Here is a 144,179-nt window from a genome sequence, read left to right as displayed (position 1 = left end):
TAACATTTTATGTAGAGAATCAAAAGGTGTGAGAGAATAGAAACAAAAACTCTGTAGTTCCTGCCCTTGAGCTTAAAATACTTTAATTTCAGAACGAGTTGTTCTGAGTTTAAAGGCTTGATCACATGAGCGGTTTTGTTCTGGACAAGGACAAAGTGATTAAATAGACAGTGTCTCACCCAGTTAACGTCAGGCAGCACCGCACACACACACTCACAGAAGAAATAATTAAACACGGGCACTAAAAAATGAAGCAAAGAATAAATAGGGACAGTGGAGAGTCAAAGCAAATTCCTGACAAGATGGTCATTGATTCAGTTAAGATGTTAATTGAGCACCAACTGTGCCTGGCACTATGCTAAATGCTGAGGACACCTTGTACTCTCTGCTCTCATGGAATTTACCAAGTAGTGGGGACCACAGGAAGACGGATAAGGCTGGAGAAAGGGGGACATACAGGCTGCTGCGGGAGTAGTATAGTGGGTACTTGACGCAGTCTTCACTACTCTCTCATACAAAGGGATGTCTAAGTGAGCCCGAGGGACAAAAAGGAGTTAACTAGCCGTCAAGTTAACTAACTTAGCATTGCCCCTTGAGGAGTGGTATTAATACCACGGGGTATTAGTAGATCACAGATCGTTTAATACCACGGGGCCGAGCACAGATTCCTAGCAGAGAGAGATTTATTGTAAGAGTATACAATACATACGTTGCGACTCACCAAACTGACCCAGTCAACGAATAAATACAAAGGGAGGTAACCTGAATCCAACCAAGGGAAGAATGATAAGCCAGTGTAGGAGCTCGTTCTCAGAGAGACTGCTAAAAGATGATTTTTTTATTTATTTTTAATTTTTTAATTGAATTTATTGAGGTATCATTGATTAAGAAAATTATATAGGTTTCAGGTGTACAATTCTACACAGCATCATCTGTATATTGTATTGTGTATATTTAACTCTACTTTTGATATTTAAACTCAGAATAATTAGCTATATTCCTCCTATTACAAATGATGCCTCAATGATTAATCTTTTACATGTGTAATGTTCTTTTTCAGGGTATCTGCAGGGTAACTTCCTGGCAGCATGTATTATTCAATATGAAAAGGCAGGATATAAAATCATGTTACTGTGTGATCAGTGTCTTGCAAACAAATGCACAAATAATATATGCCTTTGCATCACCGGAACATACGCAGGCTCATACTTATATGTAAAGGTATTTATGTGTAGGGATTTAAAAGAAATGGGTACTATTAGCACCAACGAGTTTACAGTGGTTATTCATTTTATTTTTTCATGTTTATAATTTTTTTTAATTTCAATAACGAGGCTCCTCAAACAACACACACAGAGCATAGGTTCAAATATCCATGCTGATTTTGATGAATCATCCTGCACAATTTGCTAAAGAAATATACTCGGGGTACTTACGTTTATGGTTTTAGTTAAATTAACTAATATAAATGCCTGCTATTTGACAATGATTATCATAATCATATACAAGAAAGGAAAAAATATCCCTGATAAGTGTATAGAATTGAAGGTATTCCACTTTCAACTTCAAAATATCTTAGTGGTTTATTTTGAAGTATGAATAGCTAACCTTTATAGGCCTAAAATCCATACGGGGCACTTTGCATAAATTACGTCAGTTAATTCTCAAAACAACCATATGAGGGAAGCACTATTTTCATCAACATTTCACAGATGTCTAGACCAAGGCTGAGGATTAGAAACAGAAGCAAGGCCACATAACCACTAGGGGGCAGGTGTTGAAGCCCAGGTGACTTCTGGGCCCGTGGCTGGTATTAACCACCAGAGTAAACTTTACCTTTCAGCCTTCTCGTAATGCTGTAAAACTAATTTGACATGACATAAAGGAAAACAAATTATGCTTCAAAGTGCAGAGTTCATGCCAAGATAACATCTACCTTTATCTCTGCATCTTAATGAATGTACATTAAGATAGTGGTAATTAAATGCAATTGGAAAAGGAAAATAAGATAAAATTTAGTATTTTTACAGACTTAAATCTTGATTAGACTAATTTTATTTATTCAGATTAGCCCTGCCTTTATAGTATACATAAGTGGTTACTATACCAACCAAACAATATGTTCCCCTTGGTTGTTTATTAGTACCTAATTTTAGAAAATAAAGTCATCTGAAGTCTTGTACCTGAAGACCCAACTGTATTTTTAAAAGGTAGTTGAGCCTACCCCGAGTTACTAGGGAAGCAGAAGCCAATCTTCTAATAGAACTCCTTCATTTGCTCAAGTTCACTATCTCTATTATCCTAATCAACATCTCCCCAAGTGTGAGGGACCTCTTGGTAATACTTAAGTGACCACGAGTGTGAGATGGCAACAGAAATGGTGTTGGGAGCTTTAACACAGCACCCCCGTCCGCCATGGATGAAGAATAAATCTACCAAGACATGATCTGCTTGGGGAGGAGAGGTGGCCGATCTCTCAAAGGAGAAGGGCCCAGAGCCTTTCCCTCCGTGGGCTTTTATTAGGTTCATTCTCACAGGAATACAGATAAAGCTCATCAATCATTGTCAGCCAGTAAGGGTTAAACAATACAGGATTTACAGAGAACCTTGAGGGCTTATTCTGAGTTACAGCCAATTAGTTAGAGGGCCATAAAACTTTAGGCGCCAGACTCATCTCAGGTCTGGACCCTTATCTTTTAAGCTGAGGGTACAAATTAAGTAGGTTTCACAGGAATGTATGTATTTTTCTTAGGCCTGATTCCCCAGGGAATCCGCCCCTCCCAGCACAGGACTGCAATGCCCTCTGTTATTGCTTCAGGCTTAAATCTGGCAAGGGAAGTAAGGCAGCCAAGAGATTAGGAGACTTCTTGCAGACAGAATGAGGACTCAGGCTATTTCAAAGCTGAGGGGCGAGGGTCCATCACCCCCTTTTTCCACAGCCCCCCGAGTCCTTCCTTGTGAGCTTATCCCTGGTGACCAGAGCCTGTCTTAGGTTGATCCTCCCTTGAGGATTCTTACCCGTCATTGGCTAACTGGCCAAGCTCAGGGCCAAGCAGGGTGAAGTGGGCAGAGGTGGCACACCTGCCAGGGAGATAAGCTTTGTCTCCTTAGTGGCTTATGGTCCCAACTCTGACTCAGCCTTAACTATGGGGGGTTACAGCCTCTGAAACCAGGCAGGGCGGTTCCCAACAAAATGGTATACTCACCTGGCTAATTTTGAATATCAAGAGGTTTAACTAAATAGGAAAAGATTCATTTGCTATGTTTCAAACAGTGGGAAACAGTATTATACATGGTGAGATCCATGTAAAGAAAGCTAAGATTATATATATCCTGGAAACATTTTTAAAAGGCACTTTAACTGATGGGAAGTTTCCTTAGTATTGCGGTTGTCTTTTCCTACCTAAATAGGGGCAGATTTGAAAATCAGAACTACTTATTCCTACTAATACATACAAATGACATTTCCATTAAAATTCTATTCTGGGAAAGAAATTTTTAAAGGAGGGGCTGGGTACTCTCTTGCTAGTTGGCAAGAAGACAAACCTCTTAGCTTCGGGAGGAAGTATTGAGTGAGACCCGAAGGGGATGTTAAGCCACACTAGTCTCTACCATGTAGACCAAGGTTAGTAGAATCCAGGGAAGCATATTTTTAAAGGGTAGCAATATTGCTATTCTACACAGGTTCTTAAATGCTCGTGAATTACAAAGTTTGTTTTAAACATTTTGTCAGCATTTATGTCCACCTTTATCTTTTCATGAAAGAAGAGGTATAAGCTTACTGTACTTAGAAATGAAGTTTTCAAATCTACCAGCTAAAGTTATAAAAATTTGGAGAGGACATTTGAATGGGCTGTTTCCTGTGTTTGTCAGCTTTGAAAAGACGTTTTACCAATCTGACTGTCATTCACATATGGTGCAAGACTTTTTTTCACATTAGATTTTGGAACTCTAGTAAAATGTAAAGAACAGGAAGGGACTGCTGAAGGTGGTATGTTAATATCACATTTTGAAATGGTATACCAATCAGTAAATTTAAGATTAAAAAATATATATGATACAGGCATTCTTGGGAAAGTCGTCCCAAGATAGCAAGAGGCATCACACACAAGTTCTAGCCATCTAGTGTAGCAATATATATAGAGTTTAAGATTTGAGACCTGACCCAGGCACAGTTCCCAGATTGAAACCCACTTGCTACTGAATGTTGACACAAGGTCACTGCCGGTGAAGCGCAGCCAGCAGGGAAGCCTAGTCTCTAGCACTGCAGTGCTCCTCTCTGTCTCCACTGGAATAGCTGGTGTGGGAAACGGATGCAAATATGACAGCTAAGCAAGGAAAGCAAAGTTTAATACGAGAAGCTCAAACTGGTGAAATTCTAAAAGGAAAAACTGAACTGAAACCATAGGGGACATTGGCTAATTTTTGCCTAATTTAAAATAATAGTATAAAATAATAATAGTAAAAATGATTATACTAACACTATTGTAGACCTTAAAAGATAGGATCTGTTGTGATTTGCACTTTATGTACAAGGAAAATAAGATTCAGAGAAGTCTAAGGAGGGACTTCTCCAAGATAACACTGTTTGTGCAGATCAAAGATAGTGGCAATTCTTTTCCCTTCTCCCCTTGAGAGGTGAGTCTGTGTCCCCTCCCTTTGAATCTGGGTGGGTTCTGTGACTGCTTAGACAGATAGATTACAGCAGAAGTGATATTATGACAACTTCTAAACTGGGGCTCTCATACCTGTCTCTCAGAAAACTCTCTCTGGAGAAAACCAGCTGCTTTGTAAGAAAGCAGACTACCTCAAGACTGTCATGCTGTGAAGAAGCCCCAACAGAGCCAAGTGGAAAGGCCAAAATGATAGTGAGATTCCCAGTCATCCCTCAGCTCTCCCAGTCCTGTGATCCCAAGCAGACAAACGAGGCAGGGTGATGCTGAATTCTCTGTGTCAACCTGACGGCACTAAGGGATGTCCAAATAGCTGGTGGAACATTATTTCTCGGTGTGTCTGTGCTGTGAGTGTCTCTGGAAGAGAGTAGCATTGGAAGCAGTGGATTCAGTAATGAAGATACCCTCACCAATGTGAGTGGGCATCACCTAATCCATTCAGGGCTTGAATAGAACAAGAAGATTAGGGGAAGGTGAGTTCTCTGTTTCTGCTTGAGCTGAGATATGCCTCTACTTCTGCCCTCAGACATCCATGCCCTGGGTTCTCGGCCTGTTGAACTCACACCACAACTTACATCACCAGCCCTCCACCCCCTCCAACTTTCGTTGTCTCCGACTGAATTACAGTACTTGTTTGTCGGTTTTCCAGTTTGCAGAGGGCAGACCGTGGAACTTCTCAGCCTGAATAACCATGGGAGTCAATTCCTATAGTAAATGTCTTATTACATCCATTCATGTGCCATTGGTTTCTCTGGACAATACCAAGTATGACAGGGAGGAAGCTTTTAGATGACTCTGTCTCAGCTGTTGACCTCAACTGCCCTGGAAAACTTTAGCAGAGCTGCCCTTCTGAACTAAATCAGTTCACAGAATTATGAGAGGAAATAATAAATTGTTTAAGCCACTGATTTTTGAGCCAGTTTGTTACATGGCAGTAGATAATGATAACAGTTATGAAGTGGTAGAGCCCGGATTCAGAAGTAGTATACAAAATCTTTGCAGGGGGTCTACTATTTTCATAATAATACCGCATTGCATCTAGTACAAGACGGTGTCTGCTTTTGTCACTGTGTTGATATTTGCACTGATTGGTAGAGAAGACTGCAGATAGGCTGAAAGGCCGTGAAACTAAACGATGTGAATAGGCATTGTGTTCTTAGTGCCACACACTGTTTTAAAATTTTCACTTTAAAATGTGTTCGATAAAGCAGTAAAAAGTATTAAATGTAAAATTTTGACCGTGTGTAGACACATTTTGAGGACTGTGAACAAAATGGGAATGCACAGCAAACCACTGCGCTGTGTCCCTGCCACGTTAAGGAAAGGCAAGTGGTTGAACTTGGAATGAAACAAGCTGCATTTTTCATGGAACACCAGCTTTACTTGAAAGAACAACTGACAGACAAGCTGCGGCTATTCAGACTTGGGTATTTGACAGGAAATAAATAAAATAAGCGTGTCACTTCAGGGAGAAAAACTGACACTTTTTGCAAGTGATAAAATTTGAACTCTCAAGCGAAAACTAAAACTTTGGAAAATTTGTAACTGCCTCAGTGAACTTGACAGCTTCTCAATATTTAAAAACTTTTCTGGTGATATTAACAAACATAATTTTTATATCGTATAATGAAATATGTTACCATTGGGAAGATCTGCATAACTCATTGAAGCAATATTTTCCAATTGTCCTATCCATGACAGTAAAAAAAGAAAGTCCTGTGGGAGTTAAGATCCATTTCAAGTGCACATAGGTCAATGGATTTTAAATGTCCTAGAAGTATCTGAAGTTCATTAATTTGGTTTCAGTTTCCACATTGCAACTAACTTTAAAGAAATACCTACCTATTGAGTTTTAGAGTAGTATTAAAGAACAATATCCACAATTATCTGAAGAGCTATTAAAATGCTTCTTTTCCTATTACATATCTGTATGAGGTCATATTCTCTTCATACACTTTGTCCAAAATAACATATTGCTATAGATTGAATACAGAAGTAGATAATGGAAGGCTACCTGTCTTCTACTATTCAGGCATGAAAGAGATTTGCAAAAACTTAAAACAGTGGCGCTCTTCTCTATAAATTCTTTTGTTTTGAAAATAAGAGTTCTTTTTGACACATATACACACATAAATATGTTGTTTTACCATGTGATGGTTTTATTTTTGTTATTTTAAAATAAATTAATAAATATGTATATTAAAATTTATTAGTTTTAATTTCAATATAGTAAGTAGCAAAAAATATAACCCATATAAACAAAACCACGTTGGGGTTCTCAATAGTTTTAAGCATATAAAGGAGTCCTCAGATCAGAAAGTCTGAGAGCCACTGTTCTACAATAAAACAGCACTTCACATGACACACACACAAACACTGATTTGATTACACGTTTACTATGCGCTAAGAGATCCCACCGCCCGGGCAGCAAAGAAGTGGGCCCAGAACCCAAAACAGACCTATCGAAAACTATCTGCAGGTGGCATCATAAGAGGAATTACCAAGTGTATTCAATGTAAAATAATCCGATATTCCTATATCAGAGGCACACCTGTAGTAGCACTTTTTATTGTTGCATCTAACAATGCTATTTACAGACAACAAGCTCTTAATACTAATTATACACAAAAACTTCATAACACTTTTATGCACAGAAACACACGCATTATATCATGGATTTGTTATCTGATGTTAACATACCGATTTTATCTGTTGTTGTGCCCTATCATCACTGAGCAAGAAAGCTAGACAGTGAGCCCCCGCCTCACATTTATAGCAATGTCATTCTTGGGTTGACAGCAGAATAAGTCTATTGGTAGCAGCCTGAATGGAACACCAATGGAGTTACAAAACAAAGCCTTGGTAAATAGGGAGACATACTAGAAAAGGTGTTGTTCTGTATTATGCTTAAATTCTTCTTTAACAATTTTTCAAACAAATTTTTCATCTGGAGCTTTTCTGGAGCAGGGCCCTTGGTGAGAATGCTGTTGCTAACTCTGCGATTTATTTTTAGTCTGAATTACAGATAACCCTTTTGTTCTGTTTATAACCCGCACACTCATGAAACATTCCCCCCTTTCCTAACACAGAAATCAGTTGCTCCAATGCTCTGGGAAGAGTCATATTGTCACTACCTGACTCATTTTGATGAAGCATTTCATCAAGTTCTGTGTAAATCAGGGGAAATAGAATTCACACTTCAAGTGTGCAAGCAGTTACACTGCTATCAATGCATCATGCATGCTCATTCAAATACTGCTGGAGGTGTGTCTTCCTTCTCTAAGGGTTTATAGGAAATGCCTTGATATTTTTTTTCTGGTTAAATAAAGAGTATCAGCTGGTTTTCAAAAACAGATAAAATATAATACGTGAAATGTTTTTTCCTAAATCCTTCTGGCAAGTAAAGGATACTTCTTACTAATGACACTTTCACAGATATGGGGAAAGACATACCTTATATAGTTTATGTTTCTTAAAAATTCCCACGTTTACATCATCAATGCGGTTTCAAATGTGTGTGCAACCTTACATAAAGAACATAAGGCTTTAGGCCAAGAGCTATACTAATTTAAAAAATGTTTCCCTTTTTTTTCCCCATGGAAGAATGCTGTTTATGAGTAAGTACTAACTAGATTTGTGCTAAAAAATAACTGTATATTAATTTTTTAAGTGTTACTATATATAACTTTAATGTTTCTCTCAGTTCATTGTAAGTTTTATCCCCTTCTCCTTTCACATCTACTCCCCCTGCACATACATACACAGCACTAGAAATTAAATTTGTAATGGAATTTTAAATAACTCTAAGGAATGTTAAATAACTAACAATTACATGGTTCAGATTATATAAGGAGGTAACACCTGAAATAATAAAACCCCAAAGACTAACTTTCCTCATTAAAATTATTAATTTTAAATAAAATTGATAAATATTGAAATTTATCAAAAATTAGAAAGCTAGAATAACTTTGATTTACTGGAGTAATGGCTATATTTAAGACTAAATCAGAGCTAAGGTAAAGATAGATTTAATGTAAATATATTTGATTAAAATGACACAACATTTCAGAATACTTTTACGGCTCTGTAAACATCACATCAAAAAGTAAAAATAACATAGTAGTTTAAGAACACTGAATATTACATAAGTTACTTCAAAAATAGCCAAAAACTTGGTATCTTTCAAAAGTATTCTATCACTATTTTTCACTTTTTAGCTGTTTTTTCTTCTTGTTTTCTACCTTAGTCTCAGGTAAATTATCTTTCCCAAATATTTTCTCCAGAGTGTAAACACTTTACTCTGACCTTGCAGTGTTGTTTTCTCAATAACACAAGCTCTCCTTTGCCTTCACCATGCAGCCAGTACAAGGCCCTCTCTTAATGAATATTGGTGGAGAGCAGGAGTTACCAAGGTGCTACCGATTTGACCTGCCAGAGAATGACAGGTCTGTGTTGCAACAGACATACTATGGCATCTGTTGACCACCTATTGTTTCAATTAAAAGACACATTTTAATTCATTCATGATTTTGGTTTTTAATTTTAAACAATGTGTCCCTAGATAACTGGAGTTGGATCAAAATTAGTCCATTCCAGTTCATCTAGCATTTATTGAAAGCCTATTAACCTGACATTAAAATCATTCAGTAAATTCATAGGTAAATACGGGACCCACAGAAGAAAATCAGCGATTTCAGGTCATGTAATTTGTGCCATATTTAAGGGTTTGGGTTTTTTGTTTGTTCATTTGTGATGGTTGTGGAAAATGGCAATCAAATGTAGAAAGCTTAAGGAAAAAAGGGTATTGATTAGAAGCATGATGAAGTACCTTATAAAATTCAAAAGTGTTGAACAAGCAAGCTTCAGAAAACAGAGAAATCAGGACATCCGAATAAGCAGAAATTTGTAGATCTCCATTTGAATTGGCTGCCTTTGCCTTTCATAGTCAACATGATCTCATTTCCAGAAGAAAGATGTTAATTATCCTAATTGAATGGACAGGTCAGGTGGTGGAAGCACAGATCTTGAAAGTCTCATCTGGAGGATACCTACATGTGAAATAGCCTTTTTAAGATCATAAGAACTAGCTCTAGGGCAAAAATTAATGCAGAGAGAGGGGACACAAACAACTCATTCTGGGAGTAGGGGCTAGAGGTGGTGAAAATAGTAAAACCACTGAGTTTGGAAATATCACTGGTTGCAGAGTAGTTAATTAGGTGGTTCTTGATATAGGAAAAGAATGTTGAGAGAATGAAAAAATACAGCATGTCTGGGAAAACTAGGTTCATTCTGTTTACCGGGAAGATTAAATGTTGAATAAGGTGAGGGATTATTAAAAGCAAGAATCTGGAATGCTATGAAGGGAGTGTCAATTTTATTTGCATGTCCTAGTGCATTGTCTGGTATATACTTCAGGCCCCTGATCCCATCACTTTGGTAAACTCCAGCTGATCTTTGAAGACCAAGAACAAAATCCTCCCACAGTGTAAAATCTTCAAAGATAAGCAATATGCTGCCTCTGTATATTATTCACACTGTTGATTGCATTTACTATGTTATATTGTTATAATTTTCCATTTATATCATAGGAAATTATGGCTGTGTGAATGGCTCAGTACCTAACTTAATCTGGGATACAGAGGGACTCAAAGTTTTTTGTTTTTTGTTCTTTGTTTAAATAAATGAATGGGAGTGAGGGTACAAGATGGTGGAGGAGTAAGTGGAAACTGCACTACCTCCCCAGAACCAGTCTGGAATTACAACTAAATTGTGGAGAAATCATCAAGAATAACCAACTGAACACTAGCTGGAGAGAAACCTATAACCACAGACAGACAGGAGAAACCACTTCACCACAACTTGACTGGTAGGGAGTGCAGAGGAGGTAAGAAAGGGTTGGCTAGGCTCCCTCAGACAGCAGCTGAAGTGCTGGAGGGATAACTCAGCAGCCAGAGGGCTCCCTTTTAGAAGTGTGGGGTCTAAACCCCAAGCTGGGTTCTCCAGCCTACAGCACCAGAGCCAGAAAAGAAACCCAGATAATATCCAGCTGTGAAAAGCAGCAGGGGTTCTATCAACCAGGGAGAGATGTCTGGAGATGCACAGAGCCTTTTAAAGGGCCAAAGCACAAAATTTGGCTTGCAGCCACTTACCCTGGGTACTGGCAAAGGGAGGGAAGAGTGGACTAGAGATGCTTGAGGAGAGTCACAGTTGGTGGCTCTGAAGAGAAAACTGAGGGAACAGCCACCAGGATCCATGTTCTGAGTTATTACCCATACTGCAGGAGACATCTCTCTCAGGCAGAGTACTCCTCTCTGAATGGCATCAGCCTGAGGGGAAACAATACCCCCACCCATAGGAATTACTCTGCCCCACCCTGTGGTGTTTAAGCATGGCTGCTGATTACAGCTTGATTAGGCTAAAAGCTGATCATTTTAATGACTTATTAGTTTAACAACTAAAATGAAAAATGCAAACAAGCAGCCAAAATGGGAAAACAAAGAACAGACCCCAAATGAAAGAATGTGAATTCTCCAGAATTAGATGAAATAGAGGCAAGCAATTTATCAGATAAAGAGTTTACAGTAATGATTACAAGGATACACAACAGCATGAAAAAAGACATAGAAACCATAAAATTGGACCAGTCAGAAATAAATAATGCAATATCTGAAATAAATAATACACTGGAAAGAATAAACAGTAGGTTACATGAAGCAGAGGATTGAATCAGAGTTATGGAAGACAAGGTTGAAAAAAACACCCAGGCAGAGCAGCACAAGGAAAAAAGAATTTTAAATATATGAAGAGAGCTTAAGAACATTTTTGGACAACATGAAGCATGACAATATCCACATCATGGAAGTACCAGAAGGAGAAGAGAGTGAGCAAGGATTGAGAATTTATTTGATAAAATAATGACCAAAAACTTCCCTAATCTGCTGAAAGAAAAAGACACACAGTCCAGGAAGTACAGAGAGTCCCAAACAAGTTGGACCAAAAGAGGCCTACATGAGACACATCAAAATTAAAATGATAAGACTTAAAGACAAGGAGAGAATCCTAAAAGCCACAAGAGAAAAGCAGGTAGTTACCTACAAGGGAGCACCAATTTGATGGGCATCAGATTACTCAATAGAAACATTTCAGGCCAGGAGGGAGTGATGTGAAATTTTCAAGGTGATAAAAAGTAAGGACCTACGACCAAGGCTACTTTACCCAGCAAGTTATCATTTCAAAATCAAAGGAGAAATAAGGAGCTTCACAAACAAGAAAAGGATAAAGAAGTTTGTTAACACCAAACCAGTACTGCAACAAATGTTAGAGCCTTGATTTAAGAAGGAGAAGAAGATAAGGAGAAGAAGAAAAAATACAAGGGAAAACAGTCTAACAATAAAATGGCACTACATACATGTCTATCAGTAATCACCTTAAATGTAAATGGCCTAAATACTCTGACCAAAAGACAGAGGGTAGTGGAATGGGTAAGAAAACAAGATCCATACATATATGGTGCCTCCAGGAAACCCATCTCAGATTGAAAGATACACACAGACTAAAAGTAAAGGGTTGGAAAAAGATATTTTAGGCAAATGGAAAAGAAAAAGAAAAGCTAGGGTAGCAGAACATATCCAACAAAGTAGACTTTAGAACTAAGACTATAGTATGAGATAAGAATGGACACTATATAATGATAAAGGGGACAATCCAACAAAGGGATGTAACACTAGTAAACATTATACACCCAGCACAGGAGCACCTAAATATGTAAAGCAAATCTTGATGGACATGATGGGAGAGATCAACAGAAACACAGTCATAGTTGGGGATTTTCACACCTCATTGATTTCAATGGATAGATCTTCCAGGTAGAAAATCAACAAGGAGACAGAAGCCTTAAATGGCACACTAGATCAAATGGATTTAAATGATATCTACAGAGTATTTCACCCCAAAGCAGCAGAATATACACACTTTTCAAGTGCACATGGAATGTTTTCTAGGATAGACCACATGTTAGGATACAAAACAAGTCTCAAAAATTTAAGAAGGTTGAAATCATATCAAGCATCTTCTCTGACCACAGTGCTATGAAACTAGAAATCAATCACAATAAGAAAACTGAAAAACTTGCAAAGACATGGAAGCTAAATAACATGTTATTAAAAAATGAATGAGTCAACAATGAGATCAAGTAAGAAATCAAAAAATACTTTGAAACAAATGAAAATGAGGATGCAGCAATCTAAAATTTGTGGGACACTGGTAGAGCAATCCTAAGAGGGAAATTCAGGGCATTATAGGTGAATCTCAGAAAACAAGAAAAAGCTCAAATAAATTATCTAACTTCACACATAAAAGAATTTGAAAAAGAACAATAGACAAAGTGCAAAGTGAGTAGAAGGAAGGGAATAATAAAGATTAAAGTAGAAATAAATGAAGTAGAGTCTAAAAAAATCATACAAAAGATCAATGAATACAAGATCTGGTTCTTTGAAAAGATAAACAAGACTGAAAAACCTTTAACCAGATTCATCAAGAAGAAAATAGAAAGGACCCAAATATATGAAATCAGAAATAAAAGAGGAGAAATAACAACCGACACCAAAGAAATACAAAGGATTATAGTATTATGAACAATTATGAACAATTTAAATATTATGAACAATTATATGCCAACAAACCGGACAATCTGGATGAAATGGATAAATTTCAAGAAACAAACAGTCTTCCAAAAATAAATCAGGAAGAATCAGAGAATCTGAATAGACAAATTACATACAGTGAAATTGAAGCAGTAATGCAAAAACTCCCCAAAACAAAAGCCCTGGATCAGATGGCTTCCCAGGTGAATTTCACCAAACATCCTGAGAATAACTAACACCTCTCTTTCATGAAACTATTTTATGAAACTATTTCATAAAATTCAAGAGGAGGGAAGGCTCCCAAACTCATTTTATGAGGCCAGTGTTGCCCTAATTCCAAAAACAGGTAAAGACACCACAAATCCTCAACAAAATATTAGCAAACCGAATAGAACAGTGCACCAAAAAGACCAAACACCATGATCAAGTGGGATTTATTCTGGGAATGCAAGATTGGTACAACATTCGCAAATCAATAAATGTGATTCACCACATAAACATAATGAAGGATAAAAACCACATGATCATATCAATACATGCATAAAAAGCTTTTGATAAAATCCAGCACCATTTATTATAAAACTCTCAGCAAAGTGGGAGTAGAGGGAACATACCTAAAAATAATAAAGGCCAAATATGACAAACCCACTGCCAGCATCATACTCAATGGGCCGAAACTACAAGCATTCCCCTTAGATCAGGAATAAGACAGAGATGCCTGCTTTCATCTCTCTTATTCAACATAGTACTGGAAGTCCTAGCCCCAGCAATCAGATGAGAAGTAGACATAAAAGGCATCCAAATTGAAAAGAAAGAAGTAAAACTGTCTTTATTTGCAGATAGCATGATGCTGTACACAGAGAACAACAAAGATTCCACCAAGAAACTACTAAAACTGATAAATGAATTTAGGAATGTAGCAGAATATGAAGTTAATATCCATAAATCAGTTGAATTTTTATATGCCAATAATAAACTAATAGAAAGGGAAACTAAGAAAACAATCTTACCCACAATTGCTTCAAAACATAAAATACCTAGGAATAAACCTAACCAAGGATGTAAAAGACCTGTACTCAGGAAATGATAAGACACTTAAAAAAGAAATTGAAGAAGATACAAAAAAGTGGACATTCATACTTTGTTCATGGATAGGAAGAATTAACATCATTAAAATGTCTATACTCCCCAAAGCAATCTATAGACTCAACACAATTTCTATCAAGATTCCAATCACATACTTCACAGAACTAGAACAAATATTTCAAAAATTTATATGGAACCACAAAAGGCCCCACATAGCAACAGAGATCCCAAGAAAAAAAAAGTTGGAGAAATCATGTTACCTGATGTCGAACTATACTACAAGGACATAGTAATCAAAACAGCATGGTACTGGCATAAAAACAGACTCACAGATCAATGGAACAGAATAGAGAGCCCAGAAATAAACCCACACCTATATAGTCAATTAATATTTGACAGAGGAAGCAAGCACACACATTGGGCTAAAGATAGTTTATTCAATAGATGGTATTGGGAAAATTGGACAGATACATGCAGAAAAATGAAACTAGACCACCTCCTTACACCACACACCAGAATAAATTCAAAATGGGTCAAAGACCTAAATGCTAGACCAGAAACCATAAAAATTGTAGTAGAACACATAGGCAGCAAAATCTCGCACATTATCCATAGAAATTTTTATTGGATATATCTTCCTAGGCAAGGGAAACAAAAGAAAAAAATAAACAAATGAAACTATATCAAACTAAAAAGTTTTTGTACAGCAAAGGATATCATCAACAAAATAAAAAGACAACCCACAGAATGGGAGAACATATTTGTCAATGAGATGCAAATTAAAACCATAATGAGATACCATCTCACACCTGTCAGAATGGCTATCATCTATAAATCAACAAACAGCAAATACTGGTGAGGATGTAGAGAAAAGGGAACCCTTTTGCACTGTTGGTGGAAATACAGATTGGTGCAGCCACTGTGGAAAACAGTATGGAGACACCTCAAAATATTAAAAATGGATCTGCCTTTTGACCCAGCTATCCCACTTCTGGGAATATATCAAAGGAACCCAAAACACTAATGCAAAAGAACATAAGCACCTCTATGTTCATTGCAGCGTTATTTACAATTGCCACAATATGGAAGCAACCCAAATGTCCATCAGTAGATGAGTGGATAAAACAAGTGTGGGACATTTACATGACGGAATTCTACTCAGCTATCAAAAGAGGAAAATTTTACCCTTTGCAACAGTATAGATGGACCTGGAGAACACTATGCTAAGTGAAATATGCCAGTCAGAGAAGACAAATACCATATGATTTCACTCTCATGTGGAATCTAATGAACAAACTGAACTAACAAGCAAAACAGAGGGACTCACAGATGGAGAGCAGATGACAGCTGTTGGGTAGGGAGCAGTTTGGGGGGTAGGGATTGAGCAAAAAGGAAAAAAGGACTCATGGACATGGACAACAGTGTGGTGATTGCTGGGAGAATGCAGGTCTAAGGGGACTAAATGGTAATGGGGAAAAAATACAATAAAGATTAAATTTTTAAAAATAAAATAAATAAATAAATGGAAGGCAAAGGAGAAGGGAAAAAAATGAGCCGGGAGTGACATAATTAGATCTGTGGAATGGTTCTGTAGTCGTCGATTGGAGTTGGGCAGGACTGAAGATAAGGGACAAGGTTAGTGGAAGTGCCTGTATAAAAGCACTACAAACTACAATAAATGCAATGGCGAGGGTGGGGGAGGGAAGTGTTCATTGTGAATAAATAGCATTAAAAATTGGAAGAGAAAGAAACAGAGGCTTGAAGATGAGTTACAGATTGCAAACCTGGTGACTGGATAAAAATGGCAGCACCGTTGTTTAATACAGCAAAAAGAAGCCAGGGGCATGTTGGTGGGCGAACCAACAGATTCCATTTTGGAAATGTTGTATATGGGATATTACTAGGATATCCTGGTAAATTCAAACCCAGACTAATGAGCTCCACAGGGTACGCTCGTAACCCTTAAGCCCTGCCACACATTTTATGGGTGATGAGGATTAAATGTGCTATAGAGTATAATGAATTTAATATAGAGTTAGGAAGAGCTTGCTGAGAGTGTGCTGAAACCATTCTTAAACGTAAGAGGCTTAAATGCAAATCTTCAAAACCTCGAAATTGTGTTTCTTTTGCTCAAAGCCAGCTTTTGACGACTTTGATCAACACAAAGTCTAGTGGGCTGTCTTTAACATCCAGCTGACAGCTTAAAAATGTTTTTCTCTTTTACCTTAAGGTAGGGCCACCTTTAAGAACAATGAAAAGCTATCAGGTCAGAAGGTGTGGCCAAAGAAAAAAAGTCTAGAAACAATGAATTGATTTTTTATAAAAATTTCCTTACAGACTGTATTTCTATTGTCTAGAAACAGGAGTATTAGGTAGTCAAATACTCAAATATAAGATCTCGAAATATGTCTCAACAGAAATTGTCAAACTTTTATAAACATTAGTTTTTATACAGCTCATATTTCATATTTATAAAAGTCCATACCTAAAAATAAAATTAATAACCCAGTCTTTCCTTGGAAGTAAAGCATACATGTTGTTCATATTAGTAAGCCTATTGTTAGCACATGGCAGTCAAGAGTAGGTGCTTAACTGTTTTTGAATTAAATTACCAGGATAAATTAGAAAATTTCCTGAGAAAATTAAAAATATATGTATTTAGCTAGTCAACTATGCCCTGCTCCTTTCGGAAATTCTCTCTGAAGGGACATCTGAAAGTTCAAATGGTTCAAATAAATAAGAGTGCAACGTTGCCCAGCACCTGTTAGAAAGACCCCACCCAGTAACCAGGGGCCTCAGGCAAATTCACACCCACCTGCCGTTGCTGTGGCATTTATGGGAGAATAAATAAAAACAAGCAAGGAAATATTAAAATTTAATACATAATAAAAATATAGGTCATGTCCAGTTTGGCCTCAAATAGATTACAACAAGAAAGAAACTGATTTTTGTTCTCTTCTTGCCCCATAAATATTTATAAAAATTATGGTCAATTCAATTGGGTTGGTTTGCTATAAAGCAGAAAGCTGGAAGCTGTGGCCTTCTGCAGGGTAACATAAGGGGAATGATTCCAAAGTCTACATTTTCAATTATTAGCTCTAGCAATTATGCACAAAATTAGTTTTATAAACCAGCTAGACCAAAGCAGTCACCAAAAAGAAATAATCCATAGCATATGATGAATAGGGTTAATCCATTTTATCTAGCATATTAATTACCTGAGATATTCTTACTGACTTGCCAAGCAACAGGAAAAATTATTTCAGTCATTTCTTGTAAACATCATTGCACAGTCCCAGGAATAGTATTTGTGCACTGCTGTGATGGCCTGGGCTCTCACGTCGGCAAACTTGGCTACAGGCTCCTGGGCTTCTTCAAAATGCAATTAAAATATAAACAAATAAGTGGAAATGTGTCCGCTTGCTTTTGCTTTTCACTTTCTGCAAAAGACTGTGGTACGAACAGTCTAATATTCAATGTGCATTCATTTTACAATCCAGAATAGCTAAATGCAATTAACTCTAGTATGCTTGGTGAAGTTTTCTCCCATGAGAAACAAATCTCATCCTACAGATCAAGGGATGTAAAATGAACCACCAATCTTTCACAGAAATATGCTGACTTCATATTTTTTTAAGTTTTTAAGTTTAATGGCATTTTATTACAATATTAAGCCTTGTTCTTTTCACTCCCTTTAAATATTTAACTGTCTCCCATCATGAAGCTCCCAGGTGTGTAACAATGGATAAAGAACACAAGAACAATGTTCTGGGGAGTATGCTGGGTTTCTGAATAACCAAAGTGCAATCTGGAGGTAGTCTCAGCCTCTCCAAGAGCCTATTTCATGCTGATAATACTTTCTAAGCTATTATATAAAAAAGAAATTTGGGTTTCGAACATAGAGTTAAGTAATAACAATCTAGGCCAGGCGCTGTCTTAAAAACCCTGCAAATGTAATGTATTTCTGTATGCATATCACTTGTATTATCATCTATCTATCCATATAACCACCACCAGAGTATCAATATTTAACACATCCTGGAACAATTCCTGCTATATGGCAGGTATTGAGCAGATACGAAAGTAAAAGAGAGAGGTTCTGATACACGTGGCCAGTGTCTAATGTGGGAAACCCATGTGAAATAAAACCACAAGGCAATGTAGTAAGTACGTACTTAAGAAAATGTAAATTTAGCCTTTACTGTGCCCAGAAGGCATTTGACTTTCTTCTCCTCCTAAGCAAAACAAAACAAAACAAAAAACCCAACATCATCTATGGCAATCACAGTGAATACACAATGTGATCCTCATCTACGTGCTTATGAGGTTGTTAATAATTGTAATGATTTAACCCTATTTCCTCTTGTTCCTTAGTAGTAATGACAACTGTCAGATAGATGTTTCATTCACAAGAACTGTTTTTAAATCAAAGGATTACATATTCCTAGTAAGTCTCCTAGTAATCAACATTCTCCTAGTAAGTCCAGTTTATTCTAATAAACTATTCCAGTAAGTTCAGTTTTCAATGTATTCACCTCTACATTTCTTTTATTCATCTGTACACCAATCATTGTTCTCTTCTGCCATTGGAAGGTAAAGGAGAGGAGCCTAGGACAGATGCATTATGGTAACGGTGATTATGGGACGTAGTTACATAAACTTCTCCTGTTAACATATTTCTGTTACTGAAATTTCAAATGGCAGCGTTATGCTATTGACTCACAGTTAGTTATTGCATAAAATCCAACTAATTTTGAGCCTATATTTTTGCCCGGTTAGTCATTCTCCACCTGTATAGTTAGCTTTTTGGTCTCAAATATTCTATGTCTATCTACGGATTTCTTAGCTCCTCTTAACTGGTTACTAAGAGGTTAAGCATACTTTGGGATGTCTGCCATGCTACACCCAGTGTCACTAAATCTGCTGTGTGATTGTCACTCTTGCTGAATATCACACCCAGTAACCCTGACACCTCTATCTTCAGATAAGAAAACATCATGCACAGACCAATCAGAACCTTGTTTTTCTCTCTCCCTCTCTCTCTCTCACAGACACAAAGGCTACATCTAGTTGGTTGAGCAATAATGTTGTGTAGCCCCTATCCTGGTAACCACATTTATTTTTTAAAAAAATATTTACTGAACACAGAAAGCAATAAACAAAACATGCACAATTCAAAACATTTTCTGGTGAAGGAGAATGATAACAAGCAAACAATTGTATGAACATTTATTATAAAAGTCTAGGCTACGCTTTCCTTTTATATGACCTCACAGCAAACAAGAGGACTATTAAGGGATATAAAAGGGCCAGAGGCAGGGAGTTATATTTTTTGCACACATGCCTGTGTATTGAGAGGGAAGGGATCCTTCAAGGAAGCAATTCCAAGTTGGAACTTAAAAAATAATTAGTTGGCCATCCAAAGGGAGAGGGAATGAACAGTTTAGACAGGAGATGCTAGATGTGTAAATCTCTGAGATAAGAAGCAGTTTGCAACATGAGTAAATTGGAAGGAAGAACAGCATGTTGGAGGGTGGTGGGGGATCAGAAGATCGGGATGGGTGAGGCCTTGAAAAGGCAGGCAGGGGCCAGATCATGACAAACCTTGTAGGCTGTGTTAGGGAATTGGGATGATGTAAAAGTAAAGTGAACCAGTAGAAAAAGAATGAGAAATAGTGAAGCAAATCTGAGAGAACATGGGGCCCCTGAGCAACATCTCATTTCTTAAATCTCCAAGCTTATGTTCCCTGCAGTGTGCAGTCTATGTCGCCACTCCAACCCACCCTTCATGCTGCACTTGCGTTATTTTTGTAAATATGGATCTTGTTCCACCACTTTCTGGTTTAAAACAACTCTGACTCTGTCCATGTCTTAAGGAGATAGTGCCAGTATCTTTAAGGAGTATGCTCCTGGGTTACAGTACAGTTTTCTAGAATCATCTGTCACTTGATCCTTTATACTCTGTACTTTAGTCACACCAAGCTGTTCACTGTTCCTGAAGAATGGCACGTCGTTATGTCTCCTTGCTTTTGTTTATGCCCTTTCTCCACAATGTCTCACCTTCCTTGGGAGTTCTCCACAAGCTCAAGTATCATTCCGTCCATGAAGTCCTGCTGGACTATGTTTTCTGTCCTCCAGTGGCATTTTATCCATACTATATATGTGGTATATATAACATATATACCATGTATATGGTATATACAACATATACCATTTTAAAGTTTTACTTGTATATTTTTACTGTCAAAATATGAGTATTTTATGGGTATTTCATGATTAATTTTTTGCTCTACCTCATGCATAGTACATAGTGCTTAAAATGTTTAGAAAATGAATAAATATATTATCTTTTGGCTGAAATCAACACACTTTATAGCTTTCCCAAAACTGAATTTAACATAATATTTCATTAATGTTGATTTTTTTAATGAGTCATCAAGTCACTAGACTTTAAGATGCAATAGAATACAGAGAGTTCTAAATTACATGTTACAAGTAGACAACTTTTATTAATTATGAATTTACCTTATGTCAAATATGACTATTGAAACTATTTATAAAAGATGTTAATGTATCCCTTTCCTTAAAAAAAAGTGTTACAAGGAATAGTGTGAAGTGGAAGACATTTAGGTAAAAGATAAAGAAAATTACTTCCTTTTAATATTTAAGTGATCAAAACAACAGCATATCTTAGGGATCTTTAAAGACAATAAAAAGCTACCTGTCCAAAATAATTTTAGAAACTTCTACTCATGGAAAGTAAAAGTAAATAAATAACATTTAAGGAGTCCTCCGATAACCTTCAGCAGGCCTCTAAAACTAGCATCCTGACCCCTGACAGAAATGACATACCCTGTTAGAACCAGAAGACCTTATCCGGGGCACAGATCTGATACGCACAAACTCTTGGACCCTGCGGTTCACCCATCTTCCTTGGACTGTTTAACTGTTTGTTAAACGATGAGTTGAAATAAGTGACATTACTTCAAGTTCTTATAGTCTATAATTGAACATTTGAAAGATTTTTTTTTTGTAAGGAGATCTAAATCCAACCTAATCTACCCTAAAATGCTGATAAAATGGACTTTAAAATGTTTCGATACTGTCTTACACAAATGTATGATATTTCAAGAGGTTTTTGCTTTATTTTTTTGTTTTTAATTAATCTTCTTTGACACCTTCCATGCACACTCTGTGAAGGGCCCCCGGCTACCACCTAAACAAACACACTGGCACTTTCCGTGCGCTCAGAAGGCTGCTTCCCTAAGAATGGCCCCTGTGAGCATTTGCACCAGGATTCTACCTCTTCCTGCAGAATTCCAATAGCAGAATTTTCCTTTCGGCTTAACATCCAGCTGACCCAGTTTTTCACTGCCGCAGCTCCAGACTGTCTGCTGAAGTAATGACGGCACCTCTGTCACTTTTGCCCTACCAGGCAAGGCCCTCCCTTTCTCTGAAGATTGCTGTGAATGAGAGGTAAGGGTGTGCATAGGTGCTCCCACTTCCCGCAGCCGTTGCTGACACCTTTGCTTCATCCTTTACAGAGAAATGTATTGGACCTCACAGTCCCCCTCAGCAGATTTTTACGTGCAGCCACTAATAATCAATTAGGGTTGGCATCTGCGATGTAACTTGTCACTGTGGGCCAGATGGTTCCAGCACCTACCTCCTAGTTTTTATCTAAAATAACCAGAGAATAGATTTTGGATTGTCATATAACACTAGCTTTTACTGAATGTCCAGAGAAATTATGTAGAAAGACTAAGTCTACTTTGAGCTAACTCCCTGGTTTTGTTAAATGGGTATAATTAGAGATTATAGGATATTAAGAACTTTTTAAAAAGCTATATTCTTTTTGTTTTCTAACCAGGACTCAGTGTTAAAGGAAGAATTGCTTTCACTGTATTCTTTAGTTATAATATTATTAACTGTGTAATCTATGTGGAGTCCATTTGTCTAAGGTAGACTGTCTGACATTTAGCAATGACTAAGAAAAGTTTGACACATTTTTCATATCCATTAAGATCACAAAACAACTATCTCTTACGACCTACTTAGAGTTGTCTGGGGTATATATAAACAATTAACATAAAAACTTGGAAACATTAAACTTTAGCTACCACCCTTCTGTATATGATTAATAATCTCTTGAGCAAACATTGTTTTTAGATAAAAAGAGAATGACTAAAGATTTAAACTTGTTCTATAACCCAGGTTATTTGTAAAATAGGCTAAGTTTATACCATTTAAAAATAAGTGAGTGGTCAAATGGAATGAGCCGCAGGCTTCCCTAACCTACGTGTTTTGGCCCCGGTGGCCCTGGCTGCATAAAACCTTGCGCACATCGAGGTGCCGATCATTGTCGTGCATAATCCCAGATATGAGACAAACGTCCTTTTACGTCATCATCCAACTGCAATATCTGGCTTCACAAAAGGACTCATGGATTTGGAAATTTTGACTGAGTATGTGACATAAAATGAAAAAATGTCATCTTCTTGGTAGAGAGAAAAAGAACCAGTTTCGGGGAGCCACCTATGTCTCATTCAAATTATTTCAGCATCGGTCTAAAGCCGCTCAGTCCAATGTGGTAGCCCCGAGCCATCTGTGGCTATTGAGTTCTCCAAGTGTGGTGAGTATAAATTATGTGCTGTAATGTAAGACGCACACTGGATTTTGAAGGCATTAGAAAAAGAATGTAAGTAATAGAAAATATTTCTTGAATACTTATGTTTTAAGATCATCTGTCAAGCAATCGATCTTGTTACCAACCCTGTAGTAGAGGGACCACTGGGCCCAGTTTTTCTGTACTGAGGGGGTTTTAGAATGTGGGACTTTCGGTGCAAAATATGAAAACATCCAGAGTAAACCCTGATGAATTGGTAACTACATCTATTCATTAAATATTATTTGCCTCCTACTATAAATGTAAAAAAAAAAGTGGCTCAGAGAGATTCAGTAACTTGTGCAAATTCCCACTGGTAAAAGGTGGCAATAAGAGATTCAGTTGTGTTGGTCTGCATTATATAGTATAAACAATAATAAACTCTCTTCCCATCAGAGAAGATTTTCATGTTGTTTTTTATTTATTTCTCCAATTTATACATGAAAAATATATACTCTGAATTATTGCTTCAAAATCTGAAATAACAGTAACTAACATCAATGTTATGTTGAATGATTGATTTCTTACAATTCTGTGACATAGGTGATATTAATGTTCCCATTTTACGGATAAGAAAACTAAGGCATAGATCAATTAAGTAACTTTCCCATAGAAACAAATTTTTAGTAACTGAACTTAATTAACCAAGACAAGCTAGCTTCATTCAGTGGTGTTGAGCTGTGTTGTTAAGACAGGCCTTTAGAAGTACTTGTCAATAAATACTGTAAGCGCTTCCAATTTCCTGGTACAGTGAACGGACCGGGAAGTATGGAAAGGCAAGGTGGTAACCCAGATCCTAAATCCACATGCAAACACTTAATTCCATGGAATGACTGAATATGGAGTCCACAAAAAGTAAGCACAGGGCCATTAACACTTTTATATGACACTGCCATTTTTGAGTTCTTAATTTTGATTTGTCTTTTGTTTCACGGATGCTTATTTTCATGTTACTTTTTTAAAATATATTTTATTGATTATGTTATTACAGTTGTCCCATTTTTCCCCCTTTATTCCCCTCTGCCCTGCACCCCCCTCCCACATGCATCCCCCCTCTTAGTTCATGTCCATGCATTGTAGAGCCAAGTTCTTTGGCTCTACATTTCCTATACTGTATAAAGTATATCAGTGATGTATTTTCAGATAATTTGCTTATGTATAAATTACCCTTGCTGTCTTTGTTTGTGAAAGAATTGATTTTATATAAAATCCTTGAGTTACAACTTTTTCCCCCCTCTAAATTTTATGGAAAATTAGCACAGTTGTTCTATTATCTTCCTGCATATACTCATATGTTGCAGAGGAGCCATCAGTTTCATCATGATTTTTGCTATGTTACAAAAAAGGTGCTTTTTATGACCTCAGTTCTTTTGAAATATTTTGCAATGCTATTGAAAACTCTTTTTAAATTACCAAGCTGTGCCTACATACAGATTTCTTTTTCTTTCTCTTTCTTTCTTTCTTCCTTTCTTTCTTTCTCTCTCTCTCCCCCTCCTTCCCCCCTCTCTCTCCCTTTATTTAATTGTTTTTCAAGTACAGTTGTCTCCATTTTCCCACTACCACTTTCCCCTATCTTACCCACCCCCATCTCCCACCCTCAATTTTACCCTTCTTTGGCTTTGTCCATGGGTCCTTTATACATGTTCCTTGAAAACTCTTCTCTTTCTTCCCCATTATCTGCACCCCCCCCCGCCGTCGCCCCACTTACTGTCAGTTTCTTCTTTATTTCAGTGTCTCTAGTTATATTTTGCTTGCTTGTTTGTTTTGTTGACTAGGTTCCACTTATAGGTGAGATCATATGGTATTTCTCTTTCACCACCTGGCTTATATCACTTAACATAATGCTCTCTAGTTCCATCCATGCTGTTGCCATGGGTAGGAGATCCTTCTTTCTTTCTGCTGCATACTATTCCATTGTGTAAATGTACCACAGTTTTCTGATCTACTCATTTACTGATGGGCACTTAGGTTGCTTCCAGCACTTGACTATTGTGAGTTGTGTTGCTATGAACATTGGGGTGCATAAGTTCTTTTGGATTGGTGTTTCAGGATTCTTAGGGCATAATACCAGCAGTGGAATTTCTGGGTCAAAAGAGAATTTCATTTTTAGTTTTCTGAGGAAATTCCATATTGTTTTCCTCAGTGGCTGCACCAGTCTGCATTCCCACCAACAGTGCACTAGGGTTCCCTTTTCTCCATAACCTCACCAGCACTTGTTGTTTGTTGCTTTGTTTATGATGGCCATTCTGACCGGTGTGAAGTGGTATCTCATTGTGGTTTTAATTTGCATCTCTGTGATGGCTAGTGATGCTGAGCATCCTTTCATATGCCTCTGGGCCTTCTGTATGTCCTCCTTGGAGAAGTGTCTATTCAGGTCCTTTGCCCATTTCTTCATTGGATTGTTTGTCTTCCTGGAGTGGAGTCATGTGAGTTATTTATATATTTTGGAGAACAAACCCTTGTCCAAGGTATCATTGGCAAATATATTTTCCCATACAGTTTGTTTCCTTTTCATTTTGCTGATATTTTCTTTAGCTGTGCAGAAGCTTTTTATGTAGATGAAGTCTCATTTGTTTATTCTTTCCTTTATGTCCCTTGCTCTAGGGGATATGTTGTTGAAAATATTGCTATGTGGGATATCTGAAATTTTCCTGCCTATGTTCCCCTATAGGACTTTTATGGTGTCACAACTTATATTTAAGTCTTTTGTCCACCTTGAGTTTTTTTGTGTGTATGGTGTAAGTTGGTGATTGAGTTTCATTTTTTTTGCATGTGGTGGTCCAGATCTCCCAACACCATTTGTTGAAGAGGCTATTTTTGCTCCATTTTATGCTTCTGCCCCCTTTGTCGAATATTAATTGACTGTAGAGACTTGGGTTTATTTCTGAGCTCTCTGTTCTGTTCCATTGGTCCATGTGTCTGTTCCTAGGCCAGCACCAGGCTGTTTTGATTACAGTGATTTTTGCCTGGAACTTAGAGCCTCCTTTCAACCAGCAGTATCAGCCCAGGGCATGTTTCACCAATCATGTTTGATTGGTAACTCTGATCCAATTATCCTAGTCTCCTTCTCAGAGCATGTGTGATTTTGAGATCAGCTTTACATTTTTGGTTTCCCATGTCTATGATTGTCCCCATCTTTTCCATTACTTCCGTTTTCCCTTACGTGCAGAGAGAGGTACTCATTGTTTTTCACAGTACTGATTCCATTCTCTGAAGAGTCAGATCTGTCTTTTACTGTATCCAATTTGAATTTTAATTCAGTTATTAAATTATCATCTCATCTTCTATCAAAAATTATACATATGGAACTGTATGTATAACTATATATAACTAGTTATATATATATACACACATATATAGGTATATACACACACACATATCTTCTAGCATCATAACAGGAATGCCAATCATCTTCCTAAAATTTAATTCATCAGCTATTCCTCTCACCCCATCTTTCTTTCCTAGGTAATTTTTTATAGTTTATAAGGCACATTTTTGTCTTCTCAGTTGCTCAATACTGAATAAATCATGCCTAGATATGTAACATTTATTGATAGAAAAAGTTAGTGATAGCAAATGAGCAACTTAACCTTTGCCCACCTTGTCCTGATACAACCTCTCTCTATGATCTACAATGTTATGACAAATAATAAATGCATTCTTAGCCCCACTCTCAATATATAAGCAACTTTTAACCTAGTGAAGTTCCACTGAACTGAAGGGAGACCTTCAACCACCTCCCATTCCCTGGCTCTCTGATCCTCTTCACAGTACAGTCAGGGACCCTACAAGGCTGAGGCCATGGCTCTGGGCATCCCTGCTACAGCTTGACTCGTGTGGAGCATGGTTTCCATAGTGCAACATGCACCCCACACGCCATACCCCACACCCTCCTTCTGCCTAATATCCCTTCAACTGCCTTTACTGGGTGTGTATATGGGGAGGGGCACCCAAATAACAGCTGAATTTTGCCCCAGGTTTTTGTTGGTTCAAACCCTCTGAAGTGTGTGTGTCTAGAAGGAAAGGTTGACAGGTTACCTGAAAGAAAAAAACGTTATCACTTTTCAATTAAAGAAAATCATAATAAAACAGCATAAAGAGGCATGGGCCCATGAAACAGACTGACAGAGCTCAGAAGGGAAATGGGGTGGGAAGGACTGGGTAAAAGAAGAGGAAGTGATTAGCCAAAGAACATATGCATGGCCCAGGGGCACAGCCGGTAGTGTGGTGAAGGTGGAGGGCGGATCTTTGGTGGATATAGGCAAAGGGGGGCAAGTGGGGGACATCTGTAATAGTGTCAACAACAAAAAAAAATAGGATTAAGAGTGGGAATCTGGTTCCTGAACTTTAAAATCTCTTTTTGTGGTTCTTGTAGTTATGAAAATTCCTTTCAGATTTTGGCAATAGGTTAAGTTTTGGTTTCACATTGTGATTGAATTATTAGAAGTCCTCTTTCTCAGTGTCTTCAGTTACTGGAAAGTTTTGAGAGGCAGCAGAGACAAGTAGCTAGAGAAACTTTAAACAAGAACCCACTAGAATATTTTTAGTTCAGCCAAGACATTATGCCTTATATTTTTCAAGCATTCTTAAATACAAAGTACTTTTTATTTAACTTTCTTCATGATTTCCTGTTAGTCTTTCAAGTTCAATAGGACAACAATGCACATCACTTTTGGTCTTTGGTGTTGCTGCATAGTGAGTCTCTGAGCATGCTGGGCTAGGTAATTTACATATCAACCTAAACAGCATCAAAGATTCCTGAAGCACTTTGAGCTTAGGCAGGTTATAGACATAGCAGGGCTGTTCTGGATTTTGACACCTCTGCTGAGTCACCTGTGTGATAATTGGGTTATCTGAAAGTCATAAAGGAGGTGTTTGAATCTACTGCTGTTTTTAACAGGACAGTCACATCAAACTAACTACCTTCTACATGAAAATAAGTTTTTCCCCCGAACTGTTAAGTTTGACCCAACAATGTTAAAGCAGTACGAACAAGACCATCATGAGCAGACTTCACGAGTTTATTTTGCATGGGCAGGAGGTGATCTAACAGGACATTTCCATCTCTGCCGTTGCAAATAAAACATTTGCATTAGCCACATTATACCTGCAGATTCCAAAACAAATTCAATCTAGATTTTCATCACAATTGCAGGTACTGTTCTATTAACTACTGCAATGCCCTTTGCCTTATCTGCAATTCTGCTTAAATGCTACTTGTAAATACTGTAATATTTTCTAATGCCGCCGCACCCATAGCAGTGCCATCCTGGTGACCCTCTGACTGCAACCACCTCTTCTTGGGAGTCCTGTTCCAACACCTAGTTGTGAGTACCAAAGGGCGTTATTCAAGGATTCTCCTTCCTAATATCATCCTCATGTACTCACCCCTAGAGAAACTGGACAGCATTTTCTCCAGCTTTTCATTTCACCTACATGAAGTTTTCATTAATTGAGTTCCATTTACTTAAAACAGAAATATGACACAAATCATGAAAATAAGTCCATAATAAAAGCTTTAATTCTCTTTTTTCTTAATTAAATTGACTGGTATGTCAGTAAATATTTTGTTAATATCTTCACCCAAGGGTGTACTTATGGATTTTAGAGACAGGAAGAGAGAGAGAGAGAGAAACATTGATGTGAGAAGAAACATACATCTGTTGCCTCCCGTACACACCTCAGCTGGCAATCGAGCCCACAACCATTTAGTATTCTGAGGCCATAGGATCTAGCTTTGCACCCTCATGGCTCACGGATGGGGCCCAGCAGCCAGGACTCCTGTGCTGGTGACCTCTGGCTGTAAACACCCTCCACAGGCTGAGTTTGCTGTATGAATCTTATTTTCTGTGTGTGTAGCATCTTGAAAAGATTGAAAGTACTACTTTAGACTAATAATTATTAAAGTGTTTGGACTATGTGGTCCACTTCCAGGTGATCCCCAAGCAGGTTTAAAATGCACACTCCAATATATTTTCCATTTTCATTTCAAACACTGGTCCACAGTTATGTACCTGCCAACACAAATGCCCAACCAAATTTTTTTATATTCAATTTAAAATCTCTCAGGATTTCTTTTCATATACAAGATAAATTGAAACTCCTTTTTATGGCCCAAAAGGCCCTTTGTGATACTTTTCCTGTCTCTCTTTGCAGGCCTCTCCCAGTACGTCCCAGCAATTACTCATTGCTTCACTCATATTAAACCTCTAATATTTTCCAATCATACCATGTTCTTTTTGTCTTTGCTGTTCCATCTGCCTAAATTCGCTGCTTCCTTTCCTGACCTGGAATATCCCTATATATTATTTAAGATTCATTGCAAAGGCTTTCTTGGCAACAGCCATCGCGGAAGCCCACCACGCATAGTTCCTTTTACTTCTTATCTTCATTTTCCTGGGAAAGTTGGTTCACCTTCTCAAAGGATTATGTGAAGACTTTTACTGTTCCACCAATAACACCGTATTAAAGGGATCAATTTATAACTGCTCTTCCATCAGATGGTGAGCTCTTTATTGGCCTGGAGTATGCCTATTTCATCTTTTTTCTTGAAGTACATGGAAAATTGATGGAGTAGTGGTCGTTTTTAGTTGAATTTGTTTAGTATTCTCCTCCTTGCAGCCAATGGCACCACCCTTCTCCCCGCCCCCACTCCTCTTTTTGGACATTTGGAGCTACTCTTTCCTTTCATTTCTCTTGTTTCATAGTCACAAGGTTTGGCTTTTGAGTATGTGACTCAAGATTACCTTCTTGAGGCCTTTCCTAAGATATAAATATTGGTAAATTAGAGATCTTCTCTTTCTGTTTAAACTAGAAAGATATGGTCCAGGAAGCTACTGGAAATCACTAAAAAGATTAGAAGCACTACTTTAATAATTACTAAGGTGTTTGCACTTGGGGTCCACTTCCAAGTGATGGAGCATCATGAGAGAAGCAGAGCTGAGAGAGGGAGAGAAAACAGCCTGGCGTCATCACACACCCTGTTTGGGGTTGTTCGGCTCTACCACAAATGATACATTTTTTGCTTAAGCTGGTTTAACTTGGAGTTCTATCATGACCAAGAAAATGTTAACCTATGAGAAGAAAATCAACAGTTGTAAGTTGGATGACAGATCAATGAAGGAGAGCGGAAAGGAAGGCAAGAAAATTTGAAAATTAAATGGAAATCAGGAAATCTTTTCAAACTCACTTATCTCAAGGATTCAAAATTTTTGAGCTTCTAATTATAATTATTAGTGTTGGGTGGCAATCATATGACAAACCTCCAGGATGGAAACTATATAAACAAATAAAAATAAAAATTATCTGAAATAAGCACAAGGATCTACTAAGTAAATCATATGATAACAATCCTCAACAAAATATGGGCAAATTTCCTCATACCCATTAAAAAGATCATACACCATGATCAAGTGGGATTCATCCCAGGGATGCAAGGATGGTACAATATTCAATAAACATAATACATCACACAAACAAAAGCAAAGACAAAACTCACATGATCACATCAATAGATGTGGAAAAAGCATTTTGTAAGTACAGCACCCATTTATGATAACAACAGTCAGCGAAGTGAGAGTAGAGGGAGTAGAGGCCTTCAACATAATAAAGGCCATACATGAGAAACCTACAGCCAATGTCATACTCAACGGGCAAAAACTGAAAGCTTTCTCCTTAGATCAGGAACAAGACAAGGATGCCCACTTCACCACTTCTATTCAACATAGTATTGGCAGTGCTAGCCATAGCAATCAGATGAGAAAAAGAAATAAGAGGCATCCAAATTGGAAAGAAAGAAGTAAAACTGTCATTGTTTGCAGGTGACATGATAGTGTACATAAAAAACCCTATAGACTCCACCAAAAAACTACTTGACCTAACAAGTGAATTTGGCAAAATAGTGGGATACAAAGTCAATATTCAGGAATCAAAGGCATTTTTGTATAACAACAAAATATCAGCAACAGAAATAAGAAAAAAAATCCCATTTGCTTTAGCAACAAGAAAAATAAAGTACCTAGGAATAAACCTAGCCAAAAAGGTAAAACACCTATACTCAGAAAACTACACAACACTGAGGAAAGAAATTGAGGAAGACACAAATAAATGAAAGCATATACAGTGTTCATGGAATGGAAGAATAAACATCATCAAAATGTCCATACTACCCAAAGCAATTTATAGATTTGATGCAATCTCCATTAAAATATCAATGACATATTTCACAGAAATAGAACAAACATTTCAAAAATTTATGTGGAACCATAAACAACCTGAATAGCCATGGCAATTTTGAGAAAGAAGAACAAAGTAGGAGGGATCACAATTCCTGACATCAAAACCTATTACAAGTCCACTTTAATCAAAACAGTCTGGTGCTGGCATAAAAACAGACACATAGATCAATACAATAGAATAGAGAGCCCAGAAATAAACCCATGTCTCTAGGGCCAATCAATATTCAACAAAGGGGGGAAAAGCATAAAATGGAGCAAAAATAGCCTCTTCTACAAATGGTGTTGGGAGATCTGGATAGCTACATGAAAAAAAATGAAATTCGACCACCAACTTACACCATACACAAAAATAAATTCAAGGTGGATAAAAGACTTAAATATAAGTTATGACAACATAAACATCCTAGAAGAGAACATAGGCAGGAAAATCTCAGATATTCCATACAACAATATCTTCACGGATATATCCCCTAGAGCAAGGGACATAAAGGAAAGAACAAACAAATGAGACTTCATATAAATAAAAAGCTTCTGCACAGCTAAAGAAACTATCAGCAAAATGAAAAGGAAACAAACTGTATGGGAAAATATATTTGCCAATGATACCTTGGACAAGGGTTTGCTCTCCAAAATATATAAATAACTCACATGACTCCACTCCAGGAAGACAAACAATCCAATGAAGAAATGGGCAAAGGACCTGAATAGACACTTCTCCAAGGAGGACATACAGAAGGCCCAGAGGCATATGAAAGTATGCTCAGCATCACTAGCCCTCAGAGATGCAAATTAAAACCACATGAGATACCACTTCACACCTGTTATCATAAATGAACCAACAAACAACAAGTGCTGGTGAAGTTGTAGAGAAAAGGGAACCCTAGTACACTGTTGGCAGGAATGCAGACTGGTGTGGCCAATGTGGAAAACAGTATGGGATTTCTTCAGAAAACTAAAAATGAAACTGCCTTTTGACCCAGCAATTCCACTGCTGGTATTATGCCCTAAGAATCCTGAAACAACAATTCAAAAGAACCTGTGCACCCCAATGTTCATAGCAGCACAATTTACAATAGCCAAGTGCTGGAAGCAACCTAAGTGCCCATCAGTAAATGAGTGGGTCAGAAAACTGTGTTACATTTACACAACGTAATACTACACATCAGAAAAAAAAGGATCTCCTACCCATGGCAACAGCATGAATGGAACTGGAGAGCATTATGCTGAGTGAAACAAGTGAGGCAATAAAAGAGAAATACCATATGATCTCACCTATAAGTGGAACCTAGTCAACAAAACAAACCAGCAAGCAAAATATAACCAGAGACATTGAAATAAAGAGCAATCTGACAGTAACCAGAAAGGAGGGGGAAGAGGGATAATAGGGGATTACAAGGGGGGGAGTGCATCAAGGACCATGTATAAAGGACCCATGGACAAAGCCAAAGAGAGTGAGTTTGAGGGTGGCAGGCGGGGATTGGTGGGGTTGGGGAAAGTGTTAGGGGGACAATGGAGACTACTCTACTTGAACAATATTAAAAAAAAGGAAAAGAAAAAATCATATAATAACAATTAGAAAAAAATTGAAAACTCCTTGTTTTATGTTAAAATGTCTCTATTTGTGAACTCACAATTCTTCCAGAATGTTTTTTAAAAAGATTGTTGTTATGAGGCTGTTAATTTGGCCACTGGCTTCCAAAAGTCTGTAACATTATATGAAAAGAGAATAAAGGCAAATTGCAAACTTTTCTAAGTTGACCCAAAATTTAAAATATTGAAAGGTTAATACAAAGATTCTTAGAATCTAGTGGATATTTTGCAGTTCTGAGGAAGATAATTATTTTATATTGATTTTGAAATTTTAGAGTCTAGCAAACCATGTGTAGGTTTTTGAAATATATACAAATAACACTGACCTGTCTACATTTCTTTTAAAAAATTATATTCTTTAAATATTGGCCCTTTCAATTGAGAACACATTCTATTTTATCATTATATAACATATACTAAGAGCAGTGTGCTAGGTGCCGGCTAGAAGCTGCAGATCCAAAGTGGTTTTTCAAATGGAAATTAATTCAGTAGTCTAGGGAAATACTATCACAAAACAATGCCCTGCTGAATCTCATTAAATCAATTTGGAAAGGCATATTGGTAAAAGGTAAAAATAAATCAATAAGATTAAAAAGAAAGTATATTTCTTTGCAACAACAACAAAGAGAAGCTATAGTATCTAGTTGCCAAGTAACAGGATTTTAAATAGCAATTATTTCTCTTCCTTATAGGATAAAATAATTTTGAGGATTAGAACAAAATACTGTTTGCATATGGTGCAATTTATACAAACAGCATTTTTCACAAGACCTACTTCATCTTTAAAGAGGGAGATGAGCTTTCATCAGAGGAGCTATTGCCTAGCAACAAGATGCTAAGGAGAGCTGAGTCCTTTCCAGAAAGAGCTCCCTCTCTCATCACACTGCAGTGACCTCTAGCACAGAAGGATGCCCTGCAGAGAAACACCTTAACCAGAAAGCTGTAGGAAAGGAGTTTTGCTAAGATCATTACAAGGCCTAAGCTTTTCTTTTTCTTTTCTTTCTTTTCTTTTTTTCTTTCTCTCTTCTTTCTTTCTCTCTCTCTCTCTCTCTCTCTCTCTCTCTCTCTCTCTCTCTCTCTCTCTCTCTCGTCTTTCTTTCTGTCTTTTAAATAAGACAACACAGCGCACACTCCTTTGTGCTCAGCACTACACAAAGCATTTTCACCAACACACTTTTAGTTCTTTTAAGCCCCAGGCTTTCATCAGTGTTGAGTCATATGATTAACTACCTGACCAGCTACAGGCCTCAGTCTATCAAGTCCTACCTGAATGTTGAACGTCTATTGGAAAAAGTTGATCACAATCATATTTACTATGTTCTCAAATGTTATACTCCACACCTCCACCCCACCCTGCAAGAGGCGAGGTAGCAAACCCTTTTTTAACCTCTTCACAGTTTGAATAGTTCTCTGCTCCTTTCTTACCCTTTACTCTCATGTTCTTGATAAAATTCGTCTTTATTTATTACTTATTAATTCTTAATTGGGCCTTTACTAAGTACACAGTGCTAGATCCTGGAGATAAAATTAGCGACAAGACTGTAGTTCCCCTAGGAGCTTATAGGACTCCCTGGGAGTAAATAGCCAAGGCACTGAAAGGCCAAGAAAATCAGGAAGCAATGGGATAGGCTGCCTAGAGATGACACCTCCTCCGTGAGGCCCTGAGAGCTGGCAGAAATTAGCATGTCAAAAGGATAGGAGTCACTATAAAGTGAGGTGGAATGGAGCTGGGGAAAAAGACATCTATCTGGCAGAAGAACAAAGGCATCCTCAAAGGACAGGGTGCCTGGCATCTGTGGACATCACCCTCCATCCCTGTAGCACGGTATTCATCCGAAGTTTTCAGCTATGACTCAAATTGTCTCAAGAACTTTTTACTGCAACCTAGAATACAGCCAAGGCAGTTCACAATGTAGCACAAGAGCTGTTGTGGTTCACCAACCATATTCAAACACCATTCAGTAAAAGGCACTTCCATCACAACCAAAGAGGTGATGGGCCTTGGGCTGTGCTCAAAATAATTATTCTTAAGGATATAGGAAAAGATTTACTAAATAAATCTTTTGTCAAATTGTAACTGTCCCCCAAAATTAGGAAATGTATTCTGAGCAAACCAGATCCAACCCTTGAGAATGTTTGTATTCACATGTACAGCACTTACCTGTTCTTAATGCAGACCTCATTTTTCTTTTAAAGGAGCAGAGTAAGTACATCAGTTGACTAGGATTGTTTAAAGAGATAGAAACTGTGATCTAATTTTCATAGGGGTGTTTCTGAAAACACTACGCCCAAAATTAGAGCTTCAGCTTCTCTGCTTTTCAGGGCCAGGCGGTCTAGTCTGCCTCTCTGCTGCCCTCCTGTGAGTTGAGGGAGCATAGCAGCACGGAAAATCCTGTCTAAGAACAAACCTGCTGTGCGTGTCCTTGGCGTAGAACTGTGAGAAGGGAGAGAAGATGTGATTCGCACAAGCCTTTCTCACAGATTCCAGGAATCTGGATTTGTTGTGACTCAATCACTGTGCACAGAGGTTTCTATTGAATAGTATTTTCAAGCCTTATTTTAAAGAAAGGAGTTATTTCCCAACATTCAAAGAGCTCAAAATGTACATTTAGATAATAGGAGACTACCCACAGTCTCAAAATAATGGGATAATTGCTACTGCCCCAAGCCTGCTTGCTTCTGGATTTTTCTATATTCTTGAGGAGTCTCATCACTTTTCGAGGCTTCACATTAAATTTTATTTTTAAATTCTCTTTCTCCTTTCCTTTGAATCTATTTTCCAAGAAGTTATTGCTAGGAACCCAGCCATGGGCTTGCTTATAGTAAGTTGGAGAGGCCTAGTAAGAAACAGATGCTTAATAAAGTAGAAGTTGTATAGAATGAATAATTCAATAAATAGATAGATGGGTGTAAGGATGGGTGGACGGATGGATGGGAAAAGATAAATATTAGATCATAATTTTGGAAACAACAGCTAAGGAAATAAGTATCTGATAAGAAGGACACAGAATCTAATTCAAGAGAGGAATGCAAAAGGGATAGGCACCCACAATGACATGATTTTTATGCTATGTTTGTAAGATAAGAAATCAGGTAAAAAGGAGGAGGAAAGCATTTCAGGCAGAGAAAACTCCAAGGTAAGAAGGAGCTTGACTTCTTCCTGAAACTGCAACACAGGCTGGGGAGAGGGGAGGGCCAAGTGATGAAGACGTGGACAGAGCAAAGTGCCACTGAAACTTTTTGTCCCTCCCCTTTGGCATGTGTATATTTTTTTCTGTTTTATTTATTTATTTATCTTTATTTTTTAATGTTATTTCTTTTTTATTTTTATTGTTATTCAATTACAGTTGTCTTCATTTTCTCCCCATCCCTCCACCCCACCCCAGCCTAACCCACCTCCCTCCCTTGCTTCCACCTTCCCCTTGATTTTGTCCATGTGTCCTTTATAGTCGCTCCTGTAAACCCCTCTCCCCACTAAAATTTGAATGCCTTTAGATAGGAAATACAAGTACAAGTGCATGCCTTTTTTAGAGAGAGAGATTTTTATTTTTAGAGAGAGTGAAAGGGAGGGAGAAAGAGAGGAAGAGAAACATGGAAATAAGAGAGAAACATCAATCAAATGCCTCTCAAAGGCACCCATCCAGGGACCGAACCCACAACCCAGACATGTGCCCTGACAAAAATCGATCTGGTAACTTTTCACTTTGAGAGAAGCCCAGCCCACTGAGCCATCTGAGTCGGGGCACGCTGTACGGTCTCATAGGCAAGCGGAGCATACATTCATGACCACCGCCTGTTCCCCACTGGTATTCAAGGTTGAAATTGTGTCTTAGAGCCCATGGGATTAGAGATTTTATCCTTTGATCAAAAAGAAAAACAAGATTTAAAAAATTTTTTAAACTAAATTTATTGGGGTGACACTGGTTAATAAGATTATATAGGCTTCCAGTGTACACTTCTATGGTACATGCTCTGTAGATGGCTTTGTGTGTCCACCACCAAAGTCAATGAGCGAAGTAACGCCTTCCGGTTTGAGTTCATAAAATACTCTACGACCTTTTCATAACACAGTAAGCGTGGCCCAGAGTTTTTCATTGCTATTAAGTGTGGGTTTTTTATGGTTAGGTTAGTGAGGTGACTTGAATGAGCCTTCTAAGACTGTAGGCTGTCAGTCATGAGAGACAAAGAGAGCTGTCCCGTTTCCTCCAAGCCAGGGTCTGGGTCCCAGCCTCAGGCGCCATCCCGTGGCGGCTGTCCACTTGTCCACTTCATGGTTAAATATTGGAGAGACGATTCTGAGTGCTATCGCGAAGACAACAGCAGCAAAATCAGAAATCTCTTGCTTTGCCGATGCTCTCTAGGGACATTGGACCAAGAAAAACTGGGGGAGTGGAATTTCCTCATCCACTGCCTAAGATAGGAGCTCCTGAATTTCCTCATGGGCCTTGCCTCCTCCTCTTTGGGTCCCTCCAACAGAAGATGAAAACTTGTCTTCATCTTGTCAGATGTCCCACCTCTGTTTGAGAATGGGAGCAAGACGGAGATGTACAGCAACCAATCACAAATCACATTATATTCAAACTCCCTTAATTACTGGTGGTTTTCATGAGCTTTTGTTGTAACAGTCCAGCTGTTATGTAGAAAATGGATTGTGGGTGAAAGAGAGGTTGCTCGGTTAGCAGGTTATTAGTAGGCACTTGCAATAGCTCAAATGAGAGTGAAGGTTTCTTAACTAAAATGGCAGGAACAGAGAGGGAGGCAAAGCTGCAGGTTTAAGATATGCAGGAAGCAGAATCAGCTTGACTCACATGGCTTGGATGCAGGCAGTGGAGGAGAAACGGGTCAAGTCTGTAACTACCCAGATTTGGAATGTGATGGCTTAGTTTACTGAATACTTGGGAGGAAGAAATTTTTCAGGAAAAGATCACGAGCCAGGAGTTAATAAAGTGAGGTGCTGTAGATGGGGATCAGTTAGGAGTGACTAGATAAAGAACTCATGTTAAAGCCTCATTTTGTCTCCAAGTACAGCAGAGGATATTTCTTTTACCTTTTTCACTGAAACCACAAAATGAAGCGTTGTTACACGTCAGCCGCTGAAAGATTCCACGTAACAAAATCACCTGAAGCAGGCGGCCTCTGTCATGTCCATGGAGCCAAGTACCTTATTCTGGAGTCCACGAACTCAGTGCCAAAGAGCTTCAAGGAATTTTTCAACCCCTTGAAACTGCAATAAGAGTGTGTATGTGTGTGTGTGTGTGTGTTTATTCTTTCAGTTACAGGGCCAACAAATGTCATCAGGGCTTAAAGGGGTCCGTAAAGGTAAGTACTGCCTGTTTGTAGGCTAATTTCAGTAAGCAAAACGTGAGACATTTAGATAAAGTGAGTTTCCATGCTTATTGCAGTGAAACCATCCCAGTTCCACTATGATCAAACCACTGCATCTTCTAACGCTTCACATTTTTACTTCCTAAAACAGGGCTAAAGATGGTTCCTTTATGCCCCACATTGTTCAGGAGACAGGTGGGGAACCTAAACACCCCAACCACACTCTGCCCTCTCTGAGCTTGCACCAGAGCTCCCATCAGCTGAACCTAACTGTAAGCCAAATTGCAAAGTTGCTGCACACAGCCTGTCCTCAGAGGGGGAGAAGAGGGTGGAGGACGGATCTTGGGGGAGAGGGGTGGAAACGGATGCAAGGGTCAGTGGGTAAAAAAGGAAGCTCTGGCACATGCCCGCAGATATGAAGTTCTCCAAGCTCAATGTACTAAAATGTGGTCTTTATGTTTGCTCTTTCACTTCCTTCAAGTTCTTGCTGAAATGTCACCTCTTTGGTAAGTCTTTCTCTTATCACCCTATTTGAAGCACAACGTATCTCGCATCTGCCCCTGACTCTCCCCTTCGGGCTTAGAGTGTGGTGGTGGCACTGTCACCATTAGGCTACGCACCTCACTCACTCATCATTATTATTTTTATTGTCACCCGCTCCCCTGCTAGGCCATACACTGCAAGAGAGCAGGAAATATCTTGTCTCCTGAAACATGGCCATATCCTCAATACTGCATCCGCAATACCTGATACCCAGCTGGTGCTCAATATATGCTTATTATATAAATGAGGGAAGTGTAAATAAACTTGGGAAAGAAAATTCCTATACTGTGGTTTAAAAATGAAAAGTGGCCTATTAACAAAACTAGTGATTTTTTTCACTATATATTCCCGTTGGTAGTTTTCATAACCTGAATTTTATTTCCTAACCCTCTCCTCTTCCAGATTTCACTTTCTTTCTCCAGTGAGCTCAAACACCCTTTTCTACTTAGTCTTTCCTGTTTTGTCATAGGAACTGCTCTCTGATGACTTTTCATAGCACACTATCTGTATCCCTAGTGGCCAAACATTCCCCCCAAGCGCATCAGTTATTTGTGTGTGTCTCTTAGCAGCAGCACTGCACCCCAAGCTCTCTGATGCGGGGTTTCTGGGTTCTGCAATGCGCATGTTCTGCAGCACAGGGCCCCTGTAATGTGCTGTTGAAGGGTGTCGGCCGTGGGGTCAAGGGGCCTGTGTTCAAGTCTTGCCCTTGCACTGGCTCTGAATCACTGACATTTAAGGTCTCTAAACTACGTCCTGGGGTCGCTGCAAAGGTTAAAAGAAATGAAACATTTAACCCATTAGCCAAGAAATGTTCAGTAAAGTGTATCTATTATTAGCCTAGTGAGTGTCCAGTATTTGTTAAACAAACAAATGGCTACAGTAAAATAGGAAGAATGGAATCTGCACAAAGTGTAACCTTTCCGTGCCCTTCATTTGAACCAGGAAAGAAATCAGTGCTAAGAATATAAGCTTTCTAGTCAGGGTGCTGAGGGTCAAATCAATCCTTACTACCTGTGTGACCTTGACCAGTTATTTAACTTTTTTACCCTTGAGTGTTCTCATTTAACCCCTGGTGGACTGCGCCTGGATGCAGTAAATGATCAATACTGCTAATTATTATAGATGCTAAAAGCCAAATTTAGAAAGAAAAAAGTTTTCTTTTAATCTGACAGGCTGTTAGACATTCACAAATTTTAGAAATTTAGTTTCCGTGCTAACAAATAAAGAGCTATAATTAATCTTTTTAGAGTTTCTCATTGCCAAAGTCTTTTCTTTTTAAGATAGGGCTAAACCATAATATACATTTAAGGGAAAAAATATTTCAGAAGAAGAAATATTCCAAAGAGATAAAATATAACTTCAAAAATCCTTTCATGTTGGTAAAAAGTAATCTTCAAAGCAGCTGTTATTAAAACTTTCTACTTTCTGTCATCCAACAGTGTTGTTTCACAATCATTAATAATTAATCATAGGTCTCTGATTCATTCTTGTATGCTCTAAAAATAGGATACATGAATAGGATTAGATCCTTAGCAACAGAATATTGAGTACTCCATCAGCCTAACCGGGGTACCTATTTGCATTCTGCAAACAGATCTGACTCAGGATTGCTAAATTGGAAGGCATTTCACGGCAAAGTCAGACAACATGTTTTTCCTACTGGCAATTTCAAACCCATCTCACTAAAAGACTCAACACGTGATCTGCTCTCCTTTTGCCTGGGGGTAGAGAAGAACAGAGCTTGCTTGTGTTACTGTTTTGAGTGCCTGGAGACCATCAGACATGAAACCCACCCAATCAGCACCTACCTGGCCAGCTACCTGATGGGAGTTTCTGGTGCCCACCACATGACAAATATTTGAATGAGTTCTGATAAAAAAAGAAGACACTCATAGCAACTAATCTTTTTAAATTCAATTTGTTCAATAAGCAGTGCAAGGCACTATTCTATACACTGCAAATATAAATTAGTTTAATCTTTATAAGAACCCCATGGGAAAACCAATGCAAAAGTTAAATAGGCCTCCAAGAGTCACTCACCTAATAAGTGGAGGATCCGGGATTGAAACCCAGGCAGCCTGGGCCCTGAGTCTGAGAGCCTAAGCCTTAGGCAATCCCACAAACCAGTAAACCACAAATCAGGTTAACAGGTTTCTATACAGTTCTTGGCTTAACAGGACAAATGTAGGGGTAGGTTTGGGGTGTTGTTTAGTGTGAGTGTTTAGTGTTCCTTAGCTCAGTATTCAACACATTTAACTCCTCAAGTGAGATCCTGTGTATGGAGTTCACTGATACGAAATAATAATTTCCATAGGAAAAAAATTAGAAAACTTAGCTCCAAACCACCCTACTGAAAAGGCAACTGGCTCATATGATAGCTTCACAAGAGAATTCTACCAAACCCTCAAAGGCCAGAAAATTGTCATTATGCTTAAATTATTCTAGAACATGGAAAAAGAAAGAACACTTGCAAACTTTTCAAAAATAAAGCCTGTAGAACATTGTTAATGAAACTTAATAAAGCTGATACTAGAAAACCAGAGGTCATTAGTCCTCAGCACACAAATGTTAAGAGACTGTGCATCCCCTCCCCACCTCCTCCCCAGCCCCATTCCAAGGCTTGGAGAGGGACGGGAATGGAAAGCCCTGAGGTCAGCGTCCCACAGACACTAGGCAGCTACACTGCCCATCTTGATTTTCTGGAGATGCCTGAGCCCAAGCTCGAGTTGCTGCAGGCACGGAGCCTGGCACTCACTGCACCCTCCGTGGGAAATGGAGGGAGAGCATTTATTTTGGTCTCCTACAGCCGGGCTGAGCTGCATCCGGATCCTGGCCAAAGCTGCCCTTTCACATGAGTTCAAACATCTCCTTTCTCCCATCCCTCAAGGCGGAGGGTGGGGGGGGGTGGGGTCTCACAGTTTCCACATGTTTCTCTCTCTGTTCTTTTTTGGTGGATTTGGGAGGTAGGGCGTGGGGAAGAAATCAGCAGTCCCACTAGATCTACCTCGTGGGTGGAAATAGAAGCTCTGAAGAAAAAGGAAATTTGAATGGTTTGACTAAAACTCAACATTCTTAAAAGGGAGTGGTGGAAGTTAAAGTTAGAAAGTTATTTCCGAATTATGAAGAGTGATAAATGACTTAACTTTGGCCAAAATGACTGCCATCCCCCGGATTCAGATCTGATAGTTCCCTGAATTTTTTCTGGCAGAGGAGACTTTTATGTAAAGAGTGCTACAGACAGATCAATCTAGTGATAATCCCTTAGGAGGCTATTGCAGTATCCTAGAGACCAGTTCTACTCATATGGACCACAGGCCAACATCACCTGGGAACACGATCAAATGCAAACTCCCAGGTCTCACCCCAGACCTATGGAGCCAGAATTTGCATTTTAACAAAATCTTAAAGGGGATTTATTGTACGTAAAAGTAGGAGAAGCAGTGCCCCAGGCATCGTAAAATGGCATGGGGGAGAAAAAGGGTGTGTGCAAGACAAACAGTTCTTCAAATAAATTGTGAGGGTCACAGAAGTCAGTGAGTTTCAAGTCTGGGTTACTGGGAGTTTGTAAAAACTGGCCCCAGAGCAAATTCATAATGAGTGTGACTGTAGTTAAGGGCTTACAGCTGGATTACTGCTTCTTTTCAAAAGAAGTACCATTGTAAAATCATAGTAATATTTCAATTTGGAAAAAAATCAATAGGAAACCTGCTATTATTACTTTAACTTTCGAAGATTTACATGGCTTATGTTTGAAATGAAGCTCTCCATCCGATTTTCCATTTTCCTCCTTACAATGTGGTAAATTTAGAGTCTTCCCCCAAAGTTCCCGTTGCCACTAACCTGGGCATTTCTCCAATCCCAAAGATAGTAGTGAAAATTATAGGCTCTTCCTACATACTTTCCTTTTTTAAGCAACTAGATCTGTGTTCCATATTAGCAAGCCTCAATCTTTCCTTATTTGCAGAGGTTTTATTTTCAACATGAGCACCTCCTTGGTCCCGATTAAAGCAGAAAGCCTCCAAAAGAGGTAAACTCATTAGTGTGCAATTAGGGTGTTGGTTTATGTAGTTTATGTCATTTCATGCTGAATATACTTGAAGTTTTATAAATATAATGATAGAATTACAGAAATGTGAAAACATCTTAAACAGTCACTTGTTGAAAAAGCTAATTGTTAATACAGAGTATTATCAATTTGATTAATATAATATAAATAAAAATAATAACACAGAAACAGAAAGTATAATCTCAATGAAAGGTCAGCCCCTCTGCATGACATATAGATACCAAGACTACTCTCAGGTTTTACACTGATGCTAAAGTTAAAATTAAGAAAATTCAGTTGATCTTGGTAACATCTTGGCTCACTCACAACAACAAGACCTTACCTACAGACATGTCAATTAATTAAAAATATGATTATGAACTACACGGTAATAGAAAGAAATTAGTTTTTAGGAGTATCTCAGCATTTTTAAAAAATGTCCCTCAGCAGCAGGGATGGAACTGGAGAGCATTATGCTAAGTGAAATAAGCCAGGCGGTGAGGGACAAATACCATATGATCTCACCTTTAACTGGAACATAATCAACAGAAGATAAAAGCAAACAAAATATAACCAGAGACATTGAAGTTAAGAACAATCTAACAATAGTCAGTGGGGAGTGGGGAGGGGACAGTGGAGAGAGGTGTTTATAGGAACTACTATAAAGGACACATGGAAAAAACCAAGGGGGAAGGTGGAGGCAGGGAAGGGAGGTGGGTTTGGCTGGGGTAGGGTAGAGGGGTGGGCAGAAAATGCAGACAAGTGTAATAGAACAACAATAAAATAATTTTTAAAAAATAAAAAATAAAAAATAAGAAAATAAAAATGTCCCTCAGAAGACAAAAAAGATGTTTCTTCCAACAGAATAATTATTTAAATTAATATTTCAGTAATTACATACTTCTTCCTTTGGTCTTTTAATCTCACTTTTAAATTTTTTATTCTTTCTTGTTGAAATTCTTCTATTATCTCCACTCTCATCTTCAGCCTCCCATGGCCGCATCCGTTTTTTCTCATTTTGTGTTCGTGATCTACAACAAACCTACTTTCATATATCTCTCTGATGAAAAACTTTATCTGCAATATTTCCAGTTTCAAAAACTTAGAAATGGGTGCATTCAGGGACTCTCCTGATCTCTGTAATTCTTTACATAATTATTTTTTATAGCTAAACAATACAAGATACACAGTCTTTGCTTCCTGGGGAGCTGACGTGCACAAATACTTCATCCCTTGCTCATAAATTGTTCTCAAAACTGTATGTGTGCACATTCCTTCAGATACATTGCTACAGAGAATTATGAAGACTCTATGCGGAATAATCTCACTGTCCCTTGTGCTGACTGTTTAGACTCTAAATTGCTTTTCTGGCTACATTAATGTCTTTACCTCAAAAAGTCAACTCAAAAGACCTATAAAAAGTCAACTGAAAGTTCCAGCAGTTATTTCTGTATAGAGATTTCTAAATAAAAATGGTTAGAAGGAAACTAAATGCTCTAAAGACTGTCTAACAAAAACAAACAAGCAAAAAGAAAAGGGCAAAGTACTGAAACCATTTTTATTAAAGTCCAAAACGACAGAGGAAAACCCACTAGAATGGTGACTATTTAATTTTTTTTGGAATTCTAGCAATTGCAATAGTATAAAAAAGTAAAATATTTGCCATGAATGTTGAAAAGGAAGAAAAAATCTTATATATTTGCAGTGAGATTATTTTGCAACTAGAAAATTCAAAAATAATCTGTTAAAAAACAATTAGAATTAAAAAGAAAATTTGTTAAGAAGCATATAACATAAATATGCTGAAATCAATGGTTTTACTTTTTATAATTAATATATGAAGAAATGAAAATTAAATCAAAACATTCTTGTAACAACACAAGCTTGAAATTCCTAGGAAGGTACAGGGATTATATAAAGAAAACGATAGTATATTAACATATGAGAAGTATAAAGTGAGGCTGAACGGGAGAACATCATATAATATCCATATTACAACATTCTTAATTAATATATATTTAACATAATGCACAGATATTAAAACTTCCTATAAAGCTACTAGAATTAGAAGAGTATAATGTTGGCTCTGGAATAAACAAGTTTGGAGAACAGAACAGAGAACCTGGAATTAGATCCAAATACACATGAGAACTTTATATATTTTGAAAAACAGGCATTTAATTCAGTACTACTCAATTAGAAACCCATAAAAAAACACAAATTTAGACTCTTGCTTCATACAATATAATTTTTAAATTGCAGGTGAATCAAATATGTCAATATAACGCAATAAAAATACCAGAAGAAAACCCTTGGTAAAGATCTTCATAAGCAAGACAGAAAACCAACCCTTCTTTTACACACACACATGCACACACATATTTATATCTGGCTATACAAACCGTCAGTCAACAGAATATATAGATAAAGTAAGGACTGGGAAAAATTATTAGCAATTATATAATAGCCAAAAGGTTCAAACGTTGATAAGAATTAAACAATGGAAAAGAGAAAAGTTATAAATTCATAGCAGAGGACACCAATCATTTGAGAACATGTCAATAGCAATATATTTTATTGTGGTAAAAAAACCAGATAGCATGAAATCTACTTTATAACAAAATTTAAGTGTACAGTAATACAATATTGTTAACTTTGCAAATTTTTGCACAGTAGATCTGTAGAACTGTCTCATCTTGCATGACGAAACTGTGCCTATTGAACTGCAACTTCCAATCCCCCCTTAATAGATCTGTGTTTTTGTTATTTAATGTGAACAAAATTTAAAAATTCAAACAATAAAAATGGTGTACTTTTTTAACCTTCAGATTAGTGAAAAAAACAACAAACAAAAAGCCCAGTAAACCCAAAGCTGGCAAGGATGCAGGAAAACAGACCCTCTTTTCCATCCATCCTGGGAGTCTCAATTACTGCAAACATTTTAGGAATAAGTCCAGAATTATCTATTAAAATTAAAATTTCATATACGCTTGACCCAATACCCTTAATTTCTAAAATGTGTCTGACATGAGAGATAAAATCAAAAGCATTAGTATGCAGTGATATTTCTTTTTATTAATTTTTTAAGTTGTTCAAGTACAGTTGTCTCCAATGATGGTACAATGGGGCACTTTAAGAAACAAAATATTTTGAAAGTAAGATCCACATATTTATTGGCTACTAACACACCAATTATAAAAGACTTAAAGCATGTGTCCAAAATTAACACAATGAAACATGTACACAATTAAGTCTTCATGTACCTGTGTCTCTGTGATCCTGGTATTTTCCCCCATGTTCATACTTTTCACAGTTCAAAACCTCCTCTGCAGTGTCATCTCTGCTTACATGGAATGATCCGCATCTGGGAAGAGTTGTGAGGGGCCAGAGAGGTCTGACTTGGAATGAATGAGGACCCTGTACCATGTGAGAAGGATTTCCCAGATATTCTGTGTGCTGTCCTCTAGCGTGCATATCCTTCTTCCCCTTCAAGTTTAAGAATAACTATGGTGTTTTATGATCAACTCATTTCAACAAATGGAAAATTCATTGTGTTCCTATTGCATGCTTGGCACTGTGCTTGGCCCTGTGGGGTCCCGAAGCATGCTCACTGTCCGCTCACTGCATGCCGTGTTCTTCCCCTGTGGGTCTCTGAACCTGGTATTCTAGCTGCGTAGTTCAAGTCTGACCTATCTCCTCAGACCTACAAGTAACTGAGCTCTTTTGACCACACCCTCTTCTAACATCTATCTTCTTCCTTGGCATCCATGACAACGATCCTGGAAATTTTGCTTCTGTGGCTCCCCGTCCTTTCCTCACCCCATTTGTATGGTTTTCTTTGAAGTCTTGTAATTGGTCACTTAATGTGGCCATCTCATACCCACCTGGAGCTCCTCCCATTAAGCACAGATGGGCCCCAACTCCGTATCTCTGGCTCAGATGTCTCTCCATGCTCCACAGTCTGACCATCTGCCCCCTCCTCACATCTTCACTTGAATGTCTCACAATAGTCCATGGTAAACCGAGACTCTCCCACCTTGCCCTGGATCCGTTCTTCTTCCTCTGTTTCCTATGGTCATAATGGCTCCTCACACCGTTCAGGAAGCTGGGAGAGACCCTAGTGTCCTTCCTCCTCCTCACCCTCCACAGCCAACTGATCACTGCATCCTGACAGTTTTGCTTTCTTAATATTTCTCCATGCTTCTCTTCCTCTCCTTGGTTAAGTTCTTAAGTCCTGCATCAAAAATTCCATAGCAATTTTTTAAACTGTCTCTGCCTCCCTTTTTACTCCCTCTAACCACAAGCAATCCAATGGATCTTCCATAATTCCACCCAATGGACTTTTTTAGAATATCAACTTACAGTGTCCAATTAAATGTCGTGTTTAATGACAATATTAAGAGGTTTAAAAAGTCAGGAAAAAGAAAAATATATCCATTTTCCTCCCCATGGACTCCCTGGAAAAGATTAGGTTTCTAAGAAGTTATGTCACCAAAATAATCTCTTGTGAACCCTACAGAAATTTTGACCGAGAAATTCCCATCATTAGGATTGGCTATTTGCAAGGGGAAAGGAAGTAGAGAAGAGAATAGTAACTTACAGGAAATTATGCAGGCGTGTTTCAGGGACTGCTCTCTGCATTGGTGCCCTGCTTTGGGTGCTGATGAAATGACTTGGCACACTGATACAGAGTCCGGAAGAGGCTCTAGGATTGAAAATCGAGGGTCTACGCACACAACCACAGGGTCCCAAAGATGCCCTTCTGGTCATTTACCTCTAACTTCGTAGCCGTCTTGTTGGTATCACCTCCCACTTCACCTGATTTGGGGAGCTTTTGCTGAGCATCTCTTCTGTGCCCCACCTTGAACGCTATGATGTGAAAAAGAAATAAAAGTATAGTCTATGTCCTCAAGGAGCTCACGATTTAATTGAGCAGATAACACACATGGCAAACACACATGAAAATATAGTGAGACATAAATGGTGACAAAAAGCAGACACCTGCAGTAAGAATGACAGAGGGAGACGAGGAAGAGGTAGGGGACTCAGGCAAGTCCTGGTGAATGAGAGATGCAGCCGCTTCATCGGCGTCGTCCCCCAGACGCGCACACATTTGTGTGTGCACGTGCTTGAAGGGGAGTGGAAATATAAACCTGGAAAAAAGGTGAAGATAAACCGGAAATATAGTGCACCCAAAACGCAATTAAAAAGCAAATCTTCACTAGGGACTCTGTAATTAAGAATTTAAATTTTAAATGTCCTGGTAAATTCTCAACCATGATATCTAACAGCTGGATCCAATTATTTGGTTTTCTGCCTAAGGATTATTAGTAAGACGAGTATAGAATCATTTCTTCTTCTCTTAGAAGATCAATGTGAAAATGGCGGGTTTCACTGCAAATATCTGAAGATTTCCACACAACAAAGCCCTCCAGGTACAACTCAGCATTTTGTGCGAGTCTGACATGAAATCATAAAAAGAAGTGAAATGCTGCCCTCTCGTGGCCAATGTACAAAATTGGTGAAAATTTAACATTGATCCTGCAGGTAAGTAGACGGTGTTCAAGGCTCAGCAGAGAGCAGTGTTCAAGTTTCATTTCAATGGGTTCGCAGCTTAAAGGAAAAGAGCACCTTGACACAATGCAAGTGAATCCTTCAAGAAATAAAATCCTGAATCAGCCAAATTAAAGTGTTTCAAAATGGGACCTAGTGTTCTAATTACCACTATGCATAAATGCAGATTTTTCCTCCCTGAAACTTACAATTTGACTTAAAATCCAGTAATCTTGATCCCTGGTCCAATGCTTCCCACCTAGAGAAAGCACAATCATTTAGACTAACCTTTCGATTGAAAATGTATCAGGCCCTGCCTCTTCTCACCCCTGCCCAGGGGTTTCCAGCCTTTTCCATCTCATGGCACACATAAAGCAATTGCTGAAATTCTGCGGCACACCAAAAAAAATTACATTTTTTACTGATCTGACCAAAAATCAAAATAGGTACAATTTTGACTCATTCACACCAGACAGCTATTGTGTCGCTTGTTGTCATTTTATTTTATTTGACGATCTAAGGAAAAAGAGGTCAGTGTCCCTGACTAAATAGTCAGGTGTTGCATGTTTTAAAAATTCTTGCCCCACACCTGTTGAAAATCGCTGCTAGCCAGGTGTGTCCTTTTCCTGCTCTGAATTCCAACATCACTTGATTCTGTATTTGTTCAGGTCTTGTTGCCTTTGTTGCCCCTGAGATGGGCATGGGGCATGGGGTGTGCCTAATAAATGTCTGAAGGAATGAGAACCGAATGATGGATGGACAGAGGTGTATGTGATAGGTGGTGAAACAGTCACTCTTATTTAAGCAGAGAGCAAAAATACTGCTTACTGTGCAAATAAAAACACAGTTGGCCCTGAACAATACAGGGGTTAGGGGCACTGACCCCTTGCACACAGTTGAAAATCTGCATATAACTTTTGACTTAGCAAAAACTTAACTACATATTGCTTATTGTTGACCAGAAGCCTTACTGATAGCATAGTCAATTAACACATACTTTATATGTTATATGTATTTAATATACAGAGTGGAACAAACATAGGCTTAAAGTTGTTTGTATGGAAAAATGCAATAATTAATAAATAGTAATACAAGAATAAATGTGTTTCACATCGACTCACAACTGTGAACCTACGTTTGCCCCACGCTGCATACTATTCCTACAATAAAGTAAGCTAGAGAAAAGAAAATGCTATTAAGAAAATCATAAGGAAAAATCCATTTACAGTACTGTACATATTTATTGAAGAAAACCCACACATAGGAGGACCCTGCAATTCAAAGCTGTGCCGTGGAAGGGTCAGCTGTGTCCCCAGGGCTCACTGCACGGGCTGGGAAGCCACAGAGCACAGGTATTCAGACAGACGAGTAAGGCAGGAATGGCTCAGCTCAGGGCCCGGAGCTCTACTTATTCTGTTGGCACGAGGCCTGAACTCCCGGCTCTGCCTGCTCCTGCGGGCCCCGCACGGCTAACACGGGCGTTTGAGCGCAAAAGGAGGGGAGAAGAAAACTGGAGAATTTTGCAGTAGGTTTCTCACCCACTACCCTCAGGAGATGCTCTGCAGTAGAAATGTTCCACAGAACTAAGTGTACAAGTCAAGGGCTTCCTTGGCGCCTGGCAGAAAAGTCACAAGCAACGGCTCCCGGAGGCGCCGAAGGATCAGATCGACCCCTGAGTTTCGGGTTCCACTGCTCTGTGAGTGCTAGCTGGGAACGGTTAGGGCCGTGGAGGGTGAGATGCACTGGCACGTAACAATATTGGGTAATAACCCGATTCAGATTCTTTAAATGTCCCCAGCTTGCCCTTGAAAGAGCAAGGGTTCTGCTTGGGCACCGTGACAACTAGATGGCAGGTCTCCCTTTCGGCCAGAATTCCGTTTCCCTAGAAAATAGGACGTATTGAGAGAAGTGGACATAAGAGGCAAAAAATAAACCAAGGAAAAGTAGCCCCCCACACACACAACCAAACAAGCAGCGCACACACACCCATACATACCTGCGGTTCTGATCGCCAGACTCTCCCCTAAAGGCTGTCTGAGACCAGTGTCATTTTCTTCCCATGTACTAATTCCTTGACCTCCTTTGCCACAGTACTCCCACCGTTCTCTTAGGCATCCCCAGTGGTCTCCTTGGTGAACATCACTGTTTTTACCTGTTCTTACTCGCTTTGGCTTCTCTTCAACAACCGACATTTCTGATATTCTTGGTTACCCATTCCTAAAACAGTCTGTTTCTGATTTTCCTCCCAAGGCAATTATTAGTTAGTGGGAATTCAAGACACTTTCATTTAAAAAAGGAAATCCAAATATTTTGCCATGTTTTAGACATGTACCATTATGAAATTAAAAGTTTACTTTTATTGTGATCACACAATATACTGGCACGATGTCACTTGGGGACCATGTCACACATCCTGAGCTGAACCCACATGTGCCTGTGGGACATGTAGTAGGACACGTGGTAGGACAGTGATAAGCTTCTCCAGCCTCTCCACCTGGTTTCTACCTCTCCTTCATTAACTCCTCTCCCTCGTCTTCTGCAAGACTCAGTCCTAGGTCCCAATATCTTTCCACTTACTTTCCCTTGGCCTACTGTTCCTGCCTTCTGGTTCCAATTGCCACGTTATACTCACGACTACCCAGTTGATTCCCAAAGCTAAGCTCTTGCTCGAGCCTGGATTCCAATACCTCAGCCACCTCCAGGACATCTAAACCTTTCCATCTGCCAACTAGACACATCATCTGCCCTCTGAGTGGCAAACTAGCTTTCTTATTTCTTCTGTCTCCAATCTCATTTCAGCAGAAGCTAAGGGTGCCATATAAGGTTACCTGTAGAGAAAAGGATACCAATCCAACTGAGTTTTCAGAACTGCATATGACGGACACAGAGAAATCTGAAGACAGAGAAATCAATCTGAAGGAGTTTGGCAGATAAGCAAAGCTAATTATGATGTGTTGGACAGTAAGTTGCTATACTACTCAAAAACAAGAAAATCCTTAAAGTAAAAGGCAGAACTCTAGCTTTTTTTACAGAAACTGTAAAAGCATAGGTTATGGGTAGAGAGGAAATTTTAAAGGTTGTACGAACAGTTTACGCATCTCTCAGCAATGTAGGAAGCTACCTGCTTCATGCCGTAGATCCAAGTGGCATGCATGGTAGTATAATAAACTGCAAAGTATATTTTGAAAAGTATATTTAACTTTGTTTATACCTCCATAAATTATGCAATTTATGGTTTTTATAGGCAATTTTAGTCTCAGGATTATAATGATTTCTCAGGAACTTCCTTGTGGTCTAAGATCACCCATCAGCGCACGTGCATGTCTGTCCTCATAGGTGCACATGGGACCACCAGTGGTATTAACGGGTGCTCTCCTTATTAGCCATCTGATCGTCTTCACAGAAGACATGCCATGCATATCACCACAAGAAGGAAATCATGGTAACTTGGCAACTTCCTTGTGAACAAGCCCTTCTTAGTTCAGACATTACGATTGCTTGCTTTCTGAGGTTTGTATTAAACAGAAAATTGTGCTCCTTAGAGTCCTAATGAGTACCCCCTTGGTCCTATCCCAAATGACATAAGAGAATGGATATCACCAATGGACCACAATTTATGTCCTGAGAGAAGAAATAAGAAAGGTCAGAATGTCCTCTCTCTCTTAGAAGAGCCACTGGCCTTACTGTCAGAAAATAGCTAGAGGAAGGGGACGCCTTCTGCCTTCTGCCCCAAAAGATGAAGTGCACTAGGCCACTGATCCGATTCTAGGAACCAGACTTTGGGTAATTGATGATGCCTGTCTTCATGCAGAGGGCGGAAGCAGTGCATGAAATATCTGAGTATGACGTGACATTCTGTTGTAGGAGATAAGAAGAAACTGAAACCCTTCGTAAAGTCTCTATCTCTTACTGTGTTGTTAAGGTAGTAGATAAAACTCATAATTCCCTACAAAGACACAGAATTGCTAAAGAAACTTGGCCTACAGAGTTCCCTAAGATCTAAGGGATATTTAATAACACAAGTAGCAATGAATCTCTTTGCTCTTTTAATATATCAACAGTAACTTTTATTTGGGATCAGAGTAGATGCCTAAAACATCATAGCAAGATGATGCTTTTCAGCCCTGACTGGTGGGGCTTAGTGGGTTGGATTGTCCCACAAACCGAAAGGTCACTGGTTCAATTCCCATCCAGGGCACATGCTTGGGCTGCAGGCTAGGTCCCGGTTGAGGGTGTACGAGAGGCAACCGATTGATGTATCTCTCATACTTCGATGCTTCTCTACCTCTCTTTCTCCCTCCCTTCCCTCTCTCTAAAAATAAATAAGTAAAATATTTAAAAAGGATTTTGTATGATTATCCTTTCATAGTCTAGAGCAGATGTAGACTCTGCTCACTTCTTCCTCACATTCATCCATATAATACTGAACTAATGCTAAGTTTAAGCAGAAATACACAAGAATGCACATCTAGTAACTAAAGCTCCTGTTTAATCTCAACGGTGTAACTTGAAGGGAAACCCAGTCATTGAACATCATTAAAGGGGTGCAAAAAACAGACCTTATTAAAGTCACCCATGAATCTATTCTGATTTCAGTTCTGTGTCACCAACAGTTCCAAAACCCAAAAGCAAAGGTTACATGGCTGGCCCTACCTGCTTCAGTGTAGCCCAGTCTTGACGTGACGTCAAACACATCTGAGATTGGCAGCAACAGTCCCCCCACATACAACCTATGTGTCATTGTCACTTCCCCTTTAAGTCACTGCATTCTCCCAGTAGGTGTTCCATTTAAGAAGTTCCTGCTTAATCCCTGAATCTCCTTCCTCACTCCCAGTAGTTTTTCCCAGACCTACTACGACTTACTGAGACTTGAGTACCTTCATGTTCAAGATATGTATAGTTAAAGGTAACTCTGGACAAAAGAGTGGTTTCCAGAATCCTGAAAATCTACAGAAGATCTCACCAAAGTTATAATCTTGTAGGCAGGATGACCATATATTTTATAGCTAAAGAATCGGTGTTCCTGCACCATAGGATCATCTTCTCGGTAGGTGACACTCCAACCAATAGGAGCTTTTATTTACTTCCACCTGCAACTTGTGATTTCAGACTAGATTTTTAGGTTCTGCTCACTCGTTAGCAATCATGGTTTATGCTCTCTTGTGATGATTAATTTATCTTTAGCACATCTCAGTCAGAAAAAATGCTCTAAGCCCACATTTTAAAATAACTCTTTCATAGTGACATTACTTGGAATACCTAAAAGGTGGAAGCAACCCAAATATCCAGCAATGAATGAATGGATAAACAGAATGTGGTGTGTACATACAACAGAATAGTATTCAGCCTTAAAGGAATTAAGGAAATTTTGACACATTATAAACATAAGGAACCTTGAGGTTTATTATGCTAAGTGAAATACACCAGCCATGAAAAGACAAATATTTTATGATTATATTTATATGAGTTGCTTAGGGTACTCCTTATAGAGGCAGGAAGTAGAGGTGTTGCTAGGGGCTAGGGTGTGGGATGACTGGGAGTTAATTTTTAAAGGGTATAGAGTTTCAGTTTTGCAAGATGAAAAGAGTTCTGGAGATGAATGATGATAATGTTTGCAGAACAATATAAATGTACCTAATATCACTTAACTGTACACTTAAAAATGGTCAAGATGGTAAATTGTATGTTATGTTTATTTTACCACAACAAAAACAGGGTAAAAAAATTACTCTGGTACCATATCACTCATCCTAAGACAAGTGTGCATCCTTCCTTCCCAATGTAATGGATTCTCATGATAATACAAAATAATCATCCTCTCAAGGACCTCTAGCTACACTGCATACATCCTGCTTCTTGTTTTAAATACAGTTGTTTCAGTGGTAGGTGATACTTAAATTAATTCCAAGTGGCACAGATTGAGGTCTGGCTTACTAAACCTTCAGATAACAAAAAGCAAGCAACAGAGTCCTAAATAGAATAGCTGGTGATCACTTGCCCACCTGGTGTTTATGTTTACTCACCTCATTGACTAGCCATCTGTCTTTTGTCTAGTGAATCTCAGTTTCATTAAGCCACCTAGCAGCAAAGCTGACCACAGCCAGCTCGGATCAAGAGGTGCTCCAGTTTCAACAAGGCAGTTCAATATTGTGCAGAGCAGTTTGAGTCCAGACCTGTGGTTTTTTTAGGCCACTACACTTTACTGACTTGATGAAACATAAAAACACTTTTAAAAATATAATTTATATTATCAGCAACATGTTAATGTAAATTACAGTTATTATTTTACAAAGATTTGAGAGTCACTAAATTTATGTAAGGAGACAACTCTGAAATCATTCAGATTAGCTTCAAAAGGGCAAAAGTGTGTGTATTGAATTTAAAAAGTCAATAGAAACAATGAACATTAAAGTGAATCCCTTAAAAAGTGGGGGAGGTGAAGTAAATTATAAACGTGAGAAATTCTTATAGAACTAAAAGGACAAGAAACTGTAGTTGGAGATAATAAGGAAGTTAAGAGACTTGCTAGTAAACAAACTGTGGGACATCCAAACTATGGAACACTACCTAGCAATAAAAAGGAGCACACTGTTGATACCTGCAACAACTTAAGTGGATCTCAAGGGCATTATGATAAGTAAAATAAGCCAACCTCAAATGACAAAACTATAGCAGTTGAGAGCACATTAGTAGTTGCCAGGGGCTAGGGATGCTGAGGGATGCGAGGTATGACAATACGGAGGCAGATTTTGTGAAGATGGGATCGTTTTAGATCCTGATAGTGGTGGTGATTACACAAATGTACGCAGTAAAACGGCATAGAACTACACACACACTGTCAAATTCCTGGGTTAATACTGTAGTACAGTTATGTAAGGTACAACCACTGGGAGAATGTGGAGGAAGCATAGGGAAGGTTTTTCTGTACTGTTGTAGCAGTATACTATGAATCCATATTATTTTAAAGTAAAAAGTTTTGTTTCAAAAAAATGCATGCTTATTAAATTGAAGAAATCCAATACACATGCAGAGAAGGAAGAAGTTTAAGAAAATAATAATCAAGAGGAATAGAAATCAAAGAAATACTAGAGTTTCTATTCTAAATGAGCTAGTCAGGCAAAATCAATGTAATGTAATCTACATGTACAAATATTTTTGAAATTTATGGTTTTCAAAGATACAAAAATGTCATAGGCAGAGACTACAAACACTATACAAAGAAAAATTCAAGTTGATATTACATTTTCTTTTATAATACTAAGTTTTAGTAGCAATTAGAACAATTTTGATGCAAATAGCTTTTAAAATTTGAAATTACTTCAAAACTTTATTTAAAATGTACATTCCTGGACATTATCTCCAAAGATTCTCAGGCAGATGGCCCAAGAATCATTATTTGAGTAAGACAGTTCTATTGGATTGTGAGGAAAAATGACTTATAACTTAAAAAATCTGAAGCTAGTCAAAATTTAAGTGAGAAAAAATCAGAAAGTTCCAGAATCCACTAATTCTTCTTGGAAAAAATTGTACTTGATACTTGAAAAATACTACAACTGACTAAAAGAATAAATATAAATTATAAAATCTCAGGCATGACATGGTATTTAAAAATTGGTAATGTGTAATATCCTCATTAAAATTAGCATTAATATCTAATGAGTTTTTAACATTTGTTACATAATTAACCTATCAAAAATATTTATTGGAAAAGAAAATGCAAGGTATAATAATTATTAATGTCAAATAATTTGATTCAAATAAATTAATTAATGCATGTTGAGAAGGAGGAGAAAGAGGGAGAGTAGAAGCATTATGAGTCTCACATAAAACATGTAATGCATAAATGATGGCGATATTATGTTCTTATCATTGGTTTGAAATTAAATATGTGTATATTAATCTATATATATAAATATAAAAATTATACATGTATAATATATAAAATAAATGTATATAATATAGACATATATAACTATGTATATATTAAACACAGTGGAACAAAAAAAGAGACAAATGTACATTGTACAAATACTTGTATTAATAAAACTAACAGAAAAAAGATAATCTTCAGTGACATGTAATGTATTCCTTCTCTAAGGGAGAAGGAAACAATAAATTATAAAATAAAATGGCAAAATAAGATCATATATTACTTGTCATAGTAAATATAAATGCACCATCAGATTGGATCAAAAGATGTAATTGCAAGAAGTATATCTATAAATGAATTGACAAATAAATGTTGAAAATAAAGAGGTTCAGAAAATTTTTCCAGACAAAAGTAATTTTAAGAAAAGGAACAGAGAGGTAGAAGTATTAGAACCAAAGTATCATGTTTTATAGCAAAAAGTGAAATGATATAAAATGGTTATTCTATATCTACAATAATAACTTTACAGTAACTTTACAAAGTTAAAAAGTTTATGTAACTTTATAATGCACAATGAAAATATAACAATTGTAGACAATTCATATAGCATATAAGTACATAAATATACAGTATTTGGAAAAGAAGAAAAAAATACTTAAAATTTTAACAGAGTTCTTTAACGGATAGATCAAAGAGATAAAACAAAATTTCAGGAAGAATTATCTGATATTCATAAACACGATTAAATTTTATATTGTACAGAAAAGATAAACTTTTCTTCAATATCCACAGAAGAAATATTAAAATTGACTCTAGCAGTTTTAATAAAGTAGCATTTCTACTCATCTACCCTGTGGGTATATTATTCAACACCCAGTGTGTGGCCCCCGATGTTAAGAAATAATCAGTATTTTCCTAGCCTTGGCCTTGAAGACAGCAGTTAGCCCTGATTTAGTCACTGTCTGATAAGACTCTTAGAGACCACATGCAAATTAAACCCACACCAGCCTCTCTATACACTTTACCTGTCCCACACTAGTAAGTGTCTCCAAATATGTCCCCATCCTAATTCCCAGAACCTGGGAATGTTACTTTATACGGCAAAAGGGACTATGCAGGTGTAATAAAGCATTTGGAGATGAGGGGATTGTCCTGGATTATGTAGGTGGGCCCTAAATACCTTCACAAGTGTTCTCATAAGGAGGCAGAAAGAAAGTTCCCTGCAGAAGAGAAGACATGGTGACCATGGAGGCAGAGACTGAAGTGGTGGGGCCACAAGCCAAAGAAAGCAAACAGCCACCAGAAGCTGCTAGAACAAGGAATAGGGTCTCCCCTGGAGGCTCTGGAGAGAGTGTGACATGGCTGATGCCTTGAGGTGCCTGTTGAGAGCTAGGAAAGAGGGCCAGACAATTATAAGCATTGCTAAGCAGAAAACCTCTTGAAGGTCACTAGAATGGATAAGGAAGAGAAACAAATCGTCATCTGAAATAAACTTATCAACAGGAGACAGACAGATAGTTCCTCCTGGACCCAGAGCAAAACTCCTCCAGAGCTCAGAGCTATGCAGAGATAACAGCAACTCCCGCTTTTGTAACTTGCTTGCTTGCTTCTCACTGTATAAAAGAGCTAGCCTGTGAGCGTTCGGGGCGGCTCTCATCTGCAGCTCTTCAGAGCACTGTGTCTCCGGGACACATTGAGAGTCCGCCCCTGCGCAGGTTAAAAGAATTGGCCATTAAAGTAACATCTCTGAAAACGTCCTGAAAGTCTCCGAACATCTGTTTCTTGCGTCAGTGGGTGCAACAGTGCCCAATGACCATTGACTTCAGGCTTCCACCCTCCAGAATTGTGAGGGAATGAACTTGTGTTGTCTTAGACCACTAAGCGCATGCTGTAAGCCACCCACCACAGGAAACAAATACACTGACATTCTCAGTGAGCATCTACTTATCCCTCTCAGGGACTCTCAGTGTATCAGCAATAATACCATTATTTTCCTAACCAACAATCACCAAGAATTTCTCCCCTTCTTACATCTGTATCCAAACTGGGGAAGATGGAAGAGATAGACTGCGTTTTTATCCCACCTCCTTTCCCTTTTTTAAAAGATTTTATTTATTTATTTTTAAAGAGAAGGGAAGGGAAGGAGAAAGAGAAGGGGATAAACATCAATTTGTGGTTGCCTCTTGTGCACCCCCTACCGGGGACCTGGCCCACAACCCAGGCACGTGCCCTGACTGGGAATCGAACTGATGACCCTTTGGTTCACAGGCCAGCACTCAATCCACTGAGCCACACCAGCCAGGGATCCACTTCCTTACTTAGTGAACAAATTCAATAAAAGAATATATCCAAAAGAGAAGTATACTACATACCATTTTAAAATAAAATCACCTGAGTTTGTATTCTTGTCCTCTCCTGGTGAAACTGCTAGAAATGAATGAAGTGTCTTAGCAACCTAAAGGCAATGGAGACAAAAGAAATGTAAGAAAAGCACACTGCTAAACCGAGTCTTTATTAAAAAGTTTCTTACATCTCTTTCTTTTACCAAAACTTTAGGTTTTGAATTCATTCATCACTACACTTCTATTTTTAATGAATGCTGCTGGTGGAAGAGTGGCAAATCTCGCTGGTGTAGAGGCTATAGGAAAACCACTGCTTCTAAGAACCAAAAAGTGCACAGATTAATTCAATTCTTCACTGAAGATTTCTCCCACCTTGGTTTCCATGACCCTTAACTTTCAAAAAACTCTACTTGGCACCTTCAATAAAAGGGTGGATCCTGTATTTCTTTCAATATTTGAAAAGAACATAAAACAAACATTTCTTTTGATGTCAGTATCTGTTGTAAGAACTAGTTTGGATCAGGTAGGGAATATATCCATGTTTGTGTGTCTCTTCCTCGATTGCTCAAAGTACCATAACAGCTCCAGAGGAAAGAGGAGGTAAACACCATGGATTAGTCACACCCAACCAGGCAAAGAGAAACCATCCTATGTTCACAGTAGAAGGAATGGAAAGCATGGGTGGGTCTATAAGGAACCATTCCATGTGTGGGAAATTTAGCCCAGCCCCCACTTGGAAAAGCCAGTGGGTAGTGAGGTTCGGTGGGCAGGACCCACACCCACAGATAGGTTCTCCCCACGGGGAATCAAGCCTGCATTGTACCTAGGCTGCTATGAGACTTGGTTTTGCTAAAACTCCCTCACCCTGAATTGAGACAGCAAATGTTTACTGAGTATCTTTAACTTCCTAAAGTCTTTGCTAAACCTCCCAAGTATGGAGTGTAACCAGCTCAACCACTTTCCGCCTTGATCTGTAACATCCTTCTCTTTGAAGTAATTAGCAGCATTCTTTCCTTTATTGTCTGTAAAAGGTAATCATCTACAGTGAACCTTTGCATAGTAAATGAGGACCATCCTCAATGTAATGTACCCAGAAAAGCAATAAAAGCCTGTCCAGGCAGGGGTCCGGCTCTCTGGCCCTCTGGCTCTCTCACTCTCTCACTCTCTCTTAGAGAACGGCTATGCTGTCCCTTTTTCTCCCCAGGATTTCTGTAGTCTCTGTGAATTGGTGCAGCCACAACACACGGATCCTGCATCATGGGTCTACAGAGAGTTTAAACTGAGAGTTAAACAGAAGGCTGTACAATAACCCTGGACATTGGCAATAGCAGGGAATCTTATCATCCTTCAGCTGGAGGGTCAATGGGAAAACATGCAATGACTGGAACTCAGAGGCCAGGATGACCCCATGGAAACTGGAAACATTGGGGGGCGGGGAAGAGGAGGGCATGGATCTGGATGCAGTGGAAGCTGGAGGCACAGAGATAAAACCCCTAGAGAAGCCATCCTAAGCTGAAGGGAAAGGGGGCGTCATGACTCGACCCTCCTCCAAACCCACTCCTCACCCTGCCCTTCAATGTTCCGCGGTTGATTTGACCCCGCCCACCCTTGACTGAATCCTAAGTCAACTAACTCTGGAGCCTGGAAAAGTCAGCCTGCAGGGGACCATCCTGCCTTCAAGGCGCAGAGCGCAGCAAGACAGCAGGGAAGAACGGAGCTGAGCGCGGTCCCACCCAGGACTAGCACACCCTCTGAACATACGATTTTACAGTGTTACATCATGTAAAACATCGTTTAATGCAACCCTTCCACTTTACAGAGAGGAAATGCGGTCCAGAGAGCTTAAAACTATTTACCTACATTCACATACCCAGCAAGCTGTAGGCTCCAGCACACAGTGTGCTTTTATTAAGATTTACTATTTATTGTGAAACTGTTTCTGTTTAATTTAAAACCACATTATGAGCCAGGCAGTGAGGGACAGATACCATATGATCTCACCTTTAACTGGAACATAATCAACAAAGGAAAAGAGCAAGCAAAATACAACCAGAGACATTGAGGGGGGGAACAGTCTAGCAGTGGCCAGGGGGGAGTGGGGTGGGGACAGTGGGAAGAGGGGATTGCAGGAGCTACTATAAAGGACACATGGACAAAATCGGGGGGGATGGTGGGGGTGGGGGAGGGAGGTGGGTTCAGCTGGGGTGGGGGGGAGGTAAGGGGAGAAAAGGCATACAACTGTAATTGAATAACAATAAAAAATAAATTAAAAAAAAAATTATGAAGTGCTAGGGCCATCTCACAGTCACCCCCGGTATCTGATTCAGCACCTGGTGCCTAGAAAACATTCAAGAAAATATTTATTGAACTAATTGAGGAGAAAACATAGCCCATCAACTGATTTAAGGTAGCTTTAAATAATTTCCAATGAAATATGAGTTACTAAGCAACTGCCAAAACTAAGTTTCTTAAATGCTTTAAAAGGGAGCACACATTTTCACTGGCCTGTGGTTTAAGCTCTTTACCATTCAAAACATGGACAAAGACATAATCCTCTTTTAACTATCATTCTGACCTTTCAGTTGAAATAATAAACGAGGATGTTGGCAAGAAAAAACTGTATAGGTTGTATAGAACAGAGATATTCGAATTAAAAATTCATAAATATTTATGTCACCATGTGTGGGAGGCGTTGCTTAGAGTGTTTCCTCCACAGTCATGACTATGGAGCAGAAAAGGAAACTTGGGGAAAAAATACACCCAAAAACAAGGGCTATTTAAATAGCACGGTGGGCAGCTGGGGGAGTGATGACTAATGCTGCTGCTGGTAGTGCTTTAGAAACAAAAGAGATCTGCTAGAGATCTTCTGTTTTCTTCTGCTACTATTCCTCTTTGAAGCAAATGCTGGAGCCCTGGCTGGTGTGGCTCAGTTGGTTGGGCATCATTCTGCAAAACAAGAGGTCACTGGTTCAATTCCTGGTCACGGCACACACCTGGGTTGCCCATTCAGTTCCAGGTCAGGGCCGTACCAGAGGCAACTGATAGATGTTTCTCTCTCTTTCTCACTCCCTTTGTATCTCTCTAAAGAGGGAGGAAGGGAGGTATGGAGGGAGGGGAGAAACCAAGGAGGGTAAACATTAGAGAGAATGCAAACTGAAAACTCATTTCCTGCCTCTGACCAAACAGTAACATGGTTAAAAATTTCTGTCTTGACAACCCAACTTAAGTGGAATTAATGAACCTCCTACATCACTTAACATTTGAACATTAGTTCACTTTTCTTTACCCATATTGATAAAGAAAGTGAACTAATTCAATATGCACTGAATTAATGTAACAACACTTGATAAAACTCAAAAAAACTATAGTTCAAAATTCAGAGGAAAAAGTACCATTTAAATTAAAGTGAAGAGAAAGTGAAAGGTGAACAGAAAATGGCTAAATAAATAGAAAGGGTTTCCTTTGAAATTACAATTATTGAGGGATTTTTTTTTTCAGGAAGATCCCTAGGGATCAGGGGGGAAGTTCTGACCCTCCTGGGAGTCATTAGTGACCCAGCCACTGGCTGCTACTACTCATTTGGGGGTGAGTGAAAAAATACCAAATGGATAAGAAACAGTAAGGAAAAAGAGAGGGAGGGTGGTGGGAAGAAGCAATGGAGGCGTAGGAACTACTCTGTTTTAACAAAACTACGCAAGGTAGAATTCCATTAGAACTTTCTGAGAGAAGTCGCACTGGGGACGGATGTGACATGTAATGGTAGGTTTGAACCTTCTATGAAGAATCTAAGAAAAACAAAACACTCTTTCAAAACTTAGAATTACTTTTCTAGGTGGCTGAAATAAAATTGTAAGCAGTTTATACATTAAATAAGTTTGTTTTAAATAATTTATGTTAGTGGATATATGTCAAGAGAATATATATAATGGGATTAATATTAGACCTCAAAGTAAGTGTAGTACACGAGATGAGTAGCGGGTGATTTCAGCTACATCAGGGGTTTCCCTTTCTTCTCTCATGAAGAATACGACTTTATTACCCTGTATACAGGTAAGTAAACTAGGGGGGAAATTAAGAGAGGAAATTCAAAACTTGCATTAAATAGGATAAATTCAGTTGAAAAAGGCATTTCATATTTCACTTGAGTGCTGGCTAAAAGATAATTCCATCTCTTAGAAGAAAGGTAATATTGAAATTTTAAAAATTTAAATTCTGCATTAGAAAGACATATCACCTATGCAGTATCCATGCCAAATATATTTTGTCTACATATAACAAGAAGAAACTATCAGAAAAGCCAGATTAAGACAATCTGTAAAAGGAATAACCTGGGCTCTTATATTAACATGAAATACATTCAATTAAAAAGGCAGAGAAACTGTTGCATCCAAATGGTAGAACTGCACTTCCTAGCCCTGCCATGATAGGTGGGGTGAGGTGACAAGTCCTAATAAGTGACAAGTAAAAATGACAACACCCTTGATATATTTATTTGAATATTTAATCGAAAATGCCACCAGAGTCCTCCCCTGTGTCTCCAGCACAAGAGAACAGCAATTTTGTAGGGTGGCTGCCCTATCAGATAAGTTCCTGATAACCAGCCACCAGAAGCAGAAGTCCTCCACCATAGTAAGAAGTAGGGGACTTCTTACCATGAGGGGTGGTGTGCGCAAGGGGGAGCCATTTAATATGAGAAAGGAAGAGACATTTGTTGTTTAAGCACTGAGATTTAGGAATGGTTTGCTACCAGGGAATAACCTAGCCTATCTTGACTGATAAACTAATCACATTTAGGCATATAATTGTGAAAGGTATATGGTTCAATAGCTCGGCTGGTCATACAGGGCAGAAAGGGCTACGGTAGAGTAGTACTTATATTGCTTGAAGATTTAACACAAAATTCCTGGATTAGATCAACTCTTGAGTTCACTGTTTACTAAAGACATTTTCAGATGCCTAATAATTGTATATTTGGCTTCCTGCAAACACAATATTCCCATTTCTCATTGTAGAGTTACCCTAACATTGGATAGGGCATCCTTCACTTGTCTTTATGGGTTCTGAACAACTGGAAGAAGATTTACTACAAGAGCACATGAATAAAGTATCTTGAAAGAAAAGAACAAGTTCTATTTAAAGGCATTAGTCCATTTGTCAATCAAGTGAGATTAACTATTCATTAGAACTTAATCTCAGGGAGTCCAGTAACTAGAAGCTAATGGACAACATGTGACTAAATAATTAGTTTAGCTTTCTTCCAACAGTTGCCACCAAGAACTGTATGATTTTAACCAGGTCATGCAAATACTTTGAATTTTTTCATGTGTGGAGAAGATTACTTCAGGCTAACCAGGCCCAAAGGGCAGATCAAACCCTTATCAATTCTTTATCTTAAAGTGCAGAATACCATGTTACTTGGATTATTTATACCCCCCACCTTGTTTCAACATAGATTTAAAGTAGATTCCATATTATTATTTGATTAACACATTAAAAATCATCTAGTAAGCCCATTAGGATTATAGAGTTTTCCCCTTTCATATGTGTCAGAGTATTTTAAGCCTATTGTAGGATTTATTTACCTGTGAACTTTGCACAAACTGAAGTGAAAATCTCTTCCCTAGAACCTCATCATGCTTAGCATAGAAATAAAAAAAGAGGAAGATTGCATTTAAAGAGCCCTAATGCCCTGCTCCAGATACTGAAATTATTACATTTATTCAAATATGGAACACTAAATCTCCATAAATTAAGGATGATGGCATCATTATACATATTTTAGATTTATAGAGTATGTATAAATTAATGTGATCTTTTTCACCAACTAATAGAAAACATTCAATATAATGTTATTATTTTAGTCTTCAAATGTATATGTATATAACCTAAAAAAATATCAAAACATCACTGACCTCACAGGACAATTAAATATAAAAGGTGATTCACTTAAGCCAAATACAGTTTAACGGACTAATAATAACAACTCAAAAACTAGGTAAATATTTGAAAATAATTCCTTTCTTAAAATACAATTTTATAAGGTATTACTAACTAAACATCACCTACACTATATGGATTTTCAGAGGTCTTCATAAATGTTAAACTATAAAGTCTTGTGGATTTCCCAATTGTTAAATGTATCCCTTCCTAAGATATTTTGTAAATTTTTGCAGTTGCGTATTGGACAGAGCATGAGCTTTGTTATCAGCCAAGCCTGAGTTTACCAGCGATGGCATTTAAGACATGCTACCCCAAAATGTGGCACCTTGGCACACTGAATTATTTTAAACTGAAGAAGTCTGAAAAAACTGCAGAAGCAGGCAGGTTACTCAGGCCTCTCCTACCCCCTCGTCCTTCTTCCCATAAAACTCCCACATGAGCCCTGGCTGGTGTAGCTCAGTGGACTGAGTGCTGGCCTGCGAACTAAAGGGTTACTGGTTCAATTCCCAGTCCAGGTCACGTGCCTGGGTTGCAGGCCAAGTCCCCATTTGGGGGCATTCAAGAGGCAACCACACATTGATGTTTCTCTCTTTCTCCCTCCCTTACCCTTTTTCTAAAAATAAGTAAGTAAAATCTTTAAAAAAATAAAGATTAACAAACCTTTAAAAAAAACCTTCAATGTGAAAAGTAACCTACCTATACCGAGCAGAAGGAAGACATACTTATCACCAGAGATGGGTAATTCAGGGCAGAAACATCTGTGCAAACAAACATTGTTACATTAACCCTTATCTTCCTAGCTGCCTCTTCACCATTTGCTACCCTTAACTCAAAGCCCTGTGTTTTGTCAATTCTTCAGAAATTTATTGTTTCTTTGTCTAAAAGGAATAAAGTCTTCCTGCTGTGGTCACTTCAGGTCTTCATTCTCCTGTGAAGGCTCCCATGTACCTACAAAAATTCAATAGAAGCTGTATGTGTTTCTCCTGTTAATCTGTCTTTGACGATTTTATTTTCAGACCCAGCCAGAAACCCTAAGGTTGGCAAGAAAAACCTTTTCCTCTCCTACACCACCTTAAATAAGCACATGTTGTATAACCTTGGATAGTTTATCTACTTAAACTGAAGAACTCCATTATCAACCTTTCAAAGTTGGGGTTATTAGTAACTACCTTTTAGAAATATTGGAAACTATGAATGAAACTATTCGACCTCATTCAATAACTTAACAACCCACATTGTGAAAACTATCCATAATGAAACAGTAAAGTTATATAAGTAAAGTGTCTACCAGAAATGAATATCTGTCAATTATCTGTACTTCCCCTTTTCCTCAACCCAAATTCATAATAAATGTAAGGAGAAACAGGACTATTTCAGGACATTGTTTAAACTAATATAAAATGGGTTAGTTGAGTAACTCACCCATTCATTGTAGTCTACACTTTGTATCACAACTATTTTTGTGACTAAGGATACCAAAATTAGATATTATTTTTATCTCTAAATTTCAAGCTAGTTGTTAAGAGCTATGATTAAACTACCAAAGAATCTTGGATGAATAATGAACATTGACTACAAACAAAACTGATTACCGCATATTCTATCTGGTGTTTTGAGAGGTCATGTCTCACTGTACACTATAATTCAATGAAAAATAGCACACACAAAACAGATACTTAAGAATAAGAAAAATTTGGACTTAAAAAAGCTGTCGATGTAATGTGCCATGGTAGAGACGAAGAGTAATTAAAATGTGCCTCCAGGGCTAAATAAGGCTTTTTGCCCCCTCTTTTTTTTCTGTTAAAGGATACTACGAAGGAGGTGGGGGTTTTCGGTAAACAATTCCATCAAAATGGCCAAATCGATGATGCTTACAAAAGTTTCCTGTTCTTGATATATGAGCCTTATTATAATGTTCTATTTCCTGTATATCTTGCCTAAACAGAATGTTGCTTCAGGCAACTTTTTATCTGAACTTCTGTGTGCAGAAACCAGGGACCATTATTGAATTGTTCTCATTGGCAACTTGATCTTAATAGAGCACTGAAATAGTCCTGATGCCTGGGCTGTGCAATGGGGGTCTGGCCCCTCAGTTACCTGCACACAGGGCCCGTGCAGCTCATCTCAGTCAGAGCACTCCTTTTTTCAGTGGACTCTCAATTATTTATAAAATAGCTGCTTAAAAATAGTAAGTTAGAAAAAATAATATGATGGAAAAAAAGATAATACCTAATAAGTAAGTCTCTCAAAATAAACACTGGTTTAAGAGTTCATTTTTTAAGTAAGAAATTTGAAATTTGGAAGACATTTTCTTGATGAGAAATACATTCTGAGTGATGATTAGGTTTTTGTCATAGCTAAAGTCTGCAATGATGAACACGAAGAAATAACTAAAAAAACAGTAATTGAATAAAAACATATATTCAATACAATGGTATAAAAATCAATGTTTTAAAATTTTGATTTAAATATAAGAAGAATTAAATTAAGAATAAAAATTGTGGTTTCTCAGATGAACAAACAAAAAGAACAGACTCATAGATACAGAGGACTAACTGATGATTGCTACAGGGAGGGGAGGTTGGAGACTGGGTGAGAGGTGAAGGGATGAAGAAGTACAAATTGGCAGTTACGAAATTAGTTATGGGGACATAAAGTACAGCATTGGGAATATAGTCAACAATAGTGTCGTAACTGTGTATGGAGCCAGGTGGGAACTGGAAATATCAGGGGGAATACTTTGGAAGTTCTGATTGTCTAACTACTATGCTGTACACCTGAAACTAATATAAAATAATATGAAATGTCAATTGTAATTGAAAATTGAAATTTAAAAAAGAAAATGTGGTTTCTAATCTCCATTCTGCCACTATCTAACTATGTGGCCTTGTATAATTTACCCAAAGACCATATTTGGAATATAGAAGGGAATGTACAATTTCTTTTATTTTTAAGTATATTTTATTGATTATGCTCTCACAGTTGTCCTAATTTTTTTTTCTCCCCTTTATCCCCACTCCAGCCTGCACCCTCCACCCTCCAGCTTTACCCTCTCCCTTAGTTCATGTCCATGGGTTGTACATATAAGTTCTTTGGCTTCTTTGTTTCCTATACTATTTTTAACCTCCCTCTATTTTTTATGCCTACCAATTATGCTTCTTATTTCCTGTACCTTTCCCCCCATTCCCTCCTCCCACTCCCCACTGATAACCCTCCATTCGATCTCCCTTACTGTGATTCTGTTCCTGTTCTAGTTGTTTGCTTAGATTTTATTTTTGTTTTTTAGGTTCAGTTGTTGATAGTTATGAGTTTGTTGTCATTTTATTATTCATAGTTTTTGATCTTCTTTCTTAGGTAAGTCCTTTTAACATTTCATATAATAAGGGCTTGGTGATGATGAGCTCCTTTAAGTTGACTTTATCTGGGAGCACTTTATCTGCCCTTCCATTCTAAATGATAGCTTTGCTGGATAAACTAATCTTGGATGTAGGTCCTTGCCTTTCATGACTTTGAATACTCCTCTCCAGCCCCTTCTTGCCTCCAAGGTTTCTTTTGAGAAATCAGCTGATACTCTTATCAGCTGATACTCCTTTGTAGGTAACTGTCTCCTTTTCTCTTGCTGCTTTTAAGATTCTCTCCTTCTCTTTAATCTTGGGTAATGTAACTATGATGTGCCTTGGTGTGTTCCTCCTTGCATCTAATTTCTTTGGGGCTCTCTGGGCTTCCTGGACTTCCTGGAAGTCTATTTCCTTCACCAGACTGGGGAAATTTTCCTTCATTATTTGCTCAAATAAGTTTTCAATTTCTTACTCTTCCTCTTCTTCTGGTAGCTCTATGATTTGGATGTTGGCGCACTAAAAATTATCCCAGAGGTTCCTAAGTGTCTCCTCATTTTTTTTGAATTCTTCTTTCTTCTTTCTGTTCTGGTTGGATGTTATTTCTTCCTTTTGTTCCAAATTGTTGATTTGAGCCCTAGTTTTCTTCCCTTGACTTTTGGTTCCCTGCATATTTTGCTTTATTTCACTTTGTGTAGCCTTTGTTTTTTCCTTCATTTTGTGACCGAGGTCAATTAGTTCTGTGAGTTACCTGATTACAAGTGTTTTGAACTCTGCATCAGATAGGTAGTCTATCTCCTCATCACTTAGCTCTTCTTCCAGAGTTGTTTTTTTTAAAGATTTTATTTATTTATTTTTAGACAGAGAAAGGAGAGAGAGAAACATCAATGTGTGGTTGCCTCTCATGCACCCCCTACTGGGGACCTGACCCACAACCCAGGCATGCACCCTGACTGGGAAACGAACCAGGGACCCTTTGGTTCACAGACCTGTGCTCAACACACTGAGCCACACCAGCCAGAGCCTTTTTCTAGAGTTTTGATCTGTTCTTTCATTTGGGCCATATTCCTTTGTCTCTACACACCTGTTATGTTATAAGGGGTGGAGCCTTAGGTGTTCACCAGGGTGGGGCAACCCTATTTGCTGCATTGTGCCGCTGTCTGTGGGGGACAGGTCAGAGAGGGAACAATGCTGCTTGCTCATTCCACCCTAGCCCAACTTCCCAACCAACTCTCCTGTGAGACTGGGAGTTTATCCTGCTTTCATGACCCCCACAGTATTTTATAGCCATTGATTTTGAGTCTTTAGTTTCCTTGTCAGCCAGCCCAGCCTCACTCACATAGTCTGCCACCTCGTTGTGAGTCCTCTCTGTCCACCTGGCTGCCAGTTTCCACCCCTCCTACCAGTCTGGATGAATGTTCCTTTAACTCCATGGCTGTCAGAGTTCTGTGCAGTTTGATTTTCTGGTGGTTTTGGTTGTTTATTGTTTTAAAATTGGTTGCTATCCTTCTTTTGGTTGTGCGAGAAAGCAAAGTGTTTCTACCTATGCCTCCATCTTGGCTGGAACTATTGTGCAATTTCTTTTAAATTCATCAGAATTAGCTTTAACTCTCTTCTTTGGTAACTTGCTCAATAATCATAAATACCAGGAACTGACTTAAACTTAACTCAAATCCTTTGATGAGCTACATTTTCTGTATTCAATTTGTAAAAGTACAACAAAACCTTATTGTGGTTCTTTTGTATTCTGGGTACTGTGTTTAGACAAAATATTTTAAAAGATACTTCATAAAAGAAGATATATGAAGTACAAACCATAAGTCATCTGTAAAGTGCAAATTAAAATCAAAATATCACTATATAACCACTAGATTGTCCAATATTTTTAAGCTGTCAATGTCATATACTAGAAAGGATGCGGAACAACTGGGACACTCATACATGAATGATGGAAGAGTAAAATGGTGCCGCACTTTATGAAACTAAACACACATCTACCATGTTGCCCCAAAATACCACTGAATGTTCACTAAGAGAAAACAATTGTTCACACAGAGACTTGTACATGAATACTCAAAGTAGCTTTATTCATAATGGCTGAAAACTGGAAATAACTCAAACAGACAAATACAGTGATAAATAAATTGTGCTGTATCATTTTTTAAATCTTCACCAAGGATGTGCTTATTGATTTTTTAGAGAGAGAGGGGGAGAGAGAGTAAGAGAGGGACAGAGAGAAATATCAATGTGCGAGAGAAATATCAATGTGCGAGAGAAACATGAATCAGTTGCCTCCTGGATGTGCCCTGACCAGGAATTGAACTCGCTACCAAGGTATGTGTCCTGACCAGGAATAGAACTCACAACGATTTGGTATATAGGATGACGCTCCAACCAACTGAGCCAACTGGCCAAGGCTGTATCAATCTTAATGGAATAGTATTCAACAGCAAAACTGGATGAAATGACATAAATAAATCTTAAAATCATTATCTTAAGTTAATGAAGCCAGATACAAATGAAAACATGCTATTTGATTCCATGTCCATGACATTTTATAGCAAGAATGTCTAATCTATAATGACAGAAAGTAGATTAGTGTTTGCCTGGGCTCAGAGGTGGAGGAGGATTGACTATGAAGGGAATTTGTTGAGGTGATGGGATATTCTATGTCCCACTTGGCAAGATGATTACAAGGATGTGCATCTTTTTCAAAGTTATACAGCATATACTTCAATTGTGGATGGCCAGATTCCCAGGAGCTCTTGAAGGAGTAAACAGCTTTTGGGGTAAAATGATGGGAACTTGAACTAATAGACTACCAGTGATGTCACAGTGTTCACAACCCATGGAATCAACTCACAAGAGAAAAACAAAGCTTCATTTTTTTTAAGTCCAGAGCAGAAGCTTGTTTCCAATGACACCAGTCATGTATGGTGAAAAACAAGCCCTTGTAGAAGCTTCTCCCGCACTCTCAAATGCCAGAGCTACCAGTTTCTGAGTTTGGAAAAATGGGTCAAGGAAGAGAGAAGCAGCCAACCAGTGCTCCCACCACCGTCCAGACCACAGGTGCCCTCTGCTTCCCTGGAAAACGCTAATTACTAAATCAAGACCCTCAGAGTCGCTGACCTGTTATGGGAGCTGTGGAAATACCATTCAGTAAAGGGAATGTTTTCCCACTGAATGAATTTTAAGAAGAGACGTGAGAAACAAAAATAAAGTTGGGTTTTAATTACAGTGTGTTTGCTATGCCAAAGCAACTTTTAGATAAACAAGATAACTCCACCAACCAATACCCAGTCCCCCAACCTCCTCATTGATGGTCTAGTCAGATTGCCTAAAAAACCTGGAAGGTTCTGCCACATGAGTCATTTTGTTAAAATATGGATGCTGGTGCTCCTTTATTTGAATTATGTTAAGGGATAGGGGTAAATATTAAAAATTAGAATGGAGAAGCCTTGTAAAAAAAACAGATAGAAACTGTGCACACGTTAGACTGTAGGCAGCAGTTAATGTGTTGTGTGAACAAGAGTTAGCCTCATCTTGCTCTGCTGTGCACACTGAAGGGTCTAAGTTCTGCTCAGAAACAGTGAAGACTTAACATTGCTACATCCAGATGGGATCAGTCTCTGCGAAGAGAGAGAAAAGAAGAATAGACCAAGGAAACTGGTGGAGGTAAAAAGTTAACAAATAAATAAATAAATAAATAAATTTATTTTTAAAAAGCAAGGGTGGGGGAGGAAAGGAAATAAAAAATAGGGATTCCCAGATCTGAGATAGACTGCATTTGGGCTGCCTGGTGACATGATGAGAAAAGTTTTTAAATGTTCCACCACTCTCTGGACCTCAAGTGCCTAACTGCACAGAAATCTAGATCTGAGCTCCTCATGACATTGATCCCAGGACCCAAGCTTTTTATTTCTTTAAGGACTATATCACTAGATCTTGCAAAATAAATTATGAGTCATTTTACTACTAAACATCATGTTTCTATGACTGAATATTTTTATTATCACTAAAATCACTGAAGGAAGAAAGTCGCCTCCCTTGAATCTTACAGGCAGACACATCACACAAAAAGGATGTCAGCCCCTTACCAGAAAAGTGACTGGAGATCATTTGAACCAACCCAGAAACCATTACAAATGGATGATGGGATAATAATAATTTCAGATTTTCTTGTATTTTCCATTTTATTTTTTGACATTAATTTTAGTCCTACCTTTTTTTTCTTTTCCCATAAATATTTGGAGAATAGGTAACAAAAGAGACTTACATCACCCACATACAGTCATATGATACTTAGAAAATTATTTCAAAAGAAATTTCTAAAAGGGATATATTTCTTCTAACTAGGATAAATGAAAATGTATTTTTAAATGAGTGAAGAGTTATAGTGCCCTGATAGCAACTAGCTATTTAAGTTAAAGGGGGAAACTATGTACATGATTTATTCTCACTACAACCTCACCGCCCCCCTTTTAGTTTGGTGTGTGATGCAGACTCTGGCCTGTGGGGTCTGTGTGTTGTGGCTGCAATGAACAAATTCACATGGACTACAGGAGTCCTGTGGAGAAAAAGGAATGGCATGGCCATGCTCTAAATGAGAGAGAGGGCCCAGACCCCTGCCTGGACAGGCTTTTATTGCTTTTCTGGGTACATTATATCGAGGATGGTTCTCATTTATTATGCACAGGTTCCCTGTAGGTGATTACCTTTTATAGATAACAAAAGAAAGAATGTTGCTAATTACTTCAAAGAGAAGGATGTTGTGCAGATGCAAAGGGAAAAGTGGTTGAACTGGTTACACCCCATACTTGGGAGGTTTAGCACAGACTTTACAAAGGTACTTTAAAGATATGCGGTAAACATTTGCTGCCTCAACTCAGGGTGAGGGAGTTTTAGCCAAAAGCAAGCCTTGTAGCAGCCTCGGTACAATGCAGGCCTGATTCCCCAGTGGGCTCGACTCCTGTGTGTCAACTCATTCCCTGTCAGTTTTCCAAATCAGGGCCTGGGCTACATTCACCATGCCATGCAGATGGGTTCTCTGTAGGTGTGTGTGTGTGTGTGTGCATTTGGGATAACATATGCATTAAACTTGTTACTCTTATTTTTCCCTCAAGGGGAAATTTTACAGGCTTTTTAGTAGGACATATAACATACCAAAATGTTCTCTGATTTTTACAACTAAACCTGACGGCACACACACAGTCTTCTTATGGTTTACTTACTCTCATTGTTGCTACTACTCCACATTCCGTGATTCCTTTTCTTTAGACAATTTTCATTTTACTTGCAGTATGTTTTAAATTATTTAGTCACCACTTTTTCTGCCTCTGTAGTGGGGACATTTAAGGCCAGGCCAACAAAGGGCTTTGCTGTCCTGTGCTTCCCAACGCAGCAGGTCAGGCCCCTGGGAAGCCAGGCCATGGGAATGCAGCTGTGTGCCTGCCTCGCTCCTTCTCTAGCCCTTAGGGAGGTCCTTTTGGATGTTATGTTGAAGAAGGTAGTAGTATTTAGAACTAACATACATGGATTCTGATTATTCTGATTATTCATACTATTTTAAAACTTCTTTTTATAATCAGACTGAGTTCTTGATTGTCAATGTGGCAAGAGGCCACTTTGTTTACACTGACATATTTCTAGAAAACATCTTAGCTATAGAATCTCATGTTGAGCAAATAGGTTGCAAGAGCTATAAGAAAGCAACACAACTGAGAAAGAAAATTAAAGTAAAATGAACTGAAACTAAAAATAAATGTCTTCTAAAAAAAGAAAAAGATCAAATGAAAAAAATGTCTTGCTTAACTCTCCCTTTTACTTCCTTTTCCCATATGGCTTTCTATATGGAGAAATCAGGCACTAATAAGAATAAAGCCACTAATAAAGCCCCTTGCACTAGGGGACATATCAATGAAAATATTGCTGTGTAGGATATCTGAAATTTTCCTGCGTATGTTCCCCTATAGGACTTTTATGTTGTCATGACTTATATTTAAGTCTTTATCCATCTTGAGTTTATTTTGATGTATGGTTTAAGTTGGTGGTCAAATTTCATTTTTTTGCATGTAGCTGTCCAGATCTCCCAAAACCATTTGTTGAAGAGGCTATTTTTACTACATTTTATGCTTCTGCCCTCTTTTTCAAATATTAATTGACTGTACAGACTTGGGTTTATTTCTGGGCTCTCTATTCTGTTCTATTGATCTATGTGTCTGTTTTTATGCCAGTACCAGACCGTTCTGATTACAGTGGTCTTGTAATATAGTTTGATATCAGGTATTATGATCCCTCCTACTTTGTTCTTCTCTCTCAAAATTGCCATGGCTATTCAGGGTCTTTTATGGTTCCATATAAATTTTTGAAATGTTTGTTCTATTTCTGTGGAATATGTCATTAGTATTTTAATAGGGATTATGTTGAATCTATAAATTGCTTGGGTAGTATGGACATTTTGATGATGTTAATTCTTCCAATCCATGAACATGATATATGCTTCCATTTATTTGTGTCTTCCTCAATTTCCTTCTTTAGTGTCGTGTAGTTTTCTGAGTATAGGTGTTTTACCTTCTCAGTTAGGCTTATTCCTAGTTACTTTATTTTTCTTGTTGCTGTAGCAAATAGGATTTTTTTCTTGATTTCTCTTTCTGATATTTCATTGTTGGTGTACAAAAATACCTTCGATTCCTGAATATTGACTTTGTCTCCCACTGCTTTGCCAACTTTCACTTACTAGGTCGAACAGGTTTTTGGTGGAGCCTATAGGATTTTCTATGTACACTATCATGTCATCTGCAAACAATGACAGTTTTACTTCCTTCTTTCCCATTTGGATGCCTTTTATTTCTTTTTCTTTTTTGATTGCTGTGGCTAGGACTTCCCATACTATGTTCAATAGAAGTGGTGAAAGTGGACATCCATGTCTTGTTCCTGATCTAAATGAGAAAACTTTTTAGTTTTTGCCCATTGAGTATGATGTTGGCTGTAGGTTTTTCCATAAATGGCCTTTATTATGTTGAGGTATGCTCCTTCTACTCCTACTTTGCTGAGTGTTTTTATCAAAAAATGGGTGCTATACCTTATCAAATGTTTTTTCCACATCTATTGATATGATCATGTGATTTTTGTCTTTCCTTTTGTTTATGTGATGTATTATGTTTATTTGCAGATATCATACTATCCTTGCACCCCTGGGATGAATCCCACTTGATCATGGTGTATGATCTTTGTAATGTGTTGCTAGATGCAGTTTGCCAATATTTTATTGAGGATTTTAGCATCTATGTTCATCAGCGATATTGGCCTGTAGTTTTCTTTCTTTGTTGTGTCTTTCTCTGGTTTTGGGATTAGGATGATACTGGCCTCATAAAATTAGTTTGGGAGTCTTCCCTCTTCTTGGATTTTTTGGAATAGTCTGAGAAGGCTAGGGGTTTGCTATTCCTTAAATATTTTGTAAAATTCTGTGAAACTATCCCATCTAGGGCTTTTGTGTGCCAGGAGTTTATTGTTACTGCTTCAATATCACCTTTCTTATAGGTTCACACGTATGTGGCCAAGGAACAACTCCATGTTTTCTAAAAGGCCTAAGGGACATATAGCAGGTGCCTCTCCTCTTTCCCTTTGTTAGTCATTTTGGTGAACTACTGAAAGATGGTGGTTCTGACCAAGAAGTGTCTTTCATATTTTTTAAAAACATTTTACATCTTTTCAAATCGAGTATATTTTCTATTTTTTTGTCTGATATATCCGTGACACCTCTCCAGTTAACAGGAGGAAAGTATGTAGTAAAAAGCAACATTACACACTGAAAAATAATGACAAACAATACAACTAACTGGAATCTACCTTTATCAACTTCCAATACTCCTTTCTATTTCTTATTTTATTTACCCTAAAATATATGTGTCTGCCTTATTCCCCATATTAGAAATTGCTATAATCTTTCCTTATCTTACTTCCAATGACCAAGGTCCAACTCTGATCCTACCTAGCGTCATGGGATTGGGGAATTACAAATTCCAGAGGAAACTTTAAACTACTTATTGTTTCCATTTATACTGGTCATGGTTGAGGTCACGGACCAAGCCTACCTTTACTCCAAACTGTTTTCCTCCATCCTATTACCCAGTGCTTGGCAGGTCAACCATAGAAGCCAGTCCAATGGCTTAGCTGTTGACTGGGTGAGAGGTTGCAGCCTGACCCAAGGAGATCTCATTCCTAGGCTGACAGCCGCCCAAGAGCATTTGTTGTTCAAAAGGCTGTGCTCAATGGTAGTGACAGTATTTAGCTGAGCATGCCAAACTCACTTCCTCCAGGATTTGCCTAGGAGAACTGAGTGACTAGCTGGTCAGTTGAAAGAACAGATTGATCTACAGAGAGAAGCCAAAATTCCACAAAGCAAAGAGAAGCTAGCCATGATAGACAAACAGAGCAAACATCCAGGGCTATCTGGACCCCTGCCAAGTTTTCTAGTCCTAGATTCAGTACAGAAAAACTCTTAACAACTACCCCTCTTTATTCCTAAGAAGCTCAAGGAAGTTTCTCTTACTAGCAAGTAAAGAACACCCAGCTCCCTTCTTATCCTTCATCATCCCCAATAACACTATAAAACAACACCCCTGCCCAGTGGTCATGCCTGTTAAAATATCTCCAATAGGAATTTACAACTCAAGATATCCCAGTATATTTTTAGGTAATTCAATTATAAAGACATTTCTTATATCGAGTAAGCCCTAATCCTGAATCTTATGTTCTTCAGCTAGTTAAAGATTCACGAGACCTTTCATCATTCTGATTCCTCTCTTCTAAAAATGTCCTAGTTTATCTGTAAATTTTTCAAATTGTGGCTTCCAAAGCTGAAAAATAATAGTCTATGCGCTTGTGGTGTGACCAATACAGATGGCCGGGACTACCACTTTCCTTGTGCTGCATAATATCTTGCAAGTACTATTGCCTAAGGCTGCAGTAGGATTTTTTCAATGACATTATTGAATTATTTAAAACTTGTTGTTAATTAAAAACATTAATTTATTTTGAAATGAGTTTAAGATAAACCACATGTTCCCACCTTGTACTCATATCATTTGTTTCCTGCATCCAAGGTTGGGATGTTAAGTTTACAAATTAAATTTCATCTTTAATAGGCTACATTTTATCAGTTTCCAGCCTTCTTTCAAATGTCCCTGGCCACTAACCCCAGCCTTTTATGATCAGTTGATCCTCTTAGCACATGTGTATTTCACTCATTTGGTACATCACTTATACCACCTAATCATGTTATTCATCTTTTAATGAAGGCTGACTCCAAAGATAATATATTTATTTTCAGAAATGATAGAGTGCTGTACACAAAAACTGTACTTGTAACCAGCAATGTTCAAAACATTTTTTTAAATGTGAGCATACCCAGTGGATCATACACTGTTTTTCTGATCATTACCTATAAGCTTCCAGATATGTGACTTGTGTGGGACTGTGCAATGGAGCCTACTATATTTTCCCCTTCCTTACAGAGGATGAGTGGATAATCCCCTGAAACAGGAGTGGATAATTTTTACCTGCAGTTGCTCATATTTTGAGTATTTTGAGCACCTACTAAACATTTGTAAGACAGACAGTGACTGTCACAAATGGTTCAAAGGGTCATTTGGCTTGAGTTTTTAATACTTGATGAGTCTCAGATTTAGAACTTAACTCTAAATGAACTTATACATACAGCTACAGATATACATTAAAGAGATTAAATTTTGTCCTTCATAATCAACTTTAAATACTAAAACACCATCTCACTGTTGTACATTATGAATAAATATATTTTAATATATCATATAATTATCATATGAATAACAGAATAATATTATGCTGTATTTTGGAATTAAAAGCAGAGCATTAATTTGTTAAATAAAAACATTTAAAGCTGTGTCACAGTTGTGTGTGATCCTTTCCTATAATTTGCTTTTTTTTTCCAATATTCTGGTTGGATTAACAAATAGAGATGGGCCAGGCCTTTCTCAGTTTCTCAGATGCCCTAGAGTCAAATGAGCATCATGATCTCATTACTGAAATGTTCTCCTGATGTTCCTTATTTCTGGCCACATTAAACTCATTCTCTCTTAACAACAAGACTTTTTACTAGCTGATTTCTCTTGAGATTGTTTCTTCTATCTGGTACATTTTTAATGAGCAGCAGTAATTACATGAGTCACTATGCCAGGTTCAGTGAAGAAACAAAATCATCATCATCAAGAACAACATAAATGTGACCCTTTCCATGTTCACAGGCAGTCTACGAAGGAAAGGACTAGGTATTATATTTTAGCAGTGAACAAAACTAGCTGAGACCAGAAACAAAGAGACAGAATCAGGTTAAGAGACTTAAAAGAAGTTTGCCAGCCCCATATTTCTACACTCTTGGCAATCCGGGCTCCAGTCACAAAGTTTCTTTTGGTCCCTCTACTACCACTCCCTGATTTTAACCCCACTTGCCATTCTTTGTGACAAAGAGTATTTCTGTCACACACCACTATGCATAAGAAGACAATGTTCTGGCTAGGAAAGGACACACAGTCATAATTGTCACTTTCTGCAAGTTCTTGTGGTGACATAGTCTCCAGTACTGTCAGGCTTAGCCTCTGATCTTTCTAGCCAGCCCAATTGAGAGGTATACAATTTCCTTTTTGCCAGTTTAGTTCAACTGATACAGGATTGAACTATTGAAAATGAAACTTTATTAAATCATCAAAAAGAGAAAGATCAGTATAGGTAAATCAGATCTTATTTATTCTAGTGTGACATTTAAAGATTCCCTTGACTAAAAGGTATGAAAGGGCATATGGCATCCAGTTGCATTTCTTTTATACTGTCACTTTACATGTATGTGGGTATATTTACTGAGTGATGAAAACTGGTACCATTTGAGGACAAATCTCAGCTTGCTCACCTAATACTTGTGTTCTGTTCTTCACATGTAGTAGACACCAAATGGCTAATATATAAGAAGAGCCACTCTCCTCCAGCTACTGGAGCTTGGGAAATGGTTCTGATCTTACGAAGCTAGCTGCAAACATGTAGATCAAATTGGGGTTTTAATTCTTGGTTGAAATACTTCTTTGCATAGAGACTTAAAATTGCATTCTCTATCACATGTGCAGAAAATACAGTCAGTAAAGCAAAAGATGCTGAGAGTGCACTCAGGGCAGGGTCAGAGCTACAGTTTGGCTGTAATGATCAAAGGCTAATGATGATTCTCTGGGATAAGTGATGCAGACTCTGAAGCAAGACATGAACAACCAGTGCTGATCAGACACCTAAGAATCTAAGAATGAGACCAACATGGGACACAGAGAAGGAGACCCATATCATATCAACAGAGAAAATATTCCCCTGGCCATATTATCCAGGGTTTTTTTTTTCCACCAGTTCACTAATGGGGATAAACTAAAAATATCAGAATCTAATGACTTATAGCTTGTTGTATATGCATTTAACAGTAAACTGTGTATATTAATGCAAAGTTTAACTAAGTACAATGAAACTTATTACTTCCACAAGAACTCAATTAAAGAACCTCTTTAGATGCTGTTATTTAAAAATATCTGGATTGGATGAACCATTTTGACTACTAGAATTACAGCTTGGTACCCATAAGAGGTGTTAATAATGGTTAGATTTGTCTATGAATGACAGAAAACTCCAAATAACAGTAGTTTAAATAAGATGAAAGTTTATTTCCTTCTCATGTTACCTGAATAATTCAGATCTAGCATATCCACCAGAAATTCAGGCTCCTTCTGTCATGTTACTCAGCCATCTTCAATGTGAAGTTTCCAACAGGCAGCTGGTCCAGGATAAAGCTCCAGCTTCAGCCATCATATTTCGGCACTCTGCTAGTAGAAAGGAGGAAAGGTGAGGTAAAGGTATTAACCTTCTCTTTAAGGGTATACATTCTACCCACATCCTCTTCCTCAGAACTTAACCGTAACCAACAGCAAGTGATGATGTAAATTTTATTTCTCTTTTTAGGTGGCTATGGTCCAGACAAAACCCAGAGGCTCTATCATGGTGGAAGAAAGGAGAACAGCTATTTAGAGCCAAATAGCAAACAGTAGCCAAACTTCCTCTACATTATATAATTTTGGCTTAACAAAGTATTTTTCTGTTTGGATACAGTAACAGCAAACATTTTTGAGAACTTATTATGCCCCAAGTGATTAACTGAATTCTTTTCAAATAGTGTTATATATTAAACTGTAGGTCTCAAATAAGATCTGTTGAAGTTCTAACCTCAGTATTTTAAAATGTGACTTTGTTTAGAAATTGGGCCTTTGCCAGTGTTGTCAAGTTAAGATGAAATCATGAGGGAGCTTGATTCCCGTATGATCAGTGTCCTTATAGAAAGGGGAAGTTGGACACAGACACAGACATGCATAGAGGGAAGAGTACGTGAAAAGACAGGAAATGGCTTGTGAAGTTGGAATATTGGGGTGATGCCTCTACAAGTCAGGAAACATAAAAGACTGCTGGCAAACCACCAGAAGCTAGGAAGAGGCAATAAAAGATTTCCCCCTATGCATTTCAGGAGGAGCATGGCCCTAATGATACCTTGATTTCAGACTTCTGGCCTCCAGAAATGTAAAAATAAATTTCTGCTTCTTTAAAGCAACCAGATTAATAAAGTTTGTTACAGTAGCTATAGGAAACTAATGCAAATAAGTTATCTCACTGAATTTCCACATCTACTGCTATTAATACCTTTTCTATAAATAAAGAAATTAGGTCTCAAAAATTTAAGGCATTTGCCAATAAGCCATAAGCTTGAATCAAACCTAGGGGTTTTGGGGATCTTGTTTTTTTTTTAATTCTACATCTTTCAGGATGGTGGCAGAGTAAGTGAATCTTATGTTCACCTCTCCCCAGAAAAAAAACTGAAAACTCAACTAAATTGGAAGAAAACACCCTGAATGACCAACCGAAGACTGGCTGAAGAGGAGGTTTCTAACCAAGGAGCCACAAAAGAAGACACATTGAGACTGCACCCACACAGCAGGTCACATGCATGACCCCACAGTCGGCCAGTCTGAGGGTTGATCCCACCCACTAATAGGGCCATAGCAATCAAGACTCAATTACAATAGGAGGGCCCACAAAACCCAAACAAGGGATATTCCTAGAGCATCCAACTCTGGAGATCAAGGAGACTGCACCACTGAGACCCACAGGACACCTATTACATAAAGCCACCCATGAAGACTGGGAGTCATAGAAAATCTATCTACTAAATTGAAACAATGGGGCAAAAATGGGGACAACTGTAATCGAACAGCAATAATTTTTTTAATAAATAAACGGAAACAAGCATAAAGAGAGAGCCAAAATGCGGAGACAAAGAAACAAGTCTCAAATGAAAGAACAGGAGGAATCTCCAGAAAAAGAGCTAAATAAAAGACCGGCAAGCAATTTATCAGATACAGAGTTAAAAGTAATGGTTATAAGGATGCTCAAGAAACAGTGAGAAGTACAACAGCATGATAAAAGACATAGAATCCATGAAAAAGGACCAATTGGAAATGAAGAATAGCATATCTGATATCAAGAATACATTGGGAAGAATAAAAAGTAGGTTGGATAAAGCAGCAATTTGGAAGACAGGTAGGAAAAACACCCAATCAAAGCAGCAAAAAGAAAAAAAAAGACTTTAGAAGAATAAGGATAATTTAAAGAAAGTTTGGAACAACATGAAACATAAGGGTACCAGAAGGAAAAGAATGTGAGCAAGGGATAGAGAACTGGTTTGAAGAAATAATGGCATAAAACTTCCCTAACCTGGTGGAGGAAAAAGTTATAGAAGTTCAGGAAACATAGGTCCCCAATCAAGATGAACGGAAAGAACCAAAGAGGACCGCACCAAGACACATCATAAGTAAAATGTCGAAAGTTAAGGACAAAGAGAGAATCTTAAAGGCAAGAGAAAGACAGTTGATTACCTGCAAGGGAATTCCCATAAGGCTGTCAGCTGACTTCTCAACAGAAACACGTCAGGCCAGGAGGGATTGGCATGAAGTATTCAAAGTAATGAAAAGCAGAGACCTGAAACCAAGACTACTTGATCAGTAAGGATGTCATTTAAAATTTAACATGAAGTAAAGAGTTTTCCAGACAAAATAAAAGGGGGGGAGGGTAAAGGGCTCATTACCACCAAACTATTACTGCAAGCAATGTTACAGGAACTGATTAAAATACAGAGAGAGAAGAACAAAGGTATAATGAAAAATGGCAATAAATATATACTCATCAATAGTAACCTCAAATATAAATGAATTAATAATCTAATCAAAAGACATAGTTGAATGGATAAGAAAACATGACCCACATATATGCAGTCTACAGGAAACCCACCTCAGAACAAAAGATTCACACAGGCTGAAGGTGAAAGGGTGGAAAAAAATATCCCATGCAAAAGGAAACAAACAAAAAAGCCGGGGTAGCAATACCTATATCTGACAAAATAGACATCAAAACAAGGGCCATAATGAGAGACAAAGAAGGTCACTACATAATGAAGGGTTCAGTCCAACAAGAAGATATAACCCTGGAGAACATATATGCACCCAATATTAGGAGCACCAAAATATATAAAGAAAATCATGGTGGACTTTAAGGGAGAGATTGACAGCAATACAATCATAGTAGGGTATTTTGTCACCCCACTATCATCAATGGATAGATCATCCAGACAAAAAATCAACATGGAAACAGTGAACTTACACACTAGATAAGATACATTTAATTGATATTTACAGAACATTTCATCCCAGAGCAGCAGAATATAAATTCTTCTCAACTGTATATGAAACAGTCTTAAAGTTAAAGTACATGTTAGGACACAAAATAAGTCTTAACAAATTCAAGAAGATTGAAATAATATCAATCATGTTTTTGAATCACAATAACATAAAACGAGAAATCAACTACCACAAAAAAAACTCAAAAACATTCAAACACATGGAGGTTAAATAACATGTTATTAAACAGTGAATGGGTTACCAAGGAGATCAAGGAAGAAATAAAAAATTACCCGGAAACAAATAAAAATCAACACACAAGATCTATGGGACACCGAGAAAGCAGTCCTGAGAGGTAATTCACAGCATTACAGGCCTGTCTCAAGAAGCAAGAAAAATCTCAAATAAACAATCTAACCTTATACCTAAATGAATTACAAAAAGAACAACAGACAAAGCCATGAGTAAGTAAAAGGAAGGAAATAATAAAGATCAGAATGGAAATAAATGACATACAGACTAAAAAAAAACAATATAAAAATTAATAAAACCAAGAGCTGGTTCTTTGAAAATATAAACAAGATTGGTGAACCTTTAACCAGACCCATTAAGAAAAAAAGAGAAAGGAGACAAATAAGCAAAATTAGAAATGAAAGAGGAGAAGTAACAACTGATAACTAAATAACACAAAGAATTGAAAGAAAACACTATGAATGACCATATGACAACAGATTGTATGACCTGGGTGAAATGGTCAAATTCCTAGAAACAAATAATCTTCAAAAACTGAGTTAGAACGAATCAGAAAACCTGAATAGACTGCTAACAGCTAATGAAATTGAAGCAGTAATCAAAAAAATTCGAAGCAAACAAAGACACTAGACTGGATGGCTTCACGGGGGAATTTAACCAATCATTCAAAGAACAAACACTTATCCTCCTCAAACTAATTCAAAAAATTTAAGAGGAGGGAAAACTTCCAAGCTCTTTTTACGAGGCCAGTGTTATCCTAATTCCAAAACCAGATAAAGACTCTACAAAGAAAAAAAAAGTATAGGGCAATATCCCCAATGAATAGAGATGCTAAAATCCTCAACAAAATATTAGCAAATCAGATCTGGCAATGCATTAAAAGAACATACACCAAGGTCAAGTTGGATTTATTCCAGGGATGCAAAGTTGGTACAATATTCACAAATCAGTAAGTGTGATAAATTGCATAAACAAAATAAAATATAAAAACCTGCCCAGGCTTCCCCTGGGAATCTGCAAGCCCACCACAAGTAGCATCCATCTGCAGATTGCTTTATAGCTCATGCAGGGTAGTCCCAAACAGAACACCTGTTGGGGCTGACCTTGGCCTGCACCACCTGGGAAACCCCAGAACCTGTGCACCTAGTGGTCAGCTACAGACCACGTCGGAATACTACCACCTTGCCCCTGCACATCTGATCCTCCACAGAGGGCAGAGGTTGATGGTCAGTAGACATAGCCAGACCTTGCAGATAACTGGCCTGAGTAAATCCCTCCCATTGACTTGCTAACATCAATTAAGCTTCAACTACAAGAGGAGGGTATACTCAGCACACAAGAAGGGCATACCTTAAGTACCCGGTTTGGGTGATAGAGGAGGCTGTGCCACTGGCCTCTACAGGATACCTAGTACATTAGGCCTTGCTACCAAGACAGGGAGTCATAGCAGCTCTACCTAATACATTGAAACAAACACAGGGAGGCTGCCAAAATGAGGAGACAGGAAACATGGCCCAAATGAAAGAACAGATCAAAACTCCAGCAAAAGAACTAAACAAACTGTAGATAAGCAATCTATCAGTGTCAGAGTTCAAAACACTCATTATATGGATGCTCAAGGAACTTAGTGAGGACCTCAAAGGCATATAAAAGATCCAGTCAGAAACAAAGGATTCAAAAATTGAAATAAAGAGCAATTTACAGGGAAACAGCAATAGAGTGAAAGAAGCTGAGAATCAAATCAATGATTTGGAACATAAGGAAGAAAAAAAACAACCAACCAGAACAAGAAGAAGAAAAAAGAATCCAAAAAAGCAAGGACAGTATAAGGAGCCGTTAGGACAACTTCAAGCATTCCATCACTTGTATCATAGGGTACCAGAAGGAGAAGAGAAAGAACAAGAAACTGGAAATCTATTTGAAAAAATAATGAAACAAAACTTCCCTAATTTGGTGAAAGAAAAAAACATGCAAGTCCAGGAAGCACAGTCCCAAACAAGATGGATGCAAAGAGGCCCACTTCAAGACACATCATAATTATAATGCTAAAGGTTGTAGATAAAGAGAGAATCTTAAAGGCAGCAGGAGAAAAGAAGTTAGTTACCTACAGGGGAGTTCCCATAAGACTGTCAGCTGATTTCATACGTATCTATCAATAATTGAATCTAAAAAACAAACTAGGCAAACAAGAAGAACAGAGACAGAATCATGGATACCAAGAGGGTTTTGATGGGTGCCAGATGGGAAGGGGGATGTGGGGAAATGGGTAAAGAGGTGAGGGAATTAAGAATTACAAATTGGCAGTTACAGAATAGCCATGGGGATGTAAAGTACAATATAGGAAATGAAGTAGCCAAGGAACTTATATGCATGACCCATGGACATGAACAATGGTGTGGGGATTGCCTGAGAGAGTTGGGGGTGCTGGGTAGGGGGAGGGCTAAGGGGGAAGACTTGGGTCAACTGTAATAGCATAATCAATAAAATATAATTTTTTAAAAAGAAGGAAATTTTACCTTTTGCAACAGCATGGATCTGGACATTATTATTTTAAGTGAAATAAGCCAGTTAGAGACAAACCAATTACCATGTGATCTCACTTATATGTAGAATCTAATTAATTGGATAATCTAAATAAACTGATGAACAAAATAGAAACAAAGGTACGGATACATGGTACAAACTGACAGCTATCAGAGGAAAGGGGAAAGGGCCACAGGATGAAAGAAGGTGAAGGTATTAGCCAAAAAATACATTTACGGAACCCATGGACAACAATATGGTGATGGCCAGAAGGAAGGGGCAGTGGGAGCTGGGTGGAGGTAAGCAAAGGAGGTAAATGGGGACATCTGTAATAGTGCCAATAATAAAAATTATGGAAAATAAGAAAAATTTTTAAAAAACAAAGATCCATATTTTTAGATCTCCATCCCTTCTCAGCTGGGATACCACTAGAGAAAGCTGTGAAGTGTTATGCAGATATTAGGTGGGACTATTATCCCCCATGAACTTCTCTTGCATAGTATTGTAACTCATCGTTCAAACTGGGACACTTTTAAGAATGAAAAAGATGCTGTTCATAATTACATTGGGACAAGAAGCCTAACCAGGCCTGTCTTGGACAAATCAGGGCTCACCCTCACATTAATTTAAACTCAGTCCTCAGTGCCACACTCTCCCTGACTTCCATGAAGAAATGACATTATAATGGCTTTACATAATTTTAATATTTACAGTTAGAAAATAACAAAATACCTGAACTATAAGGTAATAATAATATGTTATCACAAGAATAAGATATTCTTTGATAATGAGTAACATAGTTATAAGGATGATTTTGTAAGACGATTAATGCAAAGAAAAAAGGAAAGAATTCATTCTGATTAGTTAGCCAAAATTATCTGAGTAGTCCTTCCAGACCTCTAAAGACTAAGGACGCCTACATCTGGAAAGCTGAGGATGCAGCTAAGGCTCTACTTGCTGCAGTGGCTAAGCCAATACCCTAACACTATAGAGAATACCAAGCTTCCATTTTTACAAAAACAAAAGTACACCCTTCTTCAGATTCCTAAGGCTGAGGAAAAAGTAACTTTCCCAGGGATGTGGACTGAAATTTTTTATCTCTATTTTCAAATTTGAACCTTAATAATGTCCGAATGGAGTCAGGTTAGCAATCAGAAGACCTTTATAAATTCAGACTTCTGCCAACAGAGAGCCTTCTTGGGTTATTTCTAAGTCAGTTAGATTCTATTAGAGGTAAGCCTAGACAGTAACTAAATAATGAAGAAAAGTAACAATCCCACATGATCATAATATACTACATTATACAGATTGTATAATCTATAAAATACTCAAATTAAGGCCCCCTATGTTCCTGAAAGTCTGGCTTCTGTAGCATCTATCCAGGGCTGAGACAGACTCAGTAAAACTGCTTATGTGCGTGTCATATGCATTTATCCTCTGCCTCAAACACTGTGTAATTTGAGCGAACTAAGGGGTCCTAAAATGTTAACCATGTTTATCTCTGCATGGGTGCACTGCCAGCGATTCCGTGTCTTGCCAGTCCTATTCTTTCTCCTTCATGTTTTCTCATTGAGACTTATGGTACTTTTGAAATTATATTAAACGAACAATACTTTTGAAATTATAAAAAACTTCTAGTTTCTAGTCCAGCATATAAGCAGCTCAGACCAGAAGCTGGAACACTGCACTCCAGCCTAAAAACAAGTGAAAAGCTGAACATTTATGGCTACAAATGATGGATTAAAATATAAAGCATGGGTGGAAAAGATACACACCACTTTCATGAATCGGATGACTCAGGATGAAGGGGAAAGAATGGGACAAGCATAGGGGTTTCTATAGTGACATTAAATGTTTATTTTTGCAATTCGAAGAAAATATGATAAAATGTTAACAGTTGTTAATTTGATGGTGGAGAGTATATGGTGTTTTATAATTCTCTTTAGTTTTCTCATGTTCTTAAAATGTTTCATAATTTAAAATACATGTCGATGAACCAGAACCTCATAAACTACCCTATTTTGCAGTGTGTAATGCGCACTCACGTTTTTGTGTGCATTACACACGGGGTTATTAAACCCATTATTACACCCATGGTGTGTAATCATTAATCCTGTATATAATGTGCATCCTTAGTTTTCCCTCAAAAATTTGGGCAAAAAGTGCTCATTATACATGGCAAAGTAAGTATTTGTTACATTATCACTCACACTGTCCCTGAAACTGTTCTCTATGTATTCTCTTTCTGTGATTGAGTATTCTCTGGGTCTTTTTCCTCATCCGTAAGATAAAAGGGTGAGTAAAAGGTCCTTTATGATTCTTTCTAGCTCAGATACTCTAGGGTCCTTCCCTTTCCCATCACCTTACACCCCAATAAGTGACTTCAAGGTCACTTATTGAATCTGATATCAATCCATCTTCCTTTCCCCTCTTTAACTCTCCTTTTCTGAAAAGTCACAGGTAATATTTGACCAAAGCATGCTGAGTAATCGAGTTTGCTAAAACTCTAGAAAAGTTGTTTGTTTTCCATTTAAAATAAAAACCCTGCGTTTTCATCTGCCCTCTTTGCCATAGAAGAGGTGTAGGGAGGAGGAGGTGATAGAAAAGGTACTCCATGGGGGTGGGAGGTCCTCCTGCTTTCTTACCTGGGCATCAATCTCCAGCCAAGGAGCAGCTAACTTGGAGATGGACTAAATTGAGGCCTCCGTAACTCTGTGCAATCTGGGCAGGCACCGTGGGCAGAACAAACTACACTTTGCAACTGGAGCTGGGGTGGGAGTGGGAGAGGGGGCTGCCCAGATCAGAAACATCTTGTGGCATCTCCACAGGAGGAGGAAGGTGCATTTGGCTGGGGAAGTCGGGGGGAGGGAGGGGGAGGGAGAGTTCTCCCGCTGAGGCAGCCAAGTGAGCTCTAGGCTGCAGCCGGTGCGGCCTGTGGAGGTGCCGGGGTGGGGCCAGCTGTGCCGGAGAGACGGCTCGGTCTGCTCCCCGCAGCTCACCAGCCGGGCTCTGCGAGGTTTCAGAGGAGGAAGGTGTGGCTAGAGTGAGGTATCCAAGACCGTGAACCTTCGACTTGCTGAGGACCCGGGTGCAACCATGGGCTACCAGGGGCAGCAGCCCGTCATCCCACCACAGGTAAAACCGGAGATTGGGACAGGTTCTGAAGCCAAGTTCCCCCAAAGCTTCATTCACCCTGCAGCAGAGGTCGCCTTGCCGTCACTTGGGGGTCCTGGCTAGCACCACCAAAAGTTCTCTGGAAGAAGTTTTGCCTTGATCTGACTGTTTTGTTTTTTTTTTTTCTTGCCAGGCACTTTTCAATGTAACCCCTTTAATTTCACAAAATCACATCATTGGCTCTCTAACGGGTGCTGTACTCTGGGACTCCACGCAGCATCCATGGACTTGGTGCAGCTTTAATTAGGACATTTTAGGGTGGAGTTTGTTTGCAAAACTCTGTTGCGCTGCTAGCTATTATTGTGTCTCTTTATTATTCTTCTCACCACTTTTTATTATCGTGATTGCCATTATTATCATCATTGATATCGTGTTAGTCTACTATATTGCATATTGAACACTTTTCTGGTTTTAAACTAGTAAATATTGGTTTAACTTTATTCATTATTGGCCATTTTATGTATTTAACTAGAGCGATCTAGAGGACAAAGAAATCCTCGTTTCTGAACATAAGCACAAAGGGAAAACTTGCCTTCAGTCTGCTGCTGTTTTTAATGTCGTCAACTCCATTGTAGGATCTGGTATAATAGGTAAGTATTGCGTTGTTGTTGTTGTTTAAATCGTAAGTGCAAAGGCCAAATTTAAGACTCGTGTTGTTAGTGTGCATTGATTTTTTTAGAGTAAAGATCTTAAATGATAAAATTGGTAATTGTCCTCCGTAAGTCTTTCCATTTCTCCCTCTGTAACAGTGGGCATCACATCAGTCCCTTTTTTGCTGAAGATGGAGTTGTGATCCACCCTCTTTGCACAACTGAGAGCATCCTCCACTTGGGTCAGGTTAGGTGGAGCCTCATATTGGAGATGCTGAAAAAAAATTTTTCACAGGCTGCACGGACAATTGATAATGTTACCTAATTTATTTTTCCTCTTCCTGAAGTGTCCATCATTACTTGAATCACCTTTCTATGACTATCTGGAGGTGTAAAACCTCCAGATATATGGGAATATTGGAAGTACAAAATTTTAATGTGAAAACATACCAATTTTGTGAAAAATTAAATCCATACAATAGTACCTTACCCACCTATATAGTGTTAAAATTAAAGTATGAATTTAATAATTTATATTCATTCAAAATATAATTTAGTCATTAAATACAAATTGGCTACATAAAAATGCATATGACTTTTTTAATAAAGGAGCCAAATAATAATCAAAATAAATAAGCAGCTCATATTTTCCCAATTGAGACAAGGAAAAAATTAAGTGCATTGCATTATAGTTATAAAGGTAGTTATTTTCCCATACTTACTATTTTTTTGTTATTTGAAAACATCCAACTTAAGTAACAGTAGGGACAAAACAGAATTGTGTAGTACTCATTGAGAATATTTTTTTTCTGTAAAGTTTTGACATTTTAGTTACAGTCATCATTGAATATTTATCTGAACTGAGCTGATGTATATTTTTGTTTTACTTGTTTCCATATATAAATAATTTTTTTCAAATAGTGCATCAAGTGGAAGTGTCTGAAGCAAAGTAGTGAAAAATAGGGTCAAAGATTTGTTTGAAATTTTGCTTCCACGTGCCACAGAGGTGTGGGCAGCTCTTCCCGGCAGAATTCTGGACATGATTCCTGATTTAAACACTTTAAGCTCATCCATGTCGGCCACATTTAAAGTACCTCTTAATTATGCTCAGCCAATTTTTTCCTTTATTTTTAGAGAAAGAGAAGAAGGGAGAGAAACATCGATTTGTCTTTCCACTTATCCATGCATTCGTTGCTTCTTGTCTGTGTCCTGACCAGGGATCAAACCCTCAACCTTGGCATTTGGGACAATGCTCTAACCAGCTGAGCTACCTGGCCACAGCCAATTTTTCAGAGAGTAAAATGCTGGGTAGAAATATTTTTAAATATTTTATTGTCCATAATCTAAAATTGTTCATTTCCCCAAAAAAGTTACAAGAAAATATTTCATATTACCCCCTTCAGCTATATAAAAATACTTTTACCTTCTCATTCTTCCCCCCTTTTCCTACATGGTTGCCCATTTTGACTCCTCATGTCCCATTACCCTTCTGTGCTCTCTTACCCTCTCTTACCCTCTCCGCTTTCCCAGGCAGCACGTGAAGAAAGCTTTGGGTCATTACTCCATATCCTAGGTCGTAGGATCCCCTCACCCTGACGCGAACATGATTTGCATGAACTGGCATCTCTTTTTTATTTTCTGCTGTCTTATTCATATTCTATCACCTCATAAACTTGCTCTCTGTATATGTCCTTAACTTACAACATTTTACTCTGAAATAAGTATTAATATGCTAACATTTAATTTTAGTAGTCGTATGTACTGTTCATAATTATGTCATATGAATATCTCAGTGCACTTAGCCTACCACATACAGGAATTGGGAAAAATCTTCTGTATTTATGTATGTTTCATTAATGTGATGGGTGGGCATTTTATGTTTTTCCAGGATTGCCTTATTCAATGAAGCAAGCTGGCTTTCCTCTCGGAATATTGCTTTTATTCTGGGTTTCATATGTTACAGGTAAAATACTATGTAATTGCTAACTCTTGCAACTTAAATTGCACAAGGACTATTTTATGCACACACACTCTCATACACACACCCTGTAATTGAATATACAATTGTATTGGATCAAAGAATCCTAAAGAATTTAGACATTTATGTCTGAGAAAATTTACTTTTCTTGCTAATCCTCTGAAGATTAGAAAAGCATTATATATTGTATTACCAAGCCTAAATCCTTTTCATGTGCCCTTTCATTTTATGAAGAACGTGGTAGGAGGGGAAGTCGTTTTCAAGGTTGGTTAAAGCCAAGACAGCTATGCTCTGAAAGTGCAGTTGTCAGGACTTCCTTTCCCACAGGGACCATGGGCAGGTGCACATGAATGACAAACCTTCTCCAGCTGTTTCTGCAGGTGTTCTCACCTTGCCCATGGCTGCTCAGGTTTCCCACCTGCCACTGTCTTTAAGTGCAGCAATACGGTGCTTCTATGCTACTTCTCTTCTGCCTTCCCCTTTTTGTGTAACGTATTCACTCACACCCAGTCTAAGTGCAGACTATACAACTCATAATCAGGTCCTCTTTCTTTTGTCCTTTTCCCTGCCTTGTCATCCCTCCCACTCACCTCATGACAAGTGCAGGGTCTTTCCTCTACCTTAGCATAACTGTGGAAGAGGCAGCAAGACACCACCTGCTGTGGTTGATGCTATGGTGGCTGCTATGTGTAGTCACCTAGATGCCTTTTTACCAGGTAATGCAAAACATCTTAGCTGTCCCCTTCTCCAGAGTGTTGACCTGGGCCTCAGTGGTACCACCTTCCTCTGCGGTTATAACCCACAGCTGCCATTTTCCCACAGCCTTCAGCCAATGGCTGACTGATACAGAAACCTTGCCTCCAGGAGGGACCGACGCGTGGTGCAGTAGGAGCTCCAGAGTACCACCACTGCAGAGCTAGGTGCTTCCCCTGCCCTATCGTCTCACACCACTTCTCCTGGGAGCTCTCATCTGTCTAAGCTCTGCTTCTGGAGGCCATACCCAGATGCTGTTTCTCATAAACTCTCAGGCTTCCAAGCCCAGGCTGTAACTGTCGTTTTTCCCAGGCTGAAGAAGAAAGGGAGTAAAGCATGTAGAAGATGGAAAAGTCAGAGCTGCAAAAGCACTGGGCTCCCTTCCCTTTGCTTTCTTCTTCTTTCCACCCAAAACCTAAACTGCTTTTAGCTTCTATAGCTCTTAATTTGTAGCTTAATTTGTAATTTAGTAATGTGGGATCTATGACTTTGTGCTTATTTAGAGTCGCTGGTGTTTGAAAATGCATTCTGTTCCCAAGAGCATTTATAACACTAAAAAATCCCATTCAAGGATTTACCCTTGTCCTTTCTAATTTCCTGCTTCCCAGTCAATCAGCACTGACAAATAATTAATTTCCACCCAGGCATAATAACCGTGGCTTATTTAAGTGCATTGTAAATATGTATGCACATGGCAAAAATTAAAATGTGTATCACCTAAGAATTCAATACTTGAGGAGAATGAAAAGTTTACTAAAGCCAGATCATATTAAACAAAAACAAATCATGCCATGAATAACTTTCTCAACTGATATTATATATAAACCTATAACAATTATTGTGAGCAGTCCTTCGCAAAGTCATATATTGCAGAACTATTGATCAGAGGAAATTAGTCTTATTGATTTGGTTATATGATCAAAATCCTTAAATAACTTTGATAAATAAAGGTAACCACACAAAAGAAAAAAAGAATATAGACTATAATTCATTTGGTTTTTTAAATAGGCTTTTAAGAGGAAAATTTACAAGTAGGGTATGATACTAAATTTTTCTTTAAATTGACATTGTAGCTACTCAATGATTTGTCTCTAGTGTTATTCTTTTGTCTTTCTAAGGCCTCTAATGAGGTATGAACAGTTCAATGGGTGTTTTTTCCAAGTTCTGTTTCCATGTTTGTGAAAGGTTGAGAAACAAAAATAGAATTATAAACATTTATAACAGAGTTTTATTTTTAAATTGCTTTAAGATTATTTTATTTGTTGATTAGAGTAAAATAATTTTTGTTTTCCAAACATATAGAATGATTTAAAAGAAAATTTTCATGTTGAACAACACAAACTCATTCATGGATTACCTCAAATTTGCATATAATATATTTAAAGTGAGATCAAAATCATAGTGATTGATATTTGAGATTCCTAAAATTTTTAAGATAATATATTTATAGCCTTTATTTTATAAGCAGATGAAATCATTTACATTTATCATTGACTAAATTTTTAGCAAACTGTTAACTTCAAGCAATACATTTTGAACTTTTATGAAACAGCATTCTCATTCCAAGCATACAGTTCTTCACCAAAAAATTTACAACAGCTGTGAAATTGGGTACCTTCTCTCTGTTACTCAGGTTTTCATTGATTCTTTCTTTGGCGAATAAATTACTGTTTTACTACATTTATCATCTGCCCCTTTCTGACCAGTCCTCCATATTGCTGCAAGAGTCATCTTTATCAAACCTTGGCCTGATTACTATTACTCCACCCATCAAAGCATTCCAAGACTCCATAATGACAACAGAAAAAATTATTGCATTCGCGTCCCTTCATGTAGTCACAGTCTGAATTTTCACTCTCATCTCCAACTACGCAAACCTCTCCTTCAGCCTGTCGCCAACAGTGCTATGTGTGAACCTTATGTTTTAGCTGTTCTGGACTATGTCATCCCTCACATACAGAATATGCTTTCACACTGCCTTCCCACAGATGGTCCCCCTGCTCGACATGTTTTTTCTTTTTTCTCTACCTGGTGAAATCCTACTCATCCTTCAAGAAACTACTCAACTCTCCTGTGAAGCTTTTCATAGTTTTAAACAAAGGAAGTAGAATTAATTGCTATACGTTGGGTGCTTGCAGAATATTTTAAAATATATGTATTGGGTCATTTCTCAAATTGAATTTGAATCCTGATCTATATTGATCACTGATTGATTTCAACAATATTTACTGACACTGCTGCCATTGTAGCAATAAAGAGCGTTATTCCTGCCTGTATGCAGCTCACGGCATAGAGTCCGGCAAACAAAAATAAATAGTTACAATACTTCATTAAAAATACCATAATGAAAATATGTACATGATCATAGGAACTTTGGCATTTAACACACCTTCAAAGGAGCAGACATGTTGTGAAGAGAAGGAGATACCTCCACTGTTTATGAAAATATGTGAGTGAGTGAAGAAAATGGAAGGTTACTTTAAGCAGGTGGAAATGTAGAAATACAAAAGAGAACTTGTAAGTACTCAGTCTGGTTAAACTATGGGGTTGGTGTTTGTATGTGAGTAGAGGGAGATGCTGGTAGAGCGGTTTGCAGAGGCAGTTATGATGTTTCCCATGAATGGCTCTGTCATTACCGTAGTTCCCTGAGGACTGCCTAGATGCAGAGTGTAAAGCCACCACTGTACTTAATCCTTCTGACTCCATGAAGTAGGTATGCACGTTCTACTTTCCTGGAGGAGGAAACTGAAACTTTAATGGATTCAAATGATATGCCCAAGGTCTACAGTGACTTCCAACTGAGCTGAGATTTTGATTAAGTGCAAGGATTCTAGGGCCAGACTGCCAGGGTCCAAATCCTGACTGCTCCAATGCTAGCTGTGTGAAGCTTGGCAATTTACTTAACCTTCTGTACCTCACTTTTCTCACTTATTAAATGAGGAGTACCTAAGATTGTTGTAAAGGATAAACAACTTAATATGTGTTAAGCATTTTTGAAAGGGCCTGGCACACAGGAAGTGCTGTGACACTATTTGATAGTATTTTTGTGTTTGTAACATAATAATTCAGAAAGGTCAAGTCCTCCACCCAAGGTCACACAGCTAATAAATAATGTTTTCTGCCTCATGAAAAGGAGTTGACTTTTATTAGAAGACATTAGAGGATCCCCTGGAGTATTTTAAGCAGAACACGTGATCAGATTTATGATATGGTCAGACCCATCCAAGGGGAAATGTTGAGAAAGTCTTAGCAGATGTCAGAAATGTTTTGGTAGAGGGTGAGATTGGTGGATAAGAAAACTATTTGGAGGTTATTGCCATAATCCAGATGGCATATGATAAAGGCCTAAGTCCTAAAATAAAGGATGCTAGGGATTAGAAATGAGGGGACACAGTAGAATAATTTATGATGCAGTAATGGACTTGGTGACCAAAGGAATACATATAGAAGATGAAGAATAATGAGAAGTCTAGGTGATTCTCAAATTCCTGTTGATACCATTCACTGATCAGAGAAATGTGGATGAAGAAGCAGATTCCAGAACACATATATAAATTAGAATGTGGATATTTTAAAACTGAGATGTCTATGAGGTCTCCAATGTGAAATGTTTATTAGGCAGCCAGATGTAGACATCTGGAGTTTGGGAGTCTGGGCTAGATACACAAATTTGGGGGTTACTAACATCTATAGGAAAATTGAAGCCATGCACATGAATGAGATCACAGTAAGCCATCTTGAAGAGTGAGAAAAAGTCTAAGAATCCAGAATAAAAGAAAACTGGTGTAAAACTGAGTATCAATGGCCAAAAAAAGGTAGGAGGAAATCCAAGAGAAAGTGATGTGGCAAAGGCTGCAGGAGGAAGGTTAAAGAGGAGAGGAATGGTGAACAGGAAAAAAATTGTCACTGAAAGAGCAAATAAGATTAAGATTCGGGGTGTGTCAATTGGATTTATCAACTTTGAGTTTATTGAAGAACCTTAAAGAAGTTTTGATGGTGTGGGAAGAATTCAGGGTGGAAATCATACTAGAATTATTTGAATTTTTATCTTTGTCTTTTAACGCATTTCCAAATTACTTAAACGAAAAAAATAACAAAATCACCTGTGGTGAAACATGGCAAGAGAAAAGAGTGCAAGAATCACACCCTGTACATAGTTGCGTACCTCATAAAACTGCATTGTCATTCAGTAGGTTCAATGTCATTCGCTAGGTTCACTGAGTTAAATGAAGGAAGAAAGAAAGATACTAACTTTTAATTATATAATATCTATATAATTATATCTTCAATTTCAACTTAAAATTGTAACTTAAATCTCTAAAATGTAAATTAAAGACTATACTTTCAGGGATCACTTCTGTAGTTCGTTACTAGAGAAGTTCCTCTGAATGTGTAGAGCACCCGAAACCATGAGGAGGAGATGGAGTGTTCTCTCCTGAACGTGCAGCCGGCTCTTGGTGTTGCTTCTGTAACTGCCATTGGCCATTGATGACCGTTCTTCTCCCTCCTTGGAGAGTAAGAGGGAGAGAACACCATCTGAGTGAAGAAAAAAATAATTAAAATTAAATTAAATTAAATTAAAATTTAAAAAATTCTTAGAGTGCTCTCTCAACCATAACTATAAAATAGAGTTACTAGTTGTACTTTGTTATAAAACCAATGATCTGAGTCTCCTAACTCTATTTTTCTGCACGCTTACAGCATTTTTCATTTTCAGTATTCACATGTTGAATGCCTATGAAATATCTGATTGCCTACATTGTGTGGCTTGGCCATTGGGCTGCATCCTGTGAATAGTCATTGCATTGGTTAGGTTAGAAAGTAAAATGAAATACTGATGCTCAACTGTAGTCTGCGTATCTTCTTCTGTCCAGTTCATCACATGGATATGTTAAGTATACTTGCATCTTGACCAAAAAATATGTAATTGGGAACAGTACCATTTCATGAAAAATAATGTTTCATGGGAAGGAAGGAAGCCTTGCCATGCTGATTTACTGTAGCATTAAATTAACTGCTTATCTTAAAAATTTTCCCTTTTTATGTAAGTCAAAACATGAAAAACCTTTGTATTAAATGTAATCTAACATTTGTTTCATTGTTATTTTTACCACAGACTTTTCCCTTGTTTTATTGATAAAAGGAGGGGCTCTCTCTGGAACAGACACTTACCAGTCTTTGGTCAATAAAACCTTTGGCTTCCCAGGGTATCTTCTCCTCTCTGTTCTACAGTTTTTGTATCCATATATAGGTAAGATGAACATGAAGATGCAAATTATACTTATTTGCAAAAACATACTGTCATTTCTGAATGTAATGGTTTTAATAGTCATTGCATAGTTGTTTGAGTACTAGTAGTTGAAATATATTCCAAATTAAGTGTTTGCTTCTTTAGTCATTTTTCTCTTATTCCCTGGTCCTTTGGTTTGTCTTCTGAGTATTTTACTGAAATAAAATGAGAGTGATTTTCATTAGTCTAATGTTTGTTCTTCCCTCATTTGGTGAACTATAGAATGATCTGGGAATAACAGTGAGTGAGCGAAACAATAGGTCTCTTTAAGGCTGAGATAAATGTTTTGAAAATATTTTGAAATACATTTGTGGAAGCCATGTACAAAGCCAACATGCTATTTAAAGTTTGTACTATAATGATGAAAATGTCACTTAGCACTTCTTAAATAAATAAAATGTTAAGACTCAACAATGGACAAATTGACTTCATTTTTTAAACCGGTAATACAGAAGTTATTGCTTAAATCACTAGTTTCTTATGTCCCACCAAAGGCTAATAATATATTTCCCAAAACTCTAATTTTTTAAATGATGAGATATTTTAGAGCCTTCATAATATTCTTTTGTTACTCCTCACATTGAACAATACATGCATTCCTGGAAAAGTATTTAGAAACTGAACTTTAATGACAAATAAATCACATTTTAAATGACTACCAAACCTCACTATTATTTAAATATGCTTGGAAAGAATAAATTTGTAAAGTGAAAATCTTTTTTAATACAAATGAATATTTTCCCATAAATCTGTTGTCTAGTTATTTTTAAAGTTGTACATAATGGTAACCAAACTATATATTTAAAGGTAGTAAGATTATGCCAATATTTGGGGAGTAGTAACTGATTATTTTCAAAATATTCAAGATAAAAATCTTATCGGTGACTGTATGATTTTAATTATGTATTTAGCTATGATAAGTTACAACATAATAACTGGAGACACTTTGAGCAAAGTTTTCCAAAGAATCCCAGGAGGTAAGTAAATATATTTATTTTATATAGTTTCTCATAGTTAATGTGTTTTATAATAATTTATAAGTAAAATATTTGCAAGTTCAAGAGTTGGATGACTTCAAATACCTGGCAATATCTAGGATTCATTCTGATCCTAAAATAGTAATCCTTTATATATCGTTTAAATCTTTTTTAGCAGTTTAAAAATGTGATTACTATTATTGCTGTACCTAGTAATATTATTACTATTATACTATATTTAGTAAGAGTTATTAATAATATTATCATAAGTATTACTACTCTACTTAGAATATATTTGAAATATCTGATGCTATGTATCACAAACTCTGTTAGTAACATTTTCTCATGTACTGTTTTTACTACACCATTTCCTTGATAAGCAAGCTGACCTTTTCTTCCACTATTCTATTAATATATAACTTTAACTCTTGCATAGGCTTGTGAGCTTTGACAATGCACATAGCCATATAACCACAGCCACAGTAAAAATACAGAATAATTCCATAATATCCAGATTGTCCCTATTCCCCTTTATAGGCAAGCCCTCCCTCATTTCTGGCCCCTGGCAACCACTGATCTAATTTCTCTGCCTAGTTTTGCTTTTCCCAGAATGCCAGATCAATGGCATTATAAAGTATCTAGCCCTTCTAGTCTGGTTTTTCTTTCACCTAGTATAGTGCATTTGAATTTCAGCTATGACTTTGGGTATATAGTAGTTTGCTCTTAAAAAAAAATAAACAATTGCTGGGGAATGTCCCATTGCATGGTTGGACTGGACAACAGTTTGTCACACAGTTGAGGGACATTTGGGTTGTTCCCAGTTTGGGGTGATTATGAAAGAGCAGCTCTGAACATTCTCAGTCAGACTTTTTTATTAACATGTGCACAGCCCCCCTCCCCTTTCAACCTTTCCTCATGGCATGGCCATTTGCATCACCCAGCCTTTGTGCTTCGAAGAGCTTCTCATCCCACCCACATAATCCCCATTTTATTGTGACCTGACTTTATAGTCGTTATGGTAGTTGAAATTGATGCAAAAATGCCTTTCCTCTCAGTTCTTGAATCACTCATTCTAAAAGACATGCAAAACAAAGGAAAGCAAAACCTAGAACTAGAAATTGCCTCCCTTCCTCTCACTGGGTTAGCTGAAATCAGGGCTACTTGACCATCAAGTCACAAAACCAATGCTTGCTTGCTATGTGACCTTGAGAAGGTTAACACCCTCTCTGAGTTCTAGTCTATTCATCTCTAACTTATGAATTAGAGTATCAACTGCTTCATGTCATTCTTATGCAAAACAAGGGAGATAATATAGGCAGTGCCTAGCATATAGTAGGTTTTCCTAACATTGTCAGCTGTTATTATTGTTACCCTGAACTATTGCAGCTTCTGTCTTAGTCCTCAACCTTCAAATCTTGATTTCATAAACCTAGCTCATGTGAGTGGATAGAATGCTATGCAAAAATGGGAAGAATATAATACCATATATACAATGTGATCTAAATTATATAAATTTTCTCTGTGCATAGATAAATAGGAAAACATTAAAAAATACATTCAATATAAATTGTGGTTATCTTTTAATTGTGGGACCCATGGGATTTTGTTTCCTGCGTTATTTTCCAAAGTTTTTCAAAAGAATATATATTAATTTTAAATTTTTATCACTTAATTTTCATATGTAAGAAGTAACACACATTCACTAAGAAAATAATAAAAAGCAGATAAGCAAAATAAGGAATGTAGAACATACTCATAATCTCTCTCTCTTGGGAAAACCAAGTAGAACAATCTTTCCAACATTTCCTTCCTTTTTTCCTTCCTTCCTTCCTTTTTCATGTATACTATGAGAGTTTTAAGAATGCTACATGCATTCTTCAAATAGTCATATGAATAACATAACACTATACATCTTGTTCTACAATATTCTTTTTTCTCTTAACAGTACATTAGGACACATACTCATAGCAAAACATAGAGATCTATTCTAGTTGCTTAATTGGCAGTTTAGTATTCTCCAGTATTTATTGTGTGGTTACTTTAATTTTAATTTAATTTAATTAATTTTCCCTGATAGAAACACTTTGATTATTAATTTTTATTGATTTTTAATTTTACAAATAATATGTAAATTTATGCTCTTCATAAAAATAATTTATCATAGATAAGGCTAAAGTGCCTTTTGAAACCCCCTTCATGGTTATTGACTATAATCATCAAAAATGACTTAAAATATAGGTCACATAGCAAAGAACACACTTTTATTCTTATCATAGTTTCTTTACATTGTTGAATGTCATATTTTTAATGTGTGATTATTTGTATGTCTTGTAAAGATTAATATGATGCCCAAGTATTTTTAGAAGTAGATAAAATCCTTAGTAAACCTGCATTTTTTTCCTGAAATATATGACCAGTGTCTTCAACTGATAAGTGGGCAATTGCTTACACTTCTCCCAGGTAACTTAAGTCCAAGTTCATGGTACAAATCAAATAATGAGAAATGTCAGTATGAGAAATAGTATGTTTGTATGATTTTGATATTTTTGAAATATTTCAATGTTCAGTTTTCCCTCTTCTTGTCTAAATGTTTAGAATGCTTATTTGGGTGCATCTTTGTTAGAAGATCAGTAGAGGTAATAAGATCTGATCATTGGATCATTAGTGAAAAATACCCTTTATACCAATGGAGATCCTCAGTTATTAGGCTCTTACATGCTACACAGCAGTTTATTTGTGTTTTTCTAGGCCTTAGAATTTTCCCAGTGAAGAAAATATATTTTCTACCAAATATATCATGGGGGGGGGGTTTAAAGGGATAAATAGAAATAAATATAGAGATAATTTAATATAAATCATGTTTACCAGCAATATGTAAATAGTTGCATTCAGGGTTTGGGGAACTTAAATTTCCTGTTTTATTGTTTTAATTCACATCTTTATGATGATTGTTTAGTTATGGTTGAGTTAAATATTCATGATTAATTATTCCATTCTTATGTATACACGTGTGTGTGTAAAATTTTGCCATTTTGAAATTCCTATCATAGAACTTTCTTTTCAGTTAGTTTATCAACCATATAAGAAAATTAGGGTTTTTTTATATGGATCCATAACTTCTTTTTAATTTTTTTAAATCACACTCAGTTACTTGAGACTTGGTTTCTATAGACTTTAAACTTCACAGAATTAAATGCACAAAGACTGTGTACCACTAGAACATTCCAAAAATGTAACTACATAATCTCTGAAGGAATTCAATATGGGTCTTCATTTAAAAAGTTTAAACAATAGGGTCTTCATTGGAATAGGTATAGATCTCTTAAAGTGAATACTGTGATTAGCACAGCTTTAAAATATATATAAATTCTTTTATGCTCTAACTTAAGTTTATTTTTTTTGTACTTGATGATAGTTTCTCTCTCTGTCTCTATCTCTCTGTTATTCAGTAGTGACGAGAGCCAGGAGTCTAAGATATTGTGCCCCAGGTTTCAGCAGCTTCCCTAAGACTTCTCTGTCCAACACGTTGCTTCTCCCTACTTTCCTTCAGGGAAAATATTTCTTTCTCAACAAAAAGATAGAAATATAGTGAATATTTTTACCTAAATATTTAGTTTTGAAATTTTGTTAAACTTTTACAGTTTAAATTTCTCTGAAATACAGAAATTTTTTTAAAACTTCAGAAAATTACCTGGTCCACATGTAGCTTACTTTCTCAATGAATGGTTTTGCCATTAGAGGGTTTTGGACAAGGAATGATAATGTTTTGTTTGGGGGTTTTTTTTTTTTTTTGGTCTTTGGAAAGGATCTCTGTAGTTTTTAGGTTAAGAGTATACTATACTCTAAGGGCATAAAGGAAGGTAGAACAAGAAAACTGATTAGGAGACCATTAAAATAATTTAAATGTAAAATATTGTAACATCATTTGAACTATAGGTTTATCTATAAGTTATTTTGTATTTATTTTTTCTGTACTATTTCTAGTCATACATGGTTTTATGGGACATATTTACTCTGAAAACTTTGTCCTTTGTGTATTATTTAATATTTTAGTTATTTTGATAATGCAATATTTACTGTGTCACTGGTGAGCTACTGGTGAGCTGTCCTCTCTGTTAACACTTCATAATATCAATTGTGTTTTAGTTGACACGGAAAACTTGCTCATTGGTCGCCACTTCATTATCGTGTTTTCCACGGTTGTCTTTACTCTGCCTTTGTCCTTGTACCGAGACATAGCGAAGCTTGGAAAGGTAATTTTTACATTTAAGTAGGAGCAGAAATGTATTTTCTTACCTGTGTTAATTTTGTCCAACTGCTATCTCTATGACCAAGTTCTTAATTACAGCATTTATCTTTAGTTTCTTTTAGTTTAATTATAACGATGACAGAGTAAACTATGGTTGAATCTTTAGCTTATTGTTGGGAACAGAGGTTTAAATGATGAGTATGAAGTAAATATGTCCTTCTTCTTTTTCTTTTTCTTTTTAAGGTAAATACTCTAACTGATGTCAGGCAGCTACTTTACATTTAGAAAATATAAAGAATTATACTTAAACTGAGTTTAATTTACTAAACAATGTTCTACTGTTTTTATAGAGAGTAGGTTAAACAGTTTAAAAGCAAGCTAACTTTAGAAATAAGAATGAATCATTTTACTGGCTTAAAATTTTCTTTGTAAATTACAGTATCTGTTGTGCCTATTTTTCATCCATCACATTCAAATGTCAGTGTTTTGATTAATTGTTGAGAATTTGGCCAATGTTTATGATTTGTATTGCTAAAAGCAAATGCTGATTTCTTTCTAATAAAACCAACCAAATAATTGCTTAACTCACTACATACGCCCATCAACATAGTGGCCTTTACCTGGTTGTATTTTATTTCCTCACTATCAAGGAATGTTTGTATTTTACCTAAAATATTATTGGTGCTATATCTATATAATCCCAAACATTCTCAGGAGAAAAATTTTTAAAGAATTATACATATAATATATTTATATTCCATTTTGAAAAATCCAACAATTGATTGAATTTTACATTCTGCTGTGATGTGTGATGTGTGACCACAGTTAAGAAGTCCTTCTTTTCAGGTAGAGCTGAGAATACAGATTAATTCTAGAGTATTCTGACTATTTTCCTTCCTTTCTTTAACAGTCATCCAGAAATAACCAAAAGTGTATAAAAAGGGGCTTTTATAGTGAAATATCTGAAATGGTTGGACATGTTCAATGTAGACATAAATGTTACCTTCAGAAAGCAGAAGGCAAGGAGTTCAGGAAAAGAAAGCTGCTAATATTCTATCATTATCTCAACATTTTTTCCCTAAATGTCCCTTTAACGTGTCATATTGAAATACCTAAATAAATCTCCTAATTAGCAAAGCAGGGTAGTTAGAAGCCCTGATCTGGTGTCAGAATAATTGCATTTGAGTTCTTCCGTTGCCACTTTCTTGCTATGTGACCTTGAGAATATTACTTAATATTTCTGTTCTTTGGTATTTCTGTTCCTCAGTAAATCAGAGGACTCATAATAGAACTTTCTAGTTAAAAACTAACAACAGAAAACAAGGTTAATGACCATTAAATGAAATAAAATTAATTCTGTATTATATTATTCTTACCAGAGAAAAAAGTGTAAAATATATGTTTATCCATTAAAAATTAAGAGACAAAACACGCATTTAGTGTAATGAGTGCATAGAACACACGTACACACAGGCCGGTTTATATTTTAACTGGTTGAAGTAATGATGGGAGAGAGAGGAAGAAACAGACTGAGAAACACGGACCAAACAGCAAGATCACAAAGGAAGAAAGACTAACAGAGCTAGAGAACAAAAAGAAAAATAACAGAGCACCCCCAAAAAGAGGGAGGGGTTGTTGTGTTGGAAGGGGAAAGGTAAAATAAAGACAGAAGCAGGTGGACTAACTGTAGATAGGATAAAAGCACAAGTCAACACTGAAATAGGGCCTGGAGAAAAATAAACTTTCATTTAAAAATCACCAGTTCTGTACTCTCCACAGGAAGCGACTAAAAACGTGTAAAGCCGTGATACAAGATTACAGTACTGATATATGATACTTGCTCTGCTATTTAAAGGGAAAACAACTAAGACTATGGTCTGATAAAAAGTTATGTACTTGAGATTATCAACCCAATCTGTACGAATAAATGACTAAATAAGTATTTGAAATGGTGCATATGTCTACTCAAGTAAAAAGAGAAACACCTACTATTTTCAATAAAATAGTCTTATACCAGCAATTTCAACCTTTTTTCATTTCATGGCATACATAAACTAATTACTGAAATTCTGTGGACACCTAAGAATGTATTTTTTGGCAATCTGACAAAAACAGGTATAATTTTGATTCATTCACACTAGACACTGTTGTTGTGTTGGCTGTTGTCATATTTTTATTTGACAGTCTAAGAAAAGAGGTCAGTGCCTCTGACTAAATAGTCGGTATTGCATGTTTTAAAAACTCCTGCGACATTGAAGTTAAGAACAATCTAACAATAGCCAGGGCGGGGGGGGGGGGGGTGTGCAGGGACAGTGGGAAGAGGGGATTACAGGAACTACTATAAAGGACACATGGACAAAACCAAGGGGGAGGGTGGAGATGGGGGAGGGAGGTGGGTTCAGCTGGGGTGGGGTGGAGGGATGGGGAGAAAAGGCATACAACTGTAATTGAATAACAATAAAAATTAAAAAAAAAAAAAAGAAATGTAAAAAAAAGAAAACCTCCTGCAGTGCACCAGTGTGCCTGCCACGGAGCACTGGTTGGAAATCCCCGCTCTATACTAAATTAACAATATCTTCACATTTTCTTTCGCAGATCTCTCTTATTTCTACAGTTTTAACAACTCTGATTCTTGGGATTGTGACAGCAAGGGCCATCTCATTGGGTCCATACATGTAAGTTTTGTTGCTGTATTGGTTGGTCTTTGATTTATAACCTTCACATAGATATTTATTTGACATAAATTCTGAAATGTAAAGTAATCATGGTACCAGAAGCATCATTTTTCCTTAGTATTTGGCAAAATGAAAGGAAGATTTACATTTCAGTAGACGTGCATTTTTACCCTGGACTCTGCATGGTCAATGAGAACAGCGAGAGATAGGATGTAAGTAGAACACTCAGGAGACAAAGTAGTAGATGGCATAAATTTCTACTTCTACCTCAGAGAGAGATCTGTTCTTAACAAAGTTTCACCAACCTAGGATGAAATGAGGTGAATAAAGAATATTTTGGATGCTTTTTGCCATTGAATAAAATGTAGTCACATTGAAAGCCACCCTTTATTCTCTACTAAGATTACAGTCTTTATTTTGTGTTAAATGCTTTGCCATTTGTGAACTGGTAGTGATAGATGGTAGTGGTATTTATTTGTTTTTAATGTTATTAGTTGGCCAAATATAATGTTGGTAATTTGGTATTGGTTTCCCAAATTTTACTAACCCATCCATGAAATTCAAAGTGTGTGTACTGCTGACCTAAAACTGCACAGTTTTTATTATTTGATTATAGAATGGATTCACCAGATAAAGACCGTGTAGTGTATATCTGACGCATGGTCGGATTCTGGTGAGAAATTTCTCTCTGGTCTTCATGCTGTGTCTTCACGTGACAGAAAGTGAGAGAGACAGCAAGCTCTCTGGCGTCTCCTCTCATAAAGGCACTAATCCCATCAGAGTGCCCAAACCCCAGGACCTCATCTAAACTTAATTATCTCCCAAAATTCCCATCTCCACAGGCCATCGAATTGCGGGGTGGGGGGGCACTGGGGAGGGTAGCACTTCAATTCATGGATTTTGCTGAGGGGCGCAGTTCAGTCAATTGCAATGGCTTTTTTGAAATGCACTAGTTCACTTCAGTGTGACCACTTGTTCTTTCATTTAGTAAACTCAGAATGCCTATTGTTTCTAGCTCTTTTGGTGTGTGCTGGGAGAAAAAAAGCAGGAAGGTTTATAGAAGTCAGCGCCTGCTGCAAGTTGTTCACAAGCAGGTATGGAGAAGGGACTTATTTAAAGAAAAAGAAAAAGAAATGACAGTATAGTATGAGGAGAGCAAAATTGAAGCATAAACCTGGGGCAGTGGCAGTGCCGAAGAAGAGAGTGCCTAGTAGTCTATCTGAATCAGAGAGGGCTTCCTGGAGGAAGAGAAACATGATCTGCATGTTTTCAAGGATGAATCTGAACTTTTTCAGATAGATAAGCATGTAAAAGGCATTATAGGCCCAGGTAAGTCAAACATAAAAACCCGAAGGCATATATTAAATCTACTGACATTTACTTAGCATCTATTATGTTGATTCTGTATTGAGTCGTGATTTTCAAAAGTTGAATGCACAGCAAAAAAAGCTAATAACAATATTGAACAGAATTCAATAAATAATTTTTGGGTAAAAAATTTAATTGTTTATGACAACCATTTTAATTGAAGCTTATATTATGGAAAGTGATTCTAGAGGATAAATCATTAGGTTATAATAAAAGGTCTTATAGGTTTAGTATAGCACTATGAGGCAGTTTTGAGAAAAAAACAAGTACTTAAAAGTTGGAGGAAAATAAATTATTCATTAATTGAGCTCCAGGAAAACAGCTGAAAGCAAGGATTTTTAAACTCTGCCTTCACATTAGAATTACCTGAGAAGCTTTAAAAAATACTGATGCCAAGTCCTCACCTGCAGAGATTCTGAGGCAAGCCCTCTAGGGATCAGGCAATTAGATTCATTATTTAATAGTTACGAGTCTATGAACAAGGTTTCACAGTCCCTTGGTTTAAAGAGATTAGAACTGAGGAACACAAATAGAGGACTCACGGGCACGGACAATGGGGAGGACTGACTGTGGGAGGGGGGAGTATGGGGGAAAACACAGAACAACTGTAACTGAACAACAATAAAAGAAAATGAGCACACTTTTAACTGATGAATCATATCTAAAAATAGACCAGAGATTTTGTGTTTAGTTATTCTTTTGTCATTATCTTTCATGATTCATTCTCCACTTCTTTTTTAAGTATCATTTATATACAAAATGTTATGTGAGATACTATTCTGAATACAAAGAAAAACAAAGTATCTCAGAAATGATCATGCTGGAGGCAACGTATGTCCACACAAAGGAAAGAGAAAGGAGAGGCCACTTCCTGGTGGAGCTGAGTGAATTGATTTTATGGCCAAAGAGCTATTTATTTCTGCCGTAAACAAAATGAGGCCTCTATCTTTCTAACCTTCCTCTAGTAGTGATATCTTATTTTATCTGAGCTTTTGACATATTTCTAATAGAGATTATTTACTTAACTCTTTCAATATTTAGTTGTTAAAGGAGTGTGCTTTTTTAATACTGTGCTGCCTTTTATTTCTGTTTGAATACTACTGCAAACAACTTCTGTTTGTCCAGATTTACAATCAGGCTAATCAAATCCGATGTTCAGGGGCTGGCATAGTTGCTAATCAGGCAGGCTTCTTTCTGAAAATGTGACAGCCGTGAATGCTCATAATCCATAAAACATGAGAATTCAATACTCCATGTGTATTTTTCCTCATTCTTGGTTCAGATGAATGGTCAGAAAAGATATACTTTTTCAGAGGGTTTTTAAAGTGGTATTTGAAAAAGATCTTCAAACCCACTATCAGAAAGAAGGAAGGTCTGTAATGGCTACTGGTATTGACCTTGTTACTATGGAAACACCTTTTTAGTGGTTGTGTTTTAAAAATAAAACACACAATTCAATTTCCTTTTCCATAACTCATAGGACCATAAATTCTGCTTTCTGATATGATTTCAAATTTCTCACAGTCCAATGACTTTCAGTTCTTTTTGGAAATAATAGTCAGTTTTATTGTATTTTCTAACCTTTTGCTTTCTAAAAACTGAGGTGGTAAAGCAATTTAATTGCTTTCCAGGAAGTGTGCTAGTACAAAAATGCAATAGCACAGTTCTCCCATTCTTTTTTTAAACTAGAATCAGAGACATTATTGCTATGAAACCTTCATTTTGTGCTTTATTAATATTCAATTCTTTGCATTCAGGATAGAAATCATAACATGCAGTCCAAATCTACAAACATTTTCTCTTCATATAGCATCTCTTTTACAACATTTAAAACAATAGTATGTGTGGTTGGTGTTTCAGACATAATTCCAAAAATGCAGCTAGACTTTTCACAGGTAATTATGTATATAATAAGTGCCATCCACAAGGAATTCAATACATATTAATTTCTTTACCCCTTATAATTCTAATCCTGAAGGTCTACAATATAATGCTATAGATAAAGAGGAACTAGAGGGGATTAAAGAAAGGATCAGAAAAAATGGGTATAGACAGAGGAATAGTACATATTTGGAAAAAAATGATAATTAGTTTTGTCAAATACTAGCCACTGAATTTTTGATAATGTATAAGTTATTGTTCTTTCTGTTGACAATGACAAAAACCCCAGGAACCTAAGTTAATGAAGCTAACAGAATTTATTGACTCACATTACTATAAAGTTCAAGGGTAGTTCTATTATTAGATTTCGTTGGATTTAGGAGCTCAGTCAATAAAATCGGACATAATTTTTCTTTTTCTATCTTTCTTGGCTTCTAGTTCCTGAAGGGTTTCCCCTTTATTGCGACAAGATGGCAGCAGCAGCCTCAACCTATATCTATTGAAGTCCAAATCCACATACAAAAAGGGAGCTTTGTCTTATAAATTACCTCTAACTTTACTTCCAGTATTAGTTCTGATTGGCTCCAATGAGAACCCAAGACAATCCCAAACCCAATCATCATGGCCTGTGTTGAGTTGCTTGTTTTTAGACTACGTGCCTACCCTCCATGCTAAGGATAAGGTCAACCAAAGTAAATCACATGAACTGAGAGTAGGGGAAATGATGATCCCAAAGGAAATCAAGGCAATGATGCCAGGAACAGACATTGCATGCTGTAAAATTCAGATTTCCACTACAGGTGATAGGAAGCTACTGGTAAACCTCCAGGGAGTCAATCAAATAATATGGGTAGAATCAAAGTTATAAGGAATTAAGATGAAAACAAATGATAGAAAAGTGAATTTTGCAAATCCTCTCTTCCCTCCCCTGTCTTATTTGTGTATGAAGAGCATCAATAAATGCAAAAGCCATGATAAAATAGTGGCTTTAAAGAATAAGAACTATAAATAACATGTTTTACCATAGAAGACATTGAACATTTTATAGACCAAACCAAAAGATGGAACCAAAAGTCTCCCAGGAGATCTTGAAAAGTTGGAATTTATGATATAGACTAATCTTTGGAGAGGAGTTGGGATACTTCTTCTTCGTAAAACAGTAAGAGTATGGAGAGCAAAATATGAATTCATTCTAAAGAGCAGTGAAAAGAGTTCGAGTGTTCATGTCCAGTACCCTCTATTTTTTCAGAGATGAGATCATTATCTGTGTGGTAGACAGGAGTAGGTTCAGAATTTGAGTACTTGTGTTGGTTCAATTTGGAACTTTCACCATAGAAAGTGAGAAGGGACTTACACATGGGGATAAAATAATTATGATATTTGTTAAATTATCTTTATTCATGTTTATCTGTTCTGTTGTATATGTTATGTCTTTCTCACCATATTGTAAACTCCATGAGAACAGGGATCATATTTGATTTTTTTTTTCACACTGAATCCCCATTACTCAGCACAGTGCCTAACACAGAATTAGAATTCAGCAAAGAACTAGTGACTGATCAGGTGAATGAATGAATCCATGTATTTTCTGAGTTTAGTTGATGCAACTTGAGGATTAACCAACCAAAATTTTGAAGTAGTGATATAATAAAAATTATCTTGGAACAAAAAAAATATCACAGAAAAAACATCCCTTATCAAAGAAAATTTTCCTTAGGCTACTTCTATGTTAGAAAAAAATTGCTAACTCATACCTAAAATACTATTTGACTCCAAGTTCTGTAGCACTGTTAGAGCTACTGGTAAGCTTTACCAGACAGATTGCCTACATGACACAACAAATAGAACCATTGTTTGCCTTGAGTCTACATAAGAATAGGAAAAACAGCTGCAAGACAACATATTCTGAGAGATTCGTTCAGTCACGGTAGTGGTTGTGGAGCTGGAGGAACAGCCTAGGCTGCTCAGTGTTAAAAACACTTTCTAGCCATCATCAGTATTTTTATAAATGGCTGCCTTAGTGAGGTTTCCCACCTGTTTGCTATTTCCAAACAGGTTAGAAGACAGAGTGGTGTCTGGCATAGATTCATAACCAAAGGGCAAAAATAGAGTCGCCTGTCCTTTCAGCCAACAAACATCTACAATGTCCAGCTGACGGCAGTCATTCTTCTAGGTATTGGGACTGTGAAGATGAAGGATGAGCCCCTGACCTCAGACACCTGTAGTGTGTGGATGGGGAGAACAGACAATGGAGAGATAATCTCAATATAATACTTCATAGAATTATGGGCAAGTGCAATGGAAACAGAGGAAAGGCTCCTAGCACAACCTGAGCAGTGGTTATATTTCAAGATAAGACAATATGTGATCTGCTGCTTGAAAAAATGTACTAGCATCAGTTGTGTGAAAAAGGAGAGGTGGGCAAGATTGGAAGTTATTGTCAACAAAAGTGCAGAGGCCTACAAACGTGATGTATCTAACGTTAGGAGGGACACTTTGCCACTGATTAGTGGAACCATCAAATAAAAATAAAGGTGCTTTCATATTGCTCCTCAATATGTTTTTATCATAGTTTTAACAATAGTCATGTCTTCATATTATCTCTTGAAAATCCACTGGCCCTCACCAGGTGGCTCAGTTGGTTAGAATGTTGACCTGATACACCAAAGTTGAAGATTCGATCCCCAGTCAGGATGTATACAAGAATCAACCAATGAATGCATCAATAAGTGGAACAATAAATCAGTGTTCTCTCTCTCCTTCATTCCCTCTCTCTCCCTACCTCATTCTCTCTAAAAAAAAAAAAAAAAAATCAATAAATAAAGAAAACTGCTGAAGACAGTGCTTTACTAACCACTGACTATATAGCTTCCGTGTTTAGGAAGTAACTAGAGTTTTGGTGATTCTGAGCTGAAAGTATGGCTAGCAGTGTGCAAAGAAATAATCGTAGAGAGGCTGGAAGAGACCAACAAGAAAGGAAAGCTTTATGTGTAACGCACTGAAAGTTCTTAAGCAGGAGAGTGACTAGAGGTAGTCTCCATTTCAACTGGGCTTCTCTTGCAGCAGAGGTGAGCAGAGATTGGGGGCAGAAAGGCCTGGCAGGAGGCTATCTATAGCAAGCAACAGGCAACTGGAACAGGATAGAAACAAGGCTGGTACAAATGAAGAGGAGGATAAAGAGGGGGTGATGCCAAGGTATCCAGTTTGGATGACCAGGCTGGTAGATGGTCCACAACTCACCACAGAAATGAGAAAATCGAAGAGTCTATTTAGTCAATTAGCATTTACTAAATGCTTACTCTTTTAGTCACTTTTCTAGGTACTGGGGCCGGAAAGATCAACAAAGCACAATCCCTTTCTGCAGGTCTCTTAAAATTTGTTGGGGGTGAGGGGGGGTGGACCAACACATAGAAGATAACCTTAACAGACTATTTAATAGAATTATGAGCAAGTGCTATAGGAACAGGAAAGGAAGGAGGTCTGGTGAAAAATGTTAATATTTTAATATCTTGATTTTGAGTAACACTTGGGGTGTAGAGAGAGGAAGAAGGAGAAGTCACCCAGAGTGTTAGAAATGCAGGTGTGGGGTATAGGGAGTGTCTGCCATGGACAAGATTGTCCCGGGACTGCGTGTACGGGGAGGAGAGGTGAAACCCAAGTAGAGCCCGAATGGAAAGTAATTATCTGGAGCTCACATCTGAAATTACACTTATTTTTATGTAAATTCTCATAACATTGTAATGCAATTGTTTTTTAAAAAACACAGTAGAGAACAAAAACAACATACATAATTCTAACACATTTTATTATATTAAAAAGTGAGATCCTGCCCCCTCCCACTCACTCTGCACTTTCAATCCAAACTGACAAAAACTGTTAACACCAATTTTTAGAGTTAACAGAGAAATTAGAGCTCATAGTGGAAAAAAGAAAAAGAAAAACATAGGTGACAGAATAAAAATCAAAAGTGGTTGGTGTCTCAAATGATTAAAAGGAAGCTTTTGTGATGGTTCCAAGCTGTGCAAGCTTTTTATATGAATCATATAAAAATTGTATTTTGGCAAAAAAATCAGCACAATGTCTTATATGAATTTTAACTGAAGATTAGCTTTATGTAAAATTTGTGTTTAAAAAGGAAAGGATCGGTTTTGATGTTTAGAGGGATTCCCAAGAATTTTCCTGAGCAGCTTTCCATGTTCACATAAATCACAGTTTTCTAGAGAAGAAACTCAGAAGAGACATGAGCTGGGAGCCAGGAAGTGGCAGAGGTCTGCCCAGACCGAGCTGGGGAAGTGGGCAGATCTGCCTATGTCATTAACAGCTTGTGGTGTGACAGGAAACGTGGGGCCTTTGTTTGCCTGCCAGCCAGAGCCCTTAACTCTGGGATGTGTCTGGTTGAAGAGGTTAATATGTAAGTCTCTCTTAACAAAGACGCAGGCTCTGCCGAGAGGGTCTGATTTGGAAAAGTGCTTGTGTTTAGTGGAAAAGTATCTGAGCAGGTACCACAGAGAAGTGTGGTGTTTGATCTTCCTGATCGGAGAGGTCTTATGTTCTGGGGATCAGAAGCAATCCCCCTGAAGCTTGTTTTCTTAAGTCTGTGAAGATGGAGATATATTTGCTAGGACTTGCTTCCTACTGTTTTGCCTTATTACTGCTATTCAGCTGTTGTGAAGATATGGTGGAATTTGTCTTTCAAAATAGGATGAAATTCCTGAATCCAAGAATCCAAGCTGAGATGATATTGCAAAATGAATAAATATCCAAAACCTCCCCACTCCCACTTCCACCCCACACAAAAAGGTTTCTAAAAACACGTAACTAAGCATATAGCTGAATAAGGGGAACACTTATTCTTCTGAAAGTATTTTCCATCCCAAGGCTGCAAACTGCTATATGCCAGCCTCTATTTTTGTTAGCATTAAAATATATTAAAACACTTGAAGCATTACTCCTTAAATGATCTGACCCTCATAGTAAGCTTCCGTTACATTGCCATGATCTTTTTGAAACTTTGTAGGGCATTTTACATTGGAGTTCGCTTTTGGTATTGTACAATCTGTGGGTTTGGACAAATGTATAATGACATGTATTATTCATCATTTGTTACCATGCTGAGTACCTTCACTGTCCTAAAATTCCTCTATGCTCTGCCTGTTCGTCCCACCCCCTAGTCCCCAACCCCTGGCCACCACTGTTCTTTTTACTACATTCATAGTTTTGCCTTTTGTGAAATGAAATACAGTTAGAATCACACAGTATATAGTCTTTCAAATTGGCTTTTTGGACTTAGTAATATACATTTAGGTTTCCTTCATGTATTTCCATGGCTTGATAGTTTATTTATTTTTATCACTGAAAAATAATATTTCATTAACTGGATGTACCAGAGTTTATTGTTTACCTACTGAAGGACACTTTGGTTGCTTCTAAGTTCTGGCAATTATAAAGTAAGCTGCTAAACATCATATGCAGGCTTTTCTGTAGAGATAAGTTTCAGATTTGGGGGGTAAATAATTCAATATGATTTTTTATCCTTGCTTGCAATCTTTATCAGCAATAGACTATCATATTTAAAAATTTATTCATTTCTCTTTCTGTGGAGGTAACTGTTATTCTGAAGTTGGATTCATCTCTTTTTACTCAGAGTTATCTATTACATTTAAGCTGTTTTAAATCATTCCTGTTCATGTTTTTATACTATGCCTTTTTGTACTGATATAACATATAGTATTGATTACTATGTTCATAAATATACATAATCCCTGGGTAAAGATATACATCATCACTATCTTTCCCTCAATATTGTATTCCATATATTTCCATTTTGCTGCAATTAGTACTGAGTAACTCTTTTTAATTGTTCTATGGCACACAAATTTATGATTAGGTCACTTTTCTATGGACTGATTTATCAATTCTTTTGCTGGACATTGAGGTTGTTTCCAAAGTTTGGTTAATATAAAGAATGCAGCAGTGAACATGCTTTTCCATATCTGCTTGTGCACATGCGCACTTCCCTAGCCTGGGAATATATGTAAACATGTAATGGTTTGCTTACAAGCTTTGATTAACTTCAGCTTTACTAGACATGCCAAATTGTTCTCCAAAGTGTATGACAGTTGACAGCTTCCTTTATAATAATTGCAAGTTTTTCTTTCCCAGCAATTTATCAACATTGCTCTCATTGAGTTGGGTGTAAAGTGCTGTTTTTTTATGGAGTTCATTTTAATTTGTCTAATTATTAAGGAGGGTGAGGAACTTGTAGTGTATTTATTGGCTATTCTCGTTTCCTTATCTGTCAGTTGACCCGTGTCCATTGCTCACTGGGTTATCTTTTTTGTATTGATTTGCAGGACTGTTTACTCCACTGGATAATTACCTTTTTCTTGGTTGTATGCATGACAAATTTCATCTCCCAGTTTTTAGCTTATATTTATTTTTAACTTTGTATTTTATCAGGCAGACATTTTATATTTACCTTTCATCATTTTTAAGTTTATTGATCTTTAGCTTTATGATTTTAATTTTGAGTTTTTAAAAAGTTCTTTGTATGCTCATTATCATATTTTACTATTTGAATTGAAATGTGAATTTTGGGAGAATTGACATCTACATGATACTGAGTCTTCCCATTCATGTGCATGGGTGTGGTATATTTCTCTAGTCATTTATATTTTTCAGTAAAATTAGATCACACCATTAAGATTATGCATATCTTTTTAAATACTTAGTGTTTTTGTTGTCATTACCATTTAAAAAACATTTTATTGGCTGTTATTTGTGTACATTGATGCCATTAATTTCTGTGTGTTGAGCTTGTGTCCAGCAACCTTGCTGAACACACCAATAGCTTATCAGTGGGGTCCCCTGAATGTTCTTTGTACATAATTACTTTGTGTATGATTAATGTATTCCTTTCCAATTATTACATATATTACCACTTATTATATTGCATTAACTAGGAATTTCAGTCATGTACTATGGAGGCAGTGATGGTGAACATTCTTATCTGGCTTCCACCTTATAATATTTCTAACTTTCCACTTCTAAATATGTCATATATATCTATCAGGTTAAGGAGGTTCTACTTTATTAATATTTTGCTTATCAAAATAAATACTAGATTATAGGCTATTCAACATATTTTGCAGTGCTTGTAAAATGTTCTCTCTGTTATCTGTTAATGTGATGAATTACATTAACAGATTCTTCTGTCATTGAACTACCCTTGCATTTATTAGAAAAACTCTCTTCTTGGCCATGATTTTTTCTTACGCATTTTCTTGATTGCATTTGATATTTTATTTTCTGTTCCAGAATCTAAGCCTAAAGTCAGAACAATCTATATGTTCATTTTCTCATTCACTCTGGTATCAAGACTTCAGCAAACTCATAAAATATACCAAGAAACTTTCTTTTTCCTCTTAAAATGGTTGTTTCTGGAACTCATTCACAGACTATTCCACAAAAGATCTCAAAGTCACATTCAGTATTTTTTCTTCTCTTTACCTAGATTTCAACACATACTTTTTACTGATTTGTAACTTTTTTTGATACTTTACACCTTACAAAATCAGCATCTAAGCTGAACACAAAAAAATCCAAAATTATCTCTACTTACTGTTTAATAAATACTCCATCTTAGCTAGGAATTCCTAATTGAAGGAACCATATGGGCCAAGAAAATTTTTTTAAACTTAAATGAAGAAGAAAATTGAAAATCAAACTTCTATCTTTTCATTACTAATCTAAGAGTTAAACAATAAGACACCAAATCTGTACTGAAAGGAAAACTGAGTTTTATTCACATGCAAATACTGTAACAGGGAAAGTAGATCAATTAAAATATATTAAAAAGTTAGAAATCTTCAAGTTTCTGCAATTATTAACCCTGCCTTTAAAAAAGTTTTAAAGACCATGAACAAAATATGTGTTTTTCCACATTAACATTGGAGTTTGACAGGTGTGCTGCTAGAGGTTAATGTTCACTGCAATTGTCATGGAGGCAGCAGGTGGCAGCAGCTCCCACTCAAAAAGCTAAGGGAAGTGGCGCAGCCTCGTAACAGCAGGAGGCCTCCCTTTGGAGGCCAGCTAGTTTGTGTCTTATCTGCTCACTCAGAAGTGGAGAGAAATGGTATAATGCATAAATCCCATTAACTTTGACAAAACAAATGGGACTTTTTGTGTCTATTTTACCTCTACAATTAATAACAAACATAAAACAGATGGGTCTAGGCCTTCTAGGACCTTTGCTCCCCATCCTCCGCTTCTAATCTCCTGCCTTCTTTGGGTCTTGCTATAGCCTGTTCTTCACTGGGAAGCTGGCTATAATTTTAGACTTCTGCTATCTTTTATTAAATGACAGTGGGTAACAATAACAATACCAACACATAATCTGATAACACAAGTGATCATTTACTGAACACTTCATAAGTGCTAGGTTTTCTGTTAGGAGTTTTACTTTATTTAATTTACACAGTAACTCAATGAATTAGGTACTATTATTATTATTCTCATCTTATAGATACAAAACTGAGACACAGAAAGGTTAAGTAACTTGCCTAAAATCATACAGCTAATAAGTGGAAGGGGCCAAAAGACCATCACAGGCAGTCCTACCTGAAGCCTGTGCGGGGTGTGGTAATCAGGGAAACCAATCCCTGACAATAGATAGGCTAGCAAATATTTTAATTCCACTAAGAAACAGGCTTCTTTGAGCTATTTAAAATGTGTATGTTTCCAAAACCTTTTTAAGAAGTATGTTCACAGGTGAGCATTTAAGGTCACTGAGAGTTCAATATTGAAGAGATATTGGGATAGGCAGACCAAGGAGAAATCTCAACTTCCTCACTTACTGTCTGTGGAAGCTTGACAAGTTGTGTGACCACCCAGAGATTAACTTTCCTAATATGTTAAATGGTAATAATAACACTTCAGTTATTGTGAAGATTGAGATAACATAGGATAGTTTCCAGAACATAGCTAAGTACATCCTTGATTAATATTAGTTCACCTGGTTGATACAAAAATCAACCAATGTATGCATAAATAAGTGGAACAACAAATCCATGTTTCTCTCTCTCTCTCTCTCTCTCCCCCTTCCCCGCTTCTTCCCTCTTTATCCCTTCCTTCTTCTCTCTCTAAAAAAAAATCAATCAATAAAAAATATAGTTCTCTAAAAAATATATTAGTTCATGTCCACCTTCCTCAATAAAGTAGTGCTAACTATGAATTTCCCTTGGGTAGGGTGAATCTGGAAGAATTAGTTGAAGGGGAGTAAAGAGGAGTATTGATTAATTGAGGAAGAACTCTAGATTATTAATTTTTATATCTTCCTCAGTGAGTATATCAAATGATAACAAATGTTTGTTGTTAAAGTGATGAGTAAATAAAGTCACAAAATTAAGTAATCAGTGGATATTTTAAATATATAAAAATAGAGTTTTTTTAAGTATTTGACATTCATTTTCAGAGGACTGGGGTCAACAGGTAACATTGATATTTCTAGGAATTTTATTTACAATTAAATAAGACTAATGGAGGCCCCTTATTATTTCTGACTTAAAGATACTCGGTTTCTACTGTGACAGCATTCCTTGTTCTCAGATACGCTTATGCTTCTATTTGTTTAATCACTCATTAAGTTAACTCTCTTCTAGACCAAAATCAGAAGATGCCTGGGTGTTTGCAAAACCCAGTGCCATTCAGGCCATTGGTGTCATGTCATTTGGTGAGTATACGGTTTCAAAGGCCCTTTCTCAATGTGGAGTCTTCTGTTCAGTGCAAATGTGCCATGTTTCATATTTGTGTCTGAGAACAGATGACCTAAGTTTTAGACATCATATTAACAGCATATGACCTAGTTTGTGCCATCGTAAAATTAGGCTCAAACTTTTCTCACTCATCACTAAATTATTTTTTTTCCATTTGGACAAGTCTCTTTCTCATGCAGAACATTTATTAAAGTCATCTTATTTCTTAACTTGAAAATCTAGCAAATGTTATGGACTTCTTGAAAACCTTGCACACAAATTATTAGGAATCGGACAGTTGTCTAAAGCTACTCCGTTACATCCCAGATTGGAAAAGAAATTGTGGACTGAAAATACAGTGTTGCGTATATTCCCTTTAAGATTGGAAAGGCCACTAGGAAATGGAAAAGGAAATAGAAAATTGAATAGGCCTGGTTTATATCAAGAGTGACATGAAGAGACTATGCAAACCTAATGTGAATGAAATTTCTCATTCCCAAAGCTGTTAGAAAGATTATTTTTGACATATCTCATAAATTAGTGTATTTGAACTTCAGTTCATTAGCATTCCAAAGTAGCAGACATCTCTGAGTTTTCAGAAGTAAAAAAAGAACACTGATGCTTGCTTCAATAATGCTTTTTATTTTTATTTTTATTTTTTTGCAGCATTTATTTGCCACCATAACTGCTTCTTAGTTTATGGTTCTTTGGAAGAACCCACAGTGGCTAAGTGGTCCCGCATCATCCATTTGTCCACCTTGGTTTCTATCTTTATATGTATCCTCTTTGCTACATGCGGATACTTGACATTTACTGGCTTCACCCAAGGTAAAAGGAGAGGGGCGGTCTTACCACAATTTGGAATTGACACAGAGTGCTGCTATCACATCTCATTTGGGTACAATTGCAAGCAATATTCTACTTCAAACTAACACTACCTCTTTGACCCATTTTCTCCTCTACCTTCTTGCCTTTTTGCTATTTCTGTTTTCTTATTTCCTCCTTTTTAAACCGCTAAACTTCAACCCTGACTGGTGTGGCTCAGTGGGTTGGGAGTCGTCCCACAAACAGAAGAGTTTCAGGTTTGATTCCAGGTTGGGGCACATACCTGGGTTGCGGGCCAGGTCCCGGGTTGGCCAGTTCTCTTGCACATCTCTGTTTCTCTCCCTCTTTCTCCTTCCCTTCCACTCTCTCTAAAAAATTAATAAACAAATAAAAATATTTAGACTGCTAAACTTCTGCTGCTCATTCTCTCTCCTTCCATGCTTTCCTTTCAGAGCACGTGAATTTTGGCTTCCTTCTCTACTACTCCATTGCAACTTTATTTTCAAAAACAATAGCATACTCCCACTCTTCAAAGCTAATAATCTTCTTGGTTCTGATTCTCACAGACCTCTCTGAATCACTTAACAGTACTGAACACTCTTTCTTTCTTCCTCTGGAGAAAAGAGCACTGCCTTGCCATCATTCACTCTGTTAATATTTTTTTTCTCTCTGAGTAATTCACCTACCTCCCTTCTCCCCAATACCACCCACCCCTCACTAATTGGCTCAGGCAAGTTGCCTTTTTTTGCCTCTTAACAAATTCTCTGGAGATTTTTATTATTTTAATTAGTTTAAACTTTTTTTTTCATCTCCAGCCTCTTGCCTACATGTCTACTTCGTTGTCCCATTCTTGCCTTAAACACAAAACATTATTATCCCCACAAAACCAGCCCCTTCCCTCTCCCCAGCTTCACCCACTGTCCCACACCAAACCTCTTTTCTTCTAGTCTCCCAGGCCTGACAATGGAGTGGTCACCTCCTCTCTTCCTTTGACCCTCACCCTCACTGATCTGTGGAATATAATATACAGCGTATTCTGACAACCTGCTAACTGCTATGATTGACGCATCTCACAGCTTTTGCAGGTCTATTATCTCATTTGACCTTTAAACAACCCTATGAAGATAAGTGGAATAACTAGCTTTACCCCTTGCTTAAAACACAAAGAAAAGTGACTTGCCCAAGCTGGCTGGTGACAGTGTAGAAAACAAGTCTCCTGGTTTCCAGTCTAATTTTACTTTTTTTTTTTTTATTGTTGCCAACCCCATGTTGGAAAAGTATGACCCATTAAAAACTGTCTCTTAGACTCCCTCTCCTCTTGGGTAGTTTTCTGATGACACTGAAAACTGGGTGGATGGTGCCTTATTTCAATAGAGATTAGAGGTGTCTATGATTAAAGGCAGATATTTCTCAAGAAGTAAATATGGCTTCAAAAGAGAGTGATTAACGTAATTTCAATGCAGTAAAAATATAACACAATACATGTATACACCATTAGAGTGCAGTAATGAAGTACCTTGAAAGTCTTGATAAGAATCGTGTTTCAAAATATTGACATGTATCCCTGTTTTTGCCAAGATGATTGTCCTTGTAGGCTCCAGTCAGTACAAAACCTTGGTTTGGAAATGCCTTCTCTGGAAAACATAAGCCCTTGTCTTAGTCACACCTTCCTGGCGTTTTTATCAGTGGTAATTGCTCAGATATAATTAAATCTTTAAATAACAAAGCTGACAGGTTGGTCTGGGTTTGTTTTGGGTTTTTTTTTTTTTTCTCCCTAGCTATAATTCCCTAAAACACACTTAGACTCAAGCTAGAATAAGCTGACATTGTTTCTTCAGGCCATTTTACCTTAGGCAAATCTGGTCTTGTTTGTGCAAACTGTGTGCTCCTCTCCTTTGCCTTTCAGTAGTTTAATTTCTGCTCGTGAGGAGACAGTAAGATCTCTCAATTTTTCTTGACATTCCCAGTGACTTTTGAATAGGTGTCAGGCTCATTTTTTTAGTGAAGGTTACCGAAGGGGAGCTTCTGTCCTTTTTCCTTAGAGTGCTGGAACCTTTTCAATCAACCTTGAAACAAGTCTCTGCCACTACTGCTTTGTGGTTTAATCCCCTTCTGCCCCAAAGGGACACAGAAAGTAATAGACATTTGTTCTACAGTAGGAGGAGAGAAGAGTCACTTAAGTCTTAGAAAGAGGCAGGTCATTTAGCTTTTTAATGAATGAAAGTACAAAAGGATTTTTTTCTTTTTAAACAATGTAGTAGTGTGTGACTTTGATTGAATTTTTTATTCAGTCTAATGAAAACTGTGGCCAAAATTTTAATATAAACACATTATATTATTTAATATAAACACACATTACATTGAGGAAATAAACAGACTGGACTATTTTTTGTTTCAACGTTTGGAAACTTTTTTTGCTGACATGTCTTCCGTGCCTTCATTAGATCCAGTGTTTCTTCATAGGTATCTGAGAAAATGTAGTTTCTAAATAAGAACTGGTTCAAGGTATATACACTCCATCATTTCGTTTGGAACTAATGAAGTATAATGGCCTTCCATATTTTCAGTTTTGAACCAGTGCATTTACACTTGGGTTCATGGGACACCATGACAGGTAATGTATGTTTGGAATTCCTTGCTGTGGCCCTGAATTTGTGATTAAACCCTGTAGTGTGATACACAGGAAATTCAGCTCCCCAGATGCAATGGTCCATTCTTCCTTTCAAGATTGTCCTTGATCTATGAATAGCATTTCAAAAGGAAACTTGTTTATTTTAACAGACCCTTCTTTAAAAAGAAATAATGAAGTCATTTACTTACCAGGAACAAAGACCAGAAGCAAGTTTATAAAACCAATGTGCAAGAATTTAGGGAGTTGATTCTGGTATAAGAAGACAATGGATAAAAGTACTTTTCAGAAGTTGATATAAATTTAAGCAAATCAACCAAAACAAACAATGAGAATAAAAAGAAAACTATTAGTGATGAATTCATCTTCATGTGGTGCATATACTAGTTTTAATATCTAGTCAATAATTATATAGTTTCTGAATTCAAAATTATATTTAGATTTGGCTATCTATCTATTAATTAAATAAAATGAAGTTTATGCAGTGTCATTGATATAATAAATATTCACTACCTCCTTTATTAGATATTTATATCAATATATAGTATCTATTAAATAAATCTATTTTATATCATTCTCTAGGAGACTTATTTGAAAATTATTGCAGAAACGATGACCTGGTAACATTTGGAAGGTTTTGTTATGGAGCCACTGTTGTTCTGACATACCCCATGGAATGCTTCGTGACTAGAGAGGTAAGCACAATTGCTTCCCAACGCTTATCTAGGGAGCTCTCTATTGCATTTAATTTAGAAAGAGTTGACAATAGTTTGAATCTGCAAATTCTCAAGTGCATGACAAGTAATACAATTTGTGAAATTTTCTTTTCAACCAGTTTAAAGATAAATGTATATTCAAAGTTTACAAGATATTTTTTTTTCTCAAGTTAGGTTTGGTTTAGTTTATATTAGCATAAGTATAAATATTTATACAACAGCATTCCAAAATGAATGCCAGGCTTTAACAGAGCCAAACTAAGGATTAAAAAAAAAACCCCAACATTCTTACAAAGAAATTAAGTACTAAGGTTTAAAACATGTTTTACAAAATTATCTTTTTGCTAAGATATTTTATGATACAACATGAATAGTATTAAAGGCACCATAGAATAGAATCTGATTGGTCTTGTTATATTTTTAGAACTAAAATATCTTATTTTCCATGGAAAATCAAAATTCCATTTAAATCATTTGTTTTACAGATATATTTCATTTGTATGTCTGTATAAATATATTTATTTATTTGTATTTACATACTATATAAAACAATATAAATAGTTTGGTATTTATATTTATTTATTTACTTTACTTTTAAGTCAACTCCCAGTTACGTTGTATAGTCCATCTGTATTTGTGGAGGACGATTAGGTGAAAGAGAACTAATCCTCTTTGAGTAAGATCAGATAACATGGCTTGTCCAGAGTCCATTATGCAAGTTAGCTAAAATTCCACTGTACCAGTTAGCAAAAAACATGATCTTGCTTCACAGTGGTTCTTTCAGGAATCATCCTGGAAAGGGACTATTAGTCCTAAGATCTGTTCCTAGGGCCTGTTTACGTGGTGCACCGTGTGAATGGCTCTAATGTGTGAAGGAAATGCCTGCAGAGAGCACTGCTGTAACTAACTACTGGACAAGCTTCTGAAGGCAGATCAGTGCTTACCTTATGCCAGTTCTGGGGATAAGGAACTGCACAAGGAAATGGAATACGGAAATGTTCGGCACTGTATGTGTCCTTTACAGTTAGCACTTGTCCTCACTCGCAAATGTGTAACTCACTGGTCGGTTCTCCACCTTGAACATAAGGGGGCCTGGACTGAACTTGACTTTGTGTCTATTTTCTAAATCTAAAATGTTGCTAGCTAATACTGGGTGCCGGAAATGGTTTCATTTCAGCTTCTGCTGGGTACTTGAGGTTCCAATCTGATCTGCAGATGAGCAATAACAGATGGTACATTCTCACGTGGTGTCTGGGGAACTGTTTGTGGACAATCTGAGTCACGCCACCTGGACTGTTTATGTCTTTAGTACTTAGAACTTGCATTTCCTTTCTAGCTGCCATGACAGGAAGACAGAACTAAATCAAGATCTCTGCCATCATAGCAATTGCTGGTCAGAGGAACCTTGATTATCTCTCACCCATTCACTTCCTTTCTCTTTTCCTTCTTTCTACACACACACTCACACACACAGTTACACAGGTGGCATAAACACAGTCGAAGCCATTGCTATTTATAGGTAAAATAGCCATCACTCACTAGTGATCCTTCACCATCACAATACTATCCTAGAGGCCTCTAAAAGAATGAATTTGAAACGAGATAGTATTTGGAAAGATATTACCAATTGTAAAACCATAAATGAGCAAAAGTTATTAATATCCCCATTAAAGTATTAGCAGAGTTATGGTTGCATTCATCTATGAGAAATATTACTTGTCTAATACCGTTACTTATTACACAGCTTAGAGAGATGGCTTTGTCAAGGTCTCCCTGCCTCTGGCCATCTCCCACCATTTCCGACTCTTGCCTCATGGTTGTGTCACACAGCCTTTTCAAACTGTCTCCTCCTTGTCATTCATAAGTAGCATTCCTGTTCTTATCTCTGCTTTTTTCCACGCTGTTGCCCCATTTTACAACTCTGCTCTAAATCCTATCCAGGTTTCAAGCCTCACCTCAAGCCAAGGCAGGACAAGCACATTTCAGGAATGCTGTTTCAGGAAAACAAAACTAGATAAATAAAGCTTCTGCTAGTTCTAGATTCTATTTGATTCTTTTATCCTGTCATAAATTCACTACTATTTGTTTCATTCGATTGGTTGGATCTCTCCAGTTAGAATGTTAATTTCTAAGAACAGGAATCACCTAGACATTTTCTCTTTGCCAGTCATATCACAGTGTAGGACATATGCAACAGGTAACGACTGATTGATTTCCTAATCTGTGTAGCAGTGAAAAATGATGATCAGCTTTTCTCCATTTTTGTTGAGGAAAGGCAAGGTAAAATAGATTTAACTTGTATCAAGTAGAATTTAGATTATATAACGTTAATTTCCTGGTAGTAAAGGATATTACACATCCATTAATATTAAATAAAATTATGGAAACTCCTTTCTTAGAGGTCATTCAAATAATCTAAATAGCATCTGTTGTTTGTCTTAATGGTAACATTGTTGGACTCAAGGAAGAAGGATAGGCAACTTCCAAAGGTCTCTCTTACACTTCAGAAATATATTGATTCACAATTAATATGCTAGGTACTACTGCCTGTCTAATACTCAACACAGAATACGTGTCACTGATGTGTGTATGTCTGTGTGTAAGTGCTTTGGAGAAGGTAGAACACTCATATGGCTTAAAATTTGGTCGGTAGTATTTTATACACTCTTAAGTGCCAAAATATAAAACACTCTCTTAATAAATCCTGCATGTGTCTGAGAATCCCTTTCTAAATATTCTATTTTTTACAGTTTTAACTTGTATTCCCAATAATATTAATTTTTCCTTTTAAATAATGTATTGTTTCTTACAGTTGTTCCTTTTAAATAATGTATTGTTCTTTACAGTTGTCCCAATTTTGTACCCCTCCACCCAGCCCAGCCCCCATTCCCACAGTCAGTCTCCACACCATTGTCTCTGTGCACGGGTCCTGCATACATATTCTTTGACTAGTCCCTTCTCCTCCTTTCAGCCCGTCTCCACCTCCTCTCCCCGCCTTACAACTGTCATTCTGTTCTAGGTTGCTGTGCCTCTAATTCTATTTTAGTCATTAGTTTGTTTTGTTCATTAGATTCCACTTATAAGTGAGAGCCTATGGTGTTTGTCTTTCATTGACCAGCTTATTTCACTTAGCCTAATAGACTCCATTAAATAATCTATTTATTTGACAGGTAGTTGCCAATGTGTTTTTTGGTGGGAATCTTTCGCCAGTTTTCCACGTAATTGTAACAGTGATTATCATTACCACAGCCACATTTGTGTCGTTGCTGATTGATTGCCTTGGAATCGTTTTAGAACTTAATGTAAGTACATTTAAAGGTTTACTTCTCCCATTCTAACCATCACTTTGAAAATAATGTTCGCATTTAATATAAGATGTATTTTCCTTTAAAAAGATGTCACTTTCTGAAGAGGATTTAAAATATGTTTGTTATGTTACAGTAATTATTTATAATGATGACATTATGTACTGTATGGGACTATATACTTTTAGAACAGTGGTTCTCCAGTGGGGAACCTTTTTCTCTCCTTTTCCATGGGACATTTAGCAAATGTCTAAAGAGACATTTTTGATTGTTGCAGCTGGGTAGGCAGATGCTACTGGCATCTGGTGGGTAGAGGCAAGGGATGCCACTAAACATCCCACAATGCACAAGACAGCCCCCGTGACAAAGAATTATCCGATTCAAAATGGCAAAAGTGCTAGGATTGAGATACCCTGATTCAGAGCACTTATTCATTTTCATTTTCTATAACACATAGATACTACTAAACGTAACTATAAATTAATGCATCTGGAATTTCCTTGCCAAGTAAAAATAAGTCTAGAGAGATTCATTAAAATATGTGAATAAAGAGAGTGATATCCACACCCCATGTTCACTCAAAATGGCCCATGTTCTTTTCTTTTAAAATCTTTTTTTTCTCTCTAGAAATTTCCCTTATAATTTCTACTGCTACCTTCCAAATCTACATCCTTATTATATCACATCTGAATTAATACTGGTTTTTTGCTTCCAAATACTTAACTTTTCCTTCCAGTTCATCACTATCCTGCTTAAAAATCTCCACTTTCTCACCAGAGCAAGCATAAGCTCTGTTGCCTCTGTAATCTGACCCCATGCCTTCTATGGGAAGTTATTTACCATTTACTCAAAACCTACCCTCATTTCTAGTCAATCTTAGTTTGGGCCTATGAGTAAGTCATATTAGTTATTTTATTCTTTGGCTTATGTTTATTATTTCCTATAATTATTATTTTCTTTTCATTTCTGTCCAAATCTTAACAAAGATTTAAGGTCCAGGGCAACTTCCAACTCATTTATTCATTGAACAGATATATTATGAATAATCACTATGTGCCACATGATAGAGATATAATAAGGGGAGGAAATCAGAAAGCATTCATGCTTTCATGAAGCTTACAGTTTCACAAATAAACATGCAAGTTCAGCTGCTCTGTAGGTGATAAAGAAGACAGAGGGATGTAGATGAACTCCAAAAAGACATTTTGAGAAAAGATTGACAGGTCTTGGTGACAGATTCAGTTGGGAAGACAGAGAAACTCCTTGGTTCTACTTTGTTGGACGAGGATAATGATGCCATTTGGTGAGGCATGAATAACGTCTCAGAATCCCAGCATTTGTTACTCAGGACCCATGGAGAGCTGACTTTCACAGGTGAAATCCCACATCGTTATTTACTCACTCCACTGAGAGCTGAGAGATGGGTGAAAGGACTGTCAGTGCCCATGACACTGTTCCTCGCAGATGCCACTTGGATTTGAAGTTCCAGACAAAAGCAGTGGAAGGTTCAGTCAGGAACACGCTATTAGGGATTTTCTTGTAGCAAAGCATATGGCAAGTAGGGAGTAGGCAGCTTCCCAGACTACATAGGGCCGGGGAACTATCTATTCCACCAACAATGGAAAGAAAGCTCGTGGGAGACGGACAAAATCAAAGGTGACTCGTACCTACTTCCCAGTTTTGCACAGGCCAAAGCCTAGTAGCTTCACTCAAAATCATTTCATGTTCCGACCTTGATCTATGTAAATGAATGAGTGTTACCTTAATGTACTAACTTGATTTATGTATTATCTTGTATCATGTACTGTTTAGACTATCCATAAGTTTTGCTTCCTTACCAAATTATAAGCTCTTTGAAGACAAGAGTGAATTCAGTTGCTGTCTCCATCCTCCACAGTATTGGGCAGAGTGCTAATAACACAGTGCTCGAATTACTGCACGGGTGATTGCCCCTCGGGACCACATTCGGGAACAGTTTCTACAAATGCTCCTGGACAGGAGACATTCTTTAGTGCAGCACCAGGAAATAGGGTTACAAAAAATTGTTGGTGTTGACAGTAATAAGAATCCTTGAAGTATGCCAAGAAGATGATCAATATAATAATTGACAGCTCTGTTATTTTTTTTTATTAAATACTTTTGAATTTTCTTGTTCAAGTACAGTGTTCTGCCTTTTCCCCCCACCCCTCCCCATAGCTCTGTTATTTCTTATTTTGTGAAATATCTCACTTGAGTTCACATGTCTTTTTTAATATTGTAGGATATTGATATGAAAGAAGATATGTTTATCAACTGCCTGACACTCACCACTTCTTGATAGCCTAACAATTTTGTATTCCCTTCAAGTTCACCAAGCCGTACACATATTGCTTATTCTTTGGGAATGCTTTATTTTTGTAAATTTGACCATTACTTTCTGTTCATTGCTAACCTCCCTGACACTTGAACAACAAAATTGTAAGCATATAATCTATTAAATATTCTCTACTGCACTTATGTTGAGTTTTACAAGTGAAATGCCAAGTCATTAATTACTCCATTGAGTTGAAAAAGTTTTGTGGGTAAGACAGAATTCCGGTATTGTAATCAGAGAATAATACTTGGCAAATATCTGTTATAAAGTCAAGATCTGAGCTGGCTATAGAGGACTATTTTTAAAAAATTTTAAACGTGACTGTAGCTCCTTAGATTTTTAAAAACTTGTATATATAGACATTCATAGAAAACAATTAAGGAGGAGTGATCAATTGTCTGTTATGGCCTAATAACCCAAGATGATCACACTAGTTTTAAAGTACTTTGTAGCTTAACAAAATCTAGGATCTCCTTCCTCTTTCAGACTACCTGAGCACATGCTTTCCCAGTCAAAGTTGTTTGGGATGCGGGATAGTGTATTCAGGTCTTTATTCAGCTCCCTCTGGTGTGGGCATTTGTCACGTCTCTTAGAGCCACATCAGGCATCACTTGTCAGTAACCAGTGCAGGCTGGATCATGCAGCACTTGAAAAGTAATTAAAGCATGCTGTGTTCCAGTTTAGAACAACCATGTGAGCCAGCACGTATTGAGTATTTACTCTGTGCCAAGCGTTTTGCATGCGTTATCTTCCTTAATCTGCATTAATTTTACAGAAGAAGAAACCAAGGCACAAAGTGATTAAATAGGGTCGCACTAGTTGTAGGTGGCAGAATCAAGGTTTGAACACAGGCTTTCGAACCCTATAGCCCACATTTTTAATCCTTATGCTAGCCCGAGGTTTCCTAGGTATAGGCTTTACATTATGTAAAATAAGTATGTTCACTTCTTTATTCATTTTTAAGTTAAAAATCTATGCATTGTGTTTACCTGTAAAAGTAATCTGTAATATATATGGATAGACTTTAATAATAGGTTGAAATAAATACCATGAGATGAAATAAAATGAAACTAAAAGTTTTTTATCTGAACAAATAATTTTTAACTAATAGTTTTATTTTAGTTAATAATTATAGCACTTTAGGAATTCTTTTCTATTGTGGCTCCTGAATCTTCACTACGAATAACGATCTTCACAGATGAGATGCCTAATAGAATCAGACCTTCAATTTGCAAAGTTAAGAAAACATTGTTATTTAGTGTAATAAAAAATGTAGGATACATTACTCAGGGTGATGTTAGTTATTTAATAAAACGCAAAACCCCATTTAGAACTTAATTTCCCCCTTATTTCATTGTTTTCATGGCAGTAGACAACAATGATGTAGTTTTCCAAAGCAGATGCACCCTCGATGTTAAAGGATTCATTTTAGAAGCAAATAAAATAAATGTCCTATTCTTGGTAGCATCTGACACCAATGTTGCTGTTAGAGAAAAGAGGCATCTGCATTAATTGGGCCCTGTGGGTTTCGACTTGCAGCAATACAAAGAGAAAAGATGAAGCAGCTGGTGCCTGTGGCCGGAGTAACCAGCCCAACAAGCACTGTGTGCAGCTTACAGTGGAAGGGAAAAAGCAAGCCAGTTACCCAGTGAGAGCCCAGATGGACACATACAGTCATCAGACTGGGCAAGCCATGGCCCAGGCTGCCAAAGCCCTCTGGAGCTCAAGTTTCTTTTTAAGGAACAAGAATACGTTTCATGAGTCCAGATTGACTACAAAGTAGAAATTTAAAGGAGGTATAAGCATTCTTTTATCTAGTTTTCAGCCTCTTGCCTTATTTGAGAGGTATCTATCCAGATACTTTTCAAATCTATATTGCCAATAAAAATCTTTAATACCTTCTGCTATTTCCCTGCAAAATGCTCTGGCATCAATATTGTTATTATCAAAAGGAGAGTGCTGTCCTGGCTTTCTAAATAAGGCTATATTTTGTCTCTATAATAAACCATTATGGTATTTCTGTCCTGTCAGGCCATTTCAACAAGTATTCCAAGGCCAGTGGTATATTCTCAAGCATGGTTCTATTAAATAGATCAAATAAGCTGGCTTCTTTATATAAAATACAGTAGATGAAACTGTTCTATCATTTTACACTTGATCTTGGGTCCTAACAACAACCTCTAGCAAGACTGAGCTTTCAAATATTAAGAAGTAACTGCTATCTAGACAAGATACGCAACTGGACTTCTTTCAATACAACCATCAGCTATATAATTTTCCTACTAATTGCTACTTTCTCAGTTCTTAAGAATTATAATATAAACAGAACACCCATTGCTTTGCACTGCCCAGCAAGTCAGGTTTGGAACCGTCCCAAAACGCTAACTGAGGGCAGCTTCCTTGTAGCTGGCGGCAGTTTTCGCCCTCATAGCACTTCCGCACTCCACACTTCCAGCTGAAGTGTAGTTTGTCCCTATCGAGGGAGACTTTCCCCATGCACACGTATTATACGCACACACATATATTTGTGTTTTAATTACCTTTTTATTGTTTTCAAAAGTTATTGTCAAGACATTAAGGAGTTATAACTACTATTAACACAGACTGGGTCATCCAGGACCTTCTCATAATTTAGAAAACAAAGGCAGTTTCAAGTGTCCTGACAGAGTTCAAGGAATCCAGAAAGCACTTAATCCTGGTCATATGAAAACTAGTCCTTTATACTTATGTACCTTTGTGGATATTCATTTTTATTCAGGTGCTATGAGTGACAAAGTTGGATTGTCCGTATATTTTAAGTTACAATACGATTTGGTACCTCTTAGACTGCTTCTCACTCTTATACTTCTGACTATAGAGATATTTTCCATGAAGTGTGGTCAGTCCTATTCTTCCCCAGATTTTTAGATGCTGCCTGGCTAGTCTGATTTTATCATGTGTCCCTCTTAATAACCATTTACTGTTCTGTACATTTGCTGTTTTCGTAAAAAATTTTTAAAATACATTCTTGGAATCATAGTTGTACTAGTTCTGGTATTGATGAGGATGGTACTTATTATAAAAGCCAGTAATTCTAGTAAATGGTGTCTTTAAAACCATTTTTAAGGCCTAACGTGTTCTTTTACATCATCCAACTTCAGATTCAGTTTTCTGTGATTTTACCAAATTACCAAAGTTGTGTCAAAAAGCTTTCAAATCTTTTTGAAAAAAAAAAATTTTAATTACCAACATAATGTGTCAAAAGACTTTCAAACCATAGGTGATGGGTATATAAGGGTTTCGTTACACTCTTCTTTCTGTTTCTATATATTTACAAATTTCATAACTTTCTCAAATACAGCATAACATACATTTTACAGAAAGCCTGCTTTTAATTTTAAACCAGTATACATTTGCTATCAAGTGTATGTTATAGAAAAACCCTTATGTTTTATGGCTTAAGAAAATATTGTTTGTCATACAATTATATTTTATTAATGTCTTTTATATTTTGTTTAATATATTATATAGTTAACATTTAACATAATTAGAAAAATCTAGTACCTAAAATGCTTTAAATTTTAACAACATTTTGTTTGCAAACATCCCAGTGCAAATTTGGCCTCCTCAAGGGAAAAGTTTCTTTTCCTTTGAAGTAAAAACCTCTTGGTATTTTTATGATAGATGACCCTACTCATAATTTTCAATCTGACATTTCCCCTCAGGTTGGATTTACCCATAAACTACTGTGGGAGAGTGTGAATGAGTCACAGCCATTTAGTTCTGCTGTCAATTTTCTAGGATAATTAATGTGTTCAGTTTTATTTGAAAGATGATATAGAAATGTGATTTCAGGTTGAGTGCCCTTGGGTTATAGTTTTCCTTCTCGTATAGACAGGCACCTACTTTTATACAAACTCAGGTGAAAATGAAAGACAATATGCCCTACGTATCTCTAAATAGTTCTCTCTCGTGCTCAATGACAAATAGGCCTCTTAGATCTGAACAGCAGAGTAGAAAACACAGAAATTTGAAATGAAGAGTGTAAGGTAATATGATACAACTGAAAGTATGGAAAATTTCAAGTTTCCCAGAGGTCAGTCTTACCATCTTTTTTTATTTTCTGTATTGTATTCTGATTATTCTTTCTAACCTATTATGTTATTTTACTGCATTATATTTTACTCTATTATATACATTTTTACTCTTATTTTACTTTTCTTATTTGTAAATATGCCAACAGTAAAGAAAACAAAACTATTCCTAAGTTTTTCTTGGAATTTTTTTTCCCTTTGATTGAGTTAATCAATCGCATACAACTTTTAACATGTGCAGTGACAAATACATTTCGTAAATGTTTTTAAAAAATGTCCAAGGACATTCCAGCCGATAACATTATCTTGTTTCTCATTTTCAATATGCAGGGTGTGCTCTGTGCAGCTCCCCTAATTTTTATCATTCCGTCAGCATGTTATCTGAAACTGTCTGAGGAACCGAGGACGCACTCCGATAAGATTACGTCCTGTGTCCTGCTTCCCATTGGTGCTGCGGTGATGGTGGTCGGGTTCGTCCTGGCCGTGACGAATCCTCAAGACTGCACACATGGGCAAGAAATGTTCTACTGCTTTCCTGACAACTTCTCTCGCACAAATATCTCCGTTTCACACATCCCACTGACAACTCAACTTTCGATTTTAAACATTAGTATCTTTTAATGAGTTGACTGATTTTTAAAACGTGTACATTTTCATAGACTTCTAAACGACACAATAACATTCACACACATGTTTTAGTGTCTTTATTATAAAATTACTACTTTGGCATTTATTAAGACTTGGCTTTCTTTGTTCTTTAGTTCAATACAAAAAAATAAAGAGAAGTAGAAGATTGAATTTATTTTATCTTAAGCTGGGGCAAAATAGATATTTCATTTCACCGACTACTGCACTAATCGTGATTGCGGATGGGAAGGGAAGGGAAGCCGTGGACATTTGCTGTCATCCTCTCGAAGCACCGTTCTTTTATTTAACGTGTGAGCCAACATATTTCGCTTTCAAATAAGTGGATGTTTGGGGTTTAGAATTTTGTATATGTGTCCTTCAGGAGAAAAAAAAACACGTTTTTTGTGCTTTAACGTCTATGGAATCGAAGGGAAGACAAGGAAAACTATTAAAGAATGTAAATAAATATTCTGAAAGCGAACTGAAGCTCTCCTTTACAATTTCAGCTGCATCCCTTGAATAGAGGGAAGTGAATCCCTGGAGAAATGAGTCAAGTCTTTGCCATGCTAAGAACATGAATAATAGACTGGATTTACAGAGCAGGATGTATGAGGAATTAAAATCACCTCCCAACTTTTGATGCTGTGAGAATATAATGGTAGCACCATTAAATAAATTATAAAGCAGGAGGGGAAAAACTCACAAGTTATTCTGAGGAAAGAGCCCAACAGATCAGTTTGCATCAGCTTTGGACCTGTTGAATTCAAAATGCTGGCAGCAGTATCCAACTGGAAGCTGAACTTTCAGACAAAAGCTTGCAAGAACAATCAGGGCTGCAGAAGAGGCATTCTCACTCCTTTAGGGGATCCTCAGAGAAATTCATGGGAGCTTTTGTTGACTGGATTCTCCAGAAGCAGATACTAATCTGGGGTTGGCATGCAAGTATTTATTGGGGATCATACCTTATAGGTGAAGAGAAAAGCAGGATTAGGAGGGCAAAGTGGAGCTGCAGTACAGGCCCAAGAAAGCCTTAGCCACGTGCACAGGGCATCTGGAGGACACCTGGCTCATCAGAATCATCCCTCCTCAGGACAAATAGCAAGGTATTAACATCACTGCCTGTATCAGTCCATAAAGGTGGGCTCCAGGGAAAGGAAGGGCCCTTGGGTTAAGCAGCTTTTTGCAGCTGAGCAAACCATAAAGGAACTGAGAGCTGGGGACTCTCTGCTTGTCACTGGGGGACCACATGCTTCCTTGTAGGGGATCTGGTAGACATGGTTGTGCCCACCACAACTGACCTCAGTTTTTAATTAGGATTTCTTATTTGAGATCTGTCTGGAAAAAGTCCAACCGTTATTAATGTAATGAGAACAGTTCACATGACGTTGATGTAACCTGGCAGCCAAGGAGAGTGGACTGGAATGCGCATGCATGAACAATGACAACTTCACTGTACTAGTCAGTGGGGGCAGGAGATGGCCTTGAGTGAGCATATATACTGTGTGGCCATCGCATTCAAAATGACTGAGTGAGTAGAACAACGAATCTGCATCAAATTTTGCATTAAATTTGAACATTCCTCTGCGGAAACTATTCGAATGATTCAGAAGGCCACAGCTATGGGCAACCGGTGATTGGCAGCTTCATCATTACAATGTGCCTGGCCATGCATCATGTCTGTCTTGTGCAGAGTTTTTTGGTGAAACATCAAATAACCCTCTGGTGAGTCAGCCCACCTACACCCCACATTTGGTGCTCTGTGACTTCTAGCTTTTCCCAAAACTAAAATCACCTTTGAAAGGAAAGAGAATCAATGCAATTCAGGAAAATAAGATGGGGCAGCTGATGACAATTGGGAGAACTGTGTGAGGTCTCCAGTTTCCTACTTTGAAGGGGACTGAAGCATCATTGTCCTATGTACAACATTTCTTGTATCTTATATCTTCTTCAATGAATGTCTCTATTTCTCATATTGCATGGCTGGATACCTTCTGGACAGACCTCATATCCCTTGTGAGTGTTTCTTGTCTTCATAGCTATGACAATCTTTTATTTTTAAAAGTTTTTTAGAACTTATTTTTTATCCTCACCCAAAGACATTTTTTCATTGCTTTTAGAGAGAGAGGAAGAAAGAGAGAGACACACACACAGAGAGAGACATCAATGTGGGAGAGAAACATCGATTGGTTGCCTTCTCGTTACATGCCCCAACTGGGATCAAACCCACAACCTGGGTATGTACCCTGATGGGGAGTCAAACTTGTGACCTTTGGGACTATGGGAAGATGCTCCAACAGAGCCACACTGGCCAGGGCTTTTTTATTTTTTAATATTTTTCATTTTTTCATTTTTTCAATTAACTTACATTTGGTATCATTTTATATTAGTTGAGGTACATAGCACAGTGGTTAGACAATCATATACTTAACAAATATCCCTTGATATTACCAGTACCTACATGGCACCATTTTATGACAAACTTTTAAAAGTAACAGGAGAATTTGGTACCATCTGGGTAGCTACCTTATATGAATTATCACCCAAGATTTTATTTCTCACCTTTTCATTTGTATTTCAATCATGTTGACAATCCATAGCATATTAATTACTGCCAAATACTGAGACAGTATCACAAGCAGAGTTTTTACACACATGATGTGTTTGTACAAATCACAGGCCAAACACATTCCACAGGAAGTAGATAAAAGATAGTTTCACAACAGTTTGAATGAAGTGGTGAGAGCTGAGTCATCCTGTGTCTCACATAGTAAGAAAGGCCTACTGAAAGCAAAGGAAACTGCACCTTAGCAGGAAGAATCGTGCTCAAGCTTTGAGTGGTGAATTTGCTTTAATAAAACATCACCCTGCCACTAAATTGATGTAAGTTCTATTGCTTATGTAGACTTTCTGTATAGAATTTGTAGATTTGTTTTTATAGTTGTTCAAGAATCATAAGGTTAAGTGATTGGTGCCTATTTTTAAATTGATATATGTTTTGGTAAAATAACAATAAAAATTCTTTCATTCCATACGGAGGGAATGTAAGAAAATTTTTTCAACTGCCTATCTCTACATTACTCAAGATTGAGAAACACTGACCTACTTAGTTATTAGATAAAATCATGAGAGATGAGATTTCCAAGAATGTACAAAGAGAAGCACGTCAAGGATAACGTAATTTAGCACTTAACCATCTATTATCTGGTACTTTCGTTATTGCTTCAGAGACATTAACCTTGACTCTTTGAGTAAGTCAAAAGCTTCTGGTGGGAAGTGAATGCTGCATTAATGCCTAACAAATATTTGTTCTGTTTTCATGTTTTTTTGTTGTTGTTGTTTGGGGTTTTTTTTTGCCCCAAATCATCTGAAGAACAAGAATACCTTGGATGCAGTTGTTAGCTGCATGAATTTCCAAAATCTTTTAAATTACAATAGAATAAATCTTAGAAATTCACATCTATTTTGCAAGAATATTTGTTTCTTTATTTTACCACCACTCAGAACTTCAAGAAACTCTCAGTCTATTTTCTGCTTCAGTGTAATGAGATTTACAGTGAAGTTCATTCCTTCCCTACTAATTCTTGCCCTTAACAAAGCAACTTCGGTTTTTAAACCAGTTTTTTAAGTTCTTACTACATTTTAATTTATAAAGTGCTTCTTAATTTTAAAAAGAGGGGAAGGAATAATATCTTTACACATTAATGTAAACGTCTAAAATACATTTCCTTTAAGGATATAGATTGAATTGCATCTGTATAATATAAATTGGGTCTCTGCCCACACCACTTATAATGGGATCTTTAATCTCAACCCTACTTGAACCATCTTCAAGTATCAGAACAGGTAGACTGCCTTGCTTGTGACTTTTTTACAACACTGTAAAGCATTAGTTGTTGCCTTTTGTCTTAAAAGTCTCTGAAATCCAGGTTATATCCAACTAAGAAAGTTCTGATTACTCCTCTCCTGCAGTGATTACTGCACACAGCTACTTAATTAAAGATTAATTTACAAGGGGAACCTAAAAAGAAAAAAAACAGAATTATCTTCTGGAGGGCAGACCCCTTGTTGTAAACATTTGCCCCGCTAGGTGAGTGTTCTAGGAACCCATCTGTATCAGTGCACCAGGTGGTGGTGTTGTGAGAGGCTGTGTTTGGCTTCAGTCAATTTTTTTGAAGACACTTTCAACACATTTGCCCATTTCACAATGGGTGATTTACGAGCATGCCTGCCCACACCGCACTGAGTGTTCGGCAGTTTTTGACCAAAAACGGCATGACCCCCATGCCTCATCTTCCCTATCCAACCAATCTCACCCCGAGTAGCTTTTTTTTTAATTGTTTCCCGAGGTGAAAAAAAGTCCTCAAAGGGAAATGTTTTGCTGATGGGGAAAAGGTGAAACAAAAAACAGCAGAAGCACTAAAAGGTATCAAAATCTACAAGTTCAAAAACTGTTGTGGGCAGTGGAAAAAATGTCTCGGTAGGAGAGTACTTCGAAGGTGGCTGAAGTTTAAATATATAATAATAATAAATATACACATTTTTATAAATAAATTTTGGTGTGTTGGGGTCCCTCCCGTAGAGGGACAGGAGCGGGCCTCCTTTCGCTTTGTCTGCTGCCCTCTTCTCAGGAAAGCTGTGCTGGTCTGTGTTTTAGTAGAGCTGGCCCCTGGCAGAACCGGGTTGTCTGGCATGCCAGGAGTGGCTCGAGCATGGACCAGCTATGACCGTGAGGTAGGGCACTCATAAATGCTTCACTGATTGTGGTGGGGAGGGAATTAACTACACCAATTACAGGGGCTCTTTTAAGGGTTTGTAATCACCCTCACCCTGGCCAGGTAGCTCAGTCAGTTAGAGCGCTATCCTGATATGCCAAGGTGGTTTGTTCTATCCCAGTCAGGGCACATATAAGAAACAACGACAAATACGTAAGTGGAACCACAAATTGATGTTTCTCTCTCTCTCTCCCAAATCAATTTTTAAAAAAGAGTTTATAATTATTCTAAAAAGTATATAAAGTATTTGCCTGGAAAACAGAACGAACCTGCTGAGTGGATGGGAAACACCACGAGCTAGAGAACACAGACTAGGAAAGAAGACAAGAGCACATTCTCTGAAGCAGTGGTTCCCAAACCTCCACCTGCGTCTGGATTGCCTGGAGGGCTTGTTACAGCACAGATCGCTGGGCCCCATCTCCAGAGTTTCTGGTGCGGGTCCTTGGGGTGAGGCCCAAGAATCAGCATTTCTGAAAAGTCCCCACGTGCTGGTGCTGCTGTTCGTTCAAAGATCACATTTGAATAAGGTAGGAGGTTGGCCATAAGACGGATGCTAGCTGATGCCATCTGCTTGGAAGCCGGGCAAAATACAAGCAAGATGCAAAAACGCCACACTGGAGCTCAGGGAAGGCACGGGTGGGAGACGGGAGGGAGAGCTATTGGCACATACTAAATGTATTTATCCTTTGTATCTTTGAAAAATTATTTGTCAAGGGTAAGAGGGGAAAGGAGTTAACAAAGGAGAAAACAGAGATTATAATCTAAAGTCAACACAGCTGCAGTGGTTAAACCGAAAGCCTGGTTGAGAACCTACTTGCATTCAGGAAAGATCGCCTGTGCTTCTTAGCTCTTAATTGTGAGTAGAAAGAAAATACATCCAGTCCTCAAAAGTACACCAAGTTTTCCTAGGAATAAGTGGTCTAGGACGAAATGTCTTAATTGGAAAATTACAGCAGGGACTGTAAGTAAAACTGTGTTATACTCACAGTAACATCGTGCAGATAAAGAATTTATGTAGCTATCTTTTATAAGACATTTTAATAGTCATTGTGTAACAGGGTGGTAAGGTAAGATCACTGGGGAGCCGGGGAAGGAATCCCAAATTAACGGAAGAACCTGCACTTTCCCAGAGGGTCCTCCGAAGTGGGGGGAAGCTGGAAAGTGCCAAGGTCTGTGGATCAAAGCAGTGGCCTGCCAGAGACTGTGCCTTCCTGGAGAGGAGAGGGCCTGCGGGGGCAACAGTAAACAGTCTGCGTGCATGTCCCCAGCAGCTGAGCAGCTCTTGACCCAGCCAGGAGGGAGCTCGTACTGAGGCTGTGCAGAGCCCAAAATGACAAAACCCATGTGAATGGTAGAGGTCAGCAATCAGCAACAGAGGGCACGACACCCTGCCCTGGGTGGAGACCTGGTACTCCCATGCAAGGCCAGAGATCTTGCCCCCTTGCGGAACATGGCGAGGAAGAGGGCAAAAGCAGACATGGCTGGCATTGGCCCATATTGGTTGAAAGGCCAGATATTTGCCAAGCAGGGAGTTTTGGGCTCTGGATTTAAAAACAACGCACGCAGAATCTTGCTCTCTTTGTCTTTTGGCTTTCTGCTCCCTCCAGTTGAAGTACAGCTTGGGAGCCTGGCAGATGCCTGGTCTGCAGGGTTTGGGCCTCTCACTGGTGGGAACAAGCTCACAAAGGTGGAGTCCCATGCTGGGATGTGTGCCTCACCCGGCGCCAGCCATTGGGACACTGCAACCCTGTGCAGCACGGTGCACAGGTCCTGGGCTGCTTCCATTCTCTTGACCTGAGAGCCGCACACTAAAGCACGGACTGGAAAAGAGCACCAGCCCTTGGGACACAAGAAGCCAGTGCCAGGGCCCCACGATGGAGCTTCCCCTGCATGACTGTCTGGAGTGATCTGGGAGCACGCCCCACCCCGCAAGAGAGAAAGCTGCTGCGAGACAATAATGACTCTTGACTCTGGTACCCACAAGTGTACCCCAGAGAAGGGAGGGCGGGGAGAGTCTGAGGATGGAGACACGTTCATGTAGAAATCTCCAGCTCTAAAAGGACAGATAAGGAATGCTCTATTTAAAATAGAATTTTAAAAAAGCACATACAGATTTGGTCTGTCCTTCATTCCTAACTCCCACCTAATTCTGGTCCTTCCCAACTCACACCTAGACTAATGCCGTGGTATCTTACCTGAGCATTCTGCCTCAAGCTGTTCTCTCTTCAAAATGATTTGTGCATCACTCCAAAAATTATCCTATTAAACTTATGCTTTGATAATACCGCTTGTTTGCTCCAAAGCTTTCCAAGAAACTCTTGTACTTACAGGATAAAGTACAAACTCCATAGCCTGTGTTCAAAGCTTTCACAACATGGCCTCAACATGAGGTTCTGGCCTTCCCGCTCATGACTGCAGGAAGGAACCCTTTATTCTAACATAACTGAAGCATTACTTTATACTAAAATTGTTCTGTACCCCTTTGGCCTTTACCCCTAAGTTCTTGTCATTCTCCTTTCTGAAATGTCCAATCCCCTGTGCCCCATCAAAATTCCGTCAGTCCTTCAATCTTCTCCCCATTCCGCGCCTGACAACTCTAGCTGCTAGGTAGTTTTTCCTCCTCTGGAATTCTGTAACTCTCGTAGTTGTGTTATATGGAGTAACCTTTTCTGGCCAACCAGATTAAAAGCTCCTTGAGTACAGACCATGTGTTTTAAAGCCTATTTTTATTCTTCATAGCTTATGCCATGGTGCCTTGAGTGTATTAAACACTTAACTATTTGAAGTGAGATTGATAGTATGAAAGAGAAAATGGTTAATTGTACCGATAGCCATGTATATTGTTTTACTGGATTTTCTCAGCTATAATGATTGTCATTCAGTAAAGTAGCGATTTAATGTGATGCATTCATTCAACAAGCTGGATTATATGACTAAGTTGGGTTTCTTGTTTTGTTATCCATAGAACCTTCAGAGAAGTATTTTGAGTATTCTTAAAAAGACTCTTCAAGCACATAGCAATGAGCACATATCTTTTCACTTGTTTAGACTGCTTAATAAGTATTTACTTTATTTTTCTTTGTTATAAGCTCCTTGAACCTAAGCCTATGTCATATTTAGTTTTATATTTTGCCAGTGTATGCTCATTTTACTCATTCAAGATGATTGACAAACATTAAATGACTTGAACTTATCTAACTTAGATGTGTTTAACTTAAATTTATAACTCACCGAGAAAACTTACATTAACCCTTCCATTTAATATTATTTGTAAAGGAAAAAAAAGTCAAAACTAGACTCAATGTGTTTATGGTTCAGGTGTAACTATCACTTTGCTTAATCTCGGCAGACAGCTCAGTATTTGATAGAATACTGAAAATGAGAAGAGATTTACGAACCTGCAGATAGCAATATAAGAAAACACCTCAGGCAGCATATCAGTTTGCAGTTTAAAATTTGAAAGGCTTTGGAAATTTTTATTTCCAAGGCACAGTGTGTGCTATGGATTCGTCATTTTTAAATTTTGTCTTCCTGGAGGATAACAGACCAGTTCTAGAATAATGAATCCAGTCCAAGCTTCTTATAGTCAGGTCCCATAGTATAACAACATTGGTCCTTAATTCTTTAGCTTCTGAGAGAAAAAATAGTAAAACATCCTCTAAGAAAAAAAGAAAAATTATTTTATTCCAAAATGGCAGCCTTTGGGTGACTTCTGACTTTTCTTAACCGGCTTTGCACTTGGGTGAAGTCCTAAAAGTTATTTTTCTAAGTTGTACTTTTAAACTATTATTCTTCTCTGCAAGATGTAAACAGATAGGGAATTAAGTACTATGACCTTGGGTTTTATGCATTCTAAGTCTCAAAACATTTCAAAATGAATTTCAGTTTGTTTAAAAAGCTGTAAGAATAGACAAGGGCAGGTAATTAAACATTTAGAAAAATAGGGCTTAGAAAACACTCAGGTTTTGTAGAAGGGGCAATGCTATTGCACACACACAGTGGGAGGAGCTTCCTATTCCAGAAGACAATCTAACCTTTCAAAGTAGACATTTTAAATGAGAAAATAAAATATTAAAACTCCGAGCTTTGTATTTTTATGCATCCCTATGTTCATTGCAGTATTGTTCATTGTGGCCAAGACATGGAGACAACCGAAGTGTCCTTTGATAGAGGACTGGATAAGCAAGATGTGGTACTTACATGCTATGTCATACTACTTAGCCATAAGAAAAGATGAAATACTGCCATTTGAGAATGTTATGCCAAGTGAAATAAGTCAGACAGAAAATGTCCACGACCATATGATTTCACTCATATGTGGGATATAAAACCTAAACTCATAGTCACAAACAGTATGGTGGTGACCAGAGGGGAAGGGGTGGTGGTTAGTAAAGGATAAAGGGAGCCAAATACATGGTGACAGAGATGATTTAACTTTGGGTGGTAGGCATGTTGTGGGAAAACCCGGTTCTCCTTGCTGACCCAGTAAAGAATTAAGGATCAGCAAGTCCGTTAGTATGCAAGCAGGGTTTATTAGTAGTATGTTCTCAGGGAAGAGAAGGAGCCTTGCTGAGGTGGGTGTGAAAGCCATAGGCATAGGTAAAAGCAAGGTGTCAGGTGCTTTGTCCTGAGGACTTACATAATTTACAGGGTGGGGTGAGGGTGAGTTGCATATTGATTGGCGGGTATAGGTGGTGCTCGCTTTTCCCCAGGAAGATGTGACAACCTAAATGTAGGCATGTGTGGGGGTCTGTTTTCCAGAGTTCTTACTTTTCCCAGACCACATTTGGTCATGTGTTATAAAACAGATACATGACCAGGAGGCAGTTCATCAAAGTTAGGACAGTTAACCAAAGTTATTTATGGGCTTTTTCTGCAAGCACTGTGGACCACCACCTCCTCCTGAACTTTTTAACTTCTGTTTAACAGTCATACAATGCAATATACAGATCATGTGTCATATAAATGGACACTTGAAACCTATATGATCCTATTAACCAATGTCACACCAGTAAATTAAATTGGATTAAAAATATATACAAGCTTCAGGTGGAAAGTTTCCTTGGAACAAATGATTCTATATGTGTAACCTAAGTGCCAGCTGAGGGATTTTGTCCCCTTGTGATCTAGTTAAATTTGAGCATAAACCCCATTCCCATCAGGAGACTACTCCACAATTTTGGCAAGTTCTCCTGGCTTACTTTCTCGTGCTTCTCTAGGCCATTATAAACTAGTGTTCTTTGGCTCTGTATGTTAAAACTCAATGATACTCTTGATGTAAACCAAATCCCTTCATCAGTTTCCATAAAAATCCACTCACATCATGCACTGTGTCATCTTTTGAAGATTTAGAGTGGTTACAAAGAACGGTCAAATCCTACAGTACAGTCTTCAACCCATCTTCAGGTTTTACCATCTAAGCTTCTCTTTTACTTCTCTCATTTTCCATTGTCTCCAGATTAACAAGTAAATATTTCTCTCTGATTTCCTCAGAGACGTCCTACCACCTTTATGCCTTTAGAAGACCCCTCTCCCACTTTACCCCACACCTTGTAATTTTAGTTTTCTAACACAAATACCATTCTCTCCCTAAGAAGATCTCAGATGAATGCTGTCAACACATTCACATTTTCTGCATTTGATTACATATATGTATCCTCTAAGTTATATTCCAAATTGCATTGCTGATGACTTTGCTTTCCATAAAAAGAGAAGCCCAGAAGACTTCTGCCATGCATAAAATTAAAACTTGGGTTCACTTCTTTAAATAGGAGCTGTGCTACCCAAAGGGGGAACAGAAGGTTGGGCAGCTTCTCCTGTGGTTTCTCAACACAGCAAACCCACATGGCTTAGATTTGAGCTCCCACAAGTCCCTATTGCACATTGTCAGGCATTGTCAGGTTTCACCTCAACACCTGTCCTATTCTTCAAACAACAGCTGTGTAACTGCCTACTTCCTTTGCACTGTGGATAAATCTGGCCTTTCAGAATTAGATTAGATCAGACCCAGCTGTAGTGGGTGGATAATCATCTGCTTTATAAGTGAGGGGAATCTGAAAAGTCTCCCTACTTATTATTTCAGGTATCCTCCATGGAACGATACTATACCACCTGACACTGTTGACTATTCTTTAGTATTTAGAACAGAGATACCCCTTAACACTGGGGCACAGCTTAGAGGATCCAGGTTAAGAACTAAGAAGTGTATCACGTAAGACAGGGGTCCCCAACCTCAGGGTGGCAGACCAGTCCCAGTCCAGGCCTGTTAAGAACCAGGCCTCACAGCGGGAGTCGAGCTTGAATGTAACGCTCTTGAATCATCCTCAAACCATCCCCCAACCCTCGGTCTTTGGAAAAATTGTCTTCCGTGAAAACGGTCCCTGGTGCCAAAAACATTGAAGACCACTGACTGAAGAGGATGAGAATGGTAGCCTCCTCACTTTTCTCAACTTCCCTAAATCCCAGCAGAACATAAGATTTTGCTCAAATGCCTCCTCCTTTGAAAGATCTCCTCGGCCTTCTCCCGTTGACCGTAACTTTTCCTTTTCTGTAAGACTGTGGGTCTGGCCACTAACAGAAGGAACAATCCAAGTGTAAATAACAGCTTTCTAACAACTGGAGCTGACCAACGTTGGGATGGGCTACTCTGGGCCTCAGTGAGCCTCCTGTGCCTAAAACAACTTAGAGGCTGGGCCGACAAATACCCACAATACCCACAATGGTAGGAGAAGTTCGTATGCTGCATAAAAATTTAACGAGGTGATCTTTAAGGTCTCCCCTAATGCTAA

General features: G+C 37.5%; 1 protein-coding gene and 1 non-coding gene across 4 annotated transcripts; both read left to right on the top strand.

Moving 5' to 3' along the window:
* Nucleotides 1–88,417: 88,417 nt before the first annotated feature.
* On the top strand, nucleotides 88,418–134,772 carry SLC38A11 (solute carrier family 38 member 11). Of its 3 annotated transcripts, XM_024579910.3 has the most exons (12): nucleotides 88,418–88,539; nucleotides 89,051–89,168; nucleotides 91,057–91,131; nucleotides 97,016–97,150; nucleotides 98,101–98,166; nucleotides 102,313–102,419; nucleotides 105,011–105,090; nucleotides 117,999–118,069; nucleotides 118,758–118,919; nucleotides 122,128–122,240; nucleotides 125,432–125,563; nucleotides 132,323–134,772. In XM_024579910.3, the coding sequence occupies exons 1-12, from the start codon at nucleotides 88,501–88,503 to the stop codon at nucleotides 132,611–132,613; spliced, it is 1,389 nt and encodes a 462-aa protein (XP_024435678.2). In that variant the 5' UTR covers nucleotides 88,418–88,500; the 3' UTR covers nucleotides 132,614–134,772. The 3 variants fall into 3 exon arrangements, with proteins under 3 accessions (XP_024435678.2, XP_045043376.2, XP_045043377.2); XM_045187441.2 differs by lacking the exon at nucleotides 118,758–118,919; XM_045187442.2 differs by lacking the exons at nucleotides 98,101–98,166; nucleotides 118,758–118,919.
* On the top strand, nucleotides 96,232–96,442 carry LOC112322304 (small nucleolar RNA U3). Its single transcript, XR_002976624.2, has one exon. It is a non-coding gene; the product is annotated as a small nucleolar RNA U3 (small nucleolar RNA).
* Nucleotides 134,773–144,179: the final 9,407 nt, after the last annotated feature.

This window comes from Desmodus rotundus, chromosome 2, assembly GCF_022682495.2.
Source record: "Desmodus rotundus isolate HL8 chromosome 2, HLdesRot8A.1, whole genome shotgun sequence".
Classification (NCBI taxonomy): Eukaryota; Metazoa; Chordata; class Mammalia; order Chiroptera; family Phyllostomidae; genus Desmodus; species Desmodus rotundus.
The sequence above is the reverse complement of the archived record's forward strand: the minus strand, read 5'-3'. Positions and strand labels throughout refer to the sequence as shown.

What these genes read in the sequence shown, in the direction of transcription:
- SLC38A11 (XM_024579910.3), top strand. Translation starts at nt 88,501, where the DNA reads ATGGGCTACCAGGGGCAGCAGCCCGTCATCCCACCACAG. An exon ending in CTGGGTTTCATATGTTACAG is followed by an intron (nt 91,132 to 97,015) that starts GTAAAATACTAT and finishes TTTTTACCACAG; the next exon opens with ACTTTTCCCTTGTTTTATTG. An exon ending in ACATAGCGAAGCTTGGAAAG is followed by an intron (nt 102,420 to 105,010) that starts GTAATTTTTACA and finishes TTTCTTTCGCAG; the next exon opens with ATCTCTCTTATTTCTACAGT.